Below are 143529 nucleotides of genomic sequence, written 5' to 3'. Positions count from 1 at the left end.
TCCCTTAAAGATCTGCATGTTTGTCTTTGGTAAAAAAAGGAAAGACCCAAACCTATACTGTACTTAAAGCCTTTTAAAGCATTTTGAAATCAACATTTTCTCTGCTTTCGCTTTGGTTTGGGGGCTTGGGTGTGTGTGTGTGTGTGTGTGTGTGTGTGTGTGTGTGTGTGTGTGGGTGCATGAAGAGACAGAGATAAGATAAGATTTCCTGTGGAAAAATAGGGGGATGGAGCAGCAGAATGTTCTAGGACTCAGAAGGGAAAAGACAGAGTTTTACCAATATTATCAAACATATTATAGAATATGCCTTTCAGATATGTGCAGCAAAATAAAACAGGTACAGAAAAATGCATTATCATGTATTCACAGTGTCACTATGTACCTATATTAGGAGTTTGGACCCACCTGACTGAATGTTCTATGTTTCTGATTCTCTTAAAGCCATTTTGATCTAAAGGCTTCTGCTTAAATGCTTCAAATGGATTTCTTAGAGAAATATAAAAAGTGAAGTTGATGCCTGTGTATGAATTTCTTTCCAAAGCCTTTGCCTTTCCATCAAGGCAAAGGGCGGCTACTTTAAAGAATCTAAAATATAAGATAGTTTTGATTTGTTTGACACTTTTTTGGTCTCTGCATAATTACATTTGTGTTATTTCATAGTTTTGATGTCTTTACTGTTATTCTAAAATGTGGAAAATAGTAAAAAAAAAAAAAAAAATGTGGTGTGTCCAAATTTAGCTGGTAAATACTGAATCTAATACTTTCGAGACAGCAGCAGGAACAACTATTGAAATTGAAAATGTTCACACACACACACACACACACACTAGTAAGACCTTTCACATTCACCACTGAAATATTCTCATAAACACTACTGAAATATTATATGATCATATACTACTTAAAAAATTCTCAGATACACTATTGAAATGCTCACACATACACTACTGAAAACCTACCTCACGTATTTACTACTGAAATTTAACCTCACACATACACACAAGGTCTTACTGGTGTGTGTGTGTGTGTGTGTGAACATTTTTAATTTCAGTAGAGTGGTTTAGAGGTTTTCAGTAAAGTGTGTGTGAGTGTTTCAGTAGTTTAAATGAGAGGCTCTCACAATATACGTGTGCGAGAGGTAAAGTAGTTGTATGTGGAAGCTAAAGTTTGAATTATGTCCCAGACAGTCAGCTTGCTTTCTTTGCTGTGATTCTTTCTTGATCCCTGAGGGTGAAAAGAGAGAGATTGTAAAACAGAGAGGAGATTCATCACTCCGTATACTTTCAGTGTTCCTGCTGGATCATGAGCAGCTCCTGGCAGAGTGAGGGTGAATGAGTAAGAAATGACTAGGTGTGAATGGGGCTGCATAGATAAAATGCCAATTCATGTGCATAACATGGCTGTCAGACCGCAGTGTTTTCAGTGTTTTCCTGGTTTAGGAACAAACTCTCTGAATACTGAAGCTCACATGGTCACTTGCATTGTTACATTCTAACAAAACAAGTGAAATATCTCAAAACTGGCAAAACCCTTCACCAGTGTAATTAAATAATTTGACTTGAAATAGTTAGTTAGTTAGTTAGTTTTTAATTTTTATTTCTGTGTCATGCCAAACATCTGGCCCATCCCACATGGGATTACAGGACACACCATTTTACAAAACATACATCTTACGGTGATACATATAAGAGCAAAAAATAAATAAATAAATGAATAAATAAATAAATAAATTACCACATTATAAAGTACTACTATATTCTTTCTGTACAGATCTCCACACTTTCTCATGCGAAGCTAAGAAATGGATTGTAAATAATCAATCATGCCTACATTAGTCTACTACTTTGCAAGTAGCATAATGTGATCTCACATATTGTGCAGTGTGTGTATGAAATGTGACTAGATGTGATTTTTTGTACTTCAACATGTACTTTGTAATTTATTGTATTGTTTGTGTTGTATTTTATGTCAACCTGCCCTGGGACTGCAGATGGAAATTAGCAAATACCTATAATCTGGTGCAAAGCATCTTTTCTCTTTTCAGACATCAGTGTTCTCTTTTGCACATGGTCCCTGACAAATAAACTTAATAAACTAAACTAAACTAAACTTTCAAATAACATATTTGAATGATAGGTTTCAAATTAACAATACACTGAAAATAACTGCTACAAACTTACAGTTTATCTTGATAAATAATGGGGAAATAAATATGTTGGAATAAACTTCAAAGTCAAATTAAACACCCTCTCACTAAGATTATCACTTCCTGCAGGGTTTGTGTTTGCTGCCACTGGTTTTGGAGCAGATGTCATTTATCCAGCAGCAGCCCGGTGTGGTGAGTAAAGCGGTGATGTGCCGCCTGTCACCTTGCCAGCAGCTCCGCTCCGCTCTGCTGTTTCACAAGATAATTTCAAAGAGAAACTGAAAAACAGGTCAGAGTAGAAACCAAGTGTTTGTGATGTTTGAATTGAACATTAAGCGAGGGCGAAGGGCGGTGCAGGGAGATTTTCTTTTTTGGTGAACCCACTTTCTCTCAACCTGCCTCATCTACTTCTACTTCAGTTGGGGATTTCCTACGTTTCCCAGAATGCCTTTGGACAGAGAACGGGCCTGAACTTGTCGCATTCAGCTGTGGGTTTCACATGTTGGTGGAGAGAGAGAGAGAGAGAGAGAGAAAGATAGTGACACTGGAACAAGAGTTTTTTCCAGTCCAGAAAAAGTGAGAGTCTCCCATTACTCAAACCTCTCAAGTCTCTCTGCTGCATTGCATTCTGGTCTCTCTCCTGCTCCTGTGGGTGGAGAAACTGGTCTCTCTCCTCTTCTACGATTGGATTTCTCCCTGTATGATTGTTGAACGTCTCTTGGTAGCAAAATGGCGGCTCTAGAAAGAAGAAGCCCTCGCTCTTTGATTCTGAGGGACTGACACCAAAACCTGACGTTTCCAGTTTTATTTGGTCACATTACCTCTTTAATCTTCATGCGTCCCCACCGGTGTGAAGTGAAAATAAACAAAACAAAGCTGCAGAAAGTGTGTAGCAACATGTTCAACTGTGTTTCTATTCTAGGCAAGTTCAACTTTGTTGTAACTGACACTTCATCTACAGTCCGTCTGCTGGAATAGACTCAACATCAATACACAACTTCAGTATTTCAGTCACATGCCGTTGCCTTCTTACTGAATATTTAATGAGCAATATCATTCCATGGCAATTGTGTAATACTGTGGAGGTCGAGTCGGCTGATATTGGTTCTTATCAGATATGTCAACACTTTAATCAACCAATCTCTCTCTTCTATTCTCTCTCTCTGTAGCTCTCTCTCTTTCCCTCAATTGGATTTAGTTGTTACATATTGAATCATCCTCAACTTCCTTCTAAAGGGCGATGAATTAACAACGAGCCTCTCTGTGCTGTTCTGTCCTCGTGTAACGTGAGAGTTAATCACATTTGTTGATTATTGAGTCTAACATAATTAAGAGCAGCAGAAGATAGAAATACATACTGCAGACTCTTGATGTGAAGGAAAACGCCTCTTCCACAGTTATCTATCATCAGTCTGTGCGGTTCAATGCATTCCAGGGGCCGTATCCACAAACATTCAGAGAATCCTCTCAGAGAGTCTTACCGTAAAACTTCAATTAAAAGCCGAGTCCCAATTAAACGCAGAGTCCCTTTTACTGGCCGGGTGTGGCTAAACCGTTTGACAAATAAAGGCCGGTCTCAATTAGAAGCCGGTTGCCATTGACGCTGTGAAGCAGTTTCTTTTTTTTTTTTTACTTGCATTCAAACGTCAGTCACGTTTGCCGATCGCCATGGCGGCACAGAGAAAAAAGGACGACCTGAAATTCAAGCTGTCAGTTGTCAATTTTGCTGAACAAATCTCAGGAGAAGCAGCAGCTCGCTCTCTCTCTCTCTCTCTCTCTCTCTCTCTCTCTCTCTCTCTCTCTCTCTCTCTCTCAGTGCATGAGCTTGGCCTAGATGCACTGTCTCTCGGAGCGAGATCAAATGAATGATGCGTAATTGATATGTTATTCGATAGCCTAATTTTTATACAAGTAATATTCATACTGGTTTAAATAAACAATTTGATAGTATTTCCCATCTTTGCTGAGCAAGAGTTTTGTGCAAAAGGAATTAAAGGCCTGTCCCATAGACGTCTGTCCCAAATATAAGCCGGCTGAGTTCAGTATTTGAAGTAAATAAAACCCGGGCTATTAATTGATGTTTTACGGTATCTCAGCCTAAAATTCCTTAGCAAGGAGTTCTAGCTTAGGAGTGATTTAGGAAAGTTCTCAGAGCGACTCTGAGCGAGGAATGGACAAGAACTTTTATCTTAGTGAGGAGGTGTGGTCGACCCCGTTGCTAGGTGCGACGCTCTCTTTTGGACGCTGTCATTGGTCGATCAAGAAAAATCAACTCGCCTCTTTTTGTCATCCAGAACGCACACAAAGAATCACACAAGATAAAACACAATTTACACAATATTAACGCGTGGTTCGCTTATACTATCAAAAATAAAATAAAAATAGAGCTCATTGGGCAAAATCTTTGAAAACCATACGAACGGTACTTTTTAATACTTGTACGGTTCTCACAGGTTCACGCATTCTGCCTTTATTTGGGCAAATGCAGTAATGTTATTATACTTTACTAATTTGATGTTAAGATTTGGTGAAAATGGCTCAAGACTCAGTAGTGTTAGTATAATTTATAGACTATATTGGCAAGCTTATATGAATAGGAAGAGTATATTGCAGATGTGTCCCATCAGTGATCAGACAATACCGAGAAAACTCGCTGTGTCCATAGCTGCTGTTCTGTCGGTGCACAGTGTGACCGGCCAGTGGGAATCAAACAGGTTGCTTCACAATATGAGTCTGTGAAGGAGCTGTGACTGTTTGTGTGATTGTTCTACTATGTGGCTGCATAAACCTAAATTATCACTGCTGCACTGTTTGCCTGTTGCTAAATATCTGAATTAATGCGTCTTTTCTGTGTCTTTCAGCCATTTTCTCCTCTCCTTAAGAAACTCCTCAGCCTCCTAAAAGTCCTCCTCTCTACTCTTTAATGTTTTCCACCTTAGGAGCTCCTCTTAAGGGCTAAGATGCTTTGTGAATAGCTTTTATCTTAACTAGGATTTAGTCTCACTTTTAAGGGGAAATTCTTAGAAAACATCATCACTCTCAGAGTTTTCTCAGAATTTCACCGCTAGGACCAACTCTTAGTACTAGGAAGCTTTGTGGAATATTTAGTAATGAAGTGTTGTCATTTACTTTCCCTCAACCTGTCTTATCTACTTCTGCTTCAGTTAGTGATTTCCTACGCTTCCCAGAATGCCTTTGGACAACCCCCAGAGAAGGAGCGTGTTGCACCCAGCTGTGGGTTTGACATGCAGGTGGAGAGAGAGAGAGAGAGAGAGAGAGAGAGAGAGATACTCGAACAAGAGTTTTTCCAGTCCAGAAAATGTGAGAGTCGCTCTTCTTACTCAAACCCCAGCCTGTCTCTCTGCTGCAGTGCATTCTGGTCTCTCTCCTGCTCCTGTGGGTGGAGAAATTGGTCTCTCTCCTCTTCTACGATGGATTTCTCCCTGTGTGACTGTTGGTGCAAAATGGCGGCTCTAGTGCGGCCGCCGCCTTATGGACAAATTCTACAACATCATATTGTCTGGAACATCTTTGTTGTCACTCTGTATGAATGAAGATAAAGTAACATGTGGTGAAATGTTTCTGCAGGTGTTAACCCTTTCATGCATGGTGTCCACTACAGTGGACAGATATTTGGAAGCCATTTTGAACCATTTAAGTTGTAGTACCATGTCCCAACCACCAGGTGGCGGACTCCCAAAGCGTTGTCTACAATTCCATTTGATTATTATCTTTGGCTCTCTTTGTCATTTTGAGATATTGCATCATAAATTAAAAATGGCGGAGGGGAGAGGAGATGCACCAAGTACCTCAGGAATATCTGTTAAATCGTTTTATTCTCAGAAAACCAGACAGGTAAAAAAAATATTTTTCAACTAAATAAGATGTTAGAAATACTTTTATCCTGATTTTTCTCCAGATTTCTTGTACATTTTTTTCTGTGACTGAAAATACATCTGTCCACTGCAGTGGACACCATGCATCAAAGGTATAAAAAGTGATTCAATGGAACTCAATATGGGTCAGAAAAAACACGTTTTTTAAAAAATGTTCTTATGTGTATTCATACCATTTGCTCTTAGTAAATGTTTTAAAAACATATGTTTTTTCGGACCTATATTGAGTTCCATTGAATCACTTTTTATACCGTTGATGCATGGTGTCCACTGCAGTGGACAGATACCTAACTCCTTCAAAATAAAATATATTGAAAAAAAAATTATTGGAATGATTTTTCACTTGTTTAAAAGTAAAAACAAACATTAAAAAAAAAATATTTGTGATTTAATAATTCATGCATGTATCGGTTATCACAGTACGCAGCGTCAGTATGTTCGGCTCAGGCAGGCGTTCACACCTCAGAGGACGGACACACACTGACACCAGCTTTTGGATAATTTCCCATCCTGCCTCTCTTCCCTCTGTCCCTCTGCCTCCTCCAGTGTGTGAGCCGTGAATGAGTCAGAGGTGATGCAGGATAGAGGCTTTACTGTCACAGCGGCGTGATCGATGAGCTCACACACACACACACACACACACACACACACACACACACACACACGCACACACAGTTATACACACACAAAAGCACAATGACAAGAAGAAATATGAGCAAATGAATAGCACATCATTGCAGGTTTAAAAGCAGCAGGGTCTAAAAATACTCTGAAACACACACACACACTAGCACACACACACACACACACACACACACACACTCAGTCAAGTCATATTTTACCAGATGATGTCCTCCAGCTAGCAGCCACAGCATCTTTAATGCTGCATTCACGTCATGTTGGATTTATCGTAAATACGAGCTGCCATCTGGGGAAAAAAAACATTCATGTCTGCCTCCTAGTGGTGTTTACAGATAGGACATGTGGGATTTTGGTGGTCAACATGGCAACGAATCCATCCATGTGTAGACAAAGTTAATAAAAATCTAAATTCTCAATTGTATTCAGACTAATACAATGGATTCCATCTGCTGCAGCTTGTTTATGGTTGATTTTAAAGGTCCCACATGGTGTAAAGCAGGACTCCCCTCTCCTCTGTGATGATAAAGGAGTTGGATGGTCTATCTAAACATGGTGAAAGTATCAAAACTAAAGCCACACAATCCATATTAGTGCAGCGAGCCTCTAAACGAGCCGTTTGGACTTCCGTAACTTTGTGACATCACAAAGGTTCGCTCATTATCATTTTTGTAAGAAATAATAGACTAACAAAGTGTTTTTTTCAAAGCGGTTGAGCGGTTGTCATTGTTTATTAACCGGAGAGTTTTCCCTACCTGTAGCCGCCGGGCCGCGGCGTCTCACGTTTCACTCTGGAAACGGTTAGCCGATCGGAACGGAGGGGTCGTTAATATTAATGAGCCTTAAAGACACGGCGACAGAAACAGCCTGTTCTTGGTAAGGCTCAGAGAGATGCTGTACCTGCAGCACAGCGCCCCCTATGGAGACACTGTTGGGAAATAATAGGCTAGACTCAGCTAATGTATGTTTGACACTCCACTGTCTCCACTCTGTAAAATGGTGAGAAGTGATAACTGGGGGCCGTGTGGACGTGGAGCGACCTGTTGAGATGTTTCAGCTGACATGTCGCACAAGAAAACAGACCAGACAGACGCTGAGCTCAGCAGGAGAGGAAACTCATCTGGAATCATTATGAAGATACAGCAGGCACACACACTCAATATTAGGCTGAACTCTAGACAGCTGAGTGATGCATGCACACACACACACACACACACACACACACACAGAGTGAGGGTACATCAACTGAATTGGATTTATCGCACAATATGCACACACACACACACACACACACACACACACATACACAGAGAGTGACAGTACATCAACTGAATTGGACTTATCGCACAATATGCACACACACACACACACACACACACACACACACACAAAATCAATGTTAGATTGCTAGAGTGTGACTTATAATTACCACAGCAGGATAGATTGGTATTTGCCCTGTTCTTATCTGTGACTGCAGGTAGAGAGATAAACATGCCATTCACATATGCTGTGTGTGTGTGTGTGTGTGTGTGTGTGTGTGTGTGTGTGTGTGTGTGTGTGTGTGTGTGTGTGTGTGTGGCTACTAGTCTCTTTTTGCCTGTTGGCAATTCAAAGTTATTACTTTTTCCCATTTCACAGTAATGTGACAGAGGAGGCAGCTTATAGGATATATAATACATAAATTATAGGTTACATTAGCTGTGTGTGTAACTGGTGATGTGCTGTATGTCTGTATGTTGTTTTTCATGCTGCACAAGAATGAATGAATTTAACACAGTTTGGCTCACGTTATCTTGTGAGATAACCAGATCTCAGATCCCAGATCTCACGAGAGTGTGTTGCTGAGACAGAGACAGGTCTCGAACAAAGTTAGTTTTCTCCTGATTTGTCCGTCTGAAAAATACAATTTTAGTGTCAGAATGTTCGGAAGATACGCGGCTTGTGAAAAATGGGTCCAATATTTACTTCGGTGACTATGGGGTGAAAGAATCAGTCATAATCTGTGCTCACGTTCACTTCTCCCACTGGAGTGAATAGACTCAGGACCTGCCGCTAGTCTCCTAAAGGGGCGGGGCAGTGGCCAAACCCATGTGACGCAGATACAGGAAGCCGTCTCGTTTCTAAACCGTCTCTGAAAACGCATCACTTCCTGTGTGACTCTACTGTTTCCCTCCAGTGTTCAGCACTCCGCCTCAGAATCGTCTGTCCAGAGTCTCATGGTACACTGATGGTTTGTTGGACTTTGGAAAGACAAACTGCAACACTAAGAGACATTGAAAGTGAATGTTTTACCACAAAGAAGTCACATAGAGCTTTAAAGGCATACTGAGCAGGATTTTCACCCTTGAACTCATCCAAAAATTATCCTACTCAATCATTACTTATGGATTTTATTATTTCTGAATGTTCGGGACATTTCTGGGCGTCGACCTTTTGGCAGCAGGTGAGTCCTGCAACCAAAACCACTGCTAAACCCTTTTATATCTAAAAGCCTCGCTGGCTGCGGTAGCGATCTCAAACTCTAAAACTGAGTAACTCAGAGTTAGTGTGTGTGTGTGTGTGCTGCAGCTAGCTACCGTTAGCGTAGCTTTGTTGTAGTAGAAAAGCTGATAGCTAACCGGCAGCTTCCTGAAAACAGTCCAACTCTGCGTCGCTCTTCATCCCCATCCTCTCCTTCAATACTCTCCAACAGGTGAAAGCCAACAGATTCACTCTCATTTTGGAACGAGCCTTGTCTGCATGACGTTTTTATTCTCTGTACTTTTTTTACAGGTTTTTACTGTTCTGGCAACCGCAGGGAGGAGGGGCCAACTTTGAAAGTTGAGTTTACAAGCCACAAGCAGCAAAATCCTACTCAGTATGCGTTTAACTAAATGTATTTGAACTGCGTATTTAATTACTTTTGTGTGCAAATTAAAAAAATATGTAACTTTATAACTGTTAGAGCCATTTCTAGCAAGCTCTTATAATTTCATATTGTTTTCAATTATTTCAATGTGAACAGTTTGGCAGCACCTAGTGGTGGTTTTTGGTGCTAAACCAGGCGTACGGCATCACCTGACCTCACATCTCAGGAGCCCCTTCATTAAGGCAGGTGAGCTGAAATTGGTGAACTGTGGAAGACGCCACGGAGATACAGTGTTCAACCGCCGCGTGTTTTGGGTTATTTTGTTTGGTTTAATCTTAGTTTTGTTTGGTGAATTCGTTTATTCCCCACTGGTTTTGATTTATTTAAAAAAGGCCTGTTTATTTTGGGGAATGTTTGTTTGGGGTTTTGGTTTCGTTTGTGACACGACAGTCAGCCAAAGCAGTTTATAGCCTAACCCAACAATTCTCAGTACTCATTCAAACCCCTGGACCACCTGAACCATCGTGGATCATCAAACTGTGAGTAATTAACTAACAGTTCAATCAGGAGAGACAAGTGAATGAAGTAAAGATAATAGTTTATTATAACAGATGATATAGTGAAAATTAAGACTTAACAAGAGTCTTTGGCGCTTAGACTCTACATGGAGATTTTGTAATCGAGGGGCACCGGCCCTGAGCAGCAGCAAGATAAATCCCCCCGTGGAGTCCAGACACTGGTGGTGGTGGAGGCTGATGACTCTGCTGAAACCGATGGTGAGGCTGATGAATGAAGAAGCTGATGAAGCTGATGAAGACTGGGCGGAGACGGGGAGGTGGAGGGGTGAGCGCATAACAGCAGCATGGATGGACTAAAGCGGAGAGAGAGAAACATATTTAAAAAGACAGCAGCAAAATGATAGGCTAACGATAGAGGTGTGTCGCTGTGCTACTGGATAGATGTGACCAGCTGATGTGAACAGCTGATATCTCAATTGACAGCCCGGGAAAAGACAGCAAGGAAATAATGAGTGAGCATGCGTGAGAGAAGAGAATGGCAGGATGGAAAGAGAAGTAAAACTACAGCATAAGCATGCAAAAGATAGTCTTCCTGACTGAACCTTCGCTAAAGCTCCATTTAAACAAATTACAGCGTGTTGATCATGTCATGGCGTCTGTGGGCGGATAAACATGTTCCCATCTAGCGTAGAATAACTCTTATAAAGCTTTGGCTCCGTTTGCTCTGGAAGAACAGAACCTCTTCCTGTTTTGTGCCGTAAAGCGATCCAGCAGATTTCCCTCCAGATCCACCAGGTGGAGAAACAATGGAGGAGGCAGAGTAGAGGCTGACAGAGGCTGACAGGCTTCTCACAGATGGTCTGCTTTGTTCACGGTAATTACACTAATGTCTCAAAATGAATGTGGTAGTGATTTAATGACTAAAATGATGTAGCACCTTTAAGGTTTTTGATGGAAGATGGAGGTAGAGATAAAGACAGAGACACACAGAGAGCGGCTTTAATACTAATCCCCTTCCTCTTCGTCACTCAGTTATCTGTGGCTTTCTCTGCCTCTTCTTTTCCATCCCTCCCCCCCTCCTCTCCTCCTCCCAGTAGGCGGTTTGTTCTCAAGATGCTGCTGCTGCTGCTGCTGCTGTTGTTGTTGTTGTTGTTGACGACGACGATGACACCGCGGCAACAGGATGTTCACCGACACATCAAAAGAACATCATGCCAAATTACGCCTAAGTGCTGTTTGGCATTCAACAAGACACCCAGACAGAGAGAGAGAGAGAGAGAGAGAGGGAGAGAGGGAGAGGCAGCGAAAGACAGACAGAAGACGGGAGGAAATAAAACGTCAGGGAGGAAGAGACAGATAAATGGAGCGATAAAGAGAGAAAGACGAAGATGGAGGGAGTAGAGGTGAAAAAGAAGGAGAGAGACAGAGAGGGAATTAAGGGGAGGGGAGGGGGGGGTGAACCTGCCTGGCCCCGGGTTTCATAAAATACATTAGCATAATGGATTACAAAAGCTCTGAATGTGTGACACGGCATGAGTATGAGTATGAAATGACGCACGTACGCACACACACACACACACACACACACGCACGCACGCACGCACACACACACACACACACACACACACACACACACACACACACACACACACACACACACACACACACACACACACACACACACACACACACGACAGGATCTCTGCCAGGTCCAGTATAAAGAGTAAAGATTCTATTACTGTAATCAAAGAGCTGAGAACACGGACTGTCCGCAGGGTCGACCCTCGTCAAGGAAGTGATTGCCAATTTCATAGACGAGCAACTGTATTGATTTAGGAGAGCTTACACAGCCATGACTCTCTCTCTCTCTCTCTCTCTCTCTCTCTCTCTCAGTTCAATTCAATTCAGTTCAATTCAAGGTGCTTTATTGGCATGACAGTTCACAAACAAACAATATTGAAAAGCATGTAACAAGAGATTAATCATCAATTAAATTATTAAATAACAAAAAAAATAAGTAACAGAAAAATAATTCCATCCCCTCCCATGTATTAGTGTGTGTGTGTGTGTGTGTGTGTGTGTGTGTGTGTGTGTGTGTGTGTGTTGCTGTGCCTCCACTGTCTACTGACTATCATTGTTTCTGTGTTTATGTCACTTGTGTTTCTGAGGAAACATTAACCAGCAAAATTTCACCTTAGCCAATTAAAAACTCTCTCTCTCTCTCTCTCTCTCTCTCTCTCTCTCTCTCTCTCTCTCTCTCTCTCACACACACACACAAACACACACACACACACACACACACACACACACACACACGCACAAGCGAACACAATAATGCAGCACTGCACTTTATCATAATCATCAAATTAAATGCATGAATTACAAGCCTTCTCTAGTATCAGATTGAGGTCTAATGAGGCCCTGTGATGACCTGGTGTCCCGGGAGCCTCTGGGAGCTTCACGGCTCAGACCCAGCAGAGGCGTTTCTGTCCCGTCTGTTTGTGTCTGAAGGCTCGATCTGATACGCAGCCGTTTACTTCACTGCAGCTGCTGCACTGCTGCAGCAAGCTGACGGATCTGAAACAGAGCCGGATCAGAGCCGGATCAGAGCCGGATCAGAGCCAGATTAGAGCTGGATCAGAGCCGCAGCTCCGGAGACACACGTGGCTTCTGTTGTTGACGGACTACACAGCAGCCTGTCGAGTATTTGAGCCATAGAAATGTATGGAAATACCAGGATTTGGCTTATTTATCTTATTTATCTCATTTATCTCATTTATTTCATCAATGTCAGTAGAGGATATATAACCAATGTCATTTAAATAAATGTTGGAGATCAGGTTATCTATGGAGTCACTGTTTGTTTGTTTTTGTGTTAGCAGGATAATTGGTAACACTTTACAATAAGGGCACATTAATTAAGGGTTAGTTAATGCTTAATAAGCATTAACTAACCCTTAATTAACAGTTAACTAATGTGTCTGGTAATCATTTACTAATGGTGTTCATGTTAACTTTAATAGTCATCTTTATAAACTATTAAATAATGTATAAATTAATACCTTAGTTAACATGAACACCATTAGTAAATCACATCAGTTAACTGTTAATTAAGGGTTAGTTAATGCTTTATTAAGTATTAACTAACCCTTATTAAGCATTAATTAGCCTTTATTAAACATTAACTAACCCTTATTAAGCATTAACTAACCCTTATTAAACATTAACTAACCCTTATTAAGCATTAACTAACCCTTATTAAACATGAACTAACCCTTATTAAGCATTAACTAACCCATAACTTAGTGTACCCTTATTGTAAAGTGTTACCGGATAATTCCAAAATTATTATTAGTTATGAATGGATTTGCATGAAACTTTGTGGAAAGTTTGGTCATGGGGCAACGTAACTTTTCACACCGATTGGCCAAAGGGGGGCGTGGCAGTGGGCGTGGCTTCTCATAAAAACATAACTTCCGGACGGATTCACGTAACATCATGGTGGTGAACTGCTGCCTCAGTCCTGCAGGAACCATCTGACCCTGCTGCTCGTTTGAAAATGGCACATTTTAAAGTTGAAGTTTAATGCACTTTCTTTGCCAGATATACAGCATAGACAGAATTAACAAAAGTTTGATTTGGTCAACTATCCGACATGGAATTGGAAAATCTTGCCATGCTGGTGTGGGTGGAGGTATGAGCTCCTTCTAGTTTACTGTTCCAAAACAGAATTTATATATTAAGCACTTAGGTTTATTTCTTTTCACTAAGAGTTTTATAGACCAACAAGAGCCATAAATACAGATGAGACAATATTAGATTAGATTCAATTACATTAGATGAAACTTTAATGATCTCTGAGGAGAAACGGTGCAAAAACAAGATCAAAAAGCACATTAAGTGTAATTACTTATTTGGTAATGCATATAAGATTAGTTTTATTTTCAGAACCACACTAGATCAGTGCGGTACAGTCTTAGGAACAAGTCTATTGCCTGTCCACTGTGGGGTTGGCCCTTGTTCTTCTTACTGTGTAAAGGAACAGTTCACACCAAGATGAAAATTCAGTTTTCATCATCTCTCCCCCCCCTGTCGGTGGAAACTCCATTGAAGTTGGTAGGAAAACCAAACACCAAGCTCCATCACAGCTTTCTAACTATTAAAGAAAAAACTGCTCTGTCTTTTTACATCTCCAAAAAAAAAAGCAGAAAAGGTCCATTACATGTCTCCAAACAGCTCATCCGAGTGTTTTGTAGCCAAACGATTACACTGTTGGTCCAAAAGTTGCTCTGCAGTGATCTGGATGAAAACTGTTTCTACTGGTTTCTACTGCGCAACCAGAGCATCGTCAGTGAGGAAAATAAAGAGATAATGAGGTAAATATCGGACATTTGGACTCACAGTGCAGTTGTTTGGCCGCAAAACACTTTGGTTCTGCTGCACGTGCTGTTTGGAGAAATCTGATGGACACTTTATGCTTTTCTGGAGCTGTAAAAAGATGGTCCTGTTACATTAATTTCAATAGTTTGCCCCAGGCTGAGACTCGCTGTGTGTTTGCTGATCCTCCCCTGAGCATCTGAATGACTAAAATGTAAAATTGAAGGTTCCCATGGAGTCCCTGAATCGAGATCTGACGAGGCCCTGAGTAAATATTTCTATTTTCTATGACAGGCGATCAGAGGAGCGGACATATGACAAGATGCTTGACGAGAGCACATGATCCAAATATCCTGTTGACTATGAATAACTTGTAACAGGGAGAGAGAGAAAGAGAGACAGAGAGGAAGAGATGGAGACACTGAGACAAAGACGAGTTATACTGTATATCAAGAGATAGAAAATGAAATTAAAAAAAATGTGTAGTTTAATTAGAGAAATATAATGAGAGACATGGAGAAAGACAAGAGCAAGAGAGAGATCTAGAGAGAAAGAAGAGAGACAAGTATTTACAGTACCAAGAATCTAATTAGACAGGAATGTAGCACATAATCATATTATGGAGGAGACTCAGCCTTGAGGGTCAAGAGGTTTTACCGTCCGACATCCAAGAAAAACAAATGAGAAAACAAGAGAGCAAGTGAGCCTGAACTTCAGCCCAGCTTGTTTTTACTGTCAGCAAACGGCTATTATTCTCCTGTTGAGATTTCCTGCTAAAGAAAACAGCTTTGGACTGGAATCCAGTCCGATCCGCACTGCGGCACTCTGTTCAAGAGTCCATTTAACTTCATTATTGTCATTTGAGGAGAGGAGAGGAGAGGAGGAGAGAGGAAAGGAGAGGTGGAGAGGAGAGGTGGAGAGGAGAGGAAAGGAAAGGAGAGAAAAAGAGGAGAGGAGAAGAGGAGAGGAGAGGAGAGGAGAGGTGGAGAGGAGAAGAGAGGAGGAGAGTAGAGGAGAGGAGAGGAGGAGAGAGGAGAGGTGGAGAGGAGGAGAGAGGAGAGGTGGAGAGGAGAGAAGGAGAAGAGGGGACGAGAAGAGAGGGAGGGGAGGAGAGAAGAGGAAAGAGGACAGAGGAGAGGAGAGGAGAGAAAAAGAGGAGAGGAGAGGAGGAGAAGAGGGGACGAGAAGAGAGCGAGGGGAGGAGAGAAGAGGAAAGAGGACAGAGGAGAGGAGAGGAGAGAAAAAGAGGAGAGGAGAGGAGGAGAAGAGAGGGAGGGGAGGAGAGAAGAGGAAAGAGGACAGAGGAGAGGAGAGGAGAGGAGAGGAAACGAGAGAAAAAGAGGAGAGGAGAGGAGGAGAAGAGGGGACGAGAAGAGAGGGAGGGGAGGAGAGAAGAGGAAAGAGGACAGAGGAGAGGAGAGGAGAGGAAAGGAGAGAAAAAGAGGAGAGGAGAGGAGGAGAAGAGGGGACGAGAAGAGAGGGAGGGGAGGAGAGAAGAGGAAAGAGGACAGAGGAGAGGAGAGGAGAGGAAAGGAGAGAAAAAGAGGAGAAGAGAGGAGGAGAAGAGGGGACGAGAAGAGAGGGAGGGGAGGAGAGAAGAGGAAAGAGGACAGAGGAGAGGAGAGAAAAAGAGGAGAGGAGAGGAGGAGAAGAGGGGACGAGAAGAGAGGGAGGGGAGGAGAGAAGAGGAAAGAGGACAGAGGAGAGGAGAGGAGAGGAAAGGAGAGAAAAAGAGGAGAAGAGAGGAGGAGAAGAGGGAACGAGAAGAGAGGGAGGGGAGGAGAGAAGAGGAAAGAGGACAGAGGAGAGGAGAGAAAAAGAGGAGAGGAGAGGAGGAGAAGAGGGGACAAGAAGAGAGGGAGGGGAGGAGAGAAGAGGAAAGAGGACCGAGGAGAGGAGAGGAGAGGAGAGAAAAAGAGGAGAGGAGAGGAGGAGAAGAAGGGACGAGAAGAGAGGGAGGGGAGGAGAGAAGAGGAAAGAGGACAGAGGAGAGGAGAGGAGAGGAAAGGAGAGAAAAAGAGGAGAGGAGAGGAGGAGAAGAGGGGACGAGAAGAGAGGGAGGGGAGGAGAGAAGAGGAAAGAGGACAGAGGAGAGGAGAGGAGAGGAGAGAAAAAGAGGAGAGGAGAGGAGGAGAAGAGGGGACGAGAAGAGAGCGAGGGGAGGAGAGAAGAGGAAAGAGGACAGAGGAGAGGAGAGGAGAGGAAACGAGAGAAAAAGAGGAGAAGAGAGGAGGAGAAGAGGGGACGAGAAGAGAGGGAGGGGAGGAGAGAAGAGGACAGAGGAGAGGAAAGGAGGAGAGGAGAGGAGGAGAAGAGGGGACGAGAAGAGAGGGAGGGGAGGAGAGAAGTGGAAAGAGGACAGAGGAGAGGAGAGGAGAGGAGAGGAGAGGAAAGGAGAGAAAAAGAGGAGAAGAGAAGAGGAGAAGAGGGGACGAGAAGAGAGGGAGGGGAGGAGAGAAGAGGACAGAGGAGAGGAGAGGAGAGGAGAGGAGAGGAAAGGAGAGAAAAAGAGGAGAGGAGGAGAAGAGGGGACGAGAAGAGAGGGAGGGGAGGAGAGAAGAGGAAAGAGGACAGAGGAGAGGAGAGGAAAGAGGACAGAGGAGAGGAGAGGAGAGGAGAGGAGAGGAGAGGAGAGGAGAGGAGGAGATGGATGGAACTTATGCATCTTTGTACAAACAGAAAAGTTATATTTGAAAATCCTAAACATCAGTCTTGGGAAAAAAAAATAAAAAAACATAATTATAACCTGACGTTCATCATTCTATATCTGTAAAATATGAGTCATCACTTTAGTCATCATCGAACCACTAAAGTCACCTACTATTTTTTTTAAATCACCATCATTTTTTTTTTTTTGTCATTTTGCTACTATACTCATCTGATATAATTAGGTGCCACTTTTCTTTCTGATGTGTGGTTTTGTTAACAGTGGGGAGAAAAAGTGCTTCATTGTCTCAGGATATAATCAGAACAAAGGGATTGGAAGCAGCTCACTTGTGCGACATCAAAATATTTATTAAGGCTTCAAAAGCTCATGAATGAACAACTGCGCATAATGAGCAGGTGAACAGGTGAACTGGAGGAAGGTGAAGGAGGAAAGGCAAACCGACACATGTTGAAGTTTAGTCCCTTATCTCTCTTCTACAGTCTCTCCTGACTGGGAGTTTAATGAAAGAAAAGGTTGTTCTTTTTTTGTTTTGTTTTGTTTTGTTTGGAGGGGAAACTTCTCTGGTTGAAATCAATAGGTACTGCTAGCCGCAAGCTAACAAGCTGTTGTGTGGCTGTCAGTACAAGTTTCTTTAAAAGAGAAATGCTAAGGGACTTTTGGTTTTTGTTAATTCACTATTTCCCCACATGTGTCTGTCTGTGTGTGTGTGTGTGTGTGTGTGTGTGTGTGTGTAGCTGGGCTGCTGTTCGTGTCTCCTGAAATGTCCTTAAGCCACGTTGAACCTTTGCAATGTCTAATTCTAATTTAAATTTTAATTTAATTTGGTGGATTTAAATAAAGCATTTAAAGTGTTTTTTTCGTTTGTGTGTGTGTGTGTTTTGTGTGTGTAATTGTGAGTGTCTGTGCATGATTGTGTGTGTGTATGAATGTATGTGTGTACGCCTGCTTCCGTGTGTGTGTCTGTGTCTGTGTGTGTGTGTGTGTGTGTGTGTGTGTGTGTGTGTGTGTTCTCCATCAGTAAGCTCAGGGTCAGGAAGCAGAGTGGTACTGTGGTGACTCAAAGATTGTCTGTTTTTAGGAGATGAATCAGTCGGTGGTAAAAAAAAAAAGAAAAAACAGAAGCAGAGGTTGGTGTTCGCCCTCCTGCTGTTTCACCTCCCAGAGAACAAACCCACTCATCTGTTACAGACCTGAGACTAACTTGTTTTTCTCTAAAATGACTCATCACATAAACTTTCATTTCATCTGGGTGTTAACAACAGCTTTGGCTCAGCTGTTCTTGAAAATAGGAGTGAAAACCATAAGCTGTAAAACCAGATGAAGTAGTGAGTGTTCTTCCTCCACCGTCTTCTGAAGGTTTTGAAGCTGCAGATTGTGTTTATGATCGCCGCCATGTTGACATTTTTTGGAGTCGGAGCAGCCAAAGAGAGGCAGAGGGGGGTGGAGCCAAGGTGGAGGGCGGTGGGAGGGGATGGTTTGGGGGGGTTTGGGGGTTTGCAGCTCCGCCTGCTATTGGCCTGTAATCTGCGACCTGTCAATCACTAGGAAAACAACCCTGTGTTTTATCTGTTATATCTGTTAATGACACAATTATTTTGAAAATGTCCATATGGACACACATTAGAACAGTGGTTCTCAACGTGGGGTCCAGGGACCACCAGGGGTCCTTCAGGGGGTTCCATGGGGTCCCCAACAAACTCATGATTTGTTAAACTTCATAATTATTTCATTTACAAGAAGTATAGAAGAATGGCTGTTTTGATCATAGTTTCACTGTTATCTCTCTACCTACAATACAGATAGTCATGGAATTCTGGACAAAATCTTATCTAACAATAAAAATATTCTCAGATTTGAGTTCGGGAGACAAAATCTTATCAAATAGGGGTCCGTGGCCCAAATGTGGACTAAATTAGGGGTCCTTGATATGAAAAAGGTTGAGAATCATTGCATTAGAAGGTATATTCCCTTTTATGTTCCCATAAAAGAGGCCATAGCGGCCATAACCTCTTGTGGAAAAAATGTATTATCTTTATATTTTTATCAGAAGTTGGGTTGTGGTCCGTTGGGCGGTTTGGAATCTTTTTGGAGCCGGAGACTCTAGCGGACGTTAGAGGAGCTGCTGCAGCTGATCTTCAGGATCGGCTTCAAAATTCACCTCAAAACAAAAGGTGATCAAGTCTTTGAAACTGTGGCTCCTAAACTGTGGAGCGCTCTTCCACTGGACTTCAGATCTGTGGTCTCTGTTGACACTTTTAAAAAGCAGCTGAAGACTCATCTGTTCAGACTGGCCTTTGTCTAGCCTCTTGTGTCTGTATTTCTGTGTGTTTTTATGTCCTTTGTTTTTATGTTTTATTGTTTCTTACTATTTGATGGCCTTATTTTAACTATTTTACTCCTGTGAAGCACTTTGTGGCTTTGCTCTGTGAAAGGTGCAATATAAATAAACTTTACTTACTTTATTTACTTACCTGAGGGTTTAGACGCTTGGTTAATACTCAACTTTTACTGCTACTCAGAATGAATGTATGCACTGTACCTTTACACAGAATATTAATGGGTTGTACCTCTTTGTGCAGCTCTTTTCCTCGTACTGAGAGGAGTTTGGATATGAACTAGTTCCCAGAGACATAGAGAGACAGAGAAAGAGACAGTCTGGCCATGCTGTCTTATGTTGTCCTTCTCTAGAACAACATCCTAACAACCAGCACAGAGTGAGCAGAGGAAGAAATCTGTGTCCGAACGCCTCGTGACTCATAAAGTCTGTCTGATTAAGCTGCAATAAAACTCTGAACGGCTGCTGTCAGCGTTTTTTTCCGACTTCACCGCCTGGACAAGGAAGTGAAACTAAGCTTTAATATCTGGACTGTCTGGAGAAGAGGAGAGGAGAGGAGAGGAGAGGAGAGAAGAGAGGAGAGAAGAGAGGAGAGAAGAGAGGAAAAGAGAAGAGGAGAGAAGAGGAGACAAGAAAATTAGAGAAAAGAAGAGAAAAGAGAGGAGAGACGAGGAAAGGAGACAAAAGAAGAGAAGAGAAGAATAGAGGAGAGGAGACAAGGAGAGAGGAGAGAAGAGGACAGAATAGAAGAGGAGAGGAGAAGAGAGGAGAGCAGACACAAGAAAATGAGAGAAAAGAAGAGAAAAGAGAGGAGAGACGAGGAAAGGAGACAAAAGAAGAGAAGAGAAGAACAGAGGAGAGGAGACAAGGAGAGAGGAGAGAAGAGGACAGAATAGAAGAGGAGAGGAGACAAGAGGAGAAGAGACACAAAAAAATTTGAGAAAAGAACAGAAAAGAGAGGCGAGACGAGGAAAGGAGACAAAAGAAGATAAGAGAAGAATAGGAAAGAGACAGAGAGGACAGGAGAGGAGAGGAGACAAGAAAATGAGAGAAAAGAAGAGAAAAGAGAGGAGAGATGAGGAAAGGAGACAAAAGAAGAAGAGAAGAATAGAGGAGAGGAGACAAGGAGAGAGGAGAGAAGAGGACAGAATAGGAGAGGAGTCACAAGAAAAGGAGAGAAAAGAAGAGGAGAGAACAGAAGAGGAGAGGAGAGAAGAATAGAGGAGAGAAGAGAAGAGGAGAGAAGAGACTAGGAGAGGAGAGGAGACGAGAGGAGACACAAGAAAAGGAGAGAAAAGAAGAGGAGAGAAGAGTAGAGGAGAGAAGAATAGAGGAGAGGAGACGAGAGGAGAGGAGAGAAGAGAAGAGAGGGGAGGAGAGGAGAGAATTGAAGAGGAGAGGAGACGAGAGAAGAGAGAAGAGGAGAGGAGAGAATTGAAGAGGAGAGGAGACGAGAGAAGAGAAGAGAAGAGAGGAGAGGAGAGGAGAGACAAGGAGAGGAGACACAAGAAAAGGATAGAAAAGAAGACGAGAGGAGAGAAGAGGAGAGAAGAGGAGGAGAGAAGAGACGAGGAGAGGAGAGGAGAGGAGACACAAGAAAAGGAGAGAAAAGAAGAGCATTGTCTGTGGAGGATGAGCGACACTACTTGACCACTGATTGGTGGGTCAGGGTGTTTCCATGGCTGTGATTGGTCACAGAGTGCAGGTATACAGTGCAGTGCACCTGTGTTGACCTGAGTTCACAGAGGAGCCGCTCCGCTCCAACTCACCGGGGCCCGAGCCAGCCATCGCACGCTTCAGTCAACAAATTGAAATCAAAGAGAGTACTTTGGCTTTGGTTTCTTATTTTAGAAGTGAGGAGAAATGACAAAGAGCTTCTTTTAAAAATGATTTATCACATCTGAAGAGTTGAAAGGCTTCTGAGTTTTTTTTTTTTTTTTTACCAAGAACACAACATGACGCTGTGTGCGGACTGAGCCTGCAGGACAGAACAACATGAACTCTCCTGCTTTACTCCAAGCTTGTGACTTGGAGAGGTGTTCCAGCTGAAGAGAGCGGGGGAACAGAGCGAAAAATTAAATACAAATAAAGCCACTATATTCAAAAGTCATAACTTCTCGCCATCGAAATCCCATTTAGCCTTAACCACCAATGAGGTCAACAGTAAGAGAATTACAGGTCAAATATTTATACATAACCCAACTATCACCTACTTCTGCTCTTATTAAAGCTGTAATATGCAACTTTTTTTTCCTTAAAATAACAATAAATAGGAACTATTCTACATTATGCTTAAATCTCCTCTTTGACTGAAATCGGCTTTTCAGTGATGTTGGATCATTTTGGGGCATTTACCATTTTGATTTGCACATTTTTAATATCGTATTTTAAGTAAAAAATTAACAATGACTACAATATAAGCCAAAATACAAAGGCAGGAATTTGGGAGAAGGCTCCGATCGAACTGCAGGGCAACAACTTCATTTTTAAACACACACACACATAAGAATGAGGGATGTTGACTACCAGCCAGGGATTTGACAGTAATTCATCCCTTGGTATATAAGTGTACTTGATTCTGATTGGCTGGAGGGTTTTCCATTCGTTTCCTGCAGCACACTGGGCAGCCGGGCCGCTCTGACGCAGCAGCTGCTGACCGCTGCTGTAAATCAATGTTCCTGCAAGGTTTAATCCCAGAGAAGAAGAGAGGCATCGGTCTCCGGCTGGCAGTAAAACGGCGTCACATCGCATCAGGATGACAGAGGGACGCTGGCGGCCGGACAGCGGCGGGCGCTGACATCATCATCATTTGGGCGGTTCTACCTTTACAGAGAGGAGAGAGGAGGTGGAGCAGGTCGGGTCTTCAGATAGCTGAAGGAGTGTCTCCCAACACGCTGACTCAGGTCCGGTCCACATAAATAAATTTGAAAAGCGCTGTCCAAAGTGTCCAAATGGCTTTTGTCCACACTAACATTTCCACTAGTGTTTTTGAAGAGTCTCCTGTCCACTCTGAACTGCCAAAAACACATAATTTCATCCATGGGCATGTGCAAAGACACTTGGGCCGGACGCTTCACGCCATTTCCACCAGGCGTTTTTAAAAGGTTGTTCTTTACAGAGCAATCGTGAAGAACAAAATCCATTAGCAAAAAGTTTAACCCTCATCCTACAACATATTTAACATACAAGGACTACCGACTGGGGTCCCTGGGGACTCCAAGAATAAACTACTGTAAGAAACAACCATCATAGCAAAATGTTAACTTATTTCTTCTCAAAACATTATTAGTTATGTAATTAATGTCATCTGAAAAAAACAACAGAATATTATTATTTTAGGAAAGTTCCAGTTAATTAAATGATGTATTGCATTTGTGACTTTGAACATCATCTGACCTTAGGAAGAGCAGAATTTAGGGTCACAGAGCACATGAGGAAATCTGTGTCTGCTGCATCTGTGTCTGTCTCCTTCAAAATGACTGACAGAGAGCCCCTACCCCCCCTGATAGTGTGTGATACTTTAAATTAGGACCCATGGCAAACATGAACTCAATAAATAGTTCCATCTATTAAAACTGCATAGGCGGAATTGGGTGCTTTTGACCGAGGTCCCCCAGGACCCCGATACATTGGTATTTTTCAAAAGCACTAATTAAAACAGAAACAGAAACCAATGATATGAAGTCATTAGGAACAAATTGATTGACAAAGTCGTGATTGGAATGATTGGAAAATTGGAATGATAGAATAAAGCACCTGTGAGATATGACAAAAAGTATAGCTCTGGGGTCTGCGGGTACCCCAGAGGGAGGAGGAGGGTTAAGCTAAATCAAAAAGTGTCACGGTAGAGTTGTTCTGTTTTCGGTGGTGGAAAACGGCGGCTTAGTGCGGACGGAAGAAATTAAGATGCGTTTTCAAATGTCAGCGTACAGAAGGCCCAGTAGCTCCTGCTCCTGCTGAGGAAGCTCCAGGGTTTTTAACGACAGGAAGGACGTTTTAACAGCCGTCTACAAATCACTCACTGAATCTCTTCTCACCTTCAGCATCACATCCTGGTATCGTTCCCTCTCCATAAAACAAAACTAATCAAAGCCTTTCAGGATCATCAAGCAAGCAAGTAAAATATCCATCCAGCCCCAACTATCAGAAGTCTAAACTTTGCCTGCTGTCCAGCTCCATGAGTCTCTTTGGCACTTTTTGAATTTGCATGGCCACCGGCAGGTATTTCAGACAGATACTGTCCGACAAACCTGATTGGATGGTCAGTGTAGGCGGGACAAACTTCCTCATTATGAGCGTTACAGAGCGACAACAACAATGACCAAAATGGCAGCCGGCAAAGAAACTGGATGATATGAAACTAGATTCTGTGATTTCGCCCAGTCTTTAAAAAAACTGAATGGCATCGATGAAATAAAACAGGAACGATCAGCTGTTTAAAAGCTGGGACACTTCATCCCAACCATCAGCATTTTATAACAAAGAAAGACATTCACACTCTGTCATGTTTACACGTTGCCACCTGCACTTTTACTCTTCTACCTCTAATCTCTAATCTTATGTATGTTTTTAACCCTGATGTCTGTTTATTTGTTTTTATGTGGTATGTCTTTTTTTTTATGTCTTTCTTATGAGCACTTTTATGAAAAACAATTTCCTGTCATGCTTGTGATAGTAATAAAGCTCTGAATCTGAATCTGAATCTGAATCTGAATCTGTACATTTCCTGAAGTTCACAGGTTTAATCCTGGAAACAGTCGTGGAGCAATTAAACTGTTCTGCTCCTGGCTGACCTTTGACCCCTCTGCTGAAATGTGGACTTGTGTGTGTGTGTGTGTGTGTGTGTGTGTGTGTGTGTGTGTGTGTGTGTGTGTGTGTGTGTGTGTGTGTGTGTGTGTGTGTGTGTGTGAGAGAGAGAGAGAGAGAGAGAGGGAGAAGAAGAAACTCATTTGATACACTGGGTGGAAGATGGAGACTGAAGCTATGTGAAAATAGAAAGAGAAGAGAGTCAGTGCTGCTGTCTAACTGCTCCCTCTAGTGGCTGCATGAGGACTTGCCCTGGGCTCAGTCCAGTGGTTCTCAAAGTGGGGTCCGGGGACCACCAGGGGTCCTTGGGGGGGTTCCAGGGGGTCCCCAGAAAATTGATGAATTGTTAAATTTCAGTTAACACAATTAGAGAATGTAGCAGAATGACTGTTTTGATCATAGTTTCTCTGTTATCTCTCTACCTACAATACATATCTAACAATAAAAATATTCTCAGATGTGGGTCTAAGACAAATCTCATCAAATGGGGGTCTGTGGTCATAATGTGGTCTAAATTAGGGATTCTTGATATGAAAAAGGTTGCGAAATATTGGACTCCTCCACTGCTTCATAGTGAATTGATAAACGTTGGCGTAAAACAAACATAGTGCAGGTTCACAAAATCAATCTTTCCTTGAGCATTTCCATTTCAGCAGAAGCAAAAAAGGTATCCACCGTTTTTTTTTAAAAATGTGGCACCTAATCTGAGAAAATGATTGATAACAAGAAAGCAAAAACTCATTACTGAATATTGTTGAAGTTATTGGCTTTCCTGAACCCTTGACACAATATCAAAAATAAACATCATGGGGGAATGTTTCAGCCAAAATGGATGAATCATGTTTTGAAATGAAATCCTTGTGAATCCACTGTCTCCAGATCTATCTGACACCTGCAGTTATATTAATAATTATCTTGAAGACAAAATTGCTAGAATGTCAAACAGCTAGACACCAGATCTCACCTGCCGATCTTTGGCTGAATGAAATCCACCTGGTCTGCTGGTTGGAATAATAAAGGACTATAAAGGCTGACTGACTGTATTAAACTTACAGACTTCAGACAGGGAGTTTAGCTGATACTCTAAAGCTAAAGCAGCTGTGCCCGGCAACTATTGGGGGGTGGTGGGGGGGATCCCTCTCTGCCTCAGCCCACCCAAGGTTTCTTCCAAGTTTTTCCTAAGGTATTTCTTGGGAGCATTTAGGGTCTAAGGCTGGGGGTGAAGGGTAGGTTAGGCTAGAATACGTAGATTGTTTGTCTTGCTAAAATCTACTATATTGTTTTTCACTATGCTTGTCCTATATCTTTTTGTTCACCACTGACTGTGTCTAGTTAGACCGAGCTAAAGGCTCATTCTCTGTAAAGTCCTCTGACACATGCTTGTGATAAAGTTTATAAATATATAAACAAACAAACTTGAACTTGAACTTTACCAGACTGAAGGACACACTGCTGCTAACAGATACCATACTGTCAGCTAGAGGACACACACACTTATACACACACATCATCTACCATTATTCACCTACATGACACACACACACACACACACACACCATACTACACATGTTCTTGTATATTTCTTACAATAATGGCGAGGTTGGCTCAGTCTTTGTTGATTCAACGTGTGTGTGTGTGTGTGTGTGTGTGTCCAGGTTCTTGGAGTGTGAGAGGCGTTGTGATGAAGATCCTTGTTGCCGTGGTATCGGCTTCATCGCCAGGTAACAAACATCACTAACGAGGACTTTTAAAACCTTCATGTAGCAGTGAAGCAGAACTGAGTGAGAGTGAGGAGTGAGGTGAAACTTTATTGATCCCTGAGGAGGAACACAGTCATTAAAGCTACAAACAACAGCTAGTGTGCTAATCAGATGTGTTAACAACAAGACAGTGATGGTTAGCTGAACAGATGCTATGGTTAGCTAGTTAACAAGCTGACATTATCTAAACACTAAATCAATCAGATGGATCAGTGATGAAATGATCAGTTCAGTCAGAAACAGACAGAAATTAACCATCTGTTCAATTCTGTGAGATGGACAGAAACACAATCAGCTGTTCACAGAGCTGAGGACCTCCAAGATGGCCGCCAGAGGGGAGCTACATCACCTGAAAGATCTTTGTTTGCAGAAGAGAAAAATCAAGGAGCTCTTAATTTCACCAGAGAGCTTTTTTTTTCTACTTGAACCAAAGTGAGGAAATTGTGTTCTTCTTTGTTCATGGCTCTTTGGCAACAGCAGTCTGTCTCTCTATAAATATCAGCATCACTGGAAAAGGGAAGTAGCATCACTGAGCTGTCTGTCTCACCGTCTGTCAGTCAGTGTGTCAGTCAGTGTGTCTGTAGGAAGACAACTAACATGCTGCCGCTCCTTCTCCACACCTTCACCTTCATCTGCCTCCTGACAGGTGAGTACAAATCTGACAGTGAGTCATGTTGTGAGAAACAGTCAGGATGCTTTAATTTGCTCAGTACAGAGAATCTGGCCTGGTTAACTGCTGACACACTGTGTGCAGGACAAAACATAACAGCACCTCACATATAATATGGACATGACATACTGTGTGACAGAAGACTAAACATTAACTCTTGGATCCTCTTATACTGTTAGACATCATCAATGTATGATATGTTATCAGTGCATTCCAGGAGTTATTTAGTGATGAAGTGTTGAAATGTACTTTTTGGTGAATAACCTCAACGAGCCTCGTCTACTTCTACTGCAGCTAGTGATTTCCTACGTTTCAATAAAGTGTTTTAAAGGAAAAATCAGCAATATTTTAGTGGCTCGTTACAGAAAATAACCAGAATATATCAGCGGTATCAGTGTTGTTGCTCCACTGTTACCTCAGTAATGGGATGTAGCTCTGTCCGAAACCACTTTTAATTAAGAAAAACTATCTTGCACATTTTCAGCAGCAGCCCCGCTACTGAATGACTATAGAAACACTGTAGAAAACACTATAGCCAATGTTATAGCTCCTGTGGTGGCCGTTAGATGTTACTAAGATGTTCCTTTAAAAGATCTAATTTAAAGCTGCACTACAGTAGGTAACTTCAGCCAAATGGCAGCGAGACACAACTATAACTGTGATGCTTTATGCCAAAGAATACCAAACAAGAGAGGAAAAGATCTAGTGTCGGTGAGTCATGGAGTGCTGCTCACTTCTGTTTAGGAGACAGTTTGGATTTCACTCTGAAGTTTGAATTCGTCACTTTCTGTGTGGAGAAGATTTCCACCAGTGAGCAGACGCCAGGATTTAATTTTAAGTAAATAGGGAGAATCTACAGCGTCTCAGTTAGTGGGGATGAGACGCTCTGCTCTGCTGCAGCATCACTTATGTATTTTATATGTAATTTACCTCCTCCATCTGTTCATCTTGTTGTCGTTGTTTTTAGCAATATATTTATTCTGTGTAAGTACATTGAGAGCAACGAAAAACTGGAGTCAAATTCCTTGTATGTGTACATACTTGGCCAATAAAGCTGATTCTGATTCAGATTTTCAATGAGAAGTGGCAAACGTCTTGTGCAGAGCATGATGGGATAGCTGGTGGTGCGGACAAGCTGAAGTTGGATTTAACCCCTAGGCAGCAGAAAAAAAAATCAAAAAGAGCAAAAGATCTGCTGTGCGAATTCTTCCTAGTTCCTCATTGTCATCATGGAGGAGAAGCTGAGGAGGATGAACAACTGCAGCAAGAGACTTGATTTTCCATGGCAGGGAATAATACTTTTACTAAAACTAATACTTAATGTTATCCCATCCAAAATCAAGCAGGACGCATGTGAAACACCCACAACAGGCAACTCTAAGAGGCTTCAGCAGGACCTGACAGCGTGTGTGTGTGTGTGTGTGTGTGTGTGTGTGTGTGTGTGTTCACCCAGCCTGTGCGTCAGCCTACATGGAGACGGTGGTGGGCGTGGCGGGGGCGGCGGTGACGCTGCCCTGCCGCTCCGCCGCCGTGCAGCAGGGAGGAGTGGAGGTCTGCTGGGGGAGAGGAGAGCCAACGCTCTTCAGCTGCCACAACACCCTGATCTCTGCTGACAGAGCCCAGGTCCAGACCACCTCACACAGGTAGAGAGAGAGAGAGAGGGGGGGAGAGGGGGGAGAGGGGGAGGGAGGGGAGAGAGAGAGAGAGAGAGGGGGGGGGAGAGACAGAGAGGGAGAGAGAGGGAGGGAGGGAGAGAGAGAGGGGGAGATAGAGAGGGGGGAGAGAGGGAGAGAGATGGGGAGAGAGAGAGAGGGGGGGAGGGAGGGAGAGAGAGGGAGAGAGAGGGGGGGGAGAGGGAGTGAGAGAGGGAGAGAGAGAGGGAGACAGAGGGGGGGAGAGAGAGAGGGAGAGAGAGGGGGGGGGGGAGAGAGGGGGGAGAGAGAGCGAGAGAAAGAGAGGGAGAGAGGGTGGGGGGGAGACAGAGAGAGAGAGAGGGGGGGAGAGAGAGAGAGAGAGGGGGGAAGAGAGAGAGGGGGGAGAGAGGGAGAGAGAGGGAGAGAGGTGGGGAGAGAGAGAGAGGGGGAGAGAGAGAGGGGGGGAGAGAGAGAGAGAGAGGGAGAGAGAGGGGGGGAGAGAGGGAGTGAGAGAGGGAGAGAGAGAGGGAGACAGAGGGGGGGGAGAGAGGGAGAGAGAGAGGGGGGGAGAGAGGGGGGGAGAGAGAAAGAGAGGGAGAGAGGGTGGGGGGGAGACAGAGAGAGAGAGAGAGGGAGGGAGAGAAAGAGGGAGGGAGGGAGGGAGAGAGAGAGAGAGGGGGGGGAGAGGGAGAGAGAGAGAGAGGAGAGAGAGGGAGACAGAGAGAGAGAGGGAGAGAGAGAGAGAGAGAGAGAGAGGGAGAGAGAGAGAGAGAGGGAATCTGACAGTCAATCTGCAGGTTGAGAAGTCAAAATCTGTTTTATAGTGTTGAATATTCATGATTATGTCAATACAGATAGAATATATTAAAGCTATTGGTCATAGAACTATAAGATCATATGAACAAGAGTAACTAGTTCAACCACTTTAAGGAGATGCGTAATAAGAGAGTAGTAAGTGAGCACCTTCTTCTAGAACAGCGGTTCTCAACGTGGGGTCCGGGGACCACCAGGGGTCCTTGAGGGGGTTCCAGGGGGTCCCCAGCAAACTGATGAATTGTTAAACTTCACCATTATTTCATCTAAAGGAAGTCCTCTCCTCTCCTCTCTCCTCCTCTCCTCTCCTCCAGGTACTCTCTGTCCTCCTCCTTGTCCAGCGGTGACGTCTCTCTGTCCATCCATAAGTCCAGACAGTCAGATTCTGGTTTCTACCACTGCAGGATCCAGCTGCCCGGCCTCTTTAACGACCAAACCTTCACCGTTCACCTCATCATCATAAACGGTAGGCCGCTAAATTTACTCTATGGAGATTCCTCATTTAAGAACTAAAAAAAATAAAAACAAACATTGCTTTTGTCAGGGTGTGATCACACCTCCAGTTTGTTTTCTTTGGTCTGAACCAGAGAGAAAAAGTTGTATTTTTTTATTTGGTTCATTCAGGTTCACACTGAGCAATTACAAGCCACCCGGGTTTGTAAACAAAAGTCACATGACTCACAAGTAGCTTGTTTATTGGACAGAGTTTTGATAATTTTAGTGGTGTGTGTGTGTGTGTGTGTATATATATAGTGAGGGGGCATTTCACCTCATCTTGACCCTAAGTTTCCCCTCACTTCATGTTGTTCTGCTAAGTTTCCTCCAAGCATGAGGAACCGATTACTGTTGTATTACTGTGACAAACTGCACCGCAGTTCTCTTGTTAGAGGACTGAGACTCTCAGTGCCGTTATTTTCAAAGGTTCAAAGGTCATTGTTCTCACCTGGAAAAACCAACCAGCTGATGGAGGAAAATTAAGTGATCTGAACATGCCTTGTGTGAAGATGCCCTAATATAGACTAATCATGACCTTGGTATTATAAGGTTCTATCTGACCCTTTCGTCAAAACTGAGTTGCATGAACCTATTCTATGAGTGCCTGTTGCCATATGTGTGGTGTTATTTTTTGAAAATAATGATTTTTGAGTCTGTAATTTCTAAAACAAAAGGACCCATCTCCATTTAACTCAATGGATGCTGAAAACTTTGAAGCTCAATATCTCAGAACTATCCTGAAGGCAGATAGAACCTTATTATTCTAAGATCAGGTAATATAATACTAAATCTCATAGGAATACATTTACTTTTTTGGCAAATACGCTCTTTGATCAACTTACCATTGTGCGACATAATGACTGGGTGTTAATTTTGACTTCTGCTGTGTGTTCAGTTCATCTTTGCACCGATTTCACCAAGACAAATTCTGCAAAGGCACCTGCAGAACCAAATTATTGTGATTAATTGAGCTACAGTGTTTTTGAGTTGATGCTCATCCAGCTGGGACTGTCCACTTAACATAAACACTAATACACAGTGTGCTTCAATAAAGCGTCAGCATGCAGCGCAGTGAGCTGAATAAATACTGAACACACACAGGTACGAAGTAACTGTAACTCTGTCTGTCGGCCTCCAGTACCTGCTGTTGCCTCTGACCCCCCACCTGACAACATCCAGCCCTCCATGCTGTCACCTGAGGCTCATGTCAGGCCCAGGACGCCACACACACCTGTCAGTGAGTAAGGGAGGGAGGGGATTCAGATACAGTTACAGACCATTTTGATGTGAACCGTTGGACTAGCTTCTGTACTAACCTTCAACATTGTGTCCTGGTTTGGTCACTTGTCTGTGAGGAGCAAAGCCAAACTCTCCAGAGTGGTCAACCAGGGGACCAAGATCACAGTCTGTACACAGACCCAGCTCCCAGAACATCATGCAAAAGCAGTAAACAGAATGGTGAACAAAATCCTCGATGACACATCCCACCCCCTTCATACCTCTTTTGAGATGATGCCGTTGGGGCGAAGGTTCAGAGTCCCCTGTGCATGGAAGTGCTGTTTTAAAAAAATCCTTTATCCTCACTGCCACTGCGCAGTTCAACAGCATCTAAGAAGGAACCTACAGACTTACTGAGCTGAGCTAGCATACAGCACTTTATATTTAGTATTTAATTTTTAACTGCCACTAGTAAGTTAAGTTAAGTTCCACTCTTTTACAAGCTGCTGCTGTCTTTTTACTGTAAGTCGGTCAATAGTTTTGACATCTGTGCAGTTAGTGGAACTGATTATAGCTAATCTGTTTCTGCCGATGTCCGTTAGCTGTTTGAAGTTAGTGAAAGCTAACTTCTCCACTAAAGGAAGGCTAAGCTATGTTAGCTTGATGCTGCACAAAATGTGACCGTAACTCCATTTCCATGTTAAAGGAACCTTCTTTCACTGATTTGGTTTGTACTGTATGTGTCTACAGGCAAGGTTCAGCTGTGATGAGGTTTGGTTGCGGTGAACTTTACTGTTGATTATTGTTTACAACCAGATCAATGCAGAGATCACATGCAGCAGGTCCACTCAGACCACATGCTGCTCTCATATTCTGCAGTTTGGGTTTTAATCCTCTTAATCCGTTTGCCAGGTTTTACTGGAAGGGATGCTACTGTGGAGAGAGGAAGTGACATCACAGGGGACCACACCACGGGGCCTATAGTGGCTCAGGTCAAGATATCTAAGGTACCAGTGTCTGACAGTGTTTACAGTGACATCTAACCTTTACATACAGATGCAAAAATAATCTTAAAAGTAATAACAAAATATTATTATTATGTATTTCTGAACAGGATCAGGTGTCTCCTCAGCAGCAGCTGAACAGACTGGAGAGCTTCGTAGGAAACTCAGTCCGACTGGCTTTCATCGTCTTCATACCGGCTCTGCTGCTGGTCGCTGGCTACCGTCAGTACACACACACACACACAAACACACACACACACACACACAGAGAGCGAGCGAGAGAGAGAGAGGGAGAGAGAGAGAGAGAGAGAGAGAGTCTAGTGTTTTCTTTTTTTTCTGTCCCTGCAGGAGTGTGGAGCTCTAAGCGGAGAGCAGAAATCTCCAGGAGTCTGACGCTCTCTGACCAGGAGGAGAGCTCTGTGTAGTGTGTGTGCATGTGTGTGTTTGTGTGTGTGTGTGTGTGTGTGTGTGTGTGTGTGTGTGAGATAGAGAGAGAGAGCGAGCGAGAGAGAGAGAGAGAGAGAGAGAGAGAGAGAGAGAGAGAGAGAGAGAGAGAGAGAGAGAGAGAGAGAGAGAGAAAGATCTCTTGTAGATTATTAACTTCTAAGATCTGATGGTAATGTGAGAAACCTCTTGTTTATGATTTTTTTGTTCACCTTGTAACACTGAACTGTCCTCACACACGCTGCCAGTGTAATATCATCACTTTGGTAATAAATAAAAAAAAGTCCACTCTATCACTTTGTTGCTATCCATAGTATATTCACATGACATCATATCAGTCGCTGCAGCCATTTTGTTGACATCAGCACCAGGCAGGTGGCCGAAGCCTTAACAAACCTTTGTTGTGCCAAAATTCATATTCCCTAAAACCTGTTTCCCTGTCTGTGCTGCTTCTGTCCTCACTGTGTGTTTTTGTTTTTAAACAAGCAAATAGTAAACATGTTGTCCCCCACCAGTGATGTAGCTCCACCCTTGGGTCAGTCAGTGATTGCTGAGTGAACTTGAAATATGAGTGAACTTGTATAAGCATTTTGGTATGGGACAATGAAAGGACAGATTGACCATATATTTCTGTTGCCTACTCTCCTCAGAATTAGGCTTACAAGTTATATCTTGAAATGTAGTAACTGTAATTGTCCTGTTTTTACTTTTAAAATATAAGAACTACAATACACAATAAATACAATCTGTACATTACACAATGTACACTACAATACAATTTATAATACAATATACAATATAACATACAACAGCAGGAGCGTGAGTGTTATGAATAATATAAATGCTAAATGATAAGTGATATATGGTATTGCACAGTAGGTAAGTGGTAATATGATATAAGTAGTCAACACTGAGGCACAGTGGTAGTGCAGTGATGATGCAATAACAGTACAACAGTCCAACAACTGGACAATAACTACAGTGTCTTGTGGTTAGAGGTTTGCCCAAAAATTCTCCATTGACTCTCACTTCAACACATCAACCCAGTCTGTTGTCTCCAAGTGTGTAGCGTGTGTAGACTATTGTTACCTATGATAACTTTAAAGGTCCTATATGTAACTTTTACAAACTTTTTACATGTATAAATCGTTTTTTATTGCCAATGTGTGAACGGGTTGTAACGTAACTTAAAAAATGAGACCTCAGCCGACTTTCTCCGTTGCCTGTAACAGTGTGTAAAGCTACATTCTATGTGAAGGACTCGGGCCGTTTTTTCTGGGAGATTCCAACGGATGTGACGTTATGCGCGCTCCCGTGGCTAGTCTCTTCAGCTTCACTACTTCTGTAGCTTGCTTGCTCGTAACGTAATACTTTCTGAGTGGATATGTTAGTTGGCTAGCTTGCCAAATCACTTCACCAGCTAACGTGATCCATAATACTAAGTTATGTAGCTATTATGACAAATAGTGTTGATTTTAGCTAACAATAAATGATGTAACGTTACAAAGCAAAGGTGTATAACGATTGCCTTCTACTAGCCAAGAGCGATGCAAGGCAGCGGCGCACACAGGACAAGTTTGCCTTCAGGGCTTTCTGGTAGAAAGCCTTAGGGTAACCCTAACCCCTACCTAAACCATAACCGTGGATTTCTGTCAGAAAGGCTTTCTGGCAGAAAACCCTAAAGGCAAACTTCTCCCGTGTGCGGCAGCGGCGGCCAAATAACGTTATCTAACTGTAAACAAAGCTATGCTAAGGTTAGCCAGCTAGCTGTAACTTAGCTACGCTGCATGGATCTGGCGTTTGTACAGTGAACTACAATGCTGATTTACAGTAACGGTGAAATAAACAATGGTAAGCTGTAATGACAAAGCAAGGTGAACTACAGTCATTCAGGAAATGATGAATACATATAACGTTACATATTCCGTGTAGTTCACTAACAGTTAGCGTTATTGCAGATAACAGATAGCGACATTGCTGAGCCTCACGGTGAAACTATTGCTGTTTTCACATATGAAAACTGGCTAGCAAGCTAACGCCGACCTATAATGTTATAAATACAGCCAATGTAACGTTATCACCCGACAAAGTTCACACATAGTCACAGTTCCTCCTCACAAAAACACAGCACTGAAAACATACTTAACCTACATATAACCTCAATTAATAGCCCGAGCGAGAGAGAGAGAGAGAGAGATGGTAGAGCGAGCTAGAGAGAGAGAGAGAGATGGTCGAGCGAGCTAGAAAGTGAATGAAGAGAGGGAGCGGTAGTAGCGAGAAAGCCGGTGAATCAGAGAAATAAAACGTTATTTTCTGATTGTTTCACAGCGGTTACGTTCTAAAGCACAGAGAGAGAGAGGGAGAGAGAGAGAGAGAGAGAGAGAGCCCCGTATCAAAATAACGATAGCCTACCTTAGAAAAGATCAACAGAGAAATGTCTTGCTGCTGCTTCTCCTGAGTTTTGTTCAGCAAATTTGACAACTGACAGCTTGAATTTCAGGTCGTACTTTTTTCTCTGTGCCACCATGGCGATCGGCAAATGTGACTGACATTTGAATGCAAGTAAAAAAAAAAAAAAAAGAAACTGCTTCCTCATCTATCAACATGATGCCGCCTGTCCATCACGTTCATATGGTCACTGTTTTGGCCGATACACAGGATGCTCGCTCGCGCCTACGGAGTGCGGGCACGAGCACGAGCAACAGGATGCTGACTGCAGTTACCTTAACGGCCACAGGTGTCACTAATAACAAGCATTTTCTGAATCTTACAAACAGTACCTTTAACTGTGTTGCTTTACCACTGAGTCCCCATTCATTGTCAATGCCACCCCCTAGCAGCACAAAGTCAACATTACAGTGTGACTAACAAACGAACAGACGGAGACCGATCCATAGTCCCCCCTTTGGTGGGGAACAATGAGCAGTCAGACAGAGGACTAGGAAACCCTGACCCTAACCCAGAGGACAGGCTGCAGTAGGCGGCGGGACAATACGACAACATGGACAATGACGGTGAGATGAGAAAGCAAATATTTTTATTGTGTAACTTTGTTTCTGGATCTTCTGTTTGTCTTGATTGTGATGCACTTTGTAAATTTGGTTTTAACACAGGGCTATAAAAATTTAGTTATTCTTATGATATACCATAAAAAGAAATTATCCAACCGCACACTGTTAGCCTTTTTTGTTAACTTACATCTTTATTACCTCCGCCAAGGAGGTTATGTTTTCGGTGCCGTTTGTTTGTTTGTTTGTCTGTTAGCAGGATTACGGAAAAACTACTGGCCCGATTTTCATGAAACTTCGTGGAAGGGTGTAGCATGGGCCAAGGAAGAACCCATTCAATTTTGGAGCGGATCCGGATCCGACTCACGAACGAGCAATAATACCTTGGCGGAGGTCTACGCTCTCCGAGTGCCCTTCTAGTTTTTTTAGGATTAGACTTGAGAAGCGAACAATGCATTTCGCCACTTGCTTCCTATGATATACCTTATTATTACAAATCAGATTTTCTACCTGAACTGACACAGATGTAATGTTATCGCTGTGAGATTTAGAGATATTTTATCTAAATGAATCCCTTTTTGATTTTTATATATCATTGATTTTGTTTATCCCATTTAACCCGGTTGTTGGTTGAATAAAACAAAAACAGTAAGATTAAAACTCTCACTGAAGAGACCTGGCCAGGAGAGCAGCAGCGAAACCAAACATGAAAGCTGCACAAACAAAACCAGCATCCAACACAAATACAAAGCAAAATACGTTCAAAACCATTTAAAAGGTACAAAGTCCAAATCCGTCACATCAGTGGCACAGCAGGAGACTGAAGTCCTGCTGAGGTTCACATGAGTCAGTGGAGCTGCAGGGGGTCCAGCCTGCAGACAGGAGGTGAGACTCAGGAAGCTCCATCAGACTCATCAGAAATCATTTGTGGAAGAAAATTCAACATATGTATTAACAGCTGAACTGGGGTCACCTCAGGGAATGTAAGGTTTCATGATGTATGGTCACCTCACTGTAACCCTTGTGCCATAACCTACTATGCCAGAGATCTTGTTGTCACAGTGGCTCCTGGATGTCTCTGAGATGTCTATGGAAGATCTAATTTAAGACATAACATGCATTGTTTCTACTCTACTTTGGTGAACTGTTCTAATGTCAGCACACTCTGTATGTCCTTGGAAGATACATAAAGGACTGGTTCAATCTCTTTCTTTTAGAAGAAGTGCACGTAGCCTGCTGCTGTGCGCATCTCTTCCTCTTGCAAGACTCTCCTTTCAATAAATATATATTCAAGTAAGACAAACCTCTGACTCCAGAACATTTCTTCAACATCACTGTTCTTCAACATCTGTTCTTCATCTGAGAATTCATTGTATGATCATTTCTCCTTTTCATCGGCTGCTTCTTTTGTTTGGTTTTGCTTATCTCACCTGCACACGTTAGTCATGTACATTTCTGTCTGTGTTTATTAATCACTGTATTTTATCAGTTTGGCGTTAATCACTTTGCTCCTCACTGTGCAAATTAACTAAACAAAATTCATTTCAATGTGAAAAAAGAAAATCATGTGTAAATATTCCTATACCATATGTAATGATATGTTGTATTTTTACCCTTTAATTTATCACAGAAAACTGGAGGAAATCCACATAAACCATTGATTTTGACATTGCGTGATCTGGGTATTATAAGGTTCTATCTGACCTTTTTGTCAAAACTGAGTTAGTCGCATGAACCTATTCTATGAGTGCCTGTTGACATGTGTGGTGTTAAAAAAAGGGCCCATCTCCATTTAACATTAAACTTATAATTCTAAGCTCATGATTGCCAAAACTCTCTGTAAATGAACTTGGGCTTGGATTTGATCGTACACACAGAGTCTGGTGGTGGGAAGCAGTTTATAGATGTGTTCTCCGTCTCCAGACAGACTCATGAGTCACGACCATTTCAACTTCCATCTCAGACTCTCAGTGTTTTTTTCCATCCTGCAGCAGAAGACCGCAGCCAGACAGAGACAGTTCATGTCCGCCCCCTAGTGGTGACAACAAGCAGGACATGTGGGGTTTAGGCTCCGATCCCTTTGCTCGATCTCTTTTATTTCTTCTTTCTTTCTATTTTCAATTTTATTTAATTTTTTTTCACAAATTGAATAGTGACATGAACTTCAGTCGTCAAATTGAATAGTCAAAATTAACACACACACATGCGCACATACACACACACAGACACACACACACACACAAACACATGCACACACACGCACACACACACACACCCAACCACACGCACGCGCACACGAATACACGCATGCACACACACACACACACACAAACACCTTCTTCAGCACCTCCTGGTGGCTCAGGAGGGTAAGGCATGTACCATAATGTTCTCTCTCTCTCTCTCTCTCTCTCTCTCTCTCTTCTTAGAATAAGTGAAAAATTCTGCTGATGAGGAGAGATCACTGTTGAAAAATATTCAAAAATGACTTTTAATCGTGTGTTGTTTTATTATCTTTGTTTTAATGTGGTCTAGTCTTGTATGTATGTAAGTAATTTTCTGCTACTTCAAGAGTGATTTTCATGTTCTCTCTTTTCTTTGTATGGATCAGGAAGAGTAGTAATGTAGAGCCCAATAAATGAAGTCCTTGTGAAGACAGACATGTTTTGTTTTTTTTTGCAGTGCAGCACTCTCAGATACCAGATGCCGCAAACAGGAAGTCATGTGCTGTGTGCGTTCTGCAGACCACATGGGCCTCTGGAAACAACCTCCCATGACCCACCGGATGTAAAAAATATCAGGCTCTGCTAACACTTTCTTCTGTGTCCAGACGCTCAGAATGACCTTTTATTATGTGACTCAAAAGACATTTCCCTAATAAGAAAGGTCAGTGGATTGAAGTGGATTTCAGTGGTCGAAGGGCGTTTTCACACCTGCACTTTTAGTCCGGTTAAATCGGACTCTGGTTCATTTTCCCCCTTGGTGCGATTCGTTTGGGCAGGTGTGAACACAGTAATCGGACCAAAACAACCGCACCGAGACCCTTTAGAGGAGGCGGTCTCGGTCCGGTCCCAAACGAACTCTGGAGCGGTTCGTTTGTGGTGGGAACGTGATAGCAACAGGTATAGCAGGTACAGCAGGTATAGCATTTTCAAGACATTTCCTCGAAGTGCATTCTGCTGGTACAGTTTTGCCTGGTATATTGCGCAGATAATTACAACAGTTATGAGCAAATGTTGCATAGCAATGTGCACTAGTCCAGAACACAGGACCTTCTTCCTGTATTTACTTTCTTGCTCCCACCCCAGACACATCTGACCAATAAGCGGAGTGAACGTTCTCATGTGGTTTGTAGTGATGCATTTTTGTTCGCTTGGATTTTTCTCCATGTGAAAAGAAACTGAACCAAGGGGAAAACGCTCCAAGTTTACAAACTCATCAACTGATTCGGACCAGAGCAAACGAACTATAGGTTTGAAAACGCCCTAAGTCAGTGATTCTCAAACCTTTTTATATCAAGGACCCCTAATTTAGTCCACATTAGGGCCACAGACCCCCATTTGATGAGATTTTGTCTGTCAGACCCAAATCTTAGAATATTTTTTATTGTTAGATATGATTTTGTCCAGAATTCCATGACTATCTGTATCGCAGGTAGAGAGATAACAGAGAAACTATGATCAAAACAGTCATTCTTCTACATTATCTAATTGTGTTAACTAACTAATGAAATAATGGTGAAGGTTACCAATTCATCAATTTGCCGGGGACCCCCTGGAACCCCCTCAAGGACCCCTAGTGGTTCCCGGACCCCACGTTGAGAACCACTGGTCTAAGTGACCAAGCAGCCGTCAACTGAAGGGAATCAACATTGTTTAATTCTAAACCTCGTAAAACTTCTCAACAAAATACCTTGCCAGCACATCACCATCTTGATAAATCCTCTGTAATTTTTTACAGTGCAGAAAAACCCTCATCACTCATACAGCAGCGTCTGTTGGGCCTGTGGCGTGTGTGTGTGTGTGTGTGTGTGTTCATAGAGAGAGTGTGACTTTAAAGAGTGTGTGTGAGAAAGAGTGTGTGTGTTAGTATGAGAGGATCTCATCATGAAGACTGGAACCAGGTCAGGCTGCCTGCTGCTTCTCTGTCTGTTAACAGGTACTGTGTTCCTCACTCTGAACACTGAATATACATTAATTAATTAATTAATTATTTCATTCATTCATTCATGCATTCATCCTTTGACTTATTGTTTGTTAAACTTGGACAGACAGGAGGAGATATACTGTAAATAAAGACAATTGTCCACAGGCAACTTTTAGAGGAAATGGAGATGGGCAACATTGCCACCGGCAGTTGTTGTCTTCATGCAACTTGTAATCCTTTATTCTGTTAATTTGTATTGCAATAGGCAATGTCATATGTGAGTGCTGCATTTTGTGTCGGTTGGAGACAAGTCAAGACTTGACTTGATGCTTGGAGAGAAGACTTGAGACTTGACTTGACTTGTACTCTGATGACTTGAAAAGGTTTCTAAAGTCTTGACTTGAGATCTTGTGTTTGTGTAAATGATTTAGATTGAAATTGATGAGATTTGTTCCGGCAGACGACTGAATTTAAATTCTGTTTTCTGAATTTGTATGGAATGATTGAATTTATTGAAGTTGAAACTGATTACAGAAATCAAACTCATGATGCTCTTACCAAGTTTTTATTCTATTAAAACCATATTGCATTGAAAAGTCCTAGATATTTATTTATTTATTTATTTGTTTTCTTTAAGATATTAACTTGATACTGGACTCTTGATTTGTTCTAACTTGACTTGCTGTTCTACATTTAGACTTGAGACTTGACATTAATGACGGACTTGACTTGGACTTGACTTGGTAATCTACATTTAGTCTTGGGACTTGTGCCTCGAGACTTGAGACTGACTTGGGACTCGAGCAAAGTTGATTTGGTCACACCTCTGATAAATAACAAAAGTCTGTCTCTCTCTCTCTCTCTCTCTCTCTCTCTCTCTCTCTCTCTCTCTCTCTCTCTCTCTCTCTCTCTCTCTCTCTCTCTCTCTCTCTCTCTCTCTCTCTCTCTCTCTCTCTCTCTCTCTCTCTCTCTCCAGTCAGTGAAAGCAGTAGTCTTAAGGTTGTCGGCCATGCAGGTCAGAATGTCACTCTGCCATGTGAATACAACATCAGGACACACGGGTCGGCGGTGGTTTGCTGGGGGCGAGGAGAAATACCGAACGCTGGCTGCAACGACCAGATCATCGCCACCGACGGAAGTAAAGTGACAGAAGAGTCCAGAAGGTCGAGCAGGTTCCAGCTGCTGGGCCGGCTGCGGGACGGAGACGTCTCTCTCACCATACTGAACGCCACACCGAGAGACAGCGGGCGGTACGGCTGCAGGGTGCAGGTGCCCGGCTGGTTCAATGATTTGAGATATCACAGTGATTTGACCGTTGAGACAGGTACGAAAACCTTTTAAAAAAAAATAAATAAAGGGTGGTGAGGGAGCTGTGTGAAGGAGGGGATGGGAAAGGCAGGGCTTTCTAAAAAATATGCACACATCATTTTCAGTGAAATATAAAAATAATTGAAATAAAATATGAAATAAAAATATGAAAGTATGGGATGGCAGGTCAGAGTCAATTTTCTCTGCTCCCCCACTGCAACAACAAATAATCTCCCTTTAAAGGATAAGTTTGTCAAATTTGTTCCTATGTATAAAGAGTCTCTTCATCCCTGTAGTGCTTGGACCCACAGACAATATTGGCTGTTGATTGGCTATTGATTAGGGCAGAGATAGAACAGAAACATATTTGAGGGCTTGGAGCCAAAGGGGAGTAAGTGCGATTTGGGGCGAATATGAGTATTATATATCAATTGAAAGGTCTCACTGAGATCTTTTCAGTGCCAAAAGGACACAACTAAAATCATGACCCATAAGTTTTAATCAAACAAAAACTGAAAGCCGTAACAGTAAAAGTAGGGTTTTGATTGCTGCCAAAAGGGCGTAACTGCACTTACGCCCTTTTGACACCTAGCAAAACCACTTTTGACACTGAACAGCATTGTGGGTAGAGGACTCTAATAGCATTTAGGTCAACTCAAAATTCATGCTGACGTAAGTAATGTTAGCATGGCAGCATGATCACATCATTTTTAGTATCCTATTCATATCCTAATTAATGTTCTAGGTCAATATTAGATGAATGTAAATATGTTAATATTCCCATGAAATACTTAGGCCTATAGATTCAAAATGTTATTTTACAATGTTAGTGTCACAGGAAGGTGTGGTGAGGACCCAAATGCAGGACAGCGAGGCAGGTGGTGATCAAAACCCCAAGACTGCGTGTTTACTGAACATATAGCAGGTGACACAGGAAACCAAAAAACAAGAGCTCTTCACACAAACTGACACAAGTAACAGAAAAATGATCCGACAAAGACTGGTGGGGAACAAGACTAATATACACATGGGGGGTGATTACAAATTAGACACAGCTGGGGCAGACAGGAAACATGGTACACATAGAACTAAAAGAACTACACAGGGAAATATACAAAGGAATACAAAACCTAGACAAGGCGAAAAGTCACAACCATGACAGTTAGGAGTGTGAACTGGTCAAGATGAGCTCTGATAGTCAGACTGCTGGTAGCTGAAGTTCTCCCTCAGTATTAAGGAGTTTTACAGGTCTTTGAATGTGTCCCAGGACACATCAATGAGTGATGCATCCTGGGACACTTACAACAAGACTAGGTCAAAACCTAGTATATGGCTGGACCGTGTATGAGTGTGCCACGTGCCACGGCCGACCAATGGTGTAACTAACTCCGCTGTAGACTGTTAATACAGAATAATAGTCCATACGTCCATACTGATCGTTCCAGCGCGTCCCGTCTCTCTCTCCACCGCGCCCACGGCCCGCATTGATCCTGCCGATCCAAGCGCCAGTCGGTGCCGAAAACGCTGTTCGCCGGACACCGGGGGCGCATCGTCGTCGGGACCCTGGCCGAAATCTCGGCCGGATCATCGGGAACAAATCGGCGCCCAGCTAGTGGCACTGGCCGGAACCGTGGCCCCGGGAAACTTCGGGAAGGTCGGCAATAAGCCCTCGGCGTGATGAAACCTCCATGCTTGTTTGTGTCTCTCTCTCCCCCGACAGAACAGAGGGGCTTCAGATGGACTGAGCTCGCGCATATGCATCGACATAAACGGTGATATGATATAATTGTATAGATTCTACTTTAGCTTCAGCTTACATGCATGATATTGGTCAGCCTGCTTACTGTGTGGGAGAAACGGGCTCCCAATCTCAGCGGAGAAACCAGACGGCGGAGAAAACGAAACTTAAATTTCTGGCTCTGTGATACTGTGTTGTGCCACGTGCCACGGCCGACCAATGGTGTAACTTGATCACTCAGTCACTCAGTCAGTCAGTCAGTCAGTCAGTGACAGATATTCGCGTTTGTAGGGCTGGCCCCGCTGTTGCGGTCCAGCCAAAAATGTATTATACTAGCAATCAAAAGTAGTTTCTTATGTCTATAGAGATTTATTAAAAATGTTTATTAAAAGTTTTTAACAAAAGAACATGTATCAACCAATTTGATATGATGTATCAACCAATTTGATATGTTCCATGTAGCCTACAATTTTAAAGGCCTTGGTGAAAGTTGCTGAGCATTACTTCAAGATAAAGATATTCATTCAGATCTTGTTTTATATTTCAGTGTTGATTGAAGTGTAATTGCTAGATTGTATTTAAATTAATGTGCATTACAATTGTTTACTTCCATACACCCATATTCTGCATGGCTGTATTGGGACAATGTTTGTGCCAAAAAGGCGTATTTCAGTCTTTTGCCATTTTTAAAAAAGTCAACAAATATAATTCAACTTAAACTGTAGCAGTATTGTTTTTATAATAATGCTCAATCTGATAACACAAAAAGTTAAAATATTGTGCTTAGTATGAGGTAACGGCAGCTGATCCAACTTTGATTTTTTGGCTCTCCTGTAAAATCTACTATAATGCACTTACGCCCCTTTGGCTCCAAGCCCTCGATATAGTGAAGAGGTAATATATCACCATGCTAAACAATAATTTGTAATTTGCTTTTTTTGGGTTGAGAACGAAATGTACGGGCAGAGTTTGGCTGGAAAGTGAGTTTTGAAAGCCAGAAATCTCAGCAGCCGGCCAAATAATCGCTGAGTCATCGGTATCAATCAACGACCCTATCAACCCCCACAGATATATTATGGTCATTTTGGGCTATGGGACAGTAAAAATATTACCTAATGCTCCTTTAAAGCTCTGAAATATAATATGAAAAGCTTTTCTAATCTTCACTGTCTGGTATCTGATTCAGCTCCTGAGCCAACCACATCCAGAACGTCAGACCATGTGACCTCTACAGAACAGACGCCGTCCAATCACACACAAGGTACACATCCGAAACAACCTCACCTGTTCACTGTGATAGTAAAATATGAAGTGAGAGTGTTTTATATAGTGTATGATGGAGGAGCAGGACAGGTAATTAACCGTATTGACTATTGATCAAAGTGGCTGGTGGATTCAAACATTTACATCATTTTACCAGCTACCAGATTAGCCTCTAAGATGAAAAAAAAAACATGTCAGAGACAGAGTTAGAACTACAGACCTCCAATCTAAATGTGTTCCAGTGCGTCTTCTCAGGAAAACATGGACGCAACAGCCTTTACCCATTAACATTAACAGCAACTATCTGACCGCTCTAGTTACGTTAGCAGGCGAGTTCATACAGCAAAGACTTCTATCTACTAACGAAGCACAAGTCGCTTCGGCTCATAGGGGATTAAAAGGTCAGAGATATAAGTAGGAGCCTGACCATGTAGCGCCTTGAAAGTTAAAAGCAAAATCTTGAAATCAATTCTAAAACTAATAGGAAGCCAGTGAAGAGAAGCTAAAATGGGGGTTACATGGTCCCGCCTTTTACTCTTAGTTAAAAACTTTACTGTTGATTATTGTTTACAACCAGATCAATGCAGAGATCACATGCAGCAGGTCCACTCAGACCACATGCTGCTCTCATATTCTGCAGTTTGGGTTTTAATCCTCTTAATCCGTTTGCCAGGTTTTACTGGAAGGGATGCTACTGTGGAGAGAGGAAGTGACATCACAGGGGACCACACCACGGGGCCTATAGTGGCTCAGGTTAAGATATCTAATGCCGCTTTTCCACCGCATGGTACCAGCTCGACTCGACTCGACTCTACTTGTCTTTTTTGGTTTTCCATTGGGCAAGGACCAGGTACCATATCACCTGGTACCTGGTACTTTCTTTGGTAGCACCTCCGTCGAGGTTCCAAGCGAGCTGAGGAGATACCAAAAGGTGACGTGAAAACACTGCAGACTACTGATTGGTCAGAGAGAATCGTCATTGCTACACGGGACATATATGCTAACGTTAGCTACCAGGTTAGCTTACCCTCTTGCGTGGCCTTTGAGCAGCCAGAGAGCAGTCTGTTGTCTCGCTGCCTTCAGCCGGTTCTGAAATAAAATCTGTTTCCTTGCTGTGACTCACAGCCACATACCGAGAATCAAGAACACCATCCCTTCGATATCCTCCATTGTTGCTGTGTGTGTCGCGTTTCATGAGGCGTCGCGGCGTCGCTATGACGACCAGTTGTGGGGGGTGGGGCACATTGAGGGGGTACTGTACTGTACTGAGTCAAGTCGAGTCGAGGCGAGTTGAGCCGGTACCATGTGGTGGAAAAGAGGCATAAGGTACCAGTGTCTGACAATGTTTACAGTGACATCTAACCTTTACATACAGATGCAAAAATAATCTTAAAAGTAATAACAAAATATTATTATTATGTATTTCTGAACAGGATCAGTTGTCTCCTGAGCAGCAGCTGAACAGACTGGAGAGCTTCGTAGGAAACTCAGTCCGACTGGCTTTCACCGTCTTCATGCCGGCTCTGCTGCTGGTCGCTGTCTACCGTCAGTACACACACACACATGCACACACACACACACACACACACACACACACACACAGAGAGAGAGAGAGAGAGAGTGAGAGAGTCAAGTGTTTTCTTTTTTTTCTGTCCCTGCAGGAGTGTGGAGCTCTAAGCGGAGAGCAGAAACCTCCAGGAGTCTGACGCTCTCTGACCAGGAGGAGAGCTCTGTGTAGTGTGTGTGCATGTGCAGCGAGAGCGAGCGAGAGCGAGAGAGAGAGAGAGAGAGAAAGATCTCTTGTAGATTATTAACTTCTAAGATCTGATGGTAATGTGAGAAACCTCTTGTTTATGATTTTTTTGTTCACCTTGTAACACTGAACTGTCCTCACACACGCTGCCAGTGTAATATCATCACTTTGGTAATAAATAAAAAAAAGTCCACTCTATCACTTTGTTGCTATCCATAGTATATTCACATGACATCATATCAGTCGCTGCAGCCATTTTGTTGACATCAGCACCAGGCAGGTGGCAGAAGCCTTAACAAACCTTTGTTGTGCCAAAATTCATATTCCCTAAAACCTGTTTCCCTGTCTGTGCTGCTTCTGTCCTCGCTGTGTGTTTTTGTTTTTAAACAAGCAAATAGTAAACATGTTGTCCTCCTCCAGTGATGTAGTTCCACCCTTGGGTCAGTCAGTGATTGCTGAGTGAACTTGAAATATGAGTGAACTTGTATAAGCATTTTGGTATGGGACAATGAAAGGACAGATTGACCTTATATTTCTGTTGCCTACTCTCCTCAGAATTAGGCTTACAAGTTATATCTTGAAATGTAGTAACTGTAATTGTCCTGTTTTTACTCAATACAGTACAAAATATAAGAACTACAATATGCAATAAATCCTATCCGTACATTACACAATGTACACTACAATACAATTTATAATACAATATAACATACAACACCAGGAGTGTGAGTGTTATGAATAATATAAATGCTAAATGATAAGTGATATATGGTATTGCACAGTAGGTAAGTGGTAATATGATATAAGTAGTCAACACTGAGGCACAGTGGTAGTGCAGTGATGATGCAATAACAGAACAACAGTCCAACAACTGGACAATAACTACAGTGTCTTGTGGTTAGAGGTTTGACTCTCACTTCAACACATCAACCCAGTCTGATGTCTCCAAGTGTGTAGCGTGTGTAGACTATTATGTTACCTATGATAACTTTAACTGTGTTGCTTTACCACTGAGTCCCCATTCATTGTCAATGCCGCCCCCTAGCAGCACAAAGTCAACATTACAGTGTGACTAACAAACGAACAGACGGAGACCGATCCATAGTCCCCCCTTTGGTGGGGAACAATGCGCAGTCAGACAGAGGACTAGGAAACCCTGACCCTAACCCAGAGGACAGGCTGCAGTAGGCGGCGGGACAATACGACAACATGGACAATGACGGTTGAGATGAGAAAGCAAATATTTTTATTGTGTAACTTTGTTTCTGGATCTTCTGTTTGTCTTGATTGTGATGCACTTTGTAAATTTGGTTTTAACACAGGGCTATAAAAATTTAGTTATTCTTATGATATACCATAAAAAGAAATTTACACACTGTTAGCCTTCATTGTTAACTTACATCTTTATTACCTCCGCCAAGGAGGTTATGTTTTCGGTGCCGTTTGTTTGTTTGTCTGTTTGTTTGTTTGTTTGTCTGTTAACAGGATTACGGACATACTACTGGCCCTATTTTCATGAAACTTCGTGGAAGGGTGTAGCATGGGCCAAGGAAGAACCCATTCAATTTTGGAGCGGATCCGGATCCAACTCACAAACGAGCAATAATACCTTGGCGGAGGTCTGCACTCTCCGAGTGCCCTTCTAGTTTTTTTAGGATTAGACTTGAGAAGCGAACAATGCATTTCGCCAGTTGCTTCCTATGATATACCTTATTATTACAAATCAGATTTTCTACCTGAACTGACACAGATGTAATGTTATCGCTGTGAGATTTAGAGATATTTTATCTAAATGAATCCCTTTTTGATTTTTATATATCATTGATTTTGTTTATCCCATTTAACCCGGTTGTTGGTTGAATAAAACAAAAACAGTAAGATTAAAACTCTCACTGAAGAGACCTGGCCAGGAGAGCAGCAGCGAAACCAAACATGAAAGCTGCACAAACAAAACCAGCATCCAACACAAATACAAAGCAAAATACGTTCAAAACCATTTAAAAGGTACAAAGTCCAAATCCGTCACATCAGTGGCACAGCAGGAGACTGAAGTCCTGCTGAGGTTCACATGAGTCAGTGGAGCTGCAGGGGGTCCAGCCTGCAGACAGGAGGTGAGACTCAGGAAGCTCCAACCGACTCATCAGAAATCATTTGTGGAAGAAAATTCAACATATATATTAACAGCTGAACTGGGGTCACCTCAGGATATGTAAGGTTTCATGTATGGTCTCCTCACTGTAACCCTTGTGCCATAACCTATGCCAGAGATCTTGTTGTCACAGTGGCTCCTGGATGTCTCTGAGATGTCTATGGAAGCTTTAACTTACAGACTCTATAGACAACTATTTTGCTTTAACTTATCATTATGAAGTAAATGTTGATTGCACAGTGTAATGTCTATAGAATAATGACACCATTGGCGTTTAGATTGGTTCCCTATAAGCCTCGCTTTCACTATGCAATTCTGTCTGCCACCGGGTACGATCTCCCGGGAGAAGGAAGGCTCGACTTACGGCACAAAGGAAGTGCGTCATCCATTGCGCAACCAACAGAGGTCCGGTAGCTATCCCCAGTAAAAAAAAAAAGAAAAGAAAAAAAAGGTAGCTATCCCCAGTAGCGGAAATGGCGGACGGTGGAACAACCGCAGTGACAGCGGAAACACTACCCTCTATCATAGCACTGAGATCGGGGTTTCTAGTTCAAATTGGGATTGTTTCTTGCTTTGGACAGTAGTAGTTTGGACAGTAGCAGGCTGCTGGTGGTAGCGTTAGCCATGTTGCTAACGTTTCTGGCTGCTAGCGGTAGCGTTAGCCATGTTGCTAACGCTACCGCTAGCAGCCAGAAAACCAACCAGGAGCTACAAGGAAGCCAGGACCAGCCAGAAACATACATCTATGTTTGTTTCTGGAACAAAAGAAACAAACATCTAACTATGTTTGTTTCTGGCTGCTAGCATTAGCAACGTTAGCCATGTTACTAATGCTAGCTAACGCTAACGCTAGCAGCCAGAAACAAACAAATGATCCATTGTCCGTTTGATAATCTAAACAAAGAACACGTTTTCTTGCAGTGGCCTTTCTAAAATGAGCAGTGGTGAAAGTTACTATATTGTGTTATGATCAAGGAGTTGATAAGCAGACAGATGGTTTGTTCTGTTGCACAGAGCCTGGCTCTAACAGAAAGCGATCCGGTTGTCTTTGCAACAGCGGCGCAAACAACAATACCACTTGGAAACACTAGAGGGGGACAACGGGGGGAAAGTTGAAAAGATGTCTGTATCCACTTTAAGACATAACGTGTTGTTTCTACTCTACTTTGGTGAACTGTTCTAATGTCAGCACATTCTGTACGTCCTTGGAAGATACATACTGGTTCAATCTCTTTCTTTTAGAAGAAGTGTACGTAGCCTCCTGCTGTGCGCATCTCTTCCTCTTGCAAGACTCTCCTTTTAATAAATATATATTCAAGTAAGACGAACCTCTGACTCCAGAACATTTCTTCTACATCACTTTAAATCTGTTCTTCATCTGAGAATTCATTGTATGATCATTTCTCCTTTTCATCGGCTGCTTGTTTTGTTTGGTTTTGCTTATCTCACCTGCACACGTTAGTCATGTACATTTCTGTCTGTGTTTATTAATCACTGTATTTTATCAGTTTGGCTTTAATCACTTTGCTCCTCACTATGCAAATTAACTAAACAAAACAAACAAAAAAAACACATATTTCATTTCAATGTGAAAAAAGAAATTCATGTCTAAATATTCCTATACCATATGTAATGATATGTTGTATTTTTACCCTTTAATTTATCACAGAAAACTGGAGGAAATCCACATAAACCATTGATTTTGACATTGCGTGATCTGGGTATTATAAGGTTCTATCTGACCTTTTTGTCAAAACAGAGTTAGTCGCATGAACCTATTCTATGAGTGCCTGTTGACATATGTGTGGTGTTATTTTTTGAAAATAATGATTTTTGAGTCTGTAATTTCTAAAAAAAAAAAAAAAAAAAGAAAAAGGGCCCATCTCCATTTAACTCAATGGATGCTGAAAACTTTGAAGCTCAATGTCTCAGAACTATCCTGAAGGCAGATAGAACCTTATAATTCTAAGCTCACGATTGTCAAAACTCTCTGTAAATGAACCTGGGCTTGGATTTGATCGTACACACAGAGTCTGGTGGTGGGAAGCAGTTTATAGATGTGTTCTCCGTCTCCAGACAGACTCATGAGTCACGACCATTTCAACTTCCATCTCAGACTCTCAGTGTTTTTTTCCATCCTGCAGCAGAAGACCGCAGCCAGACAGAGACAGTTCATGTCCGCCCCCTGGTGGTGACAACAAGCAGGACATGTGGGGTTTAGGCTCCGATCCCTTTGCTCCTAGATCTCTTTTCCAAGACTGTTCTATTTCTTCTTTCTTTCTATTTTCAATTTTTTTTTTTTTTCACAAATTGAATAGTGACATGAACATCAGTCGTCAAATTGAATAGTCAAAATTAACACACACACACACACACACACACACACAACCACACGCACGCGCACACACACATACACAAACACCTTCTTCAGCACCTCCTGGTGGCTCAGGAGGGTAAGGCATGTACCATAATGGTCTCTGTTCTCTCTCTCTCTCTCTCTCTCTCTCTCTCTCTCTCTCTCTCTCTCTCTCTCTCTCTCTCGAAAAATATTCACACTGAAATTGCTTTTAATTGTGTGTTGTTTTATTATCTTTGTTTTAATGTAGTCTAGTCTTGTATGTATGTATGTAATTTTCTGCTACTTCATGAGGGATATTCATGTTCTCTCCTTTATTTTTGTATGGACCCCAGGAAGAGTAGTAATGAAGATCCCAATAAATGAAGTCCTTGTGAAGACGGACATGTTTTTTTTTTTTTTCGTTTTTTTTTCTTTTTGCAGTGCAGCGCTCTGTTCTCCTCCTTCAGCCTTTAGTGAAGTGAAACCACGGATGGGCAGCTGAGACGCCACAGGAAGTAGCAGATACCAGATGCCGCAAACAGGAAGTCATGTGCTGCGTGCGTTCTGCAGACCACATGGGCTTCTGGAAACAACCTCCCATGACCCACCGGCTGTAAAAAAATATCAGGCTCTGCTAACACTTTCTTCTGTGTCCAGACGCTCAGAAAGACCTTAAAGACTGTTCACTTCTTTTATTATGTGACTCAAAAGACATTTCCCTAATAAGAAAGGTCAGTGGATTTAAGTGGATGGAAGTCAGTGATTCTCAACCTTTTTCATATCAAGCAGTGGCGGCGCCAGAGATTTTCTTTTGCTGGTGCTATGGGGTTGCTCGACTTTTCAGCGAGGGTGCTCTGAAATTTAGTTTTCCGGTCGCCACAGTTCAATTTCTACCGCAACACCCCCGACACACGCAGTACCCGCTCCGCGACAGTTACTACGTCATTCTGTGTTAAACACAAGGCGAGATATTCAGCTCATGGGATATAGATGTAAGGTTCACAAGCCTGCCAACAGACCTCACACCTTTCACACAATTATGCCACGGACAGGGCTTGCAGACAAGCAGCAAGCAACAGACGCAGGTTTGTGCACATTTCAGCCTCAGATTCTGAGATCACAAACTCATGCTGCCAGTTACCAACACCTCGATGATAATAATGAATCAACAGTAATCCGTTCCTCCATAGACCTAATGTTATATGAATGAGCATCGCATAGAGATAACTATAAGGAGTCAGAATTTGCGCCTCAACCACCAAATGCATTAAATTCATAATAGGCAACAGAGGGGGAAAAAAAATCATGCACTTACCATTATGTGCAATTTAATTTTACAGTGCAACTAAGAGTCTTAAATTTTCTGGTAGACCAAAATATCACGGGCAGGTGCGGGTCCCCTTCCTCATCTCCATCCTCCGGCTTTTCTTGGTCCTGGTCAGTGACTACTAGTGTTGTGTCTACACCTTCATGAGGCCTAATATCACCTGTATTAGGTTCACAATCACTCTCATATCCAGGTTTTGATTGAGTCTCCACATGTGGAGACTCAATCAAATTATGGAGTAAAAAACGATCCATGGTAACTTAGCTAATATTGCGCTCTGGCCTCTGGCTAACAGGAAGTGGAAGGTCAAAAGTTCAATGCGTGCTGCGCCCATTGGCCGAATCAGATCACCTGTGTTGGCTTTATGTTTTTTACTCTAAAAATAATCGGTTTGTTTCATTAATGTATTTATTCATTTTTCATATTATAAATTATAGTATTCACGCATTAAAAATTTAAATTTCTAAATAAGCCAGACATTTCTTGGGGGTGCTAGGGGGGTGCTACGGCTATCCTAGGGGTAGCTACAGCACCCCCAAGCCCCTCCCTGGCGCTGCCTATGATATCAAGGACCCCTAATTTAGTCCACATTAGGGCCACGGACCCCCATTTGATGAGATTTTGTCTCTCAGACCCAAATCTTAGAATATTTTTTATTGTTAGATATGATTTTGTCCAGAATTCCATGACTATTTATTGCAGGTAGAGAGATAACAGAGAAACTATGAACAAAACAGTTATTCTTCTACATTCTCAAATTGTGTTAACTTGTAAATGAAATAATGCTGAAGTTTACCAATTCATCAATTTGCCCCCTGGAACCCCCTCAAGGACCCCGAGTGGTCCCCGGACCCCACGTTGAGAACTACTGACCTAAGTGACCAAGCAGCCGTCAACTGAAGGGGAATCAACATTGTTTAATTCTGGGAAAACAGTTTTTTCTTTTTCTTTTTTAAATTCCATATGAATATTTTCTCAAAACAAGACATGAGACATGCGTGTAAAGTAAAGTAAAACTTCTCAACAAAATACCTTGCCAGCACAGCACCATCTTAAAACCATCTTGATAAATCCTCTGTAATTTTTTACAGTGCAGAAAACCCCTCATGACTCATACAGCAGCGTCTGTTGGGCTTGTGGAGTGTGTGTGTGTGTGTGTGTTCATAGAGAGAGTGTGACTTTAAAGAGTGTGTGTGAGAAAGAGTGTGTGTGTTAGTATGAGAGGATCTCATCATGAAGACTGGAACCAGGTCAGGCTGCCTGCTGCTTCTCTGTCTGTTAACAGGTACTGTGTTCCTCACTCTGAACACTGAATATCCATTAATTAATTAATTAATTATTTCATTCATTCATTAATTCATTAATTCATTCATTCATTCATTGATCCTTTGACTTATTGTTTGTTAAATTTGGACAGACAGGAGGAGATATACTGTAAACAAAGACAATTGTCCACAGGCAACTTTTAGAGGAAATGGAGATGGGCAACATTGCCACCGGCAGTTGTTGTCTTCATGCAACTTGTAATCCTTTATTCTGTTAATTTGTATTGCAATAGGCTTGATGCTTGAAGAGAAGACTTGAGACTTGACTCTGACTTGTACTCTGATGACTTGAAAAGGTTTCTAAAGTCTTGACTTGAGATCTTGTGTTTGTGTAAATGACTCAGATTGAAAGTGATGAGATTTGTTCCGGCAGACGACTGAATTTAAATTCTGTTTTCTGAATTTGTATGGAATGATTGAATTTATTGAAGTTGAAACTGATTATAGAAATCAAACTCATGATGCTCTTACCAAGTTTTTATCCTATTAAAACCATATTGCATTGAAAAGTCCTAGATATTTAGTTTTCTTTAAGATATTAAATTGATACTGGACTCTTGATTTGTTCTGACTTGACTTGAGACTTTAGACTTGACATTAATGACGGACTTGACTTGGACTTGACTTGGTAATCTACATTTAGACTTAGGACTTTCGTTGGTTGGTTCGGTCGGCCTGTTCTGTCTTTCCAACATGCTGTTTTGTGTCTTGAGCTTTGTTCTCTTTCCTTGTGTTTTATCTTGTTGCAGACTGTATTACATCATTGTGTTTGGTGACTGATTGTTGATTAGTCAGATCCAGGTCAGCTCACTCTCTGTAAAGTCCTTTCAGACAAGCTGTGATGAAGAGCTGGAGAAATAAACCTGACTTGACTTGACCTCTCTCTCTCTCTCTCTCTCTCTCTCTCTCTCTCTCCAGTCAGTGAAAGCAGTAGTCTTAAGATTGTCTATGCAGGTCAGAATGTCACTCTGCCATGTAAATACAACGTCAAGACACACGGGTCGGTGGCGGTTTGCTGGGGGCGAGGAGAAATACCGAACTCTGGCTGCAACGACCAGATCATCGCCACCGACGGAAGTAAAGTGACGGAAGAGACCAGAAGGTCGAGCAGGTTCCAGCTGCTGGGCCGGCTGCGGGACGGAGACGTCTCTCTCACCATACTGAACGCCACACCGAGAGACAGCGGGCGGTACGGCTGCAGGGTGCAGGTCCCCGGCTGGTTCAATGATTTGAGATATCACAGAGATTTGACCGTTGAGACAGGTACGAAAACCTTTTAAAAAAAAAATAATAAAGGGTGGTGAGGGAGCTGTGTGAAGGAGGGGATGGGAAAGGCAGGGCTTTCTAAAAAAAATATGCACACATTATATTCAGTGAAATATGAAAATAATTGAAATAAAATCTGAAATAAAAATATGAAAGTATGGGATGGCAAAAGGACACAAATTAAATCATGACCCATAAGTTTTAATTAACAAAAACTGAAAGCCATAACAGTAAAAGTAGGATTTTGTTTGCTGCCAAAAGGGCGTAACTGCACTTACGCCCTTTTGACACCTAGCAAAACCACTTTTGACACTGAACAGCATTGTGGGTAGAGGACTTTAACAGCATTTAGGTCAACTCAAAATGCATGCTGACATGAGTAATGCTAGCATGGCAGCATGATCACATAATTTTTAGTATCCTATTCATATCCTAATTAATATTCTAGGTCAATATTAGATGAATGTAAATATGTTAATATTCCCATGAAATACTAAGGCCTATAGATTCAAAATGTTATTTTATAATGTTAGGAGTGTGAACTGGTCAAGATGAGCTCTGATAGTCAGACTGCTGGGAGCTGAAGTTCTCCCTCAGTGTTATGAGGAGTTTTACAGTCTGTGAATGTATTTGTACACATCACTTATTGATGTGTCCTGGGACACTTACAAAAATGTATTATACTAGCAAAAGGAAAAAAACGTAGTAGTTTAGAATCAAAAGTAGTTTCTTATGTCTATAGAGGTTTATTAAAAAGGTTTATTTAAAGTTTTTAACAAAAAAAAAGTATCAATCAATTTGATATGTTCCATTACAATTTTAAAGGCCTTGGTGAAAGTTGCTGAGCATTACTTCAAGATAAAGATATTCATTGTGATCTTGTTTTATATTTCAGTGTTGACTGAAGTGTAATTGCTAGATTTGTATTAAAATTAATGTGTTTTACAATTGTTTACTTCCATACGCCCATATTCTGCATGGCTGTATTGGGACAATGTTTGTGCCAAAAAGGCGTATTTCACTCTTTTGCCATTTTTAAAAAAGTTAACAAATATAATTCAACTTAAACTGTAGCAGTATTGTTTTTGTAGTGATGCTCAATCTGATAACACAGAAAGTTAAAATATTGTGCTCAGTATGTGGTAACGGCAGCTGATCCAACTTTGATCAAAATTTGTTTTGGCTCTCCTGTAAAATCTACTATAATGCACTTACGCCTCTTTGGCTCCAAGCCCTCGATATAGTGAAGAGGTAATATATCACCATGCTAAAGAATAATTTGTCATTTGCTTTTTTTGGGTTGAGAACGAAATGTACGGGCAGAGTTTGGCTGGAAAGTGAGTTTTGAAAGCCAGAAATCTCAGCAGCCGGCCAAATAATCGCTGAGTCATCGGTATCAATCAACGACCCTATCAACCCCCACAGATATATTATGGTCATTTTGGGCTATGGGACAGTAAAAATCTTACCTAATGCTCCTTTAAAGGTCTGAAATATAATATGAAAAGCTTTTCTAATCTTCACTGTCTGGTATCTGATTCAGCTCCTGAGCCAACCTCATCCAGAGCGTCAGACCATGTGACCTCTACAGAACAGACGCCGTCCAATCACACACAAGGTACACATCCGAAACAACCTCACCTGTTCACTGTGATAGTAAAATATGAAGTGAGAGTGTTTTATATAGTGTATGATGGAGGAGCAGGACAGGTAATTAACCGTACTGACTATTGATCAAAGTGGCTGGTGGATTCAAACATTTACATCATTTTACCAGCTACCAGACAACCCGGTCTCACGGCAGTTCGTGAAATAGTCACAAAATTTAATCTATTGATTCGTGTTCATGGACACGATTTTTCCATTTTTTTCGTGACACTCAGCACGACTTTCACACTAATGTATTTGGGGTGGCGGATGGGCGTATACGTTTGCCTTTGATGCCGACGACTGGGGTTCGATTCCCAGCGTGTTCAAAGTACATTTAAACTGTAAGCCACATTTACATTTTTAACGAACGTTTTTTCTTATTTAACCATGACCAAACCATTTCTCTAACCGTAACACAAGTTGTTTTATTTGCCAAAACTTACGTTTTCAAATTTGTGGTGGAGGAACGTAATTCAGGTCATGGTGGAGGCACGCTTTTTAGGTCGTGTTTTTCACGAAGAAAATTGAAAAATCGTGTCCATGTATACAAACCAATTGATAAAATTTTCGTGACTATTTCACGAACTGCTGTGAGACCGTGTTGTACCAGATTAGCCTCTAAAATGGCCGACTTTACCAGCATTACCAACCAGTTTTTGTCTGGTGGGAGCATGATAAACTGTAAAAAAAAAAACAATAAAAAAAAAAAACATGTCATATATAGACAAACTGTTTTCTTTTACAACTAGAACAACTGATAGTGGCTGTGTTGACATGCACAGAGTAACCCAGCTATCGGTCATATGGTGCATTCCATTGGAAGTCGGAAACTCCGATCTAAATGTGTTCCAGTGCGTCTTCTCGGGAAAACATGGACACAGCAGCCTTTACCCATTAACGCTAACGCTAGCTATCTGACCGCTCCAGTTACGTTATCAGGCGAGTTCATACAGCAAAGACTTCTATCTACTAACGAAGCACAAATCACTGAATTACGTTACAAAAACTACATATAAAGTAAAAAAAGTTTTATTAAGTACAGATTGATGCTGTGACATCAGCTGTGTTTATGTCGGAGAACTCGGGCGGAAAGAATCTTTACCGAATTTCCGACTGGGAATTCCGACTTGAACGACCGTTCTGTTGCACTTTTCCGTGTTGGAAGTCGTTTTTCTCCGAGTTACGAGTACAAAGGAATGCACCAATACTCCAGGTAGCAATATGGTAGCAATACCATAATGAAAAAATACTTCATTAAAAGTAAAATATCTGCATTCAAAAGTATTAGCAGTACAATGTACTTAAATATCAAAAGTAAAAGTACTAATTCTTTCAGAGTGTTAAATTATTGAAGCATGAACCTGTCAGAAGTATTTTAATGTTGTCGGTCTAACTGCTCCATGTACTGTTGGGGAGTTTAAACTCTAACAATACAACATATTTTATGAGCTTATTGTATGTTTTGCGTGTAAAACCTTATTCTGCAAAGTAACTAGTAACTCCAGCCGTCAGATAAATGTAGTGGAGGAAAAAGTACAAGATTTCTCTCTGAAATGTAGAGGAGGAAAAGTAGAAAGTCTCACAGAATGGAAATACTCCAGTAAAGTGCCAGAATCTCAAATCTACTCCAACTTTTTGGGAGTTTGGCTGAATGGACGCCATAACCAATATCTGATGAGGGGGATTAGCACCAAAATCATCAAAATCATCATCTAATTTCAGTAACTGTGATTTAATTTCCCATGCATGTGAAAATAGCCGCTGTTGAGGCCGCTGAGGCCAACTAACTTCTTGCTTCTGAGCCTGTGTAATGCAAATAATGAAAGTGACACTGTTAAAAATCAGACAGCTGGACCTGCTGTTACTGAAACATCACCTTTCACTTCCCCCTCCTGCAGGTCATATGAACTCTACAGAGTATTGGGTCACTTCCCGTCCACATGGCAGCCAGGCTGAGGAGGTAAGAAACACAGAGACGGTTTGGTTTCTTTGGCAAAGGTTTTGATTACAGCTCCCCTTTTCTGTAAGTGAGTTTAGTTCATTTGAGACATTAGTATAATATACATATATATATACATATATATTATATATGTGTGTGTGTGTGTGTGTGTGTGTTCTTCATAGGAGGAGAGCAGTAACAGTCTTGTGTTCGTGGTGTGTGCTCTGTTTGTGTTGGCGGCTGTGGCCACTGTTGTTGGAGTTGTCATCATCGGTAAGTAAATCTCAGCTCGTGGCTTCATAAGTTCCAGTCAGTGTCTTTGTCATCAGTAGCATTGTTTCCATCCAAGCTGATCTTATGCCAGCTTTTGAAATGTTATAAAAAAAATGTGTTTCCATCAGTTGGGATGAAGTCAAGTCAAGTTATTGTCATATGCAGAGAAAAGTTGCCCTGGAAAATGAAATTCTTAGTTTGCTGTCCTCTGATGCCAAAGAAAAACTAAATAGAAAGTAAGACAATAAAAGTAGAACAGTACATCTCCACATGACAGACATGACATGATGTGACATCAGGTGCATTAGAGATCGATTTAGATCCATTTCTATACACTGACCAACTTGACTGATGATATTTCATGCTTTCATCCAAAGATGAAAACACATATTTTACAGACAACATTTCAGAAAGTCCAAAGCCACTTTTGAACTGTGGTACAATGAAACTGAACCATTTGTTGAACCATCATGCCAAGCCGACATCATTAAATCTTGACAAATGCGTCTCCATCGCTTTGTAGCAAAGAATTTCTTTATTGACAAAACATTTTCTGCTTCAATCCAGCATAAAAAAGTTTTTTGCAATATTGAGGAAATTTTATTGAATTTTTCCATTTTCATTCAGCTTTTCTAACTGAATAGAAAAACTCCAAAAAGAGAGAGGCAGCACATCCAAACTCATGAAGGCTTCTCTTACCGAAACACGCAACACACGATGTGTACCCCAGTACATTTTTGTGTGTTGTCTCCAAAGTTTTTCTATTGACTTTGCTGTTTTTTGGTTTAGCGCTTCTCCTGCAAGACTCCTACTGTAGAAGCACACTTCTTCTCCACACATAAATACATAATTCGTAAAAACATACAGTATGGAAAGAATTAGATGGAAACCCAGCTATTAATTACTGAACCAAACAGAGCTGCTGTATCGATTCAGTCAAAGTCTCATGTCTTTAAAAGATGTGATATTGTTGAGAAAGTTTGGAAACTTCAGTGTTTTCAAGTTTTATTTGATTAGTCATCCACTAAGGGGGAAATTCTCTTTTTGCATTTGGTTCAATTCTGTTCTACTCTATTCTATTTTGTTTCATTTTGTTTCTGTTCAGTTCAACTTGTTTGCATTAAGTTATATTATATTGCAGCAATTCACTTCTATCCTAGTATAAGTCTATTTATTTCAGTTCAATTCTAGACCAATCTACTTCAATTCAGTACCAGTCTCTCCTTAAATATGTAAAATGTTGTTGACATTTTCACTTCAGTGTAATTGTGTATTTTCCCCCTGTGTCTCTGCAGCACGGAGATGGAGGAGACTCAACAAATTGCTCCATATGTAAGTTATGTAATATGACTGAATCAGTAATGACACTATCGGGTTACAAAAGCACTTTAACTTCATTTTGTTTTTGTTTGTTTTTTTTTTTACAAAGTTTTGTACCCCATGAGTAAATGTTTGGGAGCATTTTCAGCATCCCTGGTCTTATTTAATGCAAATTATTGATTTTGTTTGTTGTCAATATAAAAATAAACATACAGAGGGCATGTTAGAGAGAATCATCAAACTCTAATGATGCACATTTAGGCAAACAACTTGAGAAAATAACGTCTTGTGTCTCTTCCATATTCTGCCCTTGGTATTCTTGGGGTTTTCTTATTCATTAGTTAGTTGTAGTTAACAGACTCCATTTTGTTAAACAGTCAACATCACTCCAATCAGTCCCAGTGATGTCATGGTAAATAAAGAGGAGGATGAACTCTGACCTCAAGGTGATGATTGTCATAAAGCATCACAACCACCAATAGGAACAAAAAACAATTACTACTACTAATACTTTGATTAAAATAAATATTAATTTATGTTTTTCCTCCTTTAAAGGCCCTACACTCTTACAAAGGATGTGTCATTTTTAACACATCCGTGTGTCTTCTTTGGGACAACACACACACAATAACAACACATGTTGTGTTAAAATGTATTGTCATTAACATATGTCGTGTTTAAAAGGAATACAAGTGTGTGTTGTCCCAGGGAAGACACACAGATGTGTTAAAAGTGACACATTCTTTGTAAGAGTGTATCCTTACATAACAGAGAAGAGTGTGATGATGTACACTAACAATTTTCAGTCCTAAAGATTTATGCCAGGCTAAAAAAAGATGGGTAAACTCTTCCCGTAAATATAAAAGTGGGTAAACTGAGTCAACGTGAAGTTCTGACAGTCATCAGGATCCTTCCGTGAACACGCAGCAGCATTTTTACCCCCAAACCACAGTTTTTTTTTCCTGCAGCCCCTCCGCCTCAAACGGCAAATCCTGACTCACCAAAACATAACACCATAACAGTGCCACAATGAGCTGACTGGCTGACTGACTGGCTGAGGGACGGGCCGCTCCACCTCGCTGTCAGCATCAGCTCTATCCCTCTGTGGCAGAATGGAGGTTGTGTTAATACCGAAACTCAGCAGTGACTAATACAGCCCTAAACGCAGCAACACCTCCAACCACACGGCTAATGCTGATTTGAATATGGTTGGTGTATAAGTAGGAATTTAAGTGATTTTTGTGTTTTTACTTAAAGGAGAATATGAGTGTCATTTAGATTTACAGCCCATTTACTTCTGTATATGTCTATTTTACATTTCCCCTCATTATTTTGCAATGTATGTTGTGCGTAATTACATTGTTTTAACATTTAAAATACAGTCTTTATGGTATCAAACCTCTAATCACTGAGATACACAGGAACCCGTGATTTTAATGATCACATCGTGCTTTATGGGAAAATATTATTTTTCTCACGCTTACAGAAAACCATTGCAAAACCTACTGGGAAGTGTAGAAATATGGTTTCTATGTAACAGAAACTTAGAGATGGAGAGGAAACCTCAGCATTTCCTCTGAGTAATCCTGTCTGTATCTGATCAGTCAGATAGCTGGGTGGTATTTGTGGTTTAGGTCAAGATGTTTAGACTTCATATATCTGATGGGAGTTGTGTTGCAACAAATGGCGGAAATGTGAAGTCATAAATGTCAGAATATGACCTGGAGCGTCACATGAAGAAGGAACAAGAAATGCTGCATTTCCCAGCCCTGATTCCACATTATGACACAGAAACTAGCACCTCTGTTTCCTGGTAATAAACAAAGGTTTAATGTAGATATTGAGATGAGGGTGAATTGAAACAACACTGATAATTACCACTTAAAAAATGAGTTATTACCCAGGAATATGGTTAATATTACCTTGTAATTACCACCTAAAATATTAAGTAATTACAATGCAATAATGTTGATATTACATAACCATTAAATAAACAGCAATAACCTAGTAATAATGGTGGTATTACCCTGTTATTACCGTGCTGTAATGTAAAGTGTAATGTAAACACGTGTTTAAAACCACACATTGTGATTGGACGAGAGCTTATAACCGCAATATACACAGTAACTCAAATGGTATCATGCCATCGTGCTTTCATTTAATTATTTATTCACTTTGAATAATCTGTTACATTGTATTGCTGAGTAAAGGGGAACAATTTTTTTTGGTGTCAGAGGAACAAAAGTATTGAAATAAAACCCAAATAACCCGAACCCAAATACTGTTATTACTATCTTTGTTTGATCCCTCTCTCTCTCTCTCTCTCTCTCTCTCTCTCTCTCTCTCTCTCTCTCTCTCTCTCTCTCTCTCTCTCTCTCTCTCTCTCTCTCTCTCTCTCTCTCTCTCTCTCTCTCTCTCTCTCTCTCTCTCTCTCTCTCCTTCCCCCTCCCTCCCAGCCCCCAGGGGTCCAGCAGCTCAGTGCGGTTCAGTTCTTCGGGGTCCAGTCTGAGGCTGCACAGCAGGGGCTCGGCGGTGGAGAACATCTACCAGATCGAGGAAATCAACGACTATGAGACCGTCCCTGGTCCGAGCCTCAGCTCCGCCCACACAGCCTGAGCCACGGAGAGACAGACATGACAGGCAGCTGGGACAGACATGAGAGCATCACCTCCATCCTAGAAGAGTTGAGGTGTCGGTGGGTGTGTGGGACCTGAGAGCTGCTGTCTCCAAACTCTTCCAATCCTACAGTCTACCACCAAGTCATCGTTTGAATACTGTAAAGTTTCTTTTGTAGCACCTGCCATTTCTTTGTTTCAACTACAGCTACACATTAAAGCAGTGGTTCTCAACCTTTTTCATATCAAGGACCCCTAATTTAGTCCACATTAGGGCCACGGACCCCCATTTGATGCGATTTTGTCCCTCAGACCCAAATCTGAGAATATTTTTATTGTTAAATATGATTTTGTCCAGAACTCCATGACTATCTGTATTGTAGGGAGAGAGATAACAGTGAAACTATGATCAAAATAGTCAGTCTCCTACATTCTTTAATTGTTCTTGTAAATGAAATAATGAAGTTTAACGATTCATCAATTTGCTGGGGACCCCCTGGGATGCCCTCAAGGACCCCTGGTGGTCCCCGGACCCCACGTTGAGAACCACTGCATTAAAGGATAAGGTCTTTGACTTTGTTCGTCTACATAATGAGTCTCTTCATCCCTGTAGTTCTTGGACCCACAGACAATATTGGCTCCAGAGTCAGCTGTCAGTTGCCTCTTGCTGCTAACAATGAGTCCAAACTGTTTGTCAAAATACCTCCAAAAAGTCAGTCTGTGAAAACGATATGGAGAGCGACCGACGTACCTCTGAGACATGCTTGTGATAAAAGGGCTTAACTTATTTCTCTCCGCGGCACCGCACCGTTTCCACTCAGCAGATCGTCTTCTACCGAACTCTACTGACCCGACCGTCCAGAACCAGATCGCTCCGCCAGGAACCGCCTTTCACCCCACAGCGGCCTGGGCTGCGGCAGAGAAAAATAGTTCTGTGATTTCCTGATTAGTGAAAGTTGCATAACGGAGGAACTGAGTCTGTTTCCTCTCGACTCTGTGGAGACACAAACGGCTTTTCTGGAGATATTCTGACAAACAGTTTGGACTCTTTGTTGCAGCAAGAGGCAGCGGAGCTTCAACTGACAGCTGACTGGAGACAAGACTGTCTGTGGGTCCAACAGCTACAGACAATACTGTCTGTGGGTCCAACAGCTACAGACAAGACTGTCTGTGGGTCCAACAGCTACAGACAAGACTGTCTGTGGGTCCAACAGCTACAGACAAGACTGTCTGTGGGTCCAACAGCTACAGACAATACTGTCTGTGGGTCCAAGTACTACAGGGATGGAAAAGACAGATTGTATATACAGTAGATCCAAAATCGACAAACTTATCCTTTAATGTGCATTAAGTAGTTTTGTACTGATCCATTGCATAAATGACCATAATATATCTGCGAGGGCTGATAGGGATGTTGATCAATACCAATGACTCAGTGATGACCTCACCAGCTGCTGAGATTTCTGGCTTCAAAACTCACTTTCTGGCTCATGAGCAGCTCCCCCTGCTGGCTCCTTCAGCTGCTCAGTGATGGAGGAGCTACGAGCGAGTGAGCGGCATCGCAACACATCTAAGCTAGGAAGGATAAAAAGCCTTGTTCAGCAGTTTTATTTCTCCAGTATTGAGCACGGTGATATATTAGCTCTCCATTAGACTTCTGATTTCTGTTGGATCTCTGCGCTAATCAGCTAGCTTAATCGTCTCTATTATGAACATGTGACTTTTATATTTAGAGAGCTGCTGATTCCTTTGTTGCCGATAGAGGCTGATGAGTCATAAATTATGTAATGCCCCTTTAAAATAATATATATATAAATCAGAATATTGACTGCTGCAATTTACACATAAACACACATTTTTGAAGTGCTGAAAATTTTATTATGTACAAAAAGTTGTGTCTGCATGTATTGCAACTCATTGCAATCGCAAAGTTTAGTAAAAAAAAAAAAAAAAAAAAGATTCAGATTTTGGAACAATAATGTGCATTTTAACAATTGAACCTTTTTTTTATTTTTTTATTAGGCTGAACTCCATTAGGTCTCCTTAGCAGCGGTTGCTCAGGCTTTCCCTGCCTGTCCAGATTTTGTAACGCAGTCTGGAGATTTGAACCAGCAGTCTCCTGGTCACATGATCTGAGGAACAGACAAAGAAAGCAGCCACTTGAATTTCTTGCCCAGGATAAACAGAAATAATCAGAAGTGGCCCATCCCTCTCCGTCATGTCCCTCGCCTCTATGTCATCTTTCTTTCTCTCTGGACTTCTCCTTTCTCTCCCCTTTCTTCCTCTCTCCCCATTGTCTCTCACTCTCTCTCCACACTCCATTATTCTTTCTGTCATTCGTCTCACTCATTCTGTAGTTCCTATAATAAATACTAATATAGAGAGTTTTCCAATGTTGTAACAGCGAGGAAGTTCTGGTGGATTATCAGCATTGTTTCTGGCATCACATCATATTAAACACATATGCAAAGGTCTGTGATTAAGACTTGCTCTGAAAGGGTCATTTTACATGTTTGCATTGATTCTCAACATAAACATGTGGAGAAGACAGAGACAGTATGTGTTTATCTGTCAGGTCTGTCCTGTCCTCTGGGACACTGCCCTCTGCTGGACATCATGACTCTACACAATCACTACCTGTCAAGCTGTTGTTTCATTCCTCTTTGATGGTAATAATTGTGACTGTTTTATTCCACTGATTGATTTTCATTGTACTGTGTACCAAATGTAAATTATACATGTTAAAGTGATGTACTTAATACAGTTTTTTTATCCTCCAGTGCTCATTCCTTTTGTTTTTTAACTGTTCATTCTTTGAAACAAAAATACCCGTTGTATGATTCTGTGGTGACACTAACTTTGTTAGTTTTTGATATAGTCTCATAAAAAAAATTTGTTTGAAATTTCTAAACTTTTCTACACTATTTTTTCGAAAAATTCCCACCTACCTAACGTATCTGTGTGTGTTTGTCGCCTTTTAAAACCCCTGTATTTGCATCCCTGTAGATGGTTTATATGGTTTACAAAGGTTTTAAAAAGTTCATGATAAAATGAAGAATGCAACACACTGCTTTCAATACACCCAACATTTATGAAAGCGGCAAATATGCAACTTTTTCACAAAAAAACAATGCAAAATAAATAGTAAAAGCAAATAAATAAATAGTATGTAGTGCACATTATCAGTCTGATTGTTCAGGCCTAAATCCCCCATTTCCTGAAATTGGCTTTTCAGTGATGTTGGGATGTTTTGTGGCGTGAACCATTTCCTGTGGGCGCGGCCACATGTACAGTGTTTTGACACCAGGTTTTCCTCAGGTTTCTGCTCTTCTTTTAGTGACATTTTTAAGTGATATCAAACGTTTTGACTCGCAGCCCCTTATTGCAGGCATAAACACAGAATATGAACTCACTACACAGTCGTTTTCATTTCCCCTAGGCTATTTTACTAGATAGATTATTGGAAGAAGTCTAGAGGCAGCAACACACTTTTTTTCCCAAATGCTAATATCTATCTCCTCCATTTTTTCTCTTCAGTAAGTCAGAGGTCGTCCTGAGGGGGAGGAGGCAGAAGGATGCAGGTTATCAGAATCCTGGTTGTTGTCATTTGGCTTAAGGTTTCTGCCATTTCCAATAGAGCTGTTGACAAAGCTTGCTAGGGAGAGAAACAGAATCCTAGTCCCAGGCCTGTTTGGGTGTTTACTGTCAGGTCTGAAAAAGGCTCTGCGCTCCCAGAAAAGGTTGAAATTGTCAATAAAATCGACATTCTGAATGGCACATGCCCATGATGGCCGTGTACGATCCCTAAATGACGAAGGACAGACTGAGGAGATACAGCAGGAGGCAGTTAGAGGCTTTGAGAGATAAAGACCAGTTAGACCTGTGGTGTCTGCACTTCAGCTGTGAATGGGAGAGGCATGCTGGAACGATGTATATCTAGTCTGATAGAGGAGAGAGAAGCAGCCCAGCAGGCAGTCAGCGCTCAGGCCGAGGGATGAAGCGGTCTTAGTGCTCATTATTTCCTTTGGGATAATCAGCAGTTTCCCAAAATCTACTGCCAATTACCAATCTCTGCCTAAGTCTTTTCTCCCTCATGGACAAAACCAGTTCTAGCGCCCCCGTTCCTTTCAGTTGACAAATTAATTGCTAGCTGTTTGTTCTCAATTGCTGCTAGACACTTCAGCACTTGATTATGTTGCCAGTCTTGGGGCAGACTAACTTTGCATCCTGACAAAATATGTCTGAGGATAGCCGTGCCTGAACATAAGGGATAGGAATGGTCCTCACCCAACCGTTGCCTTTTTGGGGGGATATTTTGGGGAGATGGGAGCACATCATGGGCTGCACCTATTTATTTACCTCCGTATCCCACAGTTCCTTAAGGCCAAGTTTCTTCCACTTTATACTTTCCGAGTTCATCCGCTGACCCAGTTGTATCTGACACGACAGCTTCCGTTTGCTGATGTATTTATGATCTTTATGTTTCCTCTCTGGCTTGGCCTACTCCATGAAGCTTGCCCTAAGCCTAGCCCTAGGCCTCCCCGCCCTGCATGCTAGCTGATACATCGACCCTTTTCACAAACATGGCTGAGATACTTCCGCAGGCTATAGATCAGTTCTCACCATTGTCAGCAATGTTAAGAAGCAAACTTTCTATCGTCTCTAAGTCTGTGATAACTTATGTTGTGTTTCAGTATAGCTTCTAACACCATACAGCTGTTTTCATTGACATGTCTTTCTGTTTCTGTTGTCAGACGACTGCACAACTATAAAAAGAGTGAAAGAAAATTTGATTGAGGGTCACAAAATGCTAATTTGCTAACCAAGGTAGGGTGACCATATTTTCAAACCCCCAAACGGGAACCCACGCACCAGCAGAACGCAGCATTTTCGTTGCCGGCTACTTCACGAAGAAAAGAGTAAAGCCTTCTGGAGTCTTTAGAAAAGACCGACTTTCTCTTCGGCATGACAGCTAACCGTTAGCGTACTGACCGATTCTGTCAGACAGAGCCACAAGCGTCAGAGGCTTAGCAACAGCCTTGACAACGACACATTGATTGATTGACACACACACAGACAAATCAGTGTTGAAGTCAGATGTGTGGCGCATTGTTTATGTTTTTTGATTGGGTTAGGTAATAATGAGCGGGACAGAACACGATAAACGTCTATGTAAGCGCTGAAAACAAGTATAATACTATTATTATTTTAATTGTGGTGAAAACCGGGACAATTTGGTAGTGAATGTTGAAAACCGGGACATTTTAGTGTTTTACAGATATTTGTCGGGACTCGGGACACCCATCTTGAAACCGGGACAATCCCGGACAAACCTGGACGTCTGGTCACCGTAAACCAAGGCTAAGGGTCATTTCTGTGCTGTTAGCATTTTATGACCCTCAATCAATAACTTTATTTATAGTTCTGCAGTCATGTGACAACAGAAAGAGTTGGGCGGATTCACCTGTGGTTTTGGCCGCTTGGAAAACACCGATGGCATTCCAGCTCTCACCCTACTGCCGTGTTTAGACATAGGTGCTCTCCCAAAGGAACACATGGGATGGTTACATCAGATCCTGTTGGTGACTGTAGCTGAGAAGAGAGGATGGATGGATGGATGGATGGATGGATGGATGGATGGATGGATGGATGGATGGATGGATGCAGTGTATCTGCCTTCTGCCTGACACTGTGTTTACACTGATGGAAGGAAATACTGAAGACAATGGCACTTTGTCTCTCTCAGAAACACACACACACACACACACAGACACACACACAGACACACACACACACACACACACACACACAAAGGCTCCCTCTCTCTTCTTTCTTTTTCCTCTCCCTCTGTTTTCTCTCCCTCTATTGATCTCTATCTCTCTCTATTGTTTCTCACCTAAAATCTCTCTGTTCCTCTCACACACACACACCACACACACACACACACACACACCACACACAGACACACACACACACACAGTGACGTTGGTTGTGTGGAGATGTCACAGACAGACTGAGGCCCTCTGAACACTGGGCCCTATTCACATTGAATCTTTCTCTCTGTTTCTTTACATCTCTCTCTACCAATTTCTCTCTCTGTCCTTTTCTCTCTCACACACCCACTCATCTCTCTCCCTCAAACACAAGTCTCTCTCTCTCTCTCTCTCTCTCTTTGCCTTTCTGTCTTGAGACATATTTGCATTTATTTGCATTATTTGCACGTTAAAAAACATATTGATCCAAAGTCTCAAGATAAAAGATCAACACACCCAATTTCCCCCGAGGGATTTCACTCGACAATTTGAACTTCCATAAATCCTGTAAGATGATCAGTAAACTTGCTTCATACTGTCTGTCTGTCTGTGATGCTTCATACCGTCCGGCTTCCTCCGCTGCTGTTGAGGAGAGGAGACAGTTTGGATTTCGCTCTTGAGGTTTGATTCGTCACTTCCTGTGTGGAGAAGATTTTCCCACCAGTGAGCAAACTGACAGCATGGGTTTAATTTGGGCAAATAGGGAGAATCTATAATCTATAATAAAACGTCTCAGTTGTCTGCTGCAGTTTTACATGAAAGTCTTGTCTCTTGTGTCTTGTCTTTATTTTTTTGCGTTGAATCACTTTCCCTCTTGTGCCAGTTTGTGTGTGTGTGTGTGTGTGTGTGTGTGTGTGTGTGTGTGGGCTGGTGTGTGTGGGCTGTTGCATATTGAGCTCCCATACCCAACCTCTCCCCCACACAGTTGTATCAGTATAGCGGAGGTGCAGAAAATTAGAAAACAGTGAAGTTCACACACTCTGATATCTCTCTCTCTGCTGTAATCTCTCTCCTTTTCTGATTCACACACACACACACACACACACACACACACACACACACACACACACACTCACACACACACACACAAGCGCTCTCTCTCTTTCACTCTGTCGCCCTCTCTGTTTCTCGCAAACATAAACAAACTCTCTTTCTCTTTCTCACACACACATACACTCTTTCTTTCTCTTCCCCAACAAACACACACGCACACACACACACACACACACACAAACACACTCTGTTCCTCTCTCTCACTCGCCCCTCCCTCAGTGCCACCCTACACAGTGTCACAGTGTCCACACTCCTACACCCCCCAAACTGGACAATAAACACACACACACACACACACACACTCACTCACACACACACACACTCACAGACAGGATGGCTGTCGTCTCTGCTCGCTGCTGTCTAAAGCACTGGACCACCATCGTCTTCCTCCTGTCAGGTAAGACGAACTCGCACTACCGGATGATTTTTGAGGAAAGCTACATTTTCTGAGCACTTTTACTTCTGCTTGAGTAAACTTTTGGGGTGTTTGCTCCTACTTTTACTTTAACCCTCATCCTACCAACATATTTAACATACAAGGACTACTGACTGGGGTCCCTGGGGACCCCAAGAATAAACTACTGTAAGAAACAACCATCATAACAAAATGTTAACTTATTTCTTCTGAAAACATCATTAGTTATGTAATTAATGTCATCTGAAAAAAAAACAGATTATTATTATTTTAGGAAAGTTACAGTTAATTAAATGATGTATTGTATTTGTGACTTTGAACATCATCTGACCTTAGGAAGAGCAGTATTTAGGGTCACAGAGCACATGAGGAAATCTGTGTCTGCTGCATCTGTGTCTGTCTCCTTCAAAATGACTGACAGAGAGCCCCTACCCCCCCTGATAGTGTGTGAGACTTTAAATTAGGACCCATGGCAAACATGAACTCAATAAATAGTTCCATCTATTAAAACTGCATAGGCGGAATTGGATGCTTTTGACCGGGGTCCCCCAGGACCCCAATACATTGGTATTTTTTAAAAAGCACTAATTAAAACAGAAACAGAAAACAATGATATGAAGTCATTAGGAACAAATTGATTGACAAAGTCGTGAAAAATTGGAATGATAGAATAAAGCACCTGTGAGATATGACAAAAAGTATAGCTCTGGGGTCTGCAGGTACCCCAGAGGTAGGAGGAGGGATGATTTTTGAATTCAGTCATATATGCAGTAGAAGACTTGCCATTTATAGTATATATCTTTGTTAACATGAACTAAAATGGAAGCAACACAAACTGCTGGGCTGCTCTGCTTGATCCAAAGATATGATTTCTAAGGGCCATTTTTTTTATGAGGATTTTCACTCAAAGGCAGCTAAGTAATGAAGTTCTTCAATATGTTTTACCCAGATTTACACTGACCCCTTGCAAAAAAAGTCACAGGTAAAAAACCACATGTGCTTTTGGGATACACATTGCTTTTGGGTTTCATATGCGAACACGTGGATTTTCCCATTTCCCAAGTGAAAATGACATTTTCAACTGTGAATTATGTCTTTACATGTGAAATTCAGTGGGGAAAAAAAAATTCAGAAATGCTCATGTGACGATAGAATACAACTTGAAAAAAACATATATGAACACATATGAAAACTGTTGCGATGTGATGTCATATCTCTGTGCTTTGAATTCACATGTGGGGTTTTCACGTGACTTTTTTGTAAGGGACAGTTGAGACATTTACTTGAGTCACTAATGTAACGAGTGATTGCTTGAGAAAAATATTATTTTGTGTTTTAACTTCTAGAAAACACTAATACTGCATAGAAAGTCTTTATTTCGTTCTGGGGATCCAAAACCAGCTGCTGCACGACCCGCCGCATCTTCAGCTTCTGCATCATATGTTACCGTAAAACTTCTAATAGTGGCCCCAGTGTTTGTTTGTTTCAACAAAACAAATGGCCAGGCCTTTATTAGAGACAAGCTGTGACTGGAGACAATCACAATTCACACAGTTTGCCTCGTGTTCCCTCACACAGTCCAAAGAGATGCAGGTCAGGTGGGTTGGAGACTCTGCTCAATGCATGCTGGGATAGCCTCCACCCCCCTGTGACCCTGAATAGGAATAAGTGGGTAAAGACAATGAAGGAATGAACTATTGGAGACCCAGACGTTTCTTAGAAGTTTTACTTTATATTCTGTTACTGTCTAATTACATGGAATTACCCTTTCTTTCTACTCTTTCACTTCCACTTGCAGCTGGTACACTCCACTATCGAAAAGAAGTGGAAATGCTATAAATACACGTGCTGAAGGGAAGTTCTAAACATTACAAAACTTGGGAAATTATTTCCACGAAATCTGAAATCATCTCCTTTCTAAAAGAACAACCTGCAGTCAGCATCTTTGAAAGACAGACACCAGCCACTGTCTCTGGCTATTTAACTTTTCCTCCCTTTCCTCTTTCTCTCCAGCCTGCCGGTTGCTGTTGGTTTCCTCCTTCAAAGTGACGGAGGGAGGCACCGCCACTCTGTCCTGTCAGTACTCTGTGAAGCGGTTCGGCCTGAGCCGGGTGTGCTGGGGCCGAGGCTGCGGGACCTTCTGGTGCAGCAACATCCTGGTGCAGACGGACGAGAACGGAGTCATCTCCAAGGTTACATCCCCTAACACTGTGATTACTTTGTTGTACTACTAGTGTTGGGAGAAAGTTGTACAGTCTTACGGTCTTTCTAACCACTAGGCCGCCTTCTTTCTCCTTGATAAAGAAACACAGCTCTTCACAGATATGCAGAGAGCTAACCTGCTGGGCCACATTACCTCTTTGGACTGCAATGAATAAAATGTTTTATTTTCATTTCATTCCATTTCTTTCATTTTTCATTTATTGCTTATTTCCTTGTCCAGTGTAAACGCAGCCAGTGAAATCAGTCAGAATTCCCATCCCCAGGCTGTGATGACAGTCTGGTTTTGGCATAAACAAGAAGACATTATTAAAAAATTAATTAAAGAAGTGATGTGTCTTGAGTTTTGTTTTTTTCTGTTTTTAGATGAGCTACTCCAGTACATAAGTTAAGGTTACCCATTAGTCAAACTAATATCAATGACACCGATTGTAACTGAAATGACCTCTCTCTGCTCCAAGGTGGCGGACCGGTACCGGTTCACGGGAGACGTTCTGGATGGACAGATGGACCTGGCTATCCTGAACGTCAGGCGGACGGACAGCGGGCCGTACTGCTGCAGGGTGGACATCGACGGGATCTTCAACGACAAGAAGGTGGTCATGAACCTCCGGGTGGTCAAAGGTAGGCAGCCGTCTGCGAACAGCCTCCGGGGTGAAATTACCTTTTAAACCTGCAATAATAGGTGATATCAGACCTTATAACCAATCCTGAAACTAATGTGTGCTATGTGGAGATTCATTGAGACATAATGATATAAACCAATATCCACACAGCAGCAGCTGTGATGCTGTTTTCACCTCTTTTCTAAAGCTTGTTGTCAAATTCCCCTCCTGAAAGAAGCTCCTCCCGCTTCATTCAGTAGCTTTTCATTTTTTTAAACTCACTGCTTAAAAGCATCTCTCACCCCCTCCCATTCCTGAAAATGTTCTCATAATGGCAGAATCGATGAAGCAAGCAAGTAAACTTGTTAAACCAGTAAACTTGCTACCTACCTCTTCACTTGTCATTGTGGGACATGTAACCTTCAGTGGCAGAAAGATTAGTTCAGTTAGCTTAGCTGTTAGCCTTTATGCACGGTGCTTTGCAATGTTGGTCCTTGGTAGGCCTCTGTACTGCAGTGGGCGTATACGTTTTTGGCGGGGGAAAGACAGGGAGCTGTGACTTTATTTATAAATTCGTGGCAGTTTCTGTCACCCTCATGGTCAGAAAATGTAACTTATTGCAGCTTTGTTAGTGAGGAGGGAAAAGATTTTCCGCCCATTTGATGATAGGATCCCATGATAGGATTTTAACATTTGGTGGACACTTTTTGCATAGTTATGTTATCAAGCATGTTCTCACTATAGCTGGATTTAAATAATGCTTTGCAGGGATCCAATGCATGAGTTGTCTGACTAAAAGTAATCACACTTTTAATTCAGACAAATCCAGCTATAGTGAGAGCAGGAGAGATCAACTGAAACCCATACGTTTGTGTCAGGATTGTGTAGAATTGTGTTCTATCTCTCCCTGCCTCTTTCTCTCTCCTCCTTTCTCTTTCTTTAATTTATCATTTCTTCACTTAAAAGTATTTATTGTTGTTCTGTCTGAATCTAAATGTGCTGTTACCTGCTACCTTGACCGTGTCAGACTTAGAAAGCAGATCTCATGTCTACCCGCAGGTCCCACATGGGGGGACCCTCATTAGAAACTCATGCTTCACGGCCGAGCTTTGTTCAAACCCACAGAAGTTTATTTTTCAATTATAGTCAAGATCCCAAGGTTTCCAAAGATATCAAACATGTCAGGCTGAATTACAGGGAAATGTGTATAAAATTATGCACAATACATCTAGATTTTCTCTGTTTGATGTAATGGTGCAGGCATAAAAAAAATGGCATCTTGGGTTTAAATATTTCACTTATCAGCTGTAGCTTCAGTGAAGTGTTAGAATGAGCAGATACAGAACATGTTTGTGTTGTGCAGTATGGAAAATGTATTTTGAAGCTACATAAAAGGGGGTTTAAGGGGAAACTCAGGGTGCGAGGGCTTAATTCAGTTGGTATTTCCTTTGTTTTTTCCCTCAGCTCCAGTGACTACTCCCCCTCCAACCACGACCACGCCGGCTCCTGTCACAGAGTTTCCCACCTCCACAGGTGAGTGTGTATATGCTTAGGGCGAGGCCACCGGCTATTTGATCAAGACATTATGTCAGTCATGTAAATTACATGTCATTCATGCAAATAAAGGCCTGCCTTTGAACTCCTTCTTTGGTGATGGAACAAAGCAAGACATCATTTAGCTTGCTAGTAAACCTGCTAGGAAAGAAAGAAAGAAAGAAAGAAAGAAAGAAAGAAAGAAAGAAAGAAAGAAAGAAAGAAAGAAAGAAAGAAAGAAAGAAAGAAAGAAAGAGTGCAAAAGACTTAGATTTCTAATCTTCTATCCAGGGAGGTTTTCAGAGCACTATTCTTCTTCTTCTTCTTCTTCTTCTTCAGTATTGCCCTACTTCACTGTCATGTAGTTCCACACATGCCCACCTGGGGGCAAACTTGCACAACCACCGTTTATTTGTTTATTTGTTTATTTGGAAAAAAAAAAGAAATATGAACAAATATATACAATATTATACAATGCACAGGTGGTGTTAAAAAAAACTTTGAGGGCTAATGGTAAAACCATCCAACATACATACATTATATAAATTCATATACATACAGTATGTCATACATATACAAACACATCCACATGCTCCGTGCTCTTTCCTCCTCAGGCCAAATATATTTTTTTTCCTCATTTTACTCAGAAAAAGCAGGACCAGGTCATCATCACTTGGTGCTTAAGCATCGGGTTTGTTATGAATGTATTTGGTTCGCATCGTTCTTGGTCTGTTAAGACCTTTAGTCTGTTCTATTCCATAAAGTCTTATTTTTTCTCTGCTTTTCTGCTCTATTCTATTTAATCTATTTTACTAAATCTCATTCTATTTTAGGAGTAAGTCAAGTCTATTCTATTGTATTCTAGTGTGGACTGGTCTTTCAGGCAGAGCAGCCTGCAATGATCCGTGGTGACTGCAGTGTGTTAGAAGTATTTTCTGTCTCCGTGTAGCTGACTGGAGAACCTTCCTGTCGTCCCAGCTGGACCTGCTCAGGAGGAACTCCACCCTGCTGCAGTCTGAGACCATCATGGTGAGGAACCATGCAGGAACTAGACCAGACCCAGCAGGACCCAGCAGGCGAGGGCCGGGTCCGGCTGAACTGGAGTGAAGACAACCACAGCTGTAGACTGACAGTCCAAATCTCAAAATCTCAACACATTTACATGTGTCAGAAACTGAAGTAGACCCCTCCATCTCTTGCTCTCTGTCTTCATCTGTCTCTCTGTGTATTTTTCTCTCTCTCTCTCTCTCAGGTAGAGGACTCTCTCCCCACTTTATCCCTCCAGATCAATGTTCCAGTTCTTTCTCTCTCCCTCAGTCTGCTGCTGCTGCTGGCGGGAGCGTTGATCTTTCTGGCCTTCAAACGTATGTACAAGCTTCGGAAAATAACAAGCTCATCAAGTGTGTTTTGGTTTTGTTTTTTGTTTTAATCTGAACTCTCACTTGAATTCTGCCTTGCAAGCTTATTCCAATATATTGTACTCACATTATCTCACCATACTGGCAGATAATTTTCTGGTTACAAGTTAGTTTCCCTTGTTTCATGGTAATGCGTCATTATCAGTGTGGTTTCATGATTCAGCTGTACATTATAGCCCACTCTATTGCCCACATTGTTTTGTCCCAGTTGACAATCCCTGTTCAACTTGAAGGAAAGACATTTTCATTTTGCATCATCATCTTAAAACCTTCATGGCTCTAACTCTGTTAGAGCCATGAAGGAAGCAAAATGAGAAGCATGGTCTCTTGTCTTGGGATCTAGTCTCAGTAACACTGCTACAAACCTCCTGCTCCCCGCAACATTAGCGCCAAGTTCAAGTTCAAGTTCCGCTTTATTGTCATCGCAGCTGCATAAATCTACATACATCCAAATATACATAGATTGTACAGTGACATGACATATCGTTTCTATAATGTTTGTTCACAAATTAGAGGTGTGTTTATCATAGTACATGTCAATATGCTTTCATTATGTGAAATCTTCCGGTCCCATCATGGTTTTAAAATCACCGCAGACACCCATTAACTTTTAAACTGTACTGAGGTACATAGTGTGGATGAAAGGAGGAAAGTGAACTTGCCTCATACTGTATGTGAAAATTACAGTCAGAGTAAATAATACTTTACATGTAAGAGAATGTCTTTGAGGAAGCAGTAATCTGTGAGACTCTACAAAATCAGCCATACACAGCAATGTGCAAACTAAACATGATTGATGTATTTCACTGTATACTGGCCACTTTTGTAGACTTCATGCTGAAAAATGTGGTTATAGTGTGCAGTTCCTCTTTTAGAATCAAAAGTCCCTTTTCTTCTTCTTCAGGTGGAATCCATAGAAGAGCTTTAAAGACGGGCTGGTGAGTAGACATGGTGGAATAGAACAGTTGCATATTCTGGTAAAAATATACAGTCTCACATTTTAAGTGTATACACAGAAAAACAAACAAAACATCAAAACTACTGCTGTGAATGAAATTGTAACATCGTTATTTGTATTTGTCTTCTCATCATGTTAGCCATCTTGCCTTTTATATATTTGGCTGTCTCCACCCAAATAGTAGGTACGATAATAGGAATTAATAATGTCATTGTAATGCTAGAGTCTGATAGCATAACTTATCGCAAGCACCTGGATGGCCCATTAGTATCTGTATCATTACCCACCTAGACAAATGACTGTACAACATTGTACTCTCTCTTCCAGTTTCTCATCAAAGGAACCTCCTCATATCATATACGAGATCCGAATGAGAAGACCTGTACAGGAGAACATCTACACTTTGGACTAGAGCATGAGAACCAGGTTTATACCTGGCCCTTCTTGACATCTCTAGGCTAGCTAAAACATCTACAGAACTCTGCTAGAACCTCTCTGCCTTTGACTAGAACAGAGATTCACAAACTTTTCATGTCAAGGACTACCGAACTGAGCCACATTGGGACATGGACACCTATTTGATGAGATTTTATCCATAGAACCCCACATCTAAGAGCATTTTAGTTGTTAGATATGATTTAGTCCACAATTCCAATTCCATACCCATAGGCAGCAGAGTGAAACCTGTCATCAGGATAGTCATTCTTATGTTTTTAAGATTAATTTCTCGGGCTTTTTGGCTTCATTATTATAGTTTACAGTAGAGATAGACAAGAAAGATTAGGAGACAGAGGGGGATGACATATGACTAAGGTCCTGGGCCGGATTCAAACCCAGGACGTTGCATTTACATGGTACACATTCTTATACATTCTCTCCTAATGGCAACTTCGGATCCTGGTCCCAACCCTTTGGAGTGTGTGAGGAAACTCACAAGAACAAACTCCAAACTCCAAAGATCATGCAAGTCAGGTGTACTGGAGACTCTAGATTGCCCATAGATATGAGTGTGAGTAATTGTCTATCTGTGTTAGTCCTGATGGGTGTCCCTGCCTTCCTCCCTCCTGGGATAGACTCCAGCCCCCAAGACCCTGAAGGGGGAATAGGTGATTCAAGAGAATGAATTAAATTAAACTACTCTTCATTGTGCTGGGAACCCCCAGGGATCCCATCAAGCAACCCTGGGTGAGCCCCAGAATCCACTTTGGATGGTCAATGGTCTACAAAGCCAGAACAAAGAAACCCTACGGTTTCATCAAATGGCACAGTTCAATGACATAAAATGTAATCTTCCCAATATCTCAAAGACCACAATGTACCTAAAACACTGACAGGCTACACTAGAGAAGTGGTTCCCAATGTGGGGTCCGGGGATCTCCAAAGGTCCTTGAGGAGGTTCCTGAGGTTACCCAGCAAAATGAATTAAAATAGTTGAACTTCACTGTTATTTTATTAATTAAAAGTTAGCAAGGGTTTCATTAGGACAAATCTCATCAAATGGCCTCATGAATATCTATTTGGGGGCCTTGACATAAAATAGTTAGGAGCCTCTGCACTAGACAACATCTATCAATCAACAACACTTCTCTCCATTGCTATCAGCTCATGTTGACGCTTCCTATACTAAAAGCAAGTCCACCCAGGAGGGCGTTGTGTATCTGATTATGAGTAAGATGGTGATGCAACTTGTGTACATAGTGTATTATTTGTGTTTTGTGTAGCAATAACTTGCCTATATATTATGAAAACAATAAGCTTATTCTGTTGAATAAAAAGCAATAAGCCCAACAATGTTTGTGTGTAAATGCATCACCAATGGCACTGGAGCCTCATTTATTCAAAGCTGTTACCACTTTTAATATTCATTTATTTATTTTATTTTTTTGCTTAGGACCAAATCCAAGCCAAGGTTGTGATAAATAATAAGAATCAATGAATACTTTGTCTGCATGGTGGTTTGGTGTTTAGAGAGACTGTCCCATAACCAAAAGGTTCCAGGTTTGATTCCCAACAGCCAATGTTCCTTCCATCCTCTGGTAATTCTTGTGCGTTCTCGTGTCCTCCATGACGCGTTTTTCGTAATATCTAACCGCCGAAGCAGGATTCCAAAACAAAAGAACGAACGGACGGATAAAGTTTCCTTGCCAGCCGAGGAAGCATCGCATGGAGACTTGATTGATGAGAACGGAAAGCCCAAAGATTCATTGCGAGAACGGCGCATCAGGTCCGAGCAGCGCTGTAGTCTGCAGTACAGAGCCAATTCAAACAGCTGGGAAAATGAACAGCTGTGTCGTAATTAATCACGCGCACAATGTGAAGCACGCAGTCCATCTGAAACCGTAAGGAAGCGTCTCTTCGCTTTCTCTCCAAGACAACTTGGAAAGAACTTTCTCCACAAGGACACAAGCATCGACGTGGCATTCTTGGGTTAGTTCATGTCTGCTGAAGTGCAGCCAATTTCTTGATTTGGATTTCCCATAATACTTTGCAAATTAAAGGTATAAAATGGCCTAAAATGTTGAATATTTTTTGGACTGGTGGCACATATGGATGGAGGCAAATCTATCTATAAATGTAAGTGATTGTAATCTTCACCCTTAAGGTAGATTCTATTCAAACTGTTGATGTACACAAACACATGACTGGATTAATGAATAGCAAAAAATTATGTTTAAAATCCCAAATGATTAAAACTGGGTGCATGATGTTTACATTTTTTCAATCTACCTCAATGGTCATATGTGGAAAATGAACCACTGTCTTCTCTGTAAATTGGAGAAGACCGATGCTGCTAGGAGAACAACAGTGTTCTCCATGGCAGCAGAAGATGAAGTGGCAAGCCAAGAGTCTGATGCTGTTTCATTCCCGTTTTTATGCCGCTTCACTCCTCCTCCTTGTTGGGGGGTGTAAATCTAGCTCAGATAAATGTTGTTTTTCAAAACACAACACTCACAGTATAATCATATAGTCAGTATGTTATCTTGAAAAAATTGTAAAAAAAACAAGCTTTCTGTCAATAGTTGTGTTCTATTTGGATAGGAACTATTTTTTCTCAAAGACGCACTACCTTCTAAACCGGTGTAAGCTCCACGAGAGCCAGAAGAATAAAAAATAACTGCTGACAGAAAGCTTGTTTTTTTTTTAAATGTTTTCAAGATAACATATCACTGGTATGATTATACTGTGAGCGTCATGTTCTGCAAAACAACATTTATCCCTAGGTTTCTATTGCAGTAGAGTGGGAGGGGGCTTCCCGGTGTTACTGGACGGGTGGAGCGGGCGGCTAGCGAAGTTCTGGTTTCTACTAATAGGGATCATGACGGAAAACATGTTATTTGGGCCCAGGGTTCAAAATACCGAGCTATTCCTTTAAGTAATTGTTGTCAAATTTTCTTAAAATCCAATGATTGACTTATTGTATCTGCATCAATGCAGAATCGTTCAAGAATAAATTGTGATGGATCTAGGAGTTAATCCCCCCCCCCCAACACACACACACACACACACACACACACACACACAGAGAGTGGAGTACAGTGGGTAAGTACAGGTACAGTTTGTTTGCACTGTTGGTTTTGCATTATTTATGCAGTAGTGTTGATTATTGGTTAATTACTTACCAGTGAAAGGAGCAAATTATAGCGGTAGTCATTATGTTGTGAATTAAGTTTGTTAAATCCAATTACTGAGTTTCATCAGTGGTTGGTTTTGCATTATTCATGCAGTAGTGTATAAATATTAGTTACTTGTTCTTGTACTGGTTTAGTTAAGTTAAATGGAGGGATCTCTCTCTCTCTCTCTCTCTCTCTCTCTCTCTCTCTCTCTCTCTCTCTCTCTCTCTCTCTCTCTCTGCAACAGTGCAATCAAACTATATTTCCTCTACTCCTCTCTGGGATGTGTGTGTGTGATGCAGAAACCTCAACAATCAGATTTTAAAAACTTCATTCACAGCATTATGACTGCCTCTTTAATTTAAGACTGGGTTGTAACTGATGGCTACACCAGTTGGATTGGAGCTACGTGAACAGACATAAAACACATGCATCTTGTTCAAGTGAAGCTGTTAGAGATAGCTTAACAACAACGTTTTACAATGCCTGTAGTGAAGTCTTTTCCACGCATACGCTCATTTATACATTGGGTTTTATGTGCATTGTACTGTTTATTTGTTTTTACTGTATTTTATTTTATTTTACTGTATTGCATAGCATGTCCTGTGATTGTGTGTGTTGTTTGCATTTCCTGCCCAGGGAACACATGCAAATTAGCTGGAAGCTAACTCTTGTGCAATTACTTTTAAATTGTGCATTGTCCCTGTAAATATAATCAATAAAATAGAAATAAATTAAAAAAAAAAAAAATTTGGCTTCAGAAGAGGATTATACTGCACAAGCTGTATGGAGTAATTTTATGGTCATTTTTGCTCTTTTTGGAACAGTAAAGATCAGTCCTCATTGACTTCAGTTGTTTTGGAGACGGCTGTTACAGAGTCATGCTGGCAACCTCCCTGTGTGTTATATAGACTAACAAACTTCATCTGTGTTTCAACCGGCATGAGGGTGAGTAGATGATGATGACAAAATTTAAATTTTTGGGTGAACTATTCCAATTTCACCATATTTAGATTTGGAGTGCATAAGACTTAAGACTCTAGCCTATATCATTGATTTTGTGTTGTATTATATTTAATTTGATTATTCTGTGTTCCATTTCTCTTTGTATAGAACCACACACATAGGACTTTACTAGAACACTGATTAAAGCCAAAGGACTGGATGTCATGTGTTGGGATTTCTTCATATGCCCCTGACCATATTAAAGTGCATTCTAGCTGATGCCCCACAGTGATTACAGTGAACTTGAGTCAGGAGTCAGTGAAGGGAAACTTCTTAACAGGTATAGAAATAACGCTCATCATTATTATTATAAAAATAAAGACACAGCCTGGAGTGTGTATTCTGTTTAAGAGCCTCAGGAGGGGGGGGTTAAGGTAAATGCCTCTCAATTACATCTTATAAACCTGTTAACCCTTCTTCCTAAGACATTTTTTAGACTTCTAAAATGAGAAAATATTGAGAGTGGTGATACATTGTTATGAACCGGAACTTGAAGACTGACCAGTTAAAACAATTTCAAGAAACGAAACCAAGAAAAAAAAAATATACAAAAAAATAAGAGAAAAAGTTACACTGTAAAATATACGATGATTACACAGTAAAATGTACAATTAGCAATTACATGTAGTTACATTGAAACAAGTACTAATGGAATAAGTGGGTAAAAGCTGCTGGGACAGTAAAAGATGATCTCAGCTAAAATTGGTCTTGGTGGCTAAAAGTGGTGTTTTTAAGACTGAGCAATGGGACAGTAAAGTTGGTCTTGGTCTCAGCTGAAGTTGTTTTTTGTAAAGCATAAGTATTGGGACACTGAGCTTAAGTCATTGATTGCCATTGGTCCATATACCCTGCCTCTCCGAAAGTACTGTGAATAACTAACATATGTCCTTCCATGGTGCAATGTGCTTTAGGCACAGCCTAGTGAAATACATTATCATGTAAGCTACTGTTGTGTTCTTAGCCAACTAGCAAAGTTCAACATGTTCTTAGTCAAATAGCCTGGGTAAGTGAGAATTAAATGTTTAACATAGAAGACTGCACAAAAGCAGATGTGTTTGGGGGAGGCTGTCACAGTGTCTTCAGAATCTAAAGAGGAAACCTAAAAGCTGCTGACCTGCTGACCTGCGAGCTGTGCAGCTAGCTGCAGGCTGAGATGGTGGCGCTCAAGTTAACCCTGATGGCCTGTGAGTACACTGCTCTCTTGTTTAGTGGGATGGTTCAACTGGAGCTAAATCTAGTCAGAAGTGTGAAGAAGCTGAAATTTTTTTTTTTTTTTCAAAGGACATTTTGGTCATTTTCAGGGGCAATTGTATTGAACAAAGAAATAATATATTTGCATTGCGTAATGGCAAATATACACTCAAATTTGTACCATTTAGATTAGTTTGAACTGCTTTCCCGCTGGAAACTGGCAACAGGCCTTCCAGTCCCCAACCAGTCCATCGTCACCCTCTTGTTGAGTTTTGAGGGTTTTTTTTTTTTTTTTACCATATTGGTTGTTTCAGTTTTTGTTGGTGCAGTGGTTTGTGTTGGACGGCATTTTCTTCTCTTGCTGGTTGCGTGGTGCTAACAGTTTCTACTGCTTCAGGCTGTGAACTCGCTTGTTTTCTGATCAAAGAAGTACGGTGGCTGAGGGGTGCCACTACAAGGGCCCAAAGCATTTGCATTAAACTGGAGATGAAGCATTTGATAATATGACTCTGGTTCATTTGCATTCTGCATTCAAATCTGAAATTCCCCTAGATTCGCTACAAAAATAAACAATTAGCTTTTTCGCCACTAGGGTGCAGCCATCTTCCAACAATCTAGGTGGTGATGTCACACGCATGGTTCGTTATCAGGATTATCACAAATCATATGCGACTGTATAATTATAAAATTGAGTCAGTTAAGTGTAAGTCGTAGCTTTAATTATATGTATAAGCTAATCATAATATATTAAAATAAAAAATAAAATACTTTCACGACTAAAATGACAGGTCAGGGCTAATCAAGTTTGAGTTGTGTAAAGGGGTGGAATGCGAGTGTTTGTAAACACGTGACATGTTGCATCAGTGCAGCAATGCCTAAAGCAGGAGAGGACCCATTACAACACTGAAGAGTGAACTGATCTTGGTTTACGGTGTCAGCATCTATGGTGAACATGCTAGCATTCAGCCAGCCGATAAGTCAATTCTGTCATTGAGGAGGGAGCTGAATCTTCGTGCCCAAACCTTTACCTAGGTGCCCGGATGATTCAGTATTTGGTGATCTCCACATCAAGGATAAAACATTCTTTATCTACACTGAGAGGAGGATAGGCGCACAAATGCAATACCAAGCAGTTTTCGGCTGGATATCTAACCCAAAACGCACAACTAGTGGGACACTGCTGAGAGGAATGTCGCGATCAACCCCGACAAATCTTCTGATGGTGAGTCATACCATTTATCTATCCAGAGTTTCATTTTTTGAGAGGAGCACGGGGCTCGGTGCTGACCCTCTGCACCGCGAACACGGGGCACACCGCAGAAACAATAAATTTGCCTTTAGTGAGACAGACAGTGCTGTGTATCCAGGCAGAGTTCAGTGTGTGGCCAGCTGAGTGTTGATTAACTCTCCATTCTGATAAGGCTGGAACTTTGTGTGTCTGTTGAAGTAGTACTCACGTCTGAAGCTGTGCTCCTCACGGTTGACAAGGACTTCTCGAAACACAGTATCCATCCCTTTCACAAGCTCAGCGCCATAGCCCTGTGCGGTGACTCTTGACCTTCCTTAGGCATGGATAGATTGATATCAGCTGGTAAGCGAGGTTCTCTATCATGAGTGAGGAAATAAGGTGAGTATCCAGTGCTGGAGTGTGGGGTGGAGTTAAATTAGAGAACCACTGCAGGAAGGTACTGATCCCAGTGTCCACCACCAGCCTGAATGAGCTTTGCCAACTGATCTTTCATCATCCTGTTAAATCGTTCAACCATACCTTCAACCATAACCATACCACAGGGGTGATATGGTGTAGTCCTTTCCTTTTTGATAATAAGTCGTTGACATATTGTCCGTATGATCTCTGATTCATACTGTCTTCCTTGATCCGAGAACAGCACTTCTGGAACACCATGTGTGGGGATGTACTGTTCCCATAACAGCTGTGCCACTGTACTAGCCTTCTGATCTGACATGGGGTAAGCACTGACATATTTTGTAAAGTGGTGCTGGACTACCAGCACATACCTGAGTCCACATGGGGTGACTGATAATTCAATGATGTCAGTGCACACAAACTGGAATGTCTGAGTTGCATATGGACTGGAGGGGTGCTCATCGCCGGGGTACAGGTTTCCTGCGAGCTTCACATGCATAACATGAGTCACTAAACGTATCAATATCAGCTCTCATAGTTGACCAGTAGCACATAATCAAGGCTTTCTTTAAGGTGCGGTCAGCACTGTAGTGACCTGAGCAGGGGTTACCATGGAGATAATGCAAAGTCTCTGTGACAAGTGCTGAGGGGATAAGTACTTGATATACCTCAGGTATCCCTGGTGTAATGTCAGCTTTACAACAGAGTAAGCCATTATACAGTACTCTAGGGAATTGCCACCACAGTTTCCTCAGTTCACATACCTGAGATGAGGCTATCTGTGCTGATGTACCCAGGTGTACACGTCAGAAAGGATTGGGTCAGAGAGATGGTGAGCCTGCATGTCATGTCCATCAGTAGACAAGGTGTTCTGTAGAAATGGCGTGCACGTGTCAGTCTGATTGTCAGTGTTCTTTTCAGACACACCTGAGCCCGTGTGGGTGTGGGATTCTGTGCAAGTTGCGAGTGACGTGTACAATATGTGGCAAGCGAAGGGTCACCTTGAGAGGCAGGGATGGTGTCCTGCGGAGCCTCCATGACATCAGGCTGTGGATGGGGGATACATGACATTGCATCCGCATTTGTGTGCTTCTTTCCATCTTTGTGAACTATTGTCCATCGGTAGGGGTCCAACTGTAGGGCCCACCGAGCTCGGCGTCCAGTGGGTTCATGAGCAGCATCCAGTTTACCTAGAGGCAGTAGTGGGCGGTGGTCTGTGATGATAGTGAATGGATTGCCGCTTATATAGTGTCGGAAATGTCTGACTGCCCAGACAATGGCCCAGAGTTCTTTGTCATATGTTGACCACTTCTTCTCTATGCGATTGGGCACCTGACTAGCGTAGGCTATGACACATTCTGTGCCATTCTGAGTCTGTGACAGTACTGCCCCTACTTCTATGTTGGACGCATCAGTGCTCAGAATGAATGGCTGGTCGAAGTTGATGAACGGCATCACTGGAGGGGAGGTAAGTGCAGCTTTCAACTCCTGTAAAGCAGCTGAGCAGTCATCAGTCCATTCAAAAGGAACGTGTTTCTGTGTTAGTCTGCGCAGAGGATGAGCAATGAACGCATACTTATGTACAAAACATCTATAATAAGAGCATAGTCCAAGAAATCCTCTTATCTCCGTGGGCGACCTGGGGACAGGCCAGTCTCGGACAAGGTGACTGTGAGCTGGGTCGGGTGCAAGACCATCACGTGATACAATGTGGCCCATGTACTGTCTTACAGAACTCACATTTCTTTGGGTTCAGTTTCAGACCAGCTTGAAATTAAATATAAAATTAGAAACCCTCTTGGGCAATATTCAAATATTCAGTAACTAAAATGATAAAATAAACATTCTCTTCAATTCCATGAAATTAATATGAAATCCCTAAAAAAATAAATCTAATATTTGTGTATATTGATTGATGATACGGTGGCTGTGGTGTATTGAACTTTGGTTTGCTTTAAACAATTTTATGCAAATGTTATGCTTTAAAAAAAGTATTTCAATAATTGAAACAGGCTTTTAGGTTCAGGTGTCTGTGGTACAATATTATAGTATCCAATGGAAGTTGAGTTCTGATGAGATTTTCACCTGTTATTACTCAGTCACACATGGTAAAACAGATGAGTTGACCAGTATAGAAAATGGTTAAACTGTATTCTGCTTTACTGTGTTAAATTAAAGCTGCACCACAGATTGATTTAAATCTACTGTCTTGGAGTTATTGGGTCACCAAAGAACCCAGCATCTAGAATGCAACAACTGGCGACAAGGATGGGATTTATTTTTGCAAGGTAGTCCCTCACACAATATCACGACTGTCACGCATATCACAGTGAGAGACATGCTTTTCAGAACAGACAGCAGTTAGCAGGAGAGCCGCTACTTACATAGTACATAGCAGTACATAGCAGCCTTGAACCTTTCAAGGCTGCTATGTACTTGAGTAGCGGCTACATGCAAATTTGGAGCCGGAATGGAGGAGAAGCTATGAGACCAACTTGTTTAGTACCTAACAAGGAGCTTCGAGGAAAGTTCCTGAGCACATTACATTAGCAGAAGTGTTGGACATCGTCAACAATTTTGAGTGCACCACTAGGAGTATGCTGAAATTCCAGCAGCCACAGGGGAAGGTGAGGACGGATCAGGTGACAGCCAGGCTGGAGGGGCAACAACCGGGACCACCGAGGGGCAGACAGCACCACTTCGGACCACCAGAGGGGGGAGGCCAAGCCATGGTCCCACTGCCTGGGTACCAGGGACACGCCGCAGACCTGCCGCTGTAAGGAATTCCAGTGCTGGGGATGCCAGCAAACGGGCCACTTGGAGCAGGCCTGCCGTGGGAGAGCGGTGGTAGGCAGTGCTCTCAAACAGCGCACCCTGTACATGCAAAGGAGACTTGCTATCTGGAAGCGGGTGAAAAAGAAGCGGGAAAACCACCACAGCCAAGGACTTTGGACTTTTCAATGTAACTACCAATGATTATGAGTATGCAAAGCCATACATGGTAATTGTCAGAGCAAACGGAGTAAAATTAAAAATGGAAGAGGACAGTGGGTCACCTAGCCTACGTCAGTGATCCCAAAGAGATTCTACAATAAGAAGTTAAAAAAGTACAGACTGCAGCCATCCATGGTGAGGTTTAAAGATTACTTGGGTAACTCCTTTCCAGTGCTAAGTCAAATACCAGTGAAAGTACAGTATCAAGAGCTCAGAGAGACAGTGTGTTTGCTTTGGCAGCAGGAAGTAGAAAGCTTCCTGTCATCTCATTTGCCTCTCTTCTAATAAAGATTGATACCAGCACACACTCACACATGATGGGCAGAGAACACGTGTGGACGTTTCGTGACCGAGACTGAACCAGGAGCCCTTAAACAAGCATAACAACATCTAGATGATAGGGCCTAATAGTTGCAACTGTCACTCTCTCTCTCTCGTGTCAGAAATCAACCTATTCCATATGCAGCGCTTTTCTGTTGCATTTGTTTTTGTGGTTTGCATGCATTTTTGAATTCTTATATTTTCAGAATTTGCAGCACATTTCCTGTTAATGTATTTGCTTTGGCATTCTGCAGCACGTTTCTTCTTTTGCAGCACGTTTCCGTTGTTGAATGTATGCGTTTTGGAATTTGCACAGTTTCTGAAGTTGCAGCACATTTCTCTTAATGCTATTGCTTTGGGCCCCTGTGGTGTTGATCTCTGCCTTCTTTTTAAAATGCCAGATCAAAAGAGCTGACTATCGAAAAGGGAATGAGCTTTTTGAAACCTTTTTGAACGTCTTTTCTGAGGTGCAAGTCCCCAATCCCTCAACAGACTGCAGGCTTGACAGGCAGAAAGTCAAATGGCTTTTTAAAGCACTGTCAAGAAACAGTTTTCTCACAATGTTGCTTTACAGAGAACATAGGACATAAATTTAAAACTGTCTCTCTGTCTGTCTTTCAGTGTTGGCTATTGGACTCATCCTGCCTTCAATAACCGGTGAGGACTAACACCATACCTATGATGTGTGTGCATGGGTGTGTCTACTAATATTCCTGTACTGATTATTATTATCATGTACACAGACGTTCATGCCTCAGACTCATCATCATCATCATCAGAAGAAGAAGAAGGTGAAGAAAAAGAGGAGAAAGAAATCAAGAGGTCAGAAGACTTTCACAATTGTTCTCTATCTCCCTCTATCTCTTTCTACCTATATTTATTTTCTCTCTCCATCTCTATCTTCCTGCCTACCTCTCTTCATCTAGCTCTCTCTTTCTCTGAAACTGTGTCTTTGTCTCTCTGTCTTTCTCTCTTCCCATCCATGTGTACACATTTTCTCTCTCTTTCTCTAACTGTCCCAAGACTCACTCTACTTGCCTGATATCAGACAGAATTGTCAACTAGTTACACTCCATTTCCATCTTCAGTCTGACATTGCCTCCACTCTAACCTATTTCCGTGGGGGAGGGGGATTTGATTTTCCCTAACCAATCACTAGAGACCAACGTATCCGTCTGAATCTAACGTCATTTTAAGTTGACACTGATGCGTAGCCATGACAACACCAGAGACGGTTCAGAAAGTATAGAGCATCTTTGACAACACGGAGTGAAGTAAAAACAAAGTACAACAACTTTTAATCGATGTAGAACAGCCTCGATAGCAGTGTCTATCTTGTCTATAGCAGTCGCCATTCTTGTTATTACTCCTCCTTGGTTCCGGTGCACAGCTTGACAACGCTTGACAACAGCTTGACAACGGCGTTAGCCTTAGACCAGAATCAGTCAACTCGGTGGAGTGGGCGGATTCAAAGGTCTGGACCCAGGCAATCACTCTACTACAATAAGCTTAAAATTAATACAGTAGGGGTAACTATTCTACAGAAGCACTACCATGAAATATTACGTTGCTCCAAAAAACAACACTCTAATTCTCTCTCTCTCTCTCTCTCTCTCTCTCTCTCCCTCCCCTTTTCAGCATTATAAAAATGAAACGAGCACATTTCACTTGGGAAGCTAAACAAGCATATTCATGGGAAGCATGGGAGAATTCATTGGAAGCTGAACCAGTATATCCTCGGAAAGCTAAAGGAGCACATTCATGGAAAGCTAAACGAGCAGAATCATTCGAAGCTGTAGCAGTATATTATTGGAAAGCTAAACGAGCACATTCATGGGAAGCTAAACGAGCACATTCATTGGAAGCTGAACCAGTATATCCTTGGAAAGCTAAAAGAGCACATCCTCGGAAAGCTGAAGCAGTATTTCCTTGGGAATCTAAAGCAGTATTTCCTTGGGAATCTAAAGCACTATTTCCTTGGGAAGCTAAACCAGCGCATCCTCAGAAAGCTAAACCAGTATTTCCTCAGAAAGCTAAAGCAGTATTTCCTTGGGAATCTAAAGCAGTATTTCCTTGGGAAGCTAAACCAGCGCATCCTTGGAAAGCTAAACCAGCGCATCCTCAGACAGCTAAAGCAGTATTTCCTTGGGAATCTAAAGCAGTATTTCCTTGGGAATCTAAAGCAGTATTTCCTTGGGAAGCTAAACCAGTGCATCCTCGGAAAGCTAAACCAGTATTTCCTCGGAAAGCTAAAGCAGTATTTCCTCGGGAATCTAAAGCAGTATTTCCTTGGGAATCTAAACTAGTATTTCCTTGGGAATCTAAAGCAGTATTTCCTTGGGAATCTAAAGCAGTATTTAATTCGGAAGCTAAACCAGCATTTCCTCAGAAAGCTAAACCAGTATTTCCTCAGAAAGCTAAAGCAGTATTTCCTCGGGAATCTAAACCAGTATTTCCTTGGGAATCTAAAGCAGTATTTCCTTGGGAAGCTAAACCAGCATTTCCTCAGAAAGCTAAAGCAGTATTTCCTTGGGAATCTAAACTAGTATTTCCTTGGGAATCTAAAGCAGTATTTCCTTGGGAAGCTAAACCAGCACATCCTTGCAAAGATAAACCGGGACATCTTTGCAAAGCTGATCCTCAGAAAGCTACACCACCACGTCCCAACAAAATGAAAATAAGTCCTGGCAAAGCTCAACCTCCTGGCAAAGCTCAACCTCCTTTCAAAGCTCAACCTCCTGCCAAAGCTCAACCTCCTGCCAAAGCTCAGTCTCCTGCCAAAGCTCAACCTCCTGCCAAAGCTCAATCTCCTGCCAAAACTCAACCTCGTGTCAAACCTCAACCTCCTGCCAAAGCTCAACCTCCTGCCAAAGCTCAACCTCCTGTCAAAGCTCAACCTCCTGCTAAAGCTCAACCTCCTGCCAAAGCTCAACCTCCTGTCAAAGCTCAACTTCCCGTCAAAGCTCAATCTCCTGCCAAAGCTCAACCTCCTGCCAAAGCTCAACCTCCTGTCAAAGCTCAACTTCCCGTCAAAGCTCAACCGCCCGTCAAAGCTCAATCTCCTGCCAAAGCTCAACCTCCTGCCAAAGCTCAACCTCCTGCCAAAACTCAACCTCGTGTCAAACCTCAACCTCCCGTCAAAGCTCAACCTCCTGCCAAAGCTCAACCTCCTGCCAAAGCGCAACCTCCTGTCAAAGCTCAAACTCCCGTCAAAGCTCAACCTCCTGCCAAAGCTCAACCTCCTGCCAAAGCTCAACCTCCTGCCAAAACTCAACCTCGTGTCAAACCTCAACCTCCCGTCAAAGCTCAACCTCCCGTCAAAGCTCAACCTCCCGTCAAAGCTCAACCTCCCGTCAAAGCTCAACCTCCCGCCAAAACTCAACCTCGTGTCAAACCTCAACCTCCCGTCAAAACTCAACCTCGTGTCAAACCTCAACCTCCTGCCAAAGCTCAACCTCCTGCCAAAGCTCAACCTCCTGCCAAAGCTCAACCTCCTGCCAAAGCTCAACCTCCTGCCAAAGCTAAACCTGTCAAAGCTCAATCTCATGTCAAAGCTCAACTTCCTGTCAAAGCTCAACCCCCTGCCAAAGCTAAACCTCCTGTCAAAGCTCAAGCTCCTGCCAAAGCTAAACCTGTCAAAGCTCAACCTCCTTTCAAAGCTCAACCACCTGTCAAAGCTAAACCTGTCAAAACTCAGCCTCCTGTCAAAGTTAAACCTCCTGCCAAAGCTCAACCTGTCAAAGCTCAACCTCCTGTCAAACCTCAACCTCCTGCCAAAGCTCAACCTCCTGCCAAAGCTCAACCTGTCAAAGCTCAACCTCCTGTCAAAGTTAAACCTCCTGCCAAAGCTCAACCTGTCAAAGCTCAACCTCCTGTCAAACCTCAACCTCCTGCCAAAGCTCAACCTCCTGCCAAAGCTCAACCTCCTGCTAAAGCTCAACCTCCTGTCAAACCTCAACCTCCTGCCAAAGCTCAACCTCCTGCCAAACCTCAACCTCCTGCTAAAGCTCAACCTCCTGCCAAAGCTCAACCTCCTGCCAAAGCTCAACCTCCTGCCAAACCTCAACCTCCTGCTAAAGCTCAACCTCCTGCCAAAGCTCAACCTCCTGCCAAACCTCAACCTCCTGCCAAAGCTCAACCTCCTGTCAAACCTCAACCTCCTGCCAAAGCTCAACCTCCTGCCAAAGCTCAACCTCCTGCTAAAGCTCAACCTCCTGCCAAACCTCAACCTCCTGCCAAAGCTCAACCTCCTGCCAAACCTCAACCTCCTGCTAAAGCTCAACCTCCTGCCAAAGCTCAACCTCCTGCCAAAGCTCAACCTCCTGCTAAAGCTCAACCTCCTGCCAAAGCTCAACCTCCTGCCAAAGCTCAACCTCCTGCTAAACCTCAACCTCCTGCCAATGCTAAACCTCCTGTCAAAGCTAAACCTCCTGTCAAAGCTAAACCTCCTCCCATTGAAAATCATGTGATCTGTGAGGGACGCAAAGAGACGATTCACTGTGGTAAGTAATACCACACTCCCACACATGTCCATGTTCCAAGTCACATACCAAGACACATATTGTCTGTCTGACCCTCTCTCATATGGAAGCGTAATGCATTCACCTGAGAAAAAAAAATTGCCCTGTTTTTCTGAATTAACGAGATAATTATCTCAGAAAAACAAAGCAGAATTTTTTTTTTTTTAAATGGTCTGTTTTTATGAATTATGAATTATTTATGAATTATGAATTTATGAATTCTGAGAAAAGTTTTCATAGAAAAAAATAATTCTGCTCTGTTTTTCTGAGATAATTATCTCGTTAATTCAGAAAGACAGAGGAGAATTTTTTTTTTTTTAAATGCTGTTTTTTCTGAATTAACGAGATAATTATCTCAGAAAAACAGAGCAGAGTTTATTTTTTTTCCATGAAAACTTTTCTCAGAATTCTGAGATAATTATCTTGTTAATTCAGAAAAGCAGGGCAATTTATTTTTTTCTCAAGTGAATGCATAACGCTTCCGTACTCTCACTCTATGTATATCTATGTACTCTTTCTCTCTGTTTCTCTCTAGGCAAGGGGAAGAAGATCCAGATACAGTCAGCTATCTATGGTCGTCAAAATAAAAACCTATGCAAGAGGTTCAGCTTATGGCAAAACAACAACTGTGGGCTCACCGTCACCAAGAGCCTGGCCACCAGGTAAGAAGATAGATAGATGTCACTTCCAAAATAATAAAGATGTTGATTTTAAAAGCAAATGCTGCAGAATGAACCCCACACCCCCCACCCCTCATTTCTTCCAGGTGTAACAACAAGCCGTCATGTTTAATCAATGTAAACAACCAGCTCATGGGAAGTGACCCCTGTAGAGGCACCTACAAATACCTCTCCATTGCCATCAGATGTGTCTAAGGGGTAAGGCGCACACACACACACACACACACACACACACACTGCCCTCTTGTTGAGATGTTAAAAAGTTTAATTGATCATCTGTGTGTGTGTGTGTGTGTGTGTGTGTGTGTGTGTGTGTGTATTTCAGGCCTCAGTAGTGGTGCTCCAGCAGGAAGAGAAGACGTCTTGGAGTTCTGCCTCTTTCTACACTTCCTTCTATTTCCTCTGCCTCTTCCCACCCATCATCCATGCAAAAGCATGAGTGGACAGTTTCACCATCAACTATGACCAACAACTAGAAAGATCTATGAATAGATATGAATATCGTTATTATTAACATTATCATTATTGTTGTTGTTGTTGTTATTTTATTATTATTATTATTATTATTATTATTATTATTATTCCATGTTGTGTACAGTGATTTGGGTAAGTTTCCTTGCCCAGCCCTGTATGTTTCCAATTTCCATAGTCTTCCAAAGCCCCCCCCCCCCCACACACACACACACACACACCCTTCTCTCATTCCCAGTCCTGTCTCACTCTACTATGTATTGAAGTAGAAATGTCTGAATTCCAAAATCATGTTGAATTTCAAAATCATGTTGAAAAAATAAAGAATTTAGGAATTGACCACATCCCATATGTCCTGTCTCTCTGCGCTCTACTGTATAATAAAACAAAAATGAGATAAATTATATAAGACGGGCCGCAGGGATTCTGTCAGAAACCAGATCAGACCACAAATAATCACAGATAATCAAAATAGCAGGTAGTTGCCTCTCACTGCCACTAGATTACATTGAAAGAAAGCTGAACTTCTCTTTAAAAGTAATACTGTAGGTAACTCCTAGATTTTGAATGGTGAAATTCAAGTAAGCATTTTTCTGTCAAAGTGAAGATGTAGTGTTCTGTAAATTAAGTTGTCAGATATTCAATATTAATGTATTGTGTAGCAGCAGTAGTACTTTACAGTATATTATTAATTATCACATGTTAAGCATTTTGCAGTAAGAACATGACACTGTATACAAATGTAGCCCTTTCGCCCTAGGCTTGTGGTATTTGAATAATGTAATTACATACTTCAGTACACCATCTAGTACATAGGAAAACACAGGTGGAAGTTACATATCGATTAATATTACATCTAGGGTAAAAACGTACTCTCTTCCTCTCTCTGGGTTATACCAGGACAACATATCTTATCAATAGTACATTAAAATAATAACAAACAGCCTGCTATTGGTTAAACCATAAATCAAGAAAGAATGAGTCAAAAAGCCACACACACACACACACACAGTTTCTTACTTATGTATTAAACCTTTTTCCAACTTATGATTCTGCATTGGATTGTGCTTGTTGGATATAACAGAACTTGACCAATACTCATTGTTGTCTCTTACTGGTGACTATATCAAAACCTCAAAAGAAATAAATTCTGAGTGGGTAACAGACATTTGGATATGCATTTTTTAAAGGCATGAAATTATTTCTCAAAACCCACTGTGGATGAATATGAACTCAAAATGAAATATGAATTTAGAAATAAAATAATACACATTCCCAAGTCTGACAAAACATAACTTTCTGTAAGAGAAGGGTATTAAACAAAGAAGTTTGCTTGAAGGAAACTTGTCTGATTGAGAAGTGAGGTGGAGACAGAGCGGCACTGTGTCTTCAAGTCCATTTGTTAGTGTCATCCTGTCTGTTCCTGGGTTCAGTTAAGGCAGACAGGACTTTAACATTGTGACTCATAATGGCCTCAGTTGGCCATGACCTACTTTTAAAGAAGCACACATTAAGGATTAGTATTTGTCCCACAGCCACACAGAGCATTGTTGTTGATTCATTGATGTTTTTTGTTTCAAGGTTTGAGGACTAACTTCATGATGAGAGCGGGTTTTAACTCAAAACTTTCTACTTTCAATTTTAACTTGATATCACAATAAATATCAGACAGGAGACAAAAGGTGAAACATCAGGCGTTGTGTATTGTTCCCAAATATTCCTTCTCTCCTTTGCTTCTCCCAATCATTAAACAAGCAAATAGTAAACATGTTGTCCCCCCACCAGTGATGTAGTTCCACCCTTGGGTCAGTCAGTGATTGCTGAGTGAACTTGAAATATGAGTGAAATTGTATAAGCGTTTTGGTATGGGACAATGAAAGGACAGACTGACCATATATTTCCGTTGCCTACTCTCCTCAGAATTAGGCTTACAAGTTATATCTTGAAATGTAGTAATGTCTTTCTTTGTCTTTTTTTCTTTTTTCTTTGCTTTTTATTGCTAAAAGTGTGCTTTAGTGCATCTACCAGACTGCTCCTTTAACTATACCGCTTTAACTGTATTGCTTTTCCACTGAGTCCCCATTCATTGTCAATGCCGCCCCCTAGCGGCACAAAGTCAACATTACAGTGTGACTACCTAACGAACGAATGGAGACCGATCCATAGTTCCCCCTTCGGTGGGGGGCAGTTACAAGCAATTACCTTGCATTGTATTTTTTTTTTTTTAATAAGATTAATATTATGCGCTGACCTTTTCAACTCGTCACATTCCTGTCTGGATCATATGGGATACAAATCTGTATTTGAGCCACGTATGGATTGTGTGTGCGCATGCGTCAACTCTTATTGAAAGAAATGGGCATAGGCTACAATGCAAATGCATAACACAAATAACAAAATACACAAGAACAAGAGAGTTCAATCTAACAGAAATGAGGTGTGGTTGTATTATATAAATGAATCACCGTGTTTGCTAAAAATCATTTTTGTTCTCTTGGCTTTATGGATGTTACATTTTTCGACTGTATTAGAATATGCTTTCAACCCAGTTTTAAATATATTAAAATATTTAAAAGTTTGCTTGCTGACGATTTTCTTTAATTGGAATCTTCCCAATAAAATCAGATGGATTATAACAGAGTTTTCAGTGTCCATGTCGTTATGAAAATAAAACAGGATTTCCTTTTTTTGAGACTGACATTCAAAGTTGGTTTCGTCTTGCAGTCCGCTCCGTTCTCCAACAACATTTCCAAAATAAATCTCCAATTTTTTCAGGACAAGAATTACAAAATACACATTTCTCATCAGAGGACTTACAATTACAATTACAATGTCTGTTTTTACAGGATCAATTCTGTGAATAAATTTTTAGAAACTTCTTTCACTCTGTTTAATATAGGCTACAATATTTATTTGGTACAGTGAAGGCAAGGCAAGTTTATTTATATAGCACATTTCGTACACATCGGCAATTCAAAGTGCTTTACATAAAAGAAAAATAAAGAGGTATAAAAAGTGAAAGTGCATTAAAATCACATTTAAAAAGACAGTGGAAAAAGATTAAAAAAAAGAAAATATAAAAGATAAAAGAATAAATATTCCAGTGCAGATGAGTGTTGCCCTAAATTTCTTTAAAAGACCTTATCCCATCTGTCCCAAGGCCGCATTCCAGTATATTTAGAAATGGGAATACATGTATCCACAGTAAGTTTTCCTAAGTATTTGTTGTTGCATTTAGGATTTACAACATCCATTCCCTCTGATTTAATTGTAGCAATAAAGACACACACACACACACACACACACACACACACACACACACACACACACACACACACACACACACACACACACACACACACACACACACACACACACACACACACACACACTAATACACTGACAGACGTCGTGGTCAGTGTGAGTTTCCGTAGTGTAGTGGTTATCACGTTCGCCTCACACGCGAAAGGTCCCCGGTTCGAAACCGGGCGGAAACACATCTTTTCTTCCGTGCAGTAAAGAGTAAAGTAAGAAACTACTGGACATATTGAAAGTAATACAACAGAAACACGAGTGAAGATCCGGCGGCTTCAATGAGGAGGCAAAGGTTGAAGATACAGAGCAGTCACGAGCCAGATAGACAGGACAAGGTGTGCACATACACACTTGCACATTGGTAATATCTAGTGCAATGATTTAGTCAAACCAGTGTACCAAAAAAAATATATATATATATCGTGATGTCATCCCAATACTTCCTTGATGAAATGCTTGGAATATCACAGCGAAACCAAACCCCTTAATTTCATCCCTGAGATGTCCTTAATTTCTCACGAAATAAACATTAATTATCCATAAAAATAAAAGTAAGGTTAGTATCATGGGTTTATAAGGTATTTATTAATGGGCTGAGTCACAGAGACGCTAGTAATTAAGGGATGTTTCATGCCTTTATGTGTAGGTTTACAGGTTATTAAATGGAAATTAATGGAAAGGTTCCTGTCAGATTAAGGGGAGTTTAAGGAGGTTTCGATGGTATCTCCTCCATTAATAAATTTTAAGGGGGTTTTACATTAATTACGCGGTGAATTAATGTCAATTGATGAAAATGTAAGGTGAATTTAAGGGCGTTACTGGATCGTAGAGTTCCGCACACGCCCGTTCAGTCCAGCAGGGGGCAGAAGAGTTTCTCAGCTGTCTGTTCTCTTCTCTTCTCAGCAGACACACCGGTCAGAGTCTAGGGGTTTTCTATTTGGCCCTAACCCTTTTCCGTAGCTTCTTTACAGGCTGAAATAAGGTTGTTTCCGCCCGGTTTCGAACCGGGGACCTTTCGCGTGTTAGGCGAACGTGATAACCACTACACTACGGAAACTGACGTCTGCTACTCTCGTGCACGCGAATTAAGAACGGACACTGACATATCTGCGCGTGTTCATGCCGGCTTCTGGTGTGTCTTTCTGTTCAACACGCAACACGGCATGCCTGTCTCGATTCCTGTATGGATGAAAGCACTATTTGGGTCCTGTGTGGATGGTGTGTGCGTTAATATAGAACCTTGGTGTGCGCATGCGTCAACTTTTCCCCTCGCACCTGGTTGGCGTATACGAGTCGCGCGGCCACACAGACAGGAACAGTGTTGGTTTTCAGCTCTAATCTGATTATTTAAAAGAGAGATAGTCTGATTTCCTCGTCATATTCACTGCAGTCACTGTTTATGTGCACATTTTCTAGTATGACGTAGTTTCCGTAGTGTAGTGGTTATCACGTTCGCCTCACACGCGAAAGGTCCCCGGTTCGAAACCGGGCGGAAACAATGATGTTTCTTTTAATTAATTAGAAGACCCAGACAGCATGGAGTTGTGTGCAGCACGTCATGTCTGTTCATATGTAGCCTAACGAATGATCTGACTCATCTTCAGCCGTCTTCGGTTTTCACTATCTCAAACCACCAAGGCTTTCATAATGAGTCTGATATGTGACTTGTTTGTCTCTTTAGAGCACTGGTTCTCAACGTGTGGTCCGGGGACCACCAGGGGTCCTTGAGGGAGTTCCAGGGGAAGAAGTTGGTCATAGTTTCTCTGTTATCTCTCTACCTATAGATTGGAATTCTGGACAAAATCATATCTAACAATAAAAATATTCTCAGATTTTGGTTCGAGAGACAAAATCTCATCAAATGGGGGTCAGTGTGGCACAAATGTGGACAGAGACACCAGAGTGTCTGTGTTTGATATTACAATTAGCGTTATTCTGATTTATTTTAAAATCTTAGCTCAATGTTTTGTCTGCAGAATATAAAAGCAAGAGAGAACACTAAAAGTTTGACTGGTTTCCAAGGCAACGTAACCAAACCAGGCAGCAGCTTCAGCCTGACGATATGACCAACACACACAACTTGGAAATGCAAGTAAATGCAAGTCTAAATATCATAAACCACCTCTCTCTCTCTCTGTCTCTCTCTCTCTCTCTCTCTCTCTCATAACTTGCATAAGTCAATAACTGGAGCCTCGCAGTTCCATTCTGAAGTGAGCAGATAGATAGATAGTAGATTAACAGGTGTGTGTGTGTGTGTCTGTGTGTGTACCCATGCACGTCAGTGGATAGCCCAAAAGGTGCTAGTGATTTACAGTAATAATTAAAAGTATAATTGAACTGGCAGATTCACTGCACAAAAAGCATTCACAGAAATAGTGAATTTTCAGAAACAGTGGCCAAGGCCGAGCTTTATCTTACCTGTCTGTCTGTGAAATGCATAGTGATGTGGCATGAAATTAAAGAAGGGCAATATTCAGAAAGACTCTTAAAAAAGAAGTGGTGTGAACAGTTTTCAGTAGAATAAGGAGGATCACCAAGGAGTCTGTAAGAACAGATCAGGTATCCTACTTTGATTTTCTCTATGAAAACAGGCCCAGTGTTTAAACATAATATTCTACAAGCAGAAATCATATGAATTATTTTCAACTGCATCATCTTGGCGGAGGCAGAGTGAGGAAAAAGCAGTTGACTAATCTAGTAGTACACTACTCAGATTGCAGTACTTTGTAGAATAGATCAGATTTCTATTAAATGAAATAGGAACGTTCAGATTGAGATTGTGTCACTTTTATTGTCACTAGAACACACTGATGATCCTGTTGAGACAAGAGGAAACAAGAAGGAAAGAAACAGGCATTGAGTCAGAACTTTTAAAGTAAAACCTTTGACGGGTGCACGTTTGTGTTGTAGCCACTTTAGTTTTTGAACCACCAGGTACCTGTATGGTGTTGTTATGGTTATTTAGTTTTTAGTGTTGGTTTTATTTGTTGTTTATGTTGTTTGGTTTTCACCTTTGAGTCTTGTTTCACTTTTTTGTTTTGACGTGTCATTGTGGTTTGAAGGCATTTTTGGCTGGGTTTGATTTGTTTTGGATGGGTTTTTTTCATGTTTCATATGAGGTATTTAGTATTGTCCAGTTGTTAGTTCTTTGTTTGTCCCTCACCTACTTTGTCTGAAGCCTCAAGAACTTATTAAGGAGCAAGCTGTAATTTGAATGCAAATACTTTATTTTGTCAAAAACACATTTACAGCATAATAGCCATACAGGCCGATGCAAGATGCCATATGTACAGTTTCACTTCATATTTAATGTAATCATTCCATTGAGTGTTTCAGTGTTAACCCCCTGTTTAATTAGTCTTTCTGAAAATCCTCTTCTGCTGCACTACAAACTGCAACAGTAGGTAACGTTATTACCTTGTGGTATTTACAGTAAGTAACATTAGTGGAATTATTATTAGGTAATTGAACCATGTCGCAATTTTTGGATGTTAATATAGTTATAGTTGTAGTGGGAACAGAAACATTCTATTTTCTTTTAACTATTTAAATATTTTTATAATCATAGTTATCTTTATAGTTATGGTTCTAGATATGAATAAGCCTTTATAGTTGTCTTTATAGTTGTTATAAACTCAACCGCTAAACGTAGCAACTAACTGCAGCAGAAGCAGAAGAGGCAGGTTGAGGGAGAGTGGGTAAACAGAGTGAGAAAGAGTGCACACACTGCACATTATATCTAGTACAAAGACAAACCAATGCACTAAAAAACATATTGTGATGTTATCCCAATACTTCCTTGATGAAATGTTTGGAATATGCTTTTACACACACACACACACACACACACACACACACACACACACACACACACACACACACACACACACCCGTGCAGAGGAAAGTGTCTTGCATTTGTTTTGGACCAAAAATAAATTTTAGTCAGACACTTTGGATTTTACCCAAACCCATGTCTTCAACACTTTTTTTTTTTTTATTATTGTGTTTTAAGGATGTTTTCTTTGGTATGTTTGATGTCAACAAAGAATATGAAGGAAAATATTTTATAATAAATCTTATTTTTATAACTTGGTAAATACCATATCCATAAATGCAAATTCAATGGCTCTAAACCATTTTTCCATGTATTCAAGAATGATCTCAGTGAATATCTGGACACAATACAATACTCAAAGAACTCTAAAGGACTGTCTGTTCTTTTTTTTTTTTTTCTAGACTCAGAAAACCAGACAGCATCAAAACCATGACCAGGCCGACTCATTTTGAGACAGTAACTGTCGGTTATTTCTCATCATAGTGTTTTTTTTTCCTTTCTTTTCTGCATTTAAAAAGGTACATCTTTATTATAACACATTATTAAAATATATCCTCAAGATAGGAAAGAAAAAACAAAAAAAGACTGTCTTGCTGTACTCATCCTGTGTGACCTCACACGACTGAAGTTGGTGCTATTTGACCCAGGTGCTCATGTAAAAAGCCTTGTCTTGACTGTTTTTTGTTTTTTTATTTATTTGTTTTTTTTCCCCCTCCTAGATCCTACCTTGATGTTGTACAAATGTATGTTCTAGTCAGTGGTGGAAGAAGTACTGAGATCTTTTACTTAAGTAAAAGTAGCAATACAACAATGTAAAGATACTCCATTACAAGTAAAAGTCCTGCATTCAAAATCTTACTAAAAGTAAAAGTACATAAGTATTAGCAGCAAAATGTACTTAGAGTATCAAAGTAAACGTACTCATTATGCAAACTGTCCCCATTTAGAGAGTTATATTTTTCATAAATGATTGGAATATTAATACTGATTTATTGACATACATGTACATGTAAGCAGCATTTTAAAGTTGTCAACGTGAAGCTAATCTTAACAATTTAGCTATACTTTTGGGTAGTCTAATCTATAACAATGCTATTTTATAGTTATTTTATAAAGATGATCAAATGTTTTAAATATAAAATATTGATCTGAAAAGTAACTAGTAACCTGTGAAATAAATGTAATGCAGTAAAAAGTACAATATTTCCCACTAAAATGTAGTGGAGTATGTACAAAGTACAAAGTAGCATAAAATGGAAATACTCAAGTTAAGTAGGCTACAAGTACCTCAACCTTGTACTGAAGTACAGTACTTGAGTAAATGTACTTAGTTACTTTCCACCACTGATTCTAGTATATCTACAATAAAGATTGTGATTTACCCAAAAAAAAACACACGCCCGTTCAGTCCAGCAGGGGGCAGAAGAGTTCTTCAGCTGACGGTTCTCACTGCAGTTTCTTCTCTTCTCATCAGACACACCGGTCAGAGTCAAGAGAGTTTCCTTTTGGCCCTAATCGTCTTCCGTAGCTTCTCTACAGACTGAAATAAGGTTGTTTCCGCCCGGTCTCGAACCGGGGACCTTTCGCGTGTTAGGCGAACGTGATAACCACTACACTACGGAAACTAACGACTTCTGCTGCGCCCGTGCTATGAACAGTAAATGACTGGATGTATTTATTGATCACAGATAAACAGGACATTAGCGGAAGAGGATCAGAGAGCAGCGGCTAACTGCCTCACATGTAAAACGTCATGCATGATGTCATCAGATGTGTCAGTCGGTCGGTTCTGTCATTTATTTTCCACTTCAGATTCAAACACACTTTGATTTTGTCACTTGCATTGAACATTTTGGTCAGTGTTCAGTATGACGTCAGGCATAATATGACCCGAACCCCCCTCCTCACACACACACACACACACACACACACACACACACACACACACACAGTCCAACCTGCCTGCCCTGTCAATCCAGTTGTTACATCACTGCTCTATTCACTCCAATTCTCTAACCTCAGACAGCCAGACACGGTCTGATACACACATACACACACATACACACACACACACACACACACACACACACACACGGAAAGAAATAAAGCTGGAACCTGAACCCCGCCTGCTGCCTGGGCGTCCCGCCAGCAGAGACCAGGAAGATCCTCATATGGGCTCCAGGAAGTCCGCTGCAGGAGCAGGAAGCTCCATATATGGGCAAAGTGCTGTTTTCTTTGGCGAGTTGGACAGAGCAGCCGGTGACAAGGTCTCATTCTATTGGCTCTGTGAGCGAGGGGAAAACACACACACGCGCACACACACACACACACACACACACGGTCTGTAGCAGTGATTCAGCTGGCTCTGAGTGAGGATACTGCAGAGTCAAGCAGGGACACTCGCTCTGTCTGTCACACGCACACACACACACACACACACACATACACACACATACACACATACAGACTCAGAGGAGTTGATTTACTGAGGTTGAGTAAAGAGGGAGAGGCAGAAACAAAGTGTGTTTTCCTGCCTGCCTGCCTGTGTGTGTGTATGTGTGTGTGTGTGTGTGTGTGTGTGTGCAGTTTAACCGGACAGGTTGAACAGGTTCACATGATATATATCTGGCAGGGATTGTGTGTGTGTGTGTGTGTGTGTGTGTGCGCGTGTGTGTATGTTTCCAGGAACCAGCAGAGTAAAGTGTGTTTGGGTGTAAAAGTCAAAGCCAGACTCCCATTCATTATCAGTGGTGTTGATTTATGTTGTTTATGTTTATATTCACTAACACTGACATTCTTACATGAGTGGAATGCACCTTTAAAATTAATTAAGGAACATCAGACAGATAGATCGATAGATAATGATCACAACACAAAGGCATTAATAGGATTTTTTATATTTTATTCATAAACCTTTTGGCTTGAAACAGGATGTGATGCACAGTCAGAATCCTTGGCAGAGAAGCACATTCAATATCTTCAATAAACACAAATAAACAGTATAAAAAATCAACCAAATAATGACCTGCATGTAAACCGCATACAAAATTCCCATGCCTACTCAGTAGGTAAAAAACTAAACACAATTTACACTACACTGTGCGTGTCTGTACAGACCATAATGTATATACACTTCAGTTACAAAAATACACATATTTACATTTGTTTGTGTTCGTAAAACAAACTTTTTGTAAAATCTGCCGTTACCTTTGGTGAATATGATGCATGTCAGCCTCAGGAGGCTTTATGAGGCTAATGTAATGTAAAGGTTTGTTTGCTGTGAGCTTCGCTGAAGGCATGAAACCAGAAATATAATAGGAAACACAGTATTCACTAGAGAATTCAGTTCATTTCCAGCATGCTGTGCAGAATAACAGCTGCACTCAGGAGCAGAAGGAGGCTCAAGTTTTAGTTCCTCGACCAAAATTAAACTTTTTGACACTATTATTTTACCAAGTTTGTGGAATACAAGGAAGGAACATCTGTTAAATCTGTTGACCCTTGACCTCCTCCTGTCTGTAAAGTTGATCGAGGAACTGAAGCTTATTTATCTGTTGCACATATTGTACAATCAGAGTGACAGCTAAGAGCCTAAAATGTAAAATGTAAACCCAACATGGCACCAAGTGGGGAGAAGCAGACTTCCAGTACAGCTGTACTGGGATCTGCAGTCAGTTTACAGATAAGTAACCTGGTAAAGATTAGGTTATAACAATTCAAACTAATTCAGATGAACAGTTTACCAGTCCGAGAAAGTTTTTGGAAGATTAATGTTGAGCGGACAGTCACAGGAAAGGGACGGTCGATGCAAAAAGCCAAAAATCAGCAAGTTGCCTTTTGCTTCAGTTGTTTGTTGCCTCTAAGAGCTGAGGCTGAAGTCCTGTTACCTTCCATCAAGGAACAAACAGGGACGAAGAGCATTCAACGGAATAGAAAAAAAGGGGTTTAGGAAGGACACTTTGTTGAAAGAGCTTCACTGATGAAGTGCTGCAGACCTGATGGAAGGAGCTGGGACAGAAAACACTGTCAAGTCAGTCTGAGGTTCAGTAGCAGAGAGTCCCAGTCTCTCTCTCTCTCTCCTCCTGTCATTCTCCACACACTGTGAAAAAGTGTTTGAATTCTCTCTGTCTCTTTCTGTCCTGTAATTCTCCACACGTTCTGTGCCAGTGAAGCAGAAAACGAACTGAAATAAGAAGCGGAGGAGGAGGTCTGCGGTTCAGCAGATGTCGGAGCCGTGCGGAGAGGAGAGCCGGGCCGGCAGCTCGGACTGAGGACTGCCCATCGGAGAGGAGCAGGAGGAGTAGAGGTGGGGGGACGGGGAGGAGGTGTAGACGTGTGACGATGATGAGAAACAGGGGGAGGAAACCTGGACGCTGAGGCAGGAGAAGGAGGAGGAGGAGGAGGAGCCGGGGAAGAGCGAGGCCGCGGGAGAGGAGGTGAAGGAGCTGTGACCCGGAGAGGAGTAAGAGGAGGAGCAGGGGGAGGAGGTGGGAGGGGAGGAGTAGACGGGGACGGAGGGGGTGTCGGCGACGGCGAGGGGAACGGAGGAGGCGTTCCTGTCCGTCTTCCTGTCTCTCTGCCTCAGGTGGATCTTGGCGTGCCTCTTGCGCTCGTCGCTGCGGGCGAACTTGCGGCCGCACTCCGCGCAGGCGAAGGGTTTCTCCCCGGTGTGCGTGCGGATGTGCGTGGTCAGGTGGTCGCTGCGGCTGAAGCTCCTCATGCAGATGCGGCACTGGAACGGCTTCTGGCCCGTGTGCACCCGCACGTGGCGGGTCAGCTCGTCGGAGCGGGAGAAGCGGCGGTCGCAGCCCTCGGCGGGACAGGCGTATGGACGCTCGTGAGGCGGCGTCTTACACTGCCGCCCCACCGGGTATTTCCTCGCCCGGCCGGACTTGGGGAGCTGGGACCGGAAGGCCGGGTCGCCGGCCGAGCCGTGGGCCGGCGGAGCCTGAGGCTGCGGCTGCATCTGGGAGGAGAAGGCCTTGATGGTGGACAGCGGGGTGAGAGGAGGCTGCTGCTGCTGCAGGTTGAGGCTCTGCAGGCTCGCCGCCTGGCCCAGCACGGGCTTCTGGTCCTGGGACAGCAGGCTGAGCTCGCCCTCCTGCAGCTGCTGCTGGGACAGCAGGTAGTCGGGGAGCATGGGCACCATGACGGACGGAGGCTGCTGGCTCAGCCTGGAGCCGGGGCTGGGGTAGGCGGGAGGAGGGCACTGAGGCTGGGGGGGCGGGGCGAAGGCCTGGGAGGCCGACTGGGAGTCAGCAGGGGGGAACAGGAGGTCGGAGTTCGTTGCGGAGGTGTAGGTCGGGGCCGCAGAATAGATGGAACTGACGTCTCCAGAGGTACCGCCGATCTGGACGGAGCTAAAGACGGGCTGGGATGAGGACGATGATGAAGACGATACCGATGAGGAGGAGAGGCTGCAGGCTGCAGAAGGGGGCGCGGCCATGCTGACCAGCCCCGTGACCAGGCTGAGCAGAGGCTCCGCCCACAGGCTGCTGCTGCTGCTGGAGGCGGACGGCTCCAGGGTGAAGCGGCCGCTGTAGGCCAGAGGAGGCAGGCGGGACTGGAAGCTCTGCAGGTCTGGAAGGCTCTTGGTGTCTCCAAAGCCAGCTGACAGCTCAGACAGAGAGTCTGGACAGACAGGGAGAAAACAACAGATTATAGACACTTAATTATCCTCAGAAAGGTAGTTTTATTTTAAACACCACAGTTTCATATTCAACAGCTTGAGTTACATTCATAGACAGTTGATAGCTGATTAAGTACCGGGCCACGCCTCACTACATATCACTAGTACGGTTATACTCTCGCCCAGAAGGACACTGTAAAGAACAGGCATTTAAGCGTGTGTGTGTGTGTGTGTGTGTGTATGCATAAGAGATGACACTCTTCAGCCAAGGCAGAATGAACTGCAGAGTGAAGCTTCTGTAAGGAGGGCTGATGGATTATGATTTTCTCTTTAAAGATACTAAGACCTACAAGTATTTTTTAGTAAGAGCATCTGCTTCAGCGAGCTGCTCCTTTACTCCAGTACTTTTCAAGGCAAGGACTCTTTGAGTAAAACTGAACTGAAGCAGCAGAGAAAAACATTCCAGCTCTCCTTCCACCTCTGTCACCTTTATCAGTGTTTTCCTGCCCAGTCAGCCAGCAGCCTACACTCCTACAGCATCATCAGGTTACAGCAGCACTGCTGACGGCTGCTGGAGCTTTCCCCACTTTCACTAAACCCCCAAATACTGAGCTGACAGGTGGAGGTCAGAGCCTTGGATCTACTTATTGGATCTTATTGGATCTGATTATGCAAAAGTGCTATTAAAACATCCTCATTATTAAGACCTTCTGTTATTATTATTATTAGTATCATTATTATTAGTAGTAGTAGTTGCAGCAATATAGTAACACTAGCCTAATTAAGTTTTTGTAACATTTTTAATTAAGTTATAATTGTTGTAGCCTATTAGCAGTAGTTAAGTTGGTCATATTACCATCATGAACCATTACCACCGTCATTATTAATCAACTATTGCACTTTTAAAAGCTTTTGTAGCACCAACAGCCCTGCTCAGTACAATGCAATATTTTCCTGTGAACGAGGTGACAACACTAATAATTACATTTATCTCACTTGTACTCACTACTCATCCAGCTACCACAACACATCCTGCAAAACTGTGCAGAGCACCGTGCAGATTCAGTCCTCACCTCCGTAGTCCCCGGGCTCCCCGCACAGCAGGCCGGCTCCCTCTGCTGCCGAGGCGGCCAGCAGCGAGCCTCCCGCCGCGGCGCTCTGCAGCAGCATCTGCAGATCCTCCAGCCTCGGGTAGCTGTCCAGCGGGGAGAGAGGAGGGGGGAAGCCGGCCAGGGGGTCGGATATCTGCAGGGCGGACAGAAGCAGTTCTGCCTTGGTCGCAGCCATCTCCCGGGTCTCGGTGGAAGCGGCAGGAGGATCGGCAGCGGCGACGGAGTTCAGCGACTCCTGGGGACCAGGGTGCCGGGAGACTGAGCTGGTCTCCGCGGGTTCACCTGCCACTGATGTCCGTGACACCGGGGGAGAGGCGCTGTGGCACGGCTTGTGCTGCGGCTGTGGACGGTGATGCTCGGAGGAAGCCAAGGCTGGATGCTTCTCAGGTCAGGTTCCCCGCGGCACGGCGAAAATCACGGTCCGACACAAGTTGGTATTTTTAGGAACTATGTTAAAAACAGATCGGCCTGCTGTACCAGCGGGCGCACAAGCTCACCCAGAAGCAAATATTGATGCTGAATAGTCAAATTAAATATGTCGTGTTTGTTTTCCCGTTATTTTCCTCTGTTTTCACGTGTTGAGTGTAACGGTAGGCCGGTGACAGACTTGAACTTGGGCTCTACGGTGACTTCAATGAGGATTCCCGGGCTTATAAAGCCTCCTGTCGTGACGTACATTTCCAAATATGGCACAGAGGAAGCCCATATATAGGCAAAGCGGTCGGAGGGGGAAACTCAGCAGAATCCAGCCGGGCGAGGCGGATCGGCACATTCTGTCATATAAAGGAGCTTCTGGGACAACCGATAAAGCGTATTAACCCCAGCTTATTGATTACTGTCTGTTAGCCGGACTGCAATGTTAGAAAACGTCGCTGTGTGTTCAGAGAGCCGCCATTGCCGGAAACCCCGACGACACGCGACGCGGATCTGCAGTCGGTCTGCTTCACATGGAGCGGTTCCGGTGGCTTCCCACTTCCTTGTCCTTATTTGGAGTTTCCTGTAGTACTGCTGATCTGAGGCTGAATGAAAGTGCAAGTGGAGGCGCGTCCCCTCTGTCCCGTCCTGTAGCTGCAATTCATGCCCGTTCACTTCTAACCCGAAATAAAGAAGTGGAAATAACAGACCGCCTCACGAAAACAGAGCGAACACATGCAGTCAGTAACATGCAATGTGTGTTTTTAAGGGAATAAAATACTACAGAAGACACACTTTTTGTATTTATGTTTTAGGCATTTTGCTGACACTCTTACCCAGAGCAGCTTCAATTGATGGCATCAGGTGAATAATTTTCCATTCTTGCATCACCAACATTATTCATAGAGTACAGAGCACAGTGCTGCACTTCCTTCTGAACTGCACTAGATATAAACGTGTCAGGGTTAGACATATTTCTCCAAATTCCAAAACGTATAATTTTGAAAAACTTCCTCTTGACAAAAAAAAAAAAACTCCTGTATATTCTTGGAGAAAAAAGTGATTGTGCCACTCTAGCTGCTGTTTATATAGGATCCTGTGAAAACCTGAGACAGGAGAACTGACCTAACTACTAATACTTTCTATTTTTTCGTTGTCTTGATTATCACTGTTTTGCTTTGGCAACGGATACTGTAGTATTTACAGAATTTACAAAACACAATAAAAAATTTGAATTGAATTGAATGCAACGGTTACACTATTCCTGTGACCATAGAATGATCACAGGGTTTAGGGCTAGATTACAGCCTGGAGGTACAGGGGTGTTGGGCTGGACTATCACCTGGAGGTACAGGTGTGTAGGACTGGACTATCACCTGGAGGTATGAGGTGTAGGGCTGGACTATCACCTAGAAGTATGAGGGTTTAGGACTAGACTACAACCTGGAGGTATGAGGGTTTAGTACTAGATTACAACCTGGAGGTGAGGGGGTGTGGGACTGGACTATCACCTGGATGTGAGGGGGTGTGGGACTGGACTATCACCTGGGGGTATGGGGGTGTGGGACTGGACTACAACCTGGAGGTAGGGGGGTGTAGCATGAAGTTTGTGGCCTATTCAATTCAAACAGCTGATTTTGTCTTTCATTTATTTACACCACTGGACTGCACTTACATAACATTTCAAGTATATAAGGATGGACAGTAGCTGTCCGGAAGTGGCAGCTATTGTTCATGTGGTCCACCTCAACTCTGCTACAGTCAAGGCAATAAAGATGTGAAACAGATGCTTCCTTGTAATTTTTTTCAACATCAAATGTTTCAAATCTATATTGATTTATTTACTCGACAATTAAAACAACTGAGCGAATATCAAACAGCATCAACATATTGTAAACTACTGTATCTCAGTTGATGAACAGTGTGTCAACTGTCAGACTGACCCATCAGTACATGCTGATAATGTTTGTGGTCTTCTCCTCCACTTCCCTCTGGACCTCTGGGAAATATGACCCCACTTCATCAAACCTGTCCGTGGGCAGGTAGAAAGTGTCCACATAGTTCTCTACAATGGCAGCAGGTGTGACCCCAGGAAGCCCAATAGGTATCATGGGTCAGAAAAATGAATGGTGATATCAGCTCCATGTTATTCTGCTGTAGTAATCACAAATGAGACTCTTGACCATCACAGTTTCACAAGCTCTCCATCCAAATTATATTATTGTCACTTTGTAATGACATTTTAAAATCGTTGTTTACATTCTAGCAGCCAATGGCATCGCTAGAAAGATTTGTGTCTCCGAAATAAACAGAATTCTGCACAGTCAGACTTTGTTGACACTGAGCTTTTATCACATCATATCGTGGTTGTATTGAATCCTGAACCTCATTTGGTGTAGTGTGAGGTTTTGCTGACTTGCCTCCAGCTCTTCTGGCTTACCGGAGCTGTAGCTTTTGAGGAGCATCTCGGCGGCCAGGTGCCTCAGAAACACTGTGGACACGTGACTGAAGAGCTGCTGCTGCTGCTTCAGCATCTTCACACAGATTCTGGAACCAACACAGATGAAACATGTAAGGCTTCATTTCACTTTAGGATTGAATACTGTATGCTTTTGATGGGATCAGTTTTAGGCGTTTCTCACTCATTGGAGAGTGAAAGAAAAGATGAGAGAAAGAAGGGATGATGTGGGAAAAAGGTTGTGATTTGGATTCCAATTGCGTTTTAACGTGTTAAACATTTCAAACTAATCATGTTAAAATTAGTGTGTTAATTTTCACAATCCTAGTTGGTCCTATATGGACCTACATGAATAAGTAGCAGTGGTGCTGAAAGAGAGCAGATACTCACCTTGATTTAAAAAAAAAAAAAAAAACTGCTCTACTAACAGCACTTGGACTTGTTGGCATGTCTGCGGTGTGATAGGTCAGCGAGTCTTTCTTCCTCTGAGCCAGATCCACGCGCTCATCGTCAAACTTCTTACATTTTTCTTTCTCATTTTGGCTTCAACACTTTCGAGGAGAGTGTATCAGTACTGTGATCTTGACGTAATATTTTCCTTTTGGCTGTAGAAAGACAAATATTTGATAAATGGGAAAATAAAAAAAGAAAATACAAAAAATTCTTATTCATTCAGTACAAAAGATGCATGATGGACTTTTTGACCTACTCTTACATTCAAATTCTCTCTCTAAAATTACATCTTGGAACAGGTTGTCTCTTCTAATTTACAGATTTGACCGCACTGTTTGAAATTGACTCAGCTGATGTTTTAACAAGTGAAAGGTCCTGCCATGACGCACCTCAACCAGCCCTCTGATGTCTGAACGAATGTCTCCAGGCTTTATCTGTCCTCCAGCTCTTCACATACTGTAAGGTCATGTAGTACAACTCGTATGATGTAGTTACAATTGTAATGATTATGGATTATATGCTAAATTGTCATGCACGTTCAAAATGTATGTAACACTTGTGCCAAGGGACGATGATAAAAATTATTTTAGCTGGCAAATGTTTTAGTTCCAAATAGACTGAGCTAGCAGAGCGCGTTTTGTGGAAAAGGTTTGGAATTTATCTATTTGGCAGCCAAGGAGACACTGCTCTCTCTCTCAATTCAATTCAATTCAATTTGATTATCGACTATCGTGATTCAATTTGCTTTACTGGCATGAAAGTTTACAATGTTGCCAAAGCATAAAGGTACAGAGTGTGTGTGTGTGCGTCTCTATGTGTGTGTGAGTGTGTGTGTGCTGGGTTAGCACTCCATCATATAATGACTATCAATAGTCATAACAGTTAAACAATAAAAAATACATTCAATAAAACAATAATCAAAAACACAACATATTGGTCAACGTGTGTGTGTGTGTGCGTGTGTGTGTGTGAGTGTGTGTGTGCTGGGTTAGCACAGGGTTAGCATCCATCATTGTTGGACTATCAATAGTCCAACAATAAAAAAAATACATTCAATAAAACAAGAATCAAAAACACAACATATTGGTCAACGTGTGTGTGTGTGTGTGTGTGCGTGTGCACATGTGTGTGTGTGTGTATGTGTTGGTCACTCTGTTCCTCAGGTTGTGGCAGGTTAACACATATAGTGCAGCCAGATCTGCTGTGTTTCTTCTCCCAGGACAATTCCTACTCTGGACTTGTCATCCAGCTCTTTGAAGTTGGGAATTTGGGAGCTGAGTTTGTTAAAGAACATTTCTCTGGCTGGTTTGAATTTTTCACATTTTAGGAAGAAGTGCATCTCCGTCTCTACCTCTCTCTCTCTCTCCCTCCAGTGTAGACTGAAGCTCGCTCGACCAAAGGCCAGAGGGAACTCCCAGGCAGGATGGATCACTATAGAAAATGCAGCAGCCAAAAGTCCAGGGAGTATCTCACTCCTTTGACCAGAGTGATGTTGGAGTTAAAGAACACCTGGAGTGAGAAACACACGGGAATCAACTGCAGTTCTGCGGCCTGCATCTGACCACCAAACTAACCAATATTAGCACTAGGGCTGGGACCACTTATCGATTGGAGTGGAAAATCAAGTAAAGTAAAACATATATTTTGTTTTTTATGCATGGATAAATAAATGTTCAGCATGCCGACTGGTTATCCAAACACTCCAGTCCTGATTTTCCCTAGTAACTGTTGACATACTCTTCTGTGATTTGCTGCCTGGTGAGCCACAGTGAGTGAGCCTGTCACAACAGTCAGTCGGCCTGCTGCACAAGAAAAATGCCGTTTGATGTGTGGCAGCATTTTGAGAAATTAGAAGACGACAATGGAAATGCCACTTGCAACCACTGTCAAAAGAAACTACCATATTCAGGTAGTTTTAAGGGATTTTAAGGGGATTTATTTAAGTGGAGAGAGTTGAGAGATTTCACATTTACTGGCCCTGACTCAGGCTTTGTCGCCCCCCTGTGGCAAAAATGAAAACTGTCCTAGAACTGAACTGTACTGAAAATTGAACTGTAGTTGACTATACTTTAAATAAAAAATAATACAAATATTGATAACTATCGATACGAAGCCTCACTTTCATACAGCAGATGGAACAAAGGTGGCTGGTTTCATCTCTGTGTTTAAATCATCTGAAGGATTTACTAAACCACTTATGTCACACCTGGTTTCTTCTGTATTTTAATGCAGTCTACCCTGGAACCTCACAATGTGTATTATTTACTGTTGACAGTTCATACTCTAACGCCACCATGCTGTGATAGATAAAACAATATGATTTTTAGGTCTGTTGGCTGTATTACTGACTGAAAGTGAGCCTCAACTGTATGTGTTGAACATGGCAAAATCCAGCACAGTTCATCAGTAAAATAAGCCCAAATATAAGAGCTACACAGATAATGGGTCCATAGGTTGAACTCACAAGGTTATGAGCCAGAACCTTTAGTCAGCTTTAATTATAGAGATCTTTTAACAAGCATGTTCATTACAAAGCCCTTTACAGAGAACAAAACACACATATACACATAAAAACAACAGATAATAAAAAAAAAACAGATATACACAACAAGCACAAGAGAGAGAAAAGCAACAGTGCTTGTGTGTGTGTGTGTGCGTGTATTTAGGTTTAACAGCCTCCTTTGTGGTCCTACAAGTTTATATTGAGAGGTGGCTACTGAAACACTGATTTATTTAAATAACGAAAGATAAAGGTTATTTGGAGGATGCGGGCATCGATCCCGCTACCTCTCGCATGCTAAGCGAGCGCTCTACCATTTGAGCTAATCCCCCGGCTGCCTCACAACGGCTCCGGGTGGAGTCTTAAACACCGGCACACATCTGCTGCTTGGTGTCCCTGTCTAACTGAGTTACTGTATTTCAGTATCTGAGCTATAAACTGGACTATAAGGTTCACGTTAGCGCCATCTACAGTTTTGTGACTCTTCCTGTTCTTGATTAACTGAGCTTGTATTTACCAAGGAGTGACGGTTGGCGGCAGCAGCGAGCTACGAGTTTGTCAAGCAAAAGTTTCTGTTGTAACAGTGTTTGCAAACAATGTAAACCAGGTTCAATTTCAATGGATTTTACATGATTAGCAACAAAAGCATCTGTCTATCCAAATTAAACTGCGAGTAACGTGAAGCCCTTCATTTATGCGATAAATTAGTAACGTTAGATTTATATCCATAATTGATATGGTTAAAAAGGCAACAGATACATTTTCTACCAAGGTGGAAAACGAACACCAGTCAGCAGCCAAGCTTGTATTTGTATGTGGCTGAATGATAATGTAGTGTGTCCGTTACCAGACAACTTGAGACGAGGCATCCATTATCGGACACATCCCCGCCTAACAAATTGGTTTAATTTTGTCAGAAATTGGACGACGCTCCACACAAACAATCAGCTGAACAGCATGTCAACAGGTACATAATTCTCCTAACAATAACGTTACGCACATGTTGGAGTACAAAGCCTATTTTATTTTTCTCTGCTTACCGAAACCGCAAGACGAGCAACTTGTGGACTCGGCTGAGCCCCGGCTAGCTAGCTAAAGTACGCGAACGTTAGCAAGTTCAGCAATGGCAACGGCGATATTATCTGAACTAAACAGACCCAACATTACCCAAATTTATATATGCTAATTCCGATTAATTTTGGGGTAACTTAACAACACAGACACTTGGCTCACCTCTGTCATAACCTCTTCATTTCAGTCAAAGCCACAAGCTAATTTTGGAAACTTCGAGCTTCTGGTGATGAACTCCAACGGCACGCGCGCACAGCGCGAGACGTCAGCAACTAGACTAGAACATGACGCAGCAAGAGATAAACTGTCAAATTAGACAGAAACTAAAGTGGGACATAAAGAAACGATGAAGTCAAAGATAATTAACTAAGTATATAGTCAAACCTAACCATAAACTAAGAGATTAACTGTAAACAGATAAATAAACTATGAAGTAAGAGATAAATAAACTACAACTTAAGAGATAAATAGGCTAGCAAAAGATAAACTATAAAGGAAGAAATAAACTGTAGGCTAAGAGATTAATAAACCATAACAAGAGAGAAACTATAAAGAGAGATATAGACCATAAAGTCAGAGATAAACTATAAAGTAAAAATAAACAAATTATGTCAGATGAATAAATTAAGTAAGAGATAAACTATAAGGTATGTGAACGATGTAACTGTAAAGTCAAATACTTATTTCTCCCTCACACTAAGATAGATAGAGAGACAGACAGACAGACAGACATGTGACAGATATTTTGGTCTAAATGAGGACTGGACACTTGTGGGTGTTTATAGGTCTTCACTGCTGGTATCGCACATATTGTCTATACAGATATTGCTCACATTTACTGTGTATCACTGCTTCTACAAATGAAAACATATTGGGAATTACTTAATTGCTGTTTTAACAGTTACAAATGTACCATACACTTTCTATTGCTATACATCTTTAAAGGAAAACATGTTGGGAGTGAATTACTTCATGATATTTCTGAGAGCTTTGTTTTAAATCAACTATAAATGAGCTTCTACATTTTTCTCTATCACCAGCTCAAACACAAATGCCCTTTTCTAATATCTAACATATCTTTTCTTGTCCTCCAAGAAACATATAACCTCTAAATATCGTTTAATATCACTAATGGGTATTTGGGAGAATTACAGAAATTTGACACCAATAGGAAGTACAAGCTTTTTTTTTTTTATTTTAGCTGATACATCAAAAGAAAAAAGAAAAACAACAGCCGTTAATGTTCTTTATTTCTCGTATGATGGATGCTCTTGCACCATCAGAGGCTTGTGTCAATGAATAATGAACAGTATTTCAGGTTGCTGTGTACTCAGGACGCCATGTGTGTGTGTGTGTGTGTGTGTTCATCTCCTTTATAAAGATGATGAGCGGACCGCAGCGACCTGCCGCTCCGGTCCAAACCCCTGAAATAGAACAAAGCTGTGATCCGCTGGCATGTGGCAGCCGGCTGCAGTAATGCCACCGGGCCGCATTTAGAGCATGAGCACAGTGTGGTCGTCATAACACACTCACACACAGCCGGGGCGAGGAATGCTGCTGGAAGTTTCCGGGACGGGTATAAAAAGCAGGGAGGCACGGAGGGAAAGGGCAGAACAGACAGACAGAGAGGGAGAAAGACCCCCAGAGCAGCCGGGATCAACGCAAGACAGAGGGAGAGACAGCAGAGAAACCGGGACAGACACGACTACAGACAGAGAGGCAAAGACGCCAGACCAGCTAGAGCCAGAACCAAACGAAATCTTTCCTCAGCCCGAAGACAAGATGCTGTGTCCCAGTGTGTTCCAGCCGTCCCCCGTCTCCATGAGGCCCTTCCTGGACCTCCACTGGCCCGTCCGCAGCCTGTGGCCGGAGACCAGGCCGCTCTTCTTCCACATGGAGCAGGAGATGATCAGACACATGCAGGAGATGAGGCAAAACATGGAGTTCATGGAGAGGCTCCACCAGAAGATCTTCGAGGAGATCGACCAGTCCTCCTCCTGCTCCTCGGCCGTCTTCAAGCCCATCTCCTTCCAGGTGGGGCGGGACAGCGACACGTTCGCCCTGATGCTGGACACCAAGGAGTTCACCCCCGAGGAGCTGTCCGTCAAGCAGGTGGGCAGGAAGCTGAGGGTGAGCGGCAAGACGGAGAAGAAGCAGGAGGACGGGAAGGGCTCCTACTCCTACAGGTGCCAGGAGTTCAGGCAGGAGTTCGACCTGCCGGACGGCGTGGATCCCGAGGCCGTGTCCTGCTCGCTGGCGGGGGGGCAGCTGCAGATCCAGGCCCCCAGGGATCGAGTGTCGGACGGGAAGGAGCGAGTCGTCCCCATCAGCTTCACCCAGGCCCCGCCGGCCCTCACCTCCCAGCAGACAGAGGGAAGCAGCGCTGCGAGCGACGGCTCCACAGAGAGCCTGAGCAGGACAGACTGAACCTCCCTGTTCACCTTAGACCAGAAATAGACAATGGAATTAGATCTTTATCTGTCCATTATCAGTGTTGTTTTAATTGTAATTTGATGGATATGGGGAACTCTTAATGACGCATAATGTTGTGGACACAATGAAAGCAAATATTCCTTTCTTGCTTTCCTGACTTTTAAACTTTTAACAATAAACTATTTATAGTAAACGTCTACTTTGTTGCATGAGTATGTTTCAAGTGTTTTTATCACAGCTCCTGGTTTAGTGGCAGTGGTGGAAGAAGTACTGAGATCTTTTACTCAAGTAAAAGTAGCAATACAACAATGTAAAGATACTCCATTACAAGTAAAAGTCCTGCATTCAAAATCTTACTTAAGTAAAGTACATAAGTATTGGCAGCAAAATGTACTTAGAGTATCAAAGTAAACATACTCATTATGCAAACTGACCCCATTTAGAGAGTTATATTTTTCATAGATTTTTGGAATATTAATACTGATTTATTGACATACATGTACATGTAAGCAGCATTTTAAAGTTGTCAACATGAAGCTAATCTTAACAGTTTAGCTATACTTTTGGGTAGTCTAATCTATAACAATGCTATTTTAGTTATTTTATAAAGATGATCAAATGTTTTAAATATAAAATATTGATCTGAAAAGTAACTAGTAACTATAGCTGTGAAATAAATGTAATGGAGTAAAAAGTACAATATTTCCCTCTAAAATGTAGTGGAGTATAAGTACAAAGTAGCATAAAATGGAAATACTCAAGTAAAGTACAAGTACCTCAAAATTGTACTTAAGTACAGTACTTGAGGTAATGTACTTAGTTACTTTCCACCACTGTTTAGCGGGAATGTCCAGTATCCTGTTAGTCATGTGGCAGGATGAAGGTGCATCTCTTTTAGTCGCTAAGAAACCATTTTGGATGCTGATGTATGATTCTGAGTATTTCAAAAGCCTTCAAATTATATGTTAATAGTTTGATTAGGTCAATTTAAAATCCATCAAGATTTGCACTCAAATTGCTGGATTCACATTCCAGAGTGTGAGCCGTTACACCATGCGACCTGTTCCAGAAACTTGGATGATCAAGAAACTTGGCCAAAGTTTTAAGAACAACATGACAAGCAACTCCATTTTCACCACTAACCAGAAGTCACAATACTTCAATAAAGCTTGACCAGAAATGGAACTTAAAGCTCCTTGCTCTATAAGAATTAGAACAGTGAACCAATGGGAGCCAGGGATAAAACTAAACCTTGTTGGACTGCCCACTTCAGCTGTGATCGTCTAACTGTTGTGATCATGTGGTGGGGCAGTAGTGAACACAGCTGCTCATGTACGGACGCCAGAGGAAGTTTGCCTCGATTACAATCCCCTTTGTAACCGAGCTTTGAATCCAGCTGAGGACAAAACTGTGAATTATCAGACTTCAGGCAGACAGGAATGAATGAATGCATACATACCTTGAATAGCTGGCATTTCCCTTTCAGTAGGAATGATTTCTTAGCAGAGAAGATGCAATATGACAAATATATCTAACATAGTACACTATACTCATAACCATTGATTAACATATCAAACATTTATTCAAACAGCTCCACTTTCCTAAGTGTCGGGAAGGGGGAGTGACTGCCCTCCTTCACTTCTACACCACAGAACTAGAGGATTAGAACTACAGTTAAGATGGCTGCCGCAGAATGTCAAAGTTATGTTATGTTATGTTATGTAGGCCTACATTTTTTCATGTGTTTGATTTGACCTACAATTACTGGAAAATCAAATAATTACAGTTGTCGCAAGGTTTAGGCTACATTATTAGGGTGATTTTTAAAAAATATCACTGAAGATATGGTATTAAAGTAGGGCTGGGCGATATGGTTGAAATCAATATCATGATAATAATAAGGATTTTTCTCAACATCAATATATATCACGATATGGTTCATGTATGCAAAATCACATTAAATAATCAAATTAATGTTCATCTCATTGAACCGAATGGTGATGTTAGGTGTGATGTCAAACAAAACAGAAATATTCAAATAATATTCCTACCATACCTCATTTTATGAGTTTTAAGTAAAATTTGCTTGTCATCATCAATTCAGACAGCAGAAATGTGTGTCACGATATCAAAAATATCTTCATATCATCACGATATGATTCCACTGAAAGATGATAAACGATAATATTGAATTATCGCCCAGCCCTAGATTAAAGTATATGCCCACATTGTAAATATGGTGATATTAAGACTTGCAGACTGATAATAGGTTTTATTGTGCTGCTAAATAGCCCAAAGTTTAGATACTCCACATGTAAAGGAACACTGTGCAGCTTCAGAAGCCTCCAGGCCCATGTGGTTTGGGGTGTGGGCTTCAAAAGGCTTCCAAAGCCCAATGAATGCCATGTACTGGGTGACACGAGACTCATTTTAGTTTGAATAACATCTAATGTAGCTCAGCAGGTTCAGATGCTCTGCCGCTGTCAAGGCTGCTGTGGCCTCCATGGACGGAAAACACCATGAAGCGGACCGGTCTCTGCTCTGTACCGACTGCTGATCCAGCTGATCTGGAGGTGACACACATCTGCTTCTGAAAACAGTCAGTATCATCCCACACTGTGACCCTCATATCACTGCCTTTCTTTCTTTCTACTTTCCTCTTTTCACCTAATCAAATGTTTTTCCTTTAATCTTCTATCTTTCTCCTCTGCCCCTCCAATCACACAGGGTTAAACACCTTGCTGTAACCAACCAGGACCCAGCTCTTCAGCATCAACACCTCCACCTCCTGTGTGTGTGTGTGTGTGTGTGTGTGTGTGTGTGTGTGTGTGTGTGTGTGATGGAGGTGGTGCCCATGTCCCAGCAGAGGAACAGTGGCGCCGCTGTGTGGCTGTAGGTTGTAAGTAGTTGTCTCCATCGCTGTCGACCCCTCTTCTCTCTCTCTCTTCTCTTCTCTTCTCTTCTCTTCTCTTCTCTTCTCTTCTCTTCTCTTCTCTTCTCTTCTCTTCTCTTTCTTCTCTTCTCTTCTCTTCTCTTCTCTTCTCTTCTCTTCTCTTCTCTTCTCTTCTCTTCTCCATGCAGCCGTGCATTGTGGGAACACCTGCCTCCACCCACATCTCGGTCAGTTCTGGCTGTGGGTGCAGAGTTTCTCTACCGGGCGCTTTGACAGGAAACCAGCCATCCTGGAGGGTTTTAGCTTTACTCTAAAATCATACGTGGCTAGTAATATAGTCAAAGTGGATGCTGAATTTTGGAATTCATCATTCACTGTGGCTGGTGGATCAAAATAACAGTTTCCTGTCCTGCATGACAGCCTTAAAGGAACAGGTCACCCCAAAATGAAAATTCAGTCATTATCCTCTCACCCCCATGTCCGTTCACTACAGATGTTTTTCACAGCTCCAAAACTGCATGAAGTGTCCGTCAAATGTCTCCAAACAGCTTATGCAGGAAGTGTTTTGTGGCCAAAAGATTGCACTGTGGGTCCAAAAGTCCAATATTCACCTCATTATCTCCTTGATTTTCCTCACTGACAGTGTTGAGTCTCCTGCCAGAGCGCTGCAGGGCGACCAGACGCCGCCAGAGAGGGAAATCTAGGAGATAATGAGGTAAACTGTCATCGTTTGGCTACAAAACACTTTGGTTCTGCTGCATGAGCCGTTCGGTTAAATTTGATGGACAACAAACGATAGCTGTTAACTTCAAAAGTTTGTTAGAAGGCTGACATGGAACTATGGGGCGAGCCAAAGCAGCCAAAACCACGGGTGAATTTTGAAGCCAATAAGGAAGTGGCTGAAAGCTGCAGTTCCTCTAATGTCCACTAGAGTCCGGCTCCAAAAAGACTCCAAACTGCCCGACTCCATGAAGTCAATGAACCACACCCAACTTCTGATAAAAATATAAAGTCAATACATTTTTCGACAAGAGGTTTTGGTCTCAGCAGCTAGTTTCACTTCTTCTAATGTGTGTCCATATGGCGATTTTCAAAATAACTGCGTCATTAACAAGACATAACGGATATAATACAGGGTTGTCTTCCTAGTGATTGACAGGTCGCTCTGGCTGCTCCGGCTCCAAAAACGTCAACATGGCGGTGATCATAAACTCGACCTTTGGGCTTCAAAATGGCACACTCACTACTACAGTGATTCTCAACCTTTTTCACATCAAGGACCCCTAATTTAGTCCACATTAGAGCCACAGACCCCCATTTGATGAGATTTTGTCTCTCGGACCCAAATCTGAGAATATTTGTATTGTCAGATATGATTTTGTCCAGAATCCCATGACTATCTGTATTGTAGGTGGAGAGATAACAGAGAAACTATGACCAAAACAGTCATTCTTCTACATTTCTAATTGTGTTAACTTCTTGTAAATTAAATAATGCTTAAAGTTTAACAATTCATCACTTTGCTGGGGACCCCCTGGAACCCCTCAAGGACCCCTGTGGTCCCCGGACCCCACGTTGAGAACCACTGCACTACTACATCTGTTGTTACAGTTTATGGGGTGAACTGGCTTTTGATTTTCGTACAAATTTCAATGGAGTAGATAATGATTGACTTTTTCATTTTGGCACAAACTATTCCTTTAATTTTTAATTTTCCCATATGGGCTTGAGTCCGAGAAGTGCTGCTCCTGACAGACTTTGACCAGGATCCTTTGCAGTGAAGGCAGGCGAGCTGTAAGACTTTGTTCAGATGTAAAGAAACACTACAGATGAAGATGATAAAAAAAAACACAATATGCCAGTTTTTCCCTTTCTTTGTAAAATAATTTTCAATAAACTTAATTTATTCACAAACTGCTTTTGAAATTGCCATCATTTTTTTTTAACACATACAATAAAAAACATTTCTAAAAGACAAGAGATGGCCTGCCCCGAGTCTCTCAACTAGCATCTTTACACAACTGGGTTTCAATGAAGGATGGCCGCTGTGGTTTACTATATTACAGTGTGCCATCCAAATACAGTGGTCTCTTCCATGTCGAAGTTCTTTTTTTAAACGCATCAAACACAGTGCATTCATTACCAATGTCAACACATCTCGCTCTTCTCAGAAGTCTGAGTTGTATAGATTAGAAATATTAAGAAAAACAGCAGAAAAGAATGAACAGAATGACTAAGATTTAACAGCTACAGTACACAATTCCATTTCTTCTCCATAGTTGTCATTTCCTTTTTTTTTTTTGTTTGCTTTACAGAATAGATTATGTTAATTTAAGGCTTATGCTGAGTGTTATGGACCGATCAACAGAAACAAAGCAGGGGTGGAGGGGGGTTGTGTGTGGGAGGAGGGGGGGGGGGGGGGGTCGGGGGGTGGTGGAGAGGTGGTGGAGGGTTAGGGTGGGGGGTGGGGGGTGGGTGCATACCACTTGTAGGCATCAATCATTCTTATCGTTGGTGATGGACGCAAATCTTTAAACTGCAATTTTTGTGTCGTGTTCTTTATTTTGACCAACTGAAAAATGGCTTGGCCTTGGAGAAGATTTCTATTCTATACTCATTAGATTTATTGATTCATCTCAAAACATCATGGTCATCAATCTCGGAATAAGGTTTTTCCTTAATTTGTGAAAAGTTGGCTTTTTGGATATGCAAGTTTGTCCTGATATTAAATGTGACAGCAGTGGTATGCACCTCCTCCCCCTCCTGCCAACCATTGTTTTTATATGACAACATGAGTGAAGAGATCAGGCCGACTGCCCAAACCCCCCCCCCCCCCCACCACCCCCCCTCTCTCACTTGTTAAACATGAACACACAGTATTAACACGAGGTAATACTGAGCCAAGCACAGATATTCCATTCTCCACTGCCAACGTTGACCAAGTGAGAGGGATACTGCGACATTTTAAATTTGGGTTATTTTTCTTCTGTAGTCACATTTGCGTTGGGACTTCAGTTAACTGTCCAAACATCTTGCTAGCATTTGTCACCTAAAGTAAAGGAAGCTAACAAGCTAGCTTGTGGCCAGCGGCTGGCCTACAACCACAGGCAGGCTGTTTCTCAGTTGACTGGAACACCAAGTCAGAGACATTTTCCCGAAGAAAAATAACTTTAAAATTCAAACTGTCATTGTGTCCCGTTAAATCAGACACACAGACAAGCTTTAAGCAGCCCTCCGACATCCTGACCATCCGCTCCACACAGTAAGAGCTTCAACTGTAACCGGCCGCAGTAACTGCATCAACTGCATAAAACCAAACTCATCTTTTACAAAATGACAAGCACTGCATTTTGTTTTTAACAAATCTTTGCAATTCTAAACAATAAATGTTTCAGTCCAGTGCGGCACGAGCAGATCACTGCCAGCTTGACCTTTGTCTAGCAAATTTCTGAAATCTTTACTTTTCATGAAAATAAACACAGAGAACACTTTGGCTTAAATAAATAAAAAAAAAGCACCACTAAACCAAGTATGTGTAGTCCAATGTTGACAGAGGAAACCCAGAGGGATTCTGCAGAGACTGATTAAGACTTGTCTGTGAGATAATCCTGTAGAAATGATTCAGGTCTTGACAAGCAGAAGTTTAGTGACCAGAACTGGGACCAAAATCCACTGATCCCAAATCAGTCCAGGAGTTAGTTGTTCACTTCCAGCTTGTCACTCAGCCTGGTCATTTCTAGACAGTCCAGCCTCCTGTGGTCCTAGCCCTGGTTTTGCAAAATAAATTAAAAATTACATCTTGGCTCTGAAATCAATTTCGTTAGTGTTTTAGTGCAGAAAGCATTTATTATGTGTCTTTTGGCACTTGTCGCAGTGTGGGCAGAGTGTTTCTGATGCTTCAATTAACCAAAAAACATCATGTTAGCATTATTAGCATCACTTATTCACGCTAGCTCATTACCATGTGGCTAGCAGCGCACATAGTCTTAAATGAGAAATGCTAATGATGCTATCAAGCCATTTCAGGGCAGCTGAAGGACCAGTACAGCACCTGGTGATGGAAATTAACCAAGTCAAGTTCAAAATGTCAAGATATCACTTTAACATTGATCGTTTGTTACTGTTAAGCTGTTGAAAGAGTCCAAGAAAAGTCTAGATCATCACAACCTGCTGTTGTTTTCACAGTGGATGATCCTACAGGCTACTCTAAGATCTCAGGGCTAGGAGGCTGCTGGGAAACCAGGAGCTGGTCTGTTGGACAGCGCACACACACACACGCACACACACACGCACACACACACACACACACACACACACAGACAGACTATGAGGGAATTAGCTGGCACTTCCAGCATTCAGATTTCATTGACAAGAATGTTTTCAGCTACTGGTAGTGGAATGTGTGAACACTCAGATGGAACAACAGCATCAGTGGCTACCTGCCCTCAGTGAGGTCTGACAGGGCCGCACCGCACCGCACCACCGCCCAGAGGATCACCATGCCACACTCTGACTGCACCCCCCCTCACACACACCTGTTGTTCACCTCTGTTCAAGATAGAGCCATGAAACAACAGCCAGAACACCGTTTGGTGGACGCTTTAAAGTACCATGCGTCTAGGGCTGAACGATTTTGAAAAAATATCTAATTGCGATTATTTTGACTGATATTGCAATTGCGATATGATTTGCGATATTAGAGGGAATGATGATTTTTACATCATTATTCTCATTTTCAGTGAAAAACGTATTAAAATGATTACGGTGTGATTTTTGCAGGGATCTGTACCAAACAAAGATGTTTTCTTAAGTCTGTAGAATATGATGTGTAGGCCAGGACATCTCTGCAGCACCACAATATTTCATTTAAAATGGTATTTTGACACATTTCACCTTTAACAAATATTGCGCCTCCTGCAATTTGAAAATTGCAGCAGGCCATATTGCGATTTCGATAAAATTTCGATTAATTGTTCAGCCCTACATGCGTCCATGTTGTTAGTATCACTGCAGTTAGAATGGACCCTCCAACCCCCGCAGTGTCAGCGCCTTGCTCTACCCGCTGAGCCGCCCTCGTCTCTGCTCCATCCTTAGAGCTATGCAGGACCACTGTGTGCTTATCGGCCTAACAGCATCGGTGGTCATGGAGGATGTTGCCTTGTTACTGTACATCTGTGATACTAAGATTCTAAAGTATCTAAGTATTGTATTAAAATGTATGGATCATGAGGGAAAATAGCTTTGTTGACATTAAATATGAAAAAAGACGAGACAAACTAGCAAAAGAGCTGATTAACTTGCAAGTTTGAACTGTTGGCTTGCTTCTGTACCAAGGATTGCTCCAACCATCGACTATTTATGTATAAATATTTTCCTGTGCTCTTCCCATGCTACCATGTAGGCTGCGCTCCTACAAGTAAAGTCATGCTACTTAGGAAGTTGAAAAAAGAGCACATGATGTGACACTTGAGATTCAAAGGATGGAACAGCATTTTAAAGTATTTTTATAAAGCAGGCTCCATGGCTTCTTTCCTAGTCGAAGCCCTGCATGGTTCCATGCTCATACTTGGTAAAAACGTGGGCCGGTATAGTATTACAGGGTAAAATTGTAGTGGCATTGTAATACTTGATCTTGTATATAGTTGTAGGATAACCAACTATCCTTATATTCTGTCAACATTGCAGATTAATTTATGGGGTCTGAGGGACGGTGATACTCTAGTCTGTTAAAGAAGCGTTGTGAGCTAAAATGACAGATTTGTGATACTTGGTCTGGTGCTACAGAGTCTGTGGCATGGTGATAATGGTCTAGTATCGAGGATCACACTGCAGTACGGTCACAGCCCTATCAGACAGTAGTGTGTTGTAGACAGACTCAGCAGCAGTGTGTTGGAAGCTCCCTTGGACACCTGGATGCCATTAAGCAGGGATGCTGAAGGGAAACCTTGACAATCTGATTTTCCTTTCCAGTCAAATACTGCATTTGGACCTCAATTACCTTAAAGGAATTCTTCACCCAAAAATGAAAGCGTTGTCATTATCTACTCACCATCGTGTCAGGCGAAACACAGGTGAAGGTTGTGTGTCCACATAACGTGTTAGCCTTCTCCAAAACAACAGAAAACAGGAAACATGTTCTTTAGAGTCCCAAAAAGGGCAAAAATTACCATAAAATTACTCCAAACAGTTCCTGCAGCATAATCCAAGTGTTCTGAAACCAAACGACTGCACTATGAGCCTCAAAGTCCAATATTGACCTCATTATCTCCTGGAACTTCCGCACGCTGTCAGAAATATTGTAATTATGGGTAGAGTGTGCTTGAAGGACCCAATAAAGTTGTAAATACAAATACAAAAGTTGAATTTTACATGATATCCAAGATGCCAAAATGTGACACTCTCACTCTTGGTTGAACATCTAGTAACTTTTAATATGCAACAACTTTAACCAATAAACTTGTGTGTAAATATTCCTCTTCCTCCTCCTCTTCATTGTACTGCTAAGCACAACAGCTCTGGTACAGCTCTGTACCACTTGGTTTCTAAATTAGTCACAAAAAAAAGCTACCTTTATTTCAGGGTCCATTTTGTTTTTTTCTGACTAAAAAGTACTTGATTATGCAATGTGTTCAATTTATGACATTTATGAGGAGAACATAAAGGCAGCAAGGCCCTTCATCACTGTAGAGCGACCTGAGCTCCATGAGGGGAAAATCTAGGAGATAATGAGGTACTTATTGGACTTTTGCACTAACAGAGCGATCGTTTGGCTACAAAACACTTGGATTATGCTGCACAAGCAGTTTTGAGTAATTTTATGGTTGTTTTTGCATTTTTTTGGAACTCTGAACAACTTCCCGGCCACTTCTGTTGTTTTACAGAAGGCTAACACGGAGCTGCGCTAGCTAACTCGCTGTGTGTTTTGTGGACATACAAACTTCACCTGTGTTTCGCCTGACATGAGGATGAGTAGATAATCAGTCATTTTCATTATGGGTTAGGAACTATTCCTTTAAAAATGGCTTGTTGGCTTGCAGCTAGCGATGCTTACTGGTTTCAATCAAGAATGCTAACAATGCAAAGATGAAATTTTTAGGGGCAATTGAAGGACAGATGCAGAAATGATTTCCCTACAATATGACAAGTACTCCGGGGAGAAAAGTCGCCAACTGGAATTCAAAATGTCAAGGTTTCCTTCTTAATGTAGGGCGCAAAGGTGACCGAACTTACTCTCAAGATCCTCACTTTTTAAAAACATCTTTCAAATAGCAGAAATCTTACAAAAAGCAGCCAGGAGGATTCCAAGTGTGAAGTCACAGCGCTGAGTCTAACGTTATTGGTGGTAGTCAAATCATCACTGTTGTCGTCAATCAGCTTCAATTTACCCCAGCTCATCCAATGAGAGAAGGCGTTGTTCCTGAGAGCCCTGCTGATTGGTGGCAAAGAGGCCTGGGGGCCCAGGGATCAGAGCGTTGGGGCAATGGTAGTCGAGGAAGAGGGAGAGGTTAAGATAAATCCAAAACAAAATAACAGAAACAAAGAACAGCCTTCCATTTACAAATACGTCAGTTTTCTTCTATCAAGTTCAAGTCTAGTTCTGTACAATCCCTCTCAAACACAGCCTGCTGGGCCGCCTCGCGCTCGTCGGGGTCCTCCTCCTCCCCTTCGTCGTCCTCGTCCTCCCCGCCCTCTTCGTCGCTCTCGCTCAGCGGTCCGATACTGGTCCTGCCCAGGCCGTCGGCCGGGGAGCAGGAGCCCCGGAAATCCCCCAGGAAGGGCTCCAGGCCCATGCAAATGTCCCCGCCACAGGCCAGCCTGCCTCCGCCTCGCTCCAAACACTGGGGGTCAATGCTGCGGGTCTGGAGGACGAGCAACACCGGAGAAAGAAGATTAGGAAACATGGACAACAATACTACAAGTTCAACATTTCGTCTGTGATATTTTGCAGCAGTGCTGGATGAGGATCATTTTTGTTTTGGTTCAGTGTTTATCCCTGTTTTGGCCTCAGTGTCCAGGACTTTTGACATGACGTGCCATACTGACTCCTGAACTGAGAAATACCATATCCATATATTTCCTTGTTTCCTTATTGAAACTCTGAGTCTACCAAATCGTTTTTTTTTAACAACCAAAAGATTTTCTGCTTCTGGGAGAGTTCTAATTGTATGTTTTTCTTGCATTATTTTTTTTCAGAATGGGTTCAAACTACTAACCCATAAAGGTTATTGTGTTGTTGGTTATTTTTTGGGTCTTCAACTCAGTTGTGCTTATATGACCACTGATGCTTCATTACTAAGCTTTTCCTGGAATTGAACAGAGAACTAAAAAAAACCTTTATGCTGAAATCTTTGGTTGTTGAGTAAACATCCTGAAATCGAGAGAGGAGTACAGCTATTTTTGACTATTTTTTTCCCCCTTTTTACATGGGAATATACTTATACTACTAATATACTACGTATATTAGTAAATGCATTGAACAGAAAAAACATACTACACATTAGGGCTGAACGATTTTGAAAAAATATCTAATTGCGATTATTTTGACTGATAATGCAATTGCGATATGATTTGCGATATTAGAGGGAATGATAATTTTTACATCATTATTCTCATTTTCATTGAAAAACATACTAAAATGATTATGGTGTGATTTTTGCGGGGATCTGTACCAAACAAAGATGTTTTCTTAAGTCTGTAGAATATGATGTGTAGGCCAGGACATCTCTGCAGCACCACAATATTTAATTTAAAATGGTATTTTGACACATTTCACCTTTAACAAATATTGCACCTCCTGCGATTTGAAAATTGCAGTAGGCCATATTGCGATTTCGATAAAATTTCAATTAATTGTTCATCCCTACTAGGGCTGGGCAATATATCGATATTATATCGATATCCTGATATGAGACTAGATATCGTCTTAGATTTTGGATATCGTAATATGGTGATATGGCATAAGTGTCTTTTCCTGGTTTTAAAGGCTGCATTACAGTAAAGTGATGTCATTTTCTTAACTTACCAGACTGTTCTAGCTGTTCTATTATTTGCCTTTACCCACTTAGTCATTATATCCACATTACTGATGATTATTTATCAAAAATCTCATTGTGTAAATATTTTGTGAAAGCACCAATAGTCATCCCTACAATATTGTCGCAATATTGATATCGAGGTATTTGGACAAAAATATCGTGATATTTGATTTTGTCCATATCGCCCCAGCCCTGCTTACAACTGAACATTTAGCCCACTTTGTAGAAAATACCGAGATATATATCGTGTATCGCTATTCAGCCTAAAAATACCGAGATATGATTTTTGGTCCATATCGCCCAGACCTAATCCCTACTAAACATTGCAGAATGTTTAGACCGTGCAGCTACCTGTGTCATCTTGGTGAAGTCGAGGACGGGCCGGGCGCAGGGCCTGTCGGGGTCGCGGCGCCTCTTCAGGCCGGGTTTGAGCAGGAGCAGGTCGCAGGGCTGGGAGTGGCAGCGCGGCAGCTGGGGCGGCAGGGCGCGGCGCAGCGACGATGGCGTGCTGCAGGCCGAGGAGGGCGAGGCCGGCACCGGGGCGCCCGCGGCCGCTCCCGCCATGACGGAGCAGCCCGGGGGAGGCGCCGCCGCGTGGGTCGGCACGGGAGGCGGAGGCAGGAAGGTGGAGGCCGCCGAGTCTCTGATGAGCACCGGGGAGAGGGAGAAGCGCCTCTGGGGAGGGGGAGGCGGGTGGAGGGGTGAGGGAGAGGAGGAGCAGGAGGACGGGGAGGGGAAGAAGCAGCAGCAGGCTCCGCCCCCCCGCCGCCTCACTGGGGTCCCAGGGGAAGCTCCAGGGCAGCGGGGAGTCGGGGGACAGCGCCAGGCTGAAGAAGGTGGGGCTGGACGAGGAGTGGAGCGAGGAGTTCAGGGAGGAGCTGGGGGCGCGGAGAGGACAGGGGCCTCCCCCCGTGGCTCCTCCTCCCATACCGCCCCCTCCCGCCATGGCCCCCCGCTCGCGGCCCCTCCTCCCCCGCCCCCCCTCCGTGGTACTGCTGGCGGCTGACGGGAGTCCAGACCCGCGAGGCGCTGGGCCGCCAGGTGTAGCGGCAGCGCGACAGGTCCTCGGGCACCGAGAGAGAGCGGCAGTGGCGTTTGGGGGGCGGCGGAGGGGGAGGGGGGGCCCGGGGCCGGGAGGGGCCGCCGCTCCGGGGAGGGACAGCTCGGACGCTGAGGTGCTGGGCGCCAGGGGCCGGTGCTGCTGGGGGTGAGGGGGGGGAGGCTCCAGAGGGTCCCCCCCCTCCTGCAGGTGCGCATCTGGGGGCACCAGGGGCACGGGGCCGGGGGGGAAACTAGAGCTCAGCAGCCCCCCTGCAGGCCGGACTTGGAGGGAGGGCACAGCTGCCAATAGCTGCTCTCTGAGACGGAGGGACAGGATGATTTGTAGTTAGGAAGGAAAAACAGTCAAACATGCAATGTTTCAGTCGCTTGGTCCTCACTGACAGCGTTGGTGTTAACTGATAAGGAACTTATTAGCAAGAAAGAGCAAAAAATTGATTTTAAAGATTAGAATGGCGTTACTGTATTGATTAGGAGGACAGTATTACTACAAAGCCAGTCAGAGTCTGGCATTTTGTTTGTTATCCAGTTCAGTGTCTTTGGTTGTCATACAGGCTACAAGCTTTTTTTTTTTACCTGCACAAATGTTTCGTTTCTCATTTGTTATTTATATATACACACATACTGAAAGAGTTGGTCTTTTTCCATCTTTTTTTCCCCAGAACGCTTACATAGTAGTAAAAAAAAACACATAAGCGTTGATTTCCACAGTATACTACATCCATAATGAAAAGAAATCATCACCTCAACTTCTTCCTTCAATGTCTACAAAATCAAGAGGATCCAGTATATAAAAGTGTTACCGTTTGACAGTTTGTTTAAATTCTGTGCTGGCAGTCAAGAGTCGGTGTCACTTGAGAGAAATGAGGTTTAATTTTGGGACAAAAACTTTAAATACTCACCAGGCATCAAGCCATCTGGGGGCCAGCACTCTGCGAGGTTTTTAGGGTCCAGCAGGGACTGAGGAGACAGACAGACAGACAGGATGAGTTCACACACTCCGGTCCAATCAGATCCACAGAGGGCTGCAGTGTGAGAACGGCTCTTATTCAGATATTTATAACATGATTATATGGGCAGTTGTGCTGTAAATGTAAGTGTGATTGTTATGGCTTGTGGTTGGGCCGGGCAATAAGGCCACATGATGAGTTTTCATTGTATTTAAATTTTTTCTAGCTGAGGGGGGAATTTTCCAGCTGTGTGTGTGTGTGTGTGTGTGTGTGAAGGGGGGGGGGGGGGGACTGCAGCTCAATGAATGTAAAGGAAACACACCAGCAGACTGTGCAGCAGACTGTTTCCCACAGAGCTTTATAGTCACAACGGGCCACTTTAACAAAAGAACCCCCCGCCTTGACTGGAAAACCCTATGAAAATCCATAACTCCATTATTCATCCATTCATTTTCATTGAGACCTAAGCCATGTTGAGCACAGCGTCCTGACAGCAACACTGCGAGTAGCATATTTTGAGAACATGACATGGTGGCGAGCAAAGCAACAACTTTAGCTAACGTTAGCGGCAGAATATCAGAAAGTTAACATTAGCACAGAGGACAAACAAGTGCAACTGCAACCCAAGACTTTTGCACTTTCTTTTTCTCTGCATTTTCCGGTAGCGTTAGTAAATAAGCTCCAAGCACTAAACAAACTAACTGATTGGAGTTTATTTAGCTCACAAATAAAAAACACTTAAGTTGTGCACATAACCTACAAAAGTACATAGTGTACAAAACCTTTATAACACCCCAAAAACACAGAGTCTCTAATGAAAATGTGTATCAATTCATTGAAATTTTACCACCAATCCCATATTAGAGAGAGTCAGGTGAGCATATAGCAGGTGACAGAAGAACAAGGAGCAACAAAAGACAATGGTAAATTCAAAATTGTGCTCTTTGTTCTGTTTAACAAAAGGTAAGAAAATAAATCTGTAATAATTCAATATTATGGTTTATGGTCTTTCAGTGGAATCATATGGTGATGATATGGTGATTTTGGGAAATCACGACACACAATTCTGTTGTTTGAACTGATGATGATGAGGAAAAACTCTGGTAAAATTAGGTATGAAACATTTACTGAATATTAATCAATATGTTTGACATCACACCATAACATTACCATTTGGTTCAATGGGATGAACATTAATTTGATCATTTAATAGTAATGGGATGCTTATCTCATGACCAACCAGGATACGATGTGATCAATAAAAGTTCAGTGTCAACAAAGTCTGACTGTGCAGAATTCTGTTTATCTCTGAGACTCAAATCTTTCCAGCGATGCCATTGGCTGCTAGAATGTAAACAACAATTTAAAAATGTCATTACAAAGTGACAATAATATAATTTGGATGGAAACTGTGATGGTCAAGAGTCTCATTAGTGATTACTACAGCAGAATAACATGGAGCTGATATCACCATTCATGTTCCTGACATAACAGACAGATTGACACATTTTTATATTGCGATATATTGAATTTCAATATATCATCCCATCACTATTATTTAACATGTGATTTTGCATACTGAGGCCATATCCTTATATCAGAGATGTGACCAAGTCGACCAAGTTGAGTCCCAAGTCAGTCTCAAGTCTTGAGGCACAAGTCTCAAGTCAAGTCCCGAGTCTAAATGTAGTCAAGTCCAAGTCAAGTCCATGTCATTAATGTCAAGTCTCAAGTCTAAATGTAGAACAGCAAGTCAAGTCAGAACAAATAAAGAGTCCAGTATCAATTTAATATCTTAAAGAAAACTAAATATCTTGGACTTTTCAATGCAATATGGTTTCAATAGGATAAAAACTTGGTAAGAGCATCATGAGTTTGATTTCTATAATCAGTTTCAACTTCAATAAATTCAATCATTCCATACAAATTCGACTCGAGTCCAAGTCATGTGACTTGAGTCCCCACCTCCGTGTGATATATATCAATATTAAAAAACTCCTTCTGATTATGGTGATATTGATTTCAAGTCTTACCAGGTAGAAGTCCCCCGGGTGAGCAGGGTTTCCTTCCAGAGTCTGCTTCCTCAGGCCCTCCACCAGCAGTGTGACCACAGCATGGTGGCAGGGGGCGGGGCAGACGGGGCAGATGGGGGAGAGGGGGGAGGGAGGCGGGGAGGAGACAGGAAGAGGAGGAGAGAACAGGGAGGAGAGGGGAGGAAGAGGAGGAGGAGGAAGAGGAGGAGGAGGAGGGAGGGGAGAAGCACGTCCCTCTGTGTGTCGGTCCGTTTGGTCCGTTTGCGGGGGATGAGGGAGGGGCTTAGGGGTTGGCGGCTCCTCCTCCTTTCCGCCTCAGGGCCAGGTAGCCCCGCCCACTCTCACAAGGACATCGTCAGGCAGCTGTCGCCCCTGGCAACTCACCTGGGGAGGAGGGAGGTGCAGGTGAGCATTTCTGCTGTACAGTTATACACATTCAGACATGTAAGTGAGCATTAACGAGATCCTTTTCTAAAATTCAGTCTCCATCTTTGTCCCTCAGCCTCACTGTGGTGTTTCTGCACTGCTCCTCCCACAGATCACCTGTCAATCAAACAGTGTGGGCGGAGCTTGGATTTTCTGTTGATGCAGTTTGAGTTTCTCTTCTCTCTGTCTGTTCAGCCATGGTGGCTATCACTGCTCATGCTAACTACCCAGTTCTTCTTCTTCTCCTGTTGATTCCAAACAAACCGGAAATGTAAAACGCATCACTTCCTGTATGGCGGAGGATTTTTCCCAGGAAAGAGCGACCAGACACCGGCTGTTTAGAACAGACAGAGGAGAAGATTTATGAGCTGGAGATAGGTTGGATCACTGTTGAGTTAGAGAGATACAGAGAGGGGCAACACAGACATTTATATGAAAATGTCACAGATTATTACTGAAGTACTGTACAGTTATACATGTTCAGACCTGTATGAATGGAAAATCACCTAGGGCTGGGCAATATGGTTGAAATCAATATCATGATAATCATAAGGATTTTTCTTGATATCAATATATATCACGATATGGTTCATGTATGCAAAATCACGTTAGATAATCAAATTAATGTTCATCTCATTGAACCGAATGGTGATGTTAGGTGTGATGTCAAACAAAACTGAAATATTCAAATAATATTCCTACCATACCTAATTTTGAGAGTTTTGATGTAAAATTTGCTTGTCATGTCATGTCACATGTGTCACGATATCAAAATATCTTCATATCATCACGATATGATTCCACTAAAAAGACGATAAACGATAATATTGAATTATCGCCCAGCCCTAAAATCACCACCAGTCAAATGCTGCTAATTCTGTCTGTTCCATCGGCCATTTTGCAGGATTCCCACGCAATTTGGATTTTAAAAAATGCCAGACTTTTTCCAGACCTTAATTTTTACTTGATTTGAAGACTTTGGTTGCCATTCAAGATGATTTATGCTGACAGTCACATCACCCAGCCCCCATTAGCTCCACCATATCACTGTAACACTACAGTCTTTACAACAACAAACACAAGAGAGATGACAGAGGGTCTGAAACCATAGAAAATGTATAGATGTATAGCCTATATATAACCTATTTTTAGTTTAATACCTTTCCTCACTATTTTGTGAGCAAACTTTTCAAGGCCTGGAAAATTTATTTAGCCATACATTTTGTGACTTTCCAAACCCACACAGGAACCCTAACTGTGGCTGCTCCAATCATACCAACCATTCCCATTCTATGAGTCTTGTTGGCTAGTAAAATAATGAAAGTAGCTGGTGAATTCTGGAATATACCAGTCATTGTGGCCAGTGGACAAAAAAGGCTGTTTCCTATACTGGTATGTACACACACACACAGACACACACACACACACACACACACTTACTTTCAGGGTCACTGTCACTTAAAAAGAGGGGATTATACAAAATGCAGCAATCTCTAATCGATTTCATCAGGATCAAGTTAGATCAAATGATTGCTGAACTTGAATATTTCCTCATGATACACTACTGATTTCTACACGAGACGACGATTATTTAGTAAATTTGTCATCAGCATAACTAGAGCTGCAACGATTAATCGATTAGTTGTCAACTATTAAATTAACCGCCAACTATTTTGATAATCGATTAATCGGTTTGAGTCATTTTTTAAGAAAAATAAGTCAAAATTCTCTGATTCCAGCTTCTTAAATGTGAATGTTTTCTGGTTTCTTTACTCCTCTATGACAGTAAACTGAATATCTTTGGGTTGTGGACAAAACAAGACATTTGAGGACGTCATCTTGGGCTTTGGGAAACACTGATCCACATTTTTCACCATTTTCTGACATTTTATAGACCAAACAACTAATCGATTAATCGACAATGAAAATAATTGTTAGTTGCAGCCCAAAGCGTAACGCTGACAGCACTCAAAGGGGTCGGCCTGAGGATGGTCTCATATTGGTCTTGTCTTGTCACATGGGAACGCTCCAGAGACAGACTGCTGTGTCCTTAACTGACCCACAGTCCATCGCTCTGCAGAGCCCAGGCCTCGTCCAATCACACCGCTCCCTCAAGGTGGGCCACATCGACAAAATACCATGAAAAATACTGCAAAATACATCTTGATTTACCTCTAAGACACAACTGTGGGACTGCCACAAGCACCAGAACCAAGCTTAGGGCTAAAGTTAGGACCACAACACACACAGATTCAGAACGTTGTAGTGATGTTGAACTTTGGGTTGTGAAGCTTGTAAATAGACGGAAAAAAAGTGTGAGACTCGTTTTTTTTAATATACATATATATATATATATATATATATATATATATATATATCTGCTTCATCCAATTCCTGCCTCCCACCTTCTTTTGCCTATTTACAATTATTGGTAAACATATTATTTTCTTCGTTCCATCGGCATAAGTTTCCTCCGACTGGATTTCAGTGTTACACTTGTTCAAACTGAAAGGTTTAATAAACATAAAGAAAGAGATTCACTTAAAAACAATTCAGCAGCATGACTAGTTTTTTTTTATATATATTGTCAGAATCTGCTTTGTCAGCGTTCCTTTATGTGCTAGAAGTGATTTTCAGACTGTTCCTCCAGACAATGGCAGTGAATGGAGAGAGAAAAAAAACACAATTCTCCAGTCTCCTCTACCGGAGCAACAGATCACAGAATCACTGATTTGGGGGTTTTATCATGGAGGAAGAGACACAACCCAAGAAGGCACTACCAGAGTTCAACAGACGTTTAAGAAAATAACCCCAACGACTGCTAGTGAAAAAAGGTGATAGGGGGACACACAGTTATCATCAGCAGCAGGAGCGGCAGTAAGGTCAAAGGTCAGAGACTGTAGGGTAGACAGGACTGACCTAGCTTCTTACTGCTATGAGCCTAGCCTGTCAATCAAGACACTTTGAATCACACAGAGTCCAAATTATCTGTTATCCTTTTTACCAGTGTTACCGTTTTAACATGGAAAACAATGAAGAGCCACGATCAAACACTGGCGGTCTGGTCTTTTGCCCCATGTTTATCTTTTCATGTGAAATCCATACGATGTAGATGAGTCAGTAGAAAGTAGAAAAAAAAAAAAAAAAAAAAAAAAGCCTGGCTTCAGCTCCCCGTCCTGATCCGGTTTGACTCTATTCACACAGGCAGACAGCGGACCGAGGGGCAGAGAAAACAGTGATGTTTTCATCCATCACAGAGCGCATGGTAACAAAAGCACTGATCTAACTTCAGTCAGTCTATATTCAGGCTGAACGACAAAAAAACATTTATAACAGTTAGGATTTCTTCTGTGAGGCTTCAGAGTGCAACAGTGTTTTCCTTCTACATGGCTCCTGGATGGACACCAATACTCTTCGGTCTGCTCCTAAAGCTTTAATAGTTCTGTTTGTTATTATTATTTTATTACACCATTCAGTACAAATTTGTTTCTTTGCATACAGGCAACATACATGTGTAACATACATGTAACCACAGAGGTCAGAGCACTGGACACAGGACGAGACAGGCTTCAGTGTCTTAATGGACAGCTGGACAGGGATGAACAGGTTAGCTGTTAAAGGAATAGTTCACCCAAAAAAAATAAAAAATAAAATATATATATATATATATTTTACATAGACCTCTGAGTAGGAGTGTAAACATGGAAACTGGAAAGGGGCGCATGTGACCCATGCACGTGATGCATGGGTCACATGTTTGTGCACTTTCAAAAACAATGTTTTTATGTAAATATCTTTGGGACTCAAAGTGCCATCGTTTGGCTACAAAACAGCTGGATTATGCTGCACAAGCTGTGGAGGAATTTTAGGGTAATTTTTGCCTCTTTTGGACCTCTGAAGGACCAGTTCTCTTCTGTTGTTTATGAGAAGGCTACGGAGCTGTTCTAGCTAACCTGCTGTGTGTTGAGTGGACATACACACTTAACCGGTGTTTCAACTGAAAAGAGGGCGAGTAAATAATGACAAAATTTACATTTTTAGGTTTGGTATCCCTTTAAGGGACGGTGTCTCTAACTTCCAGGTCACCCTCCATTCCTGTTGGAAACATTAGTATCTAAAACCTTTCAGAACCAACGATGATTTATTATGACAAACGCAGTTAAGCTAAGCTTTGTAGTTTTGGGTATGGCACTAATGCTGTCAGGGTTAGCGGCTCCATTCCCATACATGTTGCTGTGGGCCAAACACAGCAACATGTATGCTTTCACTGTGCTGTGGATAAAACCGGCCACCAAACAGCAACATAACTGCAATGCAATTGAGGTTATGGATGAAAGCAGATGTCATTGCTTATTGTGTATACATTTTAACATAAAATATGATAAAAAAAAATTAACAAATCCAAACCACCTCCACCACCCCTGTTGAATTTGAACAAACCACTCACTGAATATACAGTGAATAATATAATAATAATATAATATTGTGTACAGATAATTTATATGTCTGACAGGATTGTTAGGAGCCTCATTCATTCACAGATCTCATCCATCAGACAGAAAACATACTATACAGTGAATACTGTTGTGTGTCTCGTATCATTTTGGTAGTTGGGGTAATTTAGTGTTGTGGATTAATATCTGTCTGTTTTCATTTTAGTGCAGCTGTAGCTAAAACATCTTTATTTTTATTTTTTTTAATGACAAAATGAAAAGTATATTTTCATATCGTCCCATCTACTGAGTGCTGTGGTTAGTAACACCGCTATGTGTTTTCCCAGGCAGTGGTGGCCATTGTGCAGCTGCTGGTAGGCAGCCTGTTACCTAGCAAGGTGCCACCGCACTGTGATGCCGGACTGAGGCCGCTTCACATCAATTGGTGCTAGCTTGTGGCTAACGATATCCATTGTTTTCAATGAGGAATGCTAACACTGCTAAATAGCGGTTTCCCTGCTAAGTCAAACACAAATGCGCAAATATTGTGATGAAAATATAACAAGAGCTTCGTGAAGAAATATAATAGCCCGAATCACAATGTTAAAGGAATCAGTTACATTAGCTAGCTAGCGCTGACTTGTAGCTCAGCCCCATCACTAACATCACATTAACAGTTAGCTTTCTATAAATAATACCCATCACCTCGTTATTACTTTCAAGGTCGGTATGATAAATTCATCCATTTCACTTGCTCGTACATGCTCCAGTAAAATAGCTGGCAAAATGTGCTGACACCTTGACAGCCGGAGAGACGCTACAGAGGAGAAGGTTTGCAGCTAGTGGCTGCAGCAGCGGCTAGCAGCAGCGGCTAACGCTAGCTAACTGACCTGCTACATCAACAGTACTACTCACCCTGCGGTGATTCAAAAACAGCACGATAATCGCATGGCTGTTGTCGTTTCTCGGCCGTTCCCCGCTTACAACCCGCTGTAGAAGATTATTCACGACCGGAGCGGCTGTCCGGGCTTCATCTACAGAGCCCGTGGTAATAACGCTGATAATACCGCTGGTAGCCCGACCGGCCTGTTTGGACGCGGAGCAGCATGTTAGAAAAACACGGCGGGCCATGCAGAGTGGGATGCTGCGATGAAGGCATCCAGAGGGCTGGATATTTTCCACTACAGACAGGGAATAATAAGCATTCATTTTGATAAATCTCAACAGAATGTCATCCTTACCTTGACGGCCGAAACCTCCAGCTAATGGGGTTAACCAGCGAGAATGGATAAACCAATTTGCGGAGCGGCGGCAGACAGCGTCAGGACAGAGTGTGCGTCTCAGATGTATTGACCTAGTATTAAAAAAAGCATAACACCGTGCCGCCTGCCTGTCACAATATCCGAGGTTATCAAACGAATACACGTCGAGAATGAATTAAATCCTAAATGTAACCGGACAGAGCGTGCGCCAGGGTGCGCGAGACAAAACAATCATCGCGTACAATCAATTTTCAATGTCGTCTATTTAAAAATAAAGCATCGCCGGCCACACGCCCGTGAGCGATAGGAATTCATAAATAACATTTACGGTGCCAGGCAGGAGGAGGGGCGGCGGGCGGCGGGCCGCGGGGAGGAGGAGGAGGCGACACCGCGGCACAGCGGGCTCAACATATTTTTAAATTAAAAATAAAATACCATTCATTATATTCTCTCGACCCGCAGCTGATAACAATACTGTCCTATAAATAAATATAATTCAGGAGGTCTCAGAATTAGCCCTGCGACGCATGCCCGCAAGGATCATGGGACTTGTAGTTTTATGCATGATCAGCGGTTGCTTGTTTACAGCAGGTCTGCGGTTTGCGTTCTGCATCACTTTGTGCCGTGATTTCATTAACAAACACCACATCACACTGTTTGTACACATCGGTTACAGCTCGTGATGGGACAGATGCACAGATCCAGATGACGATGCTGCTGTGGATCAGCTGCATGTGTCCGGCTGCAGCGGGACACCTGGCGGACGGGGGGGGAGGATCTCTGTGGTCAAGGAGTGAGCTGATAACACCAAGCTGTAATGCTGCAAATAAAATAAATAAATAAACGCAGTCCTCATATGCACTTGGTGTTGGAGCCAACACTGGTGCTAAACAACACAGCAATTAACATTTATGTACTGTATAGGCCATTTTCTTCCATCATTGTTTGAAATGTCAGATTTCAATCAGTAGTTCAATTATGAATAAATGCAACACTAAAAAGGACCTTATTTGATTTTTTTCTTAATTCTGAAGAACAGCAAGATTTGACTATCAAGGTTGGTCTGGTCCAGTATACACTATAACAAACACAGATTTTAAATATGTAAATGCAAAATACAGGCTGCTAAATTAGAAATAAATGGCCTTTGAGAATTCCTGTGGATGTTTTCCCTTTTTCAGAAAACAAGTCACATGTTTGCAGTGCTCTGTTCTAAAGTCATGTCTGGAAAGAGCCTGTGGTTGTATAAAATATCTGCTACATGGTTTACAGTAGAGACAACACCTTGCTGTGAATGTACAAAGTGCTGTAAAATAAAATAAAACGAGTGAGGAGAAGTTAACCCTCCTATTATTTGGGGTCAACTTGGTCTCTAAAAAACATTTTCCCAGCTTGATATTTCATGACTTTTCCTAATTTCAGGGGGAAAACTGGTAAACATAAAATTGAACATGATGTTGATGTTTTCAAGGTCCTGTACACATTTTGGTCATTTTGACCCCGAATACAAAAGCCTTATAAAACCAGAGAAAATATAAAAGTTTTACATATATTTTCTCTTTGTTTTGACTGATACTGAGGGAACTTTCCCATGCAATTTGATCTTGCAAAAATGTTCCCATGCATAAGACGCACACACACCATTTCTCTTTGAGCTTTATCTCACCTGAAGATGTTCTGCCAGTGAGCTCCTGTCAGCTCTTTGAAAGACTGTTTTGGTGACCAATTTGCTTTTTATTGGTGTTTTTTTCATTATTGACTAATTGCTATGTGTTACTTGCTGATGTTCTGCAGTGTAAACTTGGGTAACACTTTCAATTACAATTATTTTTTGTAGGTTTAAATTTCTAGGGTCATTTTGACCCCAAACATAAAGGACGTTTGGTAATTTTAACATTACAAGAGAGTCTTCAGTTGAGTCCTAATAATTTGCCAATCATACATAAGATTCTCTGTTCAGCTAGGAGGGAATGTAAGCTAGTCAAGATGTGTCAATGCATCATGTTTGGCCAATATCAGATGCTGCGTGTGAAATGGAAAACATGGTCAAGTCAGTTCCAGCCTGAGTAAGAGGCATCTTAACAGGTTTAGATCCATTCACAGTCAACTGACAGAAACATCCCACACAACTGACTGAAACCCCATGTCAAAAGTGGGCTACCTGCTCCCTTGCTTCTGGAAATAAGAGAAATAACGCAGCCATCTTGAATTTGGAACACTTTATTTACATCTTTATTAATTTTGCTCTCACATCTTTAAGTTTTGCTCTCAATATTCCAAGTTGCACAAAATGACAAAATTGAGAAACACAAAGTAAAAGAAAACTCACAACACAAAGCGACAGCCTTTTTCCCCTCCCCCCCACCCACCCATTAACATTCTGTTTTTTAGAAAAAACACTGGAGGTCCAAAGAGGAGGGAGCGTGGAGCCTGATCCAGACAGAGAGGAAATAAAAGCCAAGTATGAACGTGAAGGTGGACAGAAGACAACACAGCATCAAGAGATGACAGTCGAGGCAACCAGAAAGATCCAAGTGACACCTGATGTTCAGAAAAAAAAAAAAAAAAAAGGGAAATATTAAAAATAAGTGACATTAAGGACAACAAAATTAGTAGCTATTCCACGCAGTGCAGAAGTCCCATCCATACAAAACCAAACATGATCTCTTGTGAAACAGATAGTGCTCAAACGCTGATGCAGCACCGCCTGTGGTTTAGTGCAAACGAGTATAAAGCTCAAGTCAAAGTGCAGCTGTCCATGTTTCGGAGCGGTTGCCTCCATGAGCTCCAAGCCCCCCCCCTCTCCTCCTCTCTTCTGCCCACAAGACGCATTCAGGAGCAACTGGGAAAACTCTAGACCAAGACACAGACGTCCCAACAGCCTGAAGCAGGTGAGGAGCGTTTGGCTTCACCGACTCTTCCCAGCGAGGCCGTTCTCTTCGGGTCGCCGGACCTTCCCAGTTCCCAGATCGTCCCGAACCCGTCCGAAGTGGTCCACGCTCTCGGCCGTGGTAAATGCGGATCAAAGACCAGTCACATCCCTGCTGTCATGATAAATCTTCAGCGATCTTAAAAAGACAAGCACACTGAATACTACAAGCCTTAGTGGCAGGAGACACTCGGCGAGCCTCAAGGTTCTTCCGCCACACATTCAAGGTCTACAAGTTAGAAAGTCGAGACAACGGTGACAACACATCGAGTCTCCTTGGTGACAAAGCTGAAGTTTGGAGATGGTGGGACCAGCAGAGTCCAGGAACCAGAGGTGGGGGGGTCGGTCCATGTCAGCCCAAGAGTTAGATGTCAACTGTGACCAATCATGACTTAACCTTGTAAATTCTAGACCTTGAACATCCCATAATGATCAGTATGGATTCCATAGCAGCTGGTCAGAAACCACAGGGACCTGCTGGTCGTCGGGGGAGTGATCTAGGAGCAGAAAACAAGGAGGGGTCAGACGGACTCGGGCACAAACTAAGGCAGGATTGATGCTAGCATGGAGACAGAGAGGGTTCATCTGGATTTAGGTGGGAAGTAGCTACACCACCAGCCAATTAAGACATGTTGAGCTTATTAAAACATGAAAGCCGTATTCCTCCTTCACTGAACTCACCTCGGCCGTGGTCGGCCTCGAGCAGGAAGCGAAGCCAACCAATCATGTTCTCGTTGGTGGTCAGCTGACTCCTGAAGGAGTAGCTCAGGCCGGGGGGGGAGCGAGGAGGATGCAGGCTCCGCTCGGCCACCTGGGAGGAACCACAGTCTCTTTAGTCACCAACAACAACAACGAGTGTGCAAGAGGGCAGAGCAAGATCTACGCTTTACTTTAGGACTAAATATCACCAATACAGACAGTCACAAGTTAATCTGTAGCTCTAGTGCGCTGGTCCAATGTGTCATGAGGATGTTCTATTGAACTGTGTCACAGGTGGACATGTATTGTCTTGTCAGTGTGGTTCATGTGTCCGTTCACCAAGACAGACACATTAAAGCCAAGAGGCAAAATTGTATTAATCAACAGATGTAGAGGGCTTTGTGGTTGGTGGGCAGATGGGACCGACTGCCTTGTTTTGTTATGGTTTAGTACAACGCTTATCAATGTCTAATCCTACACTGTTAAAAAGTACATAAAAGCCCTAGTTTCTGCCCCCCCCTATATTGCATGAGAGAGTGTGTGATGGCAAAAGCAAGTGAGTAAACGGGGACTGAAACTGAGAAGACGCCATTTTCCTTCAGTGTATCTGGACTGAACTGACAAGGGTCGTCAATTAGCTTAAGACTAGAAACTCTACATGCAATACATCTGTTTCATGTTTTCAATATGCAACAATGTCTATTTGTATTGTCCCTGACAGAACAAATAAATGAATCAACTCGGCCCCATATTCAGAAACACCAACCGTCCTTCCTGACAGCAGAGACATTAAAAGGCTACCAGCTAAGCTAACTGAACCTACAGAGAAGTGTCACCGGTTACCAGTCTCACTTTGACAGATCTTTCTCCCGCTGAAGGTCACATGTCCCACAATGACAAGTGAAGAGGCAGGTAGCAAGTTTACTGGTTTAACAAGTTTACTCGCTCACTTCAATTCTGCCATTACGTCCAAAAGTTAGTTTAGAAAAACTTGTACTCTCCTAAGGGAGGAGCTACGTTCTGGAGCAGAATCTGACAACCAGCTTTAGAAAAGAGGTGAAAACAGCAACACATAAGGGATAATGCCCGACGAGGTGTACATTATCAGGAACTAATGGATGACGGGGAGGCCAGAACCGTCCATTAATTCCTGATTATGGACACCTTGAAGGGCATTATCCCGCTTATACCATGGTCACTTGCCAAAGAAAAAAAAAAAAATTAAGACCATTAATTTATATTTTCATGCGTTTTGTAATCAAAATCTAAAGTTTTTCACGAGCCATAACTCAGTTTCCCTGGTAACACCTGAGGGTTTGACTAATACCTGGAACAATCATTACTGTCCCATAAGGTTCTTATGCAATGGAAACGTTGTTCACTGCTCCAGTAAACAGGACGAACCTTAGATAGGACTTGGCAGCAGGAGATATTTCTAGTCCGCTCAGCTCATAGAACCCTTTGGCTCAGCTAGGAGCCAGAAAGCTAACGTTATGCTAGCAACATTCAAAGTCAATAACAAACAGTAAATATAATTTGACAGTATGTTTAACAACAAGACTAGCTAGCTATCCAGCCATGTCATTGTCCCCAAATCAATATCAAGATTTTCACGAAGAAATGAACGGAGTAAACGGAAGCTTTGACAGCGTCCCTGTTGCTATGGTTACTCATGTTAGATACAGGCTGATGCTACGTAGCCAGCACATTAATTTAGAACGGTGAACAGACAGTTTCACTGGAACTACTTAGTAGGTGTCCATTGTCAGGAATTAATGGACACCCTGCAGCCAATCGAGTATTCACCCAGACCATGGTATAAAGCTGGATATTGGTTTCTATCATTATGTTTCAATGAAATCTCCTCATAGCACACATTAGGTTCAGGATTGGATATAAGGTCTGATATCACTTATTGCAGGTTTAAAGCCCCTTTAACTGGTCTGTCAGACAGAATCCCTGCAGGGAGGGAGGGGTGTTTGGTACCGGGGAGAGGGGGGGCAGGTCCCAGGCTGCAGCTGGGTCCAGACACACAGAGGAGGCCTTAGAGGCTGCTGGAGTCTCCTTCTCTCTCTGCTTCTCCTTCTCCCATCCGTCCTCACACAGCTCTGAGGTCATCTTCGCCAGCTGACTCTGCCTGCCAAACAAGGATGGATACATATTGATTTCTCTTGATTGGGTTTATTTGACAATTTTTTTTTTTAAATCAGGAGGACAAGCAACATTCTGCTCCAAGGCCAAGATCAACTCCGACTGTTAACCTCATCTAAGAGCATTTTAACTTTACAATAATTTGACATTTTCATATAAAAAGGTCTGTTTTGTTACTCTATCGCTAAGTGATTCAACCTATATCCAGTTGATGAAATCTTTTCCACCGGTGTCTGGTTGCTCTTTCCTGGGAAAAATCCTCTGCCGCACAGGAAGTGATGCGTTTTACATTTTGGG

General features: G+C 42.1%; 9 protein-coding genes and 5 non-coding genes across 14 annotated transcripts in view; 8 read left to right on the top strand and 6 right to left on the bottom strand.

The window, feature by feature from the left end:
- The first annotated feature begins 26561 nt into the window (after window positions 1-26561).
- LOC139657052 (hepatitis A virus cellular receptor 1 homolog) lies at window positions 26562-32552 on the top strand. Its single transcript, XM_071534750.1, has 7 exons — window positions 26562-26639; window positions 28117-28306; window positions 29425-29576; window positions 30744-30842; window positions 31736-31830; window positions 31938-32049; window positions 32176-32552. The coding sequence occupies exons 1-7, from the start codon at window positions 26591-26593 to the stop codon at window positions 32250-32252; spliced, it is 774 nt and encodes a 257-aa protein (XP_071390851.1). The 5' UTR covers window positions 26562-26590; the 3' UTR covers window positions 32253-32552.
- A 6774-nt stretch (window positions 32553-39326) lies between these two features.
- On the top strand, window positions 39327-45528 carry LOC139657049 (T-cell immunoglobulin and mucin domain-containing protein 4-like). The gene is made up of 4 exons (XM_071534746.1): window positions 39327-39434; window positions 40399-40736; window positions 45165-45276; window positions 45393-45528. The coding sequence occupies exons 1-4, from the start codon at window positions 39383-39385 to the stop codon at window positions 45467-45469; spliced, it is 579 nt and encodes a 192-aa protein (XP_071390847.1). The 5' UTR covers window positions 39327-39382; the 3' UTR covers window positions 45470-45528.
- Window positions 45529-52531: 7003 nt separating this feature from the next.
- On the top strand, window positions 52532-64451 carry havcr1 (hepatitis A virus cellular receptor 1). Its single transcript, XM_071534747.1, has 7 exons — window positions 52532-52583; window positions 53542-53886; window positions 55433-55507; window positions 57438-57499; window positions 57664-57751; window positions 59047-59083; window positions 61528-64451. Exons 1-7 carry the CDS (start codon window positions 52532-52534, stop codon window positions 61685-61687), a joined length of 819 nt encoding a protein of 272 aa, XP_071390848.1. The 3' UTR covers window positions 61688-64451.
- A 4434-nt stretch (window positions 64452-68885) lies between these two features.
- LOC139657048 (hepatitis A virus cellular receptor 1 homolog) lies at window positions 68886-76113 on the top strand. The gene is made up of 8 exons (XM_071534745.1): window positions 68886-68949; window positions 70981-71159; window positions 71649-71811; window positions 73257-73325; window positions 74275-74354; window positions 74578-74689; window positions 75648-75681; window positions 76029-76113. Exons 1-8 carry the CDS (start codon window positions 68886-68888, stop codon window positions 76111-76113), a joined length of 786 nt encoding a protein of 261 aa, XP_071390846.1.
- Window positions 76114-89142: 13029 nt separating this feature from the next.
- Window positions 89143-91866, top strand: LOC139657047 (uncharacterized). The gene is made up of 3 exons (XM_071534743.1): window positions 89143-90973; window positions 91527-91653; window positions 91758-91866. The coding sequence occupies exons 1-3, from the start codon at window positions 89143-89145 to the stop codon at window positions 91864-91866; spliced, it is 2067 nt and encodes a 688-aa protein (XP_071390844.1).
- Window positions 91867-95566: 3700 nt separating this feature from the next.
- Window positions 95567-95639, top strand: trnav-cac (transfer RNA valine (anticodon CAC)). The gene has a single exon. It is a non-coding gene; the product is annotated as a tRNA-Val (tRNA).
- An 802-nt stretch (window positions 95640-96441) lies between these two features.
- trnav-aac (transfer RNA valine (anticodon AAC)) lies at window positions 96442-96514 on the bottom strand. The gene has a single exon. It is a non-coding gene; the product is annotated as a tRNA-Val (tRNA).
- Window positions 96515-96882: 368 nt separating this feature from the next.
- On the top strand, window positions 96883-96955 carry trnav-cac (transfer RNA valine (anticodon CAC)). Its single transcript has one exon. It is a non-coding gene; the product is annotated as a tRNA-Val (tRNA).
- Window positions 96956-100844: 3889 nt separating this feature from the next.
- Window positions 100845-100917, bottom strand: trnav-aac (transfer RNA valine (anticodon AAC)). The gene has a single exon. It is a non-coding gene; the product is annotated as a tRNA-Val (tRNA).
- Window positions 100918-103356: 2439 nt separating this feature from the next.
- On the bottom strand, window positions 103357-106647 carry LOC139657044 (early growth response protein 1-A-like). The gene is made up of 2 exons (XM_071534740.1): window positions 105995-106647; window positions 103357-104923 (listed from the first exon to the last, which is right to left on the bottom strand). Exons 1-2 carry the CDS (start codon window positions 106206-106208, stop codon window positions 103509-103511), a joined length of 1629 nt encoding a protein of 542 aa, XP_071390841.1. The 5' UTR covers window positions 106209-106647; the 3' UTR covers window positions 103357-103508.
- A 5470-nt stretch (window positions 106648-112117) lies between these two features.
- On the bottom strand, window positions 112118-112190 carry trnaa-agc (transfer RNA alanine (anticodon AGC)). The gene has a single exon. It is a non-coding gene; the product is annotated as a tRNA-Ala (tRNA).
- A 2369-nt stretch (window positions 112191-114559) lies between these two features.
- Window positions 114560-115514, top strand: LOC139657051 (heat shock protein beta-11-like). The gene has a single exon (XM_071534749.1). It carries the CDS (start codon window positions 114712-114714, stop codon window positions 115354-115356), a length of 645 nt encoding a protein of 214 aa, XP_071390850.1. The 5' UTR covers window positions 114560-114711; the 3' UTR covers window positions 115357-115514.
- Window positions 115515-125696: 10182 nt separating this feature from the next.
- fam53c (family with sequence similarity 53 member C) lies at window positions 125697-131768 on the bottom strand. The gene is given in 9 exon segments (XM_071534742.1): window positions 125697-126114; window positions 127642-128052; window positions 128054-128198; window positions 128266-128435; window positions 128438-128599; window positions 128602-128648; window positions 129252-129309; window positions 131333-131568; window positions 131717-131768. Coding segments are annotated over 9 exon segments (1575 nt in total). The 3' UTR covers window positions 125697-125820.
- A 9046-nt stretch (window positions 131769-140814) lies between these two features.
- slbp2 (stem-loop binding protein 2) overlaps window positions 140815-143529 on the bottom strand; it is a 9517-nt gene continuing 6802 nt past the window's right edge. The window contains exons 7-9 of the mRNA XM_071534736.1: window positions 143068-143218; window positions 141064-141193; window positions 140815-140879 (exon numbers count right to left, since the gene is read on the bottom strand). Coding sequence (XP_071390837.1) covers window positions 140815-140879; window positions 141064-141193; window positions 143068-143218 — 346 coding nt within the window. The remainder of the gene's footprint in view (window positions 140880-141063; window positions 141194-143067; window positions 143219-143529) is intronic.

This window comes from Centroberyx affinis, unplaced genomic scaffold (genome assembly GCF_046629955.1).
Source record: "Centroberyx affinis isolate AG114_WGS23_722 - 3 ecotype Tasmania unplaced genomic scaffold, CSIRO-AGI_Caff_v1 ptg002611l_1, whole genome shotgun sequence".
NCBI lineage: Eukaryota > Metazoa > Chordata > Actinopteri > Beryciformes > Berycidae > Centroberyx > Centroberyx affinis.
Note: the sequence above shows the minus strand (reverse complement) of the source record. Positions and strands in the feature narration are given on the sequence as shown.

Coding starts and splice junctions, on each gene's coding strand:
- LOC139657052 (XM_071534750.1), top strand. CDS start 26,591: ATGCTGCCGCTCCTTCTCCACACCTTCACCTTCATCTGCCTCCTGACA. Junction 29,577..30,743: donor TCACCTCATCATCATAAACG/GTAGGCCGCTAA, acceptor GTCGGCCTCCAG/TACCTGCTGTTGCCTCTGAC. Junction 30,843..31,735: donor GACGCCACACACACCTGTCA/GTGAGTAAGGGA, acceptor TCCGTTTGCCAG/GTTTTACTGGAAGGGATGCT.
- LOC139657048 (XM_071534745.1), top strand. CDS start 68,886: ATGGCTGTCGTCTCTGCTCGCTGCTGTCTAAAGCACTGGACCACCATC. Junction 71,160..71,648: donor AGAACGGAGTCATCTCCAAG/GTTACATCCCCT, acceptor CTCTGCTCCAAG/GTGGCGGACCGGTACCGGTT. Junction 71,812..73,256: donor GAACCTCCGGGTGGTCAAAG/GTAGGCAGCCGT, acceptor TTTTTCCCTCAG/CTCCAGTGACTACTCCCCCT.
- havcr1 (XM_071534747.1), top strand. CDS start 52,532: ATGAAGACTGGAACCAGGTCAGGCTGCCTGCTGCTTCTCTGTCTGTTA. Junction 52,584..53,541: donor GCTTCTCTGTCTGTTAACAG/GTACTGTGTTCC, acceptor CTCTCTCTCCAG/TCAGTGAAAGCAGTAGTCTT. Junction 53,887..55,432: donor AGATTTGACCGTTGAGACAG/GTACGAAAACCT, acceptor TATCTGATTCAG/CTCCTGAGCCAACCTCATCC.
- LOC139657044 (XM_071534740.1), bottom strand. CDS start 106,208: ATGGCTGCGACCAAGGCAGAACTGCTTCTGTCCGCCCTGCAGATATCC. Junction 104,924..105,994: donor GGAGCCCGGGGACTACGGAG/GTGAGGACTGAA, acceptor CTGTCTGTCCAG/ACTCTCTGTCTGAGCTGTCA.
- LOC139657051 (XM_071534749.1), top strand. CDS start 114,712: ATGCTGTGTCCCAGTGTGTTCCAGCCGTCCCCCGTCTCCATGAGGCCC.
- LOC139657049 (XM_071534746.1), top strand. CDS start 39,383: ATGAAGACTGGAACCAGGTCAGGCTGCCTGCTGCTTCTCTGTCTGTTA. Junction 40,737..45,164: donor GATATCACAGTGATTTGACC/GTTGAGACAGGT, acceptor ATTTCTGAACAG/GATCAGTTGTCTCCTGAGCA. Junction 45,277..45,392: donor GCTGCTGGTCGCTGTCTACC/GTCAGTACACAC, acceptor CTGTCCCTGCAG/GAGTGTGGAGCTCTAAGCGG.
- LOC139657047 (XM_071534743.1), top strand. CDS start 89,143: ATGAAAATAAGTCCTGGCAAAGCTCAACCTCCTGGCAAAGCTCAACCT. Junction 90,974..91,526: donor CAAAGAGACGATTCACTGTG/GTAAGTAATACC, acceptor GTTTCTCTCTAG/GCAAGGGGAAGAAGATCCAG. Junction 91,654..91,757: donor ACCAAGAGCCTGGCCACCAG/GTAAGAAGATAG, acceptor CATTTCTTCCAG/GTGTAACAACAAGCCGTCAT.